Source organism: Diaporthe citri (assembly GCF_014595645.1).
Source record: "Diaporthe citri strain NFHF-8-4 chromosome Unknown scaffold_1, whole genome shotgun sequence".
Taxonomy (NCBI): domain Eukaryota; kingdom Fungi; phylum Ascomycota; class Sordariomycetes; order Diaporthales; family Diaporthaceae; genus Diaporthe; species Diaporthe citri.
In genome coordinates this window covers 7,679,220-7,823,398 of record NW_025064846.1, presented here as the reverse complement: position 1 = coordinate 7,823,398, position 144,179 = coordinate 7,679,220, and the positions used below count along the sequence as shown (strand labels likewise).

Sequence of the window (144,179 nt, the reverse complement as noted above, 5' to 3'; positions counted from 1 at the left end):
ATTATATATTTTATAATTAATTAATATTTAAGATATTAATATTTTACTTTTTTAATAAAGTTTTTTTTAAAGTTAAATATATTTTATAATATTATATTAATTAATATATAATTAATATGCTTTAAGTTTAAGTTAATATTAAATTAATTATATTTTAAGCTTTACCTTATAAGAAAGTTTTTATATTTCTTTAAATAAATTCTTTTTTTTATTAATTTTAATTAATAAAAGTTATATTTTTATTTTCTTATAATAAATAAAATAATTATAATATTAATATTTATTATTTTATTATTTTAAAGTTAAGTATTATTTTTTTTATAATAATTTTAAAAATATTTTTATATTATTATAAAATAAAATAAAAAGCCTTAAATATTTTTAATTATTTTTTATAATTAAGCTAAGCTTTTATTATAAAAGTTAAATTATTAATTATTAATAATATTTTATATTTATTTCATTAACTTTAAGCTTTTATTATATAAATTAATTAATTAAATTAAGTAAGAATTTTTTATTTTTATACTATTATTATAATATAATTAAGTTAAGCTTAATATACCTTTATTTAAAAAAGTTTTTAAATATAAAATAAACTTTTTTTAAAAAGCTTTTTAATTATTTCTTAAATATTTTTATAAAATTAATATAAAATAAAAGTTAATTATAAAAAGTTTTTAATTAATTAAATATATATAAAAATTAAACTTATTTAATATTAATTACTTTTTTATTTATTATAAATTTAACTTTTATTTTCATTAATTAAGTTATTAAGTATTTTAAAAATAAAAGTTTCTTAAAATAAAGAAAGGCTTAATAAGTTATTATTATTTTTTTTAAGTTTTATTATATTAAGTTTTATATAATTATATTATAAATTTATAATATAAAAAAACTTTAAATATATATTATAAACTTATTTTATATTTAAAATATAAAAAAAAAGATTTACTTTTTATTTATATTTATATTAATGTTGGTTTAGCTTTCATATAGTTGGTGATAAATAAATAGAGTGTGTAATTGATTTGGTTATGATGTGGAGGGTAGGGTGCAGCGAAGCTGCAGCCTTCCCCCGTTTAGCTATAGGTTAGCTATAATAGTTTATGCGCAGGGCATATAACCACCAACTAGCAGCCGGTTAGCACCGGCTAGTAGCTATTATTAATAAGATTAATTTAAACCTTATACCTTTAAATTTATGCATTACCTGCAACGCATCCATTATATAAACACATTATATATAATGCCTATATATATTATTCCCATATTAGCAATCTTTTATATATATATATATATATGCTTTAAAATCATGCTTTTCCTTTAAATTATTACTTAGCTAATTAAATCATTTAATTAATATAAATATTTTATTTTTTAAGGGGCTGTAGTAAATTAAGTGCCCTATAGCCATTGCTTTAATAGGTTAAGTGTAAGTATTTAAGTATGAGTATGCTTAAATGTTTTAAGTGCTTAAATTGCTTAAAATTATTTAATTAAATCATTTAATTATTAATACTTTAAAGCTTTAAAGTATTTAAATATTATGCTTTAATTAATTAATTATTACTTTAGTAGCTTTTTTCTTTTTATTACTAAGTTGGCTAAGGTGCTTAAGAAATGAATTAAGCCTAAATTAATAATAGCTGCTGCCATTATATTTCTTAGTAAGAAGGAGGTTATTATTGTGAAAGAGGCTATTATTATAAAGCTTATGCTAAGGGCATTGCTAATTAATAAAAAGGTTGTAATTAATAAAGAGGAAAAGGTATTGGCTTTTTAATGATTAACTTTATAATAATTAGCTTTATTTTAATTAGCTTAAGCTTCTTTTAATATTTATATGCCTTTAATTATAAGTAAAAGGTTATTATTATAAACTCCTTTTAAAGCTATTAAAGTAATTCCTAATTATTTAATTAAGCTAAAATAATTAATGCTTTTGCCATTGGTATGTAATTATATTTTATATATACCTTATAATAGCGAAGTATTTATTTAAGCTTATAAAGAAGCCTTTAATTAATCTTTTAAAAGCATTCTTTTATTTATCCATAAAACTTATATTAAAATTTATTAAAAAGATCTTTATTATAACCTAAATAACCCTTAAGGCTTTTAATTATATTAATAACCTCTTCTTTATTAAAAAAAGGGGTTATTATTAATGCAAAGGTTATTATTATTAAGTAAATCTTATAATAATTAATTATAAGGTAAAAGGAAGGGGAAGAACGTTTTTATATTGCGCTTATAAATTAATAATTAGCTCTTAAACTATTTACTTATAAGTAATGGCGCCTAAATAATATTACTACCTAGCAAACTAACCTTTATTAGCTTTAAGGCAATTTATACTTAAGATCTTATTAAAGGGCGTTAATAAGGAAAGCATTAAAAAAAGGGAAGGTTATGCTTATTAATTAAATATTAATTATTATTAAAAAGTAAATATTTTAAAGGTTTAATTAAGTTATTTATATAGCTAAACTAGCAGTAAATCTTAATTAATCCCTTTAATAGTTTTAAGCTAATTAAGTAAATAAGATAATTGCATTAATTGCTTATTTTTGCTAATTAATACTTTAAAGTATTTAATTAAGCATATTAATTAAGTATATAAATTACTTAAAAGAAACATTATTTATTAATACTTTAAAGTTTTAATTTCATTAAGTGCTTAAGGGGTTTTTAAAGGGTTATAAGCCTTAAGGGTATTATATTAATGCTTTAAGGGCATTAATTATAAATAAGGGCTTTCTTTAAAGGTGCTAAATAAGGGCTTCTTAAGGGTGCTAAGCAAGGGCTTCTTAAGGGTATTAAGCAAGGGCTTCTTAAGGGTATTGCAAGAAGAGCTAAGGGTATAATGGCAATATAACTAAAAGTTAAGTATTTATTATAAATTAATTAATCTTACTTAAAAGTTAAGCGTTTACTATAAACTAAATAAAATTAAGTAAAGCTTATTATTAATTTATTTAATAATTAAGGGTATTATAAAAAGGCTTTTAATAATTAAGGAAAGTTATAATTACTTAAGGGTATATTAAGGAAGGCTTTTTAATTAAGGCTTTTTATAATTATTATTATTGCCGTTAATAATTTATATTAATAAATGCAATTAAAGATTAAATATTATTGCTATAAATTGATTTTTAATGCTTAATTAAGCTTTTTAGCGGCTTATAGCATTATTATTAGCATAAAGTTCCTTAATAGAATTATTATAAGCAAACAAGCTTTTAAGAAATAAGATTTATTTCTTTAATACTTAACTATTTATGCTTGCTAAGCAAGTATTAATTAATATTAATTTAGCTTCCATATAATTAGTAATAAATAAATAAAGTATGTAATTAATTTAGCTATGGTATGGAGGGTAGGGTATAGCAAAGCTGCAGCCTTCCTCCGTCTGGCTATAGGCTAGCTATAGTAGTCTGTGCATAGGGCACGTAATCGCTAGCTAGCAGCTAGCTAGTACCGATTGGTAGCTGCTATCAATAAAACTAATCTAAACCTTGCACCTCTAAATCTATGCATTACCTATAGCGCACTCACTACATAGGCACGCTGCACGTAATGCCCATACGTACTATTCCTACAATTAAAGCTTATTTTTATAAAGTTAAAGCTTATTAATTAATTATAATAAATAAACCTTAAATTATAATATTAATTCTTTTAATAAATATATTTAAAAATAATATATTAAAAGCTTTTCTTATAACTTTTTAATAAAATATAACTTTTTTAAATAAATATAATTATATAAAACTTTTATATAATTATAAAAAACTTTTAAAAGCTTATTTTATAATACTTTTAAGCTTTTAAAAGCTTTTATTTATAATTAATATTATGTAAAACCTTTTAAAATATTTATATAATATTTTTAAGGCTTAAACTCTTTAAAAATCCTTTAAAAACTTAATAAAATAAAAGATTAATAAGTAATATTTAATGTTATTTATAATGTTTTTTTTAAATAATTTATATATTTAATTAATATATTTAATTTAATATTTTAAAATATTAATAAATAAATAATTAATATAACTTTCTTATTTTTTTAATTAATTTAAAATTATTAAGAAAATTAATTAACATTTATTATTAATTTAATTATATAAATAACTTAATTAAACTTTAAAAATATTTATTTTTTAATAAAAGTTAACTTATTTAATTAATAAATATAACCTTTCTTTTTCTTAATACTTTTTCCTTTTTCTTTAATAATAATAATAATAACTTTAATAATAATAATATATTTATTATTAATTATAAAAAAAATTTTATTTTTTAATTATTTAATTTTTTCTTAAAAACTTTTTAAAAATAATTAACTTTAAGTATTATTTATAAATATTAATAAATTTTTAAATTTTAATAATAAATTTATTTATAAAAGTTATAAATATATAATGTAAAAATATTATTTATTAATAATATAATTTAATATTTAATTTAAAATATAAATTAAAAATATATATTTTTAATATTTATTATAATAAGTTAATAATTATTATTAATAATATTAATAATATTTCTCCTTAATTTTCTTCTTTTTAATTAATTTCTTTATAATTAATTTATTATTAAAAGGCTTTTTTAAATAGCTTTCTTAATAAATACTTTTTTAATAAATTACTCTTTAATAAGCACTTCCTTAAAACTATTAAAAATATTAAAAAAAATATTTTAATAAATTTAAATAACTTTATATAATTAAGTAATAATAATTATAATATTTAATATTATTATTATTAAAGTTATAATAATATTAATAATTATTATTATAATTTTAAGTAAAATTAAATATAAAACTAATATTATTATAAGCCTTAATAATTAAAAATTAAAAATTATTAAAAAAATAAAATAATAATTAAATAAAATTACTTAAAATTAAATAATAACTTTATTAATATTTATAATAATTACTTTAATAAATACTTTAATAATAATAATAATTAAATTAATAATTATAATTTAAATTTTTAATTAATTAAAATATAATATTTAAATATTTTAAAGCTTTAAAGTATTAATAATTATATAATTTATAAATATATAAATTAAATAATTAAAATATTTTAAAAATTTAAAAATTTATATTAATTAAATTATATAATTAATTAAAGAATAATTTAAAAATAAATTTAATTTTAATATATATATATATATATAAATTTATTAATATAAAAAATAATATATTTAAATATAATATATTTATTTAATAATTATAAATATATAATATATAAATTTAAAAATATAAAATTTAAATTAATTTTATTAAAAATAATAATATATAAATTATAACTTTATTATAACTTATATTTAATTATTATAATTAAATTAATTATATAAAAGTTAAATTAATAAATAATATTTTTTTATTAATTTATTTATTTTTATATAATTTAACTTTAATAATTTTTTTATAAAGCTTTTTTCTTTTTATTAATATTTTTTTTAAAATTATGTAATACTTTTTTTATTTTTTATTATAATATTTAACTTTAAATTTCTTTTTAATATATATATATATAATAAAAATACTTTTTAATTATCTTTATATATTAATTAATTTTTATTATTATTATTATTATTATTATTATTATATTTATATTAATATTAATAATAAATATATATTTTTAAAATCTTTAAAATATATTTTAATTAAATTAATATAAAAGTTTTATAATAATAAATATATTAATTTAATTTTTTTATTTTAATAATTTTATAAATAATATTATTATAATATTATAAAGCATTATTTATTATAAAAATTAATTAAAAGCTTAAATATATATTTATTTAACATAAAACGTTTTTTAAAATTATATTAAAAACTTTCTTTATTATATATTTTTTTATATATTATAATATTAAGAAAAATATTATTTATAATTATTAAAAATAAAATAAAAATAATATTTCATTTTAAATAAACTTTTTATTTAAAATATTTATTTAAATAATATTTAACTTTTTTTTAATATTATTATATTTATTAAATCTTAATTTATTATGAAATATAAATATTTTAATAATATATTATAATTTAAAGATTTTAAAATAATAATAATTTTAAAAAACTTTATTATATTATTAAATAAATATATATATTTAATTATATTTAATAATAAATTTTAAAAATATTATAATAATTAATATATTAATATTAATATATATATATTTTATAAAAAAACTTTTTATTTTTTTTATTAAAATATATATTTAACTTATTAAAAAAAACTTTATATATTTTTATAATAATAATAAAGCATTAATAATATTTAAAAAGTTATTATATTTAAAGAATTTATTATATTAAAAAAATATTATATATTTTTAAAGCTTATTATTTTAATTTAAAAATATTTAATAATAATAATAAAAATATAATTAAAGTTATAATATTTATAATTATAATTTCTTTTTAATATTATTAAGTTATTATTTTATTATATTAAATTTTAACTTATAATTATTTATTAAATAATAAAATTTTTAAATATAAATAAAATATTAATATTTATAATTTAATATTTATTAAATAAGAATTAATTATTATAATTACCTTTTTTTATTTAATTAAATATATAAATAATATTAATAATAAGGTTTTTAAGAATTAAAGTGCGTGGTTTGCATTATTAGCTAAATTTTAATGTGGAAAGGGAGAGCTAACTTAACCAACAGGGGGGGGGGGGTAAAATAGCTTGTTTGCTACACACAGTCGTCAAGGGTTAGGGATGCTGGAACACGCAGATACCAATGATCAGCTATTACGTAGGCTGGCGTCCCCAGGCACAATGTAGGCCTACGTGTTGGTCAGCCGGGCCCCTACCTCCTTCTGCATACCCAGGGGCTGTTCACACTCATGCCGTACATGATCACAATTTCTGTGTGTACCCAAGTGTGGATTCACGCAGGCTGTCGGCCTTGCACCTACTAATCACAGTCTACTGCCCTCACACAAACTCCGGAACGGAACCCCTTGGTCCCTGACACTTCAAGATGGGACAGGCCCTGTCCGGCCACAACAACGGTCCGGGGACCAGGACACGCGAGGAGCTGAGGAGGGAGCTGGTACGGTCATGCACTCCCGCATATTGAACCCCCCTCCCCTCTCCCCCATCCCCCAAGGGGGGGGGCCTCACTGCAAAGCTGGCCAGCTAACTAACCCACCACCATCCCACGCAAACAGGCCAGCAAGTTTGCCACCAAGTGCTTCACGTCCATTGAGCTGTACTCGCTCAAGGACAACTTCAAGAGCCTTGCCGACGTCCAGCGGGAGCCTGGGGGCACACCGCACCTCTACGTCTCAGAGACAACTATTGTGAGGTTCCTGGAAATTCCCGATGTCCTTGATGTGTCACCCGTGATCGGGAAAATGGTGTCCTTTATCGGCGCCTTTCCCTTTCTTCAGGACGCACCCGCAATCATGGGGCTTGACGCCCTTGTGAACACCGTCATTATTCTCACCGAGCGATACCAGCGGCTCCTATCAAAGGGTTCCACCGACAGGAGGAAGCTGCTTTTCAAGAGCTTGGCTGTGTACGATCGGAAGCTGTTGCAGCCGCATGACGGCCAGGACGGCGCCCACGACAATACTCCCGCGCCAGGTGCGGCCAACGAGGACGAGCCGGACGACGATGACGGACTGGTGATATCCACACTCGAACTACTGGACTGCGTCGAGGCATACGAGGACGCGGGCCCGCCAACGACTCACGAAGCCATAATCCCGGCCGATAACTTCAGAAAGCTAATCATGCTGCTTTTGCTCGTGGCACCCATGGATCCTCAAGAGAAACTCTCCCAGTACGCAGAACGTACCACGGGAGCTGAGCTCGAAAGCCTGCGGTCTGCAGCTGAAAGCATCCTTGCGGCATTCCTAAACGTCGAGAAGTCCCCGGGCATCAGGTCCAGGGCATTTGATATCGTGCTGCCGGTTGCGCTTCCGTTCTTGTTCCAAGGCTTCAACGCCCTCTTTGGGCGCTTGCTCTTCTCCAAGAACCTCGAGTTCGACAAGCAGAGAGGGCCTGGCGCCCACGAAGACGGGCCCTCCCCACCTGTCGCTGCCCCGCTGCTTCAGGAGAAAGCATCCATCATGAACTCGACCGTCCTTTCCCAGCTCTCCTTCTTCATCCCAGGCTCTTCTCTGTTTCGTCGGCTGCGGATGTTGTACTCGGGCGAACATGATGGTTTCTCTATGGGCTCCTTTGAAACCAAGGTGTTCAATTGGCGCGCGCCCACGATTTTGCTCGTGCGAGGCAGCAGGATTGCAGACTGCTCTGGTGGCAGCGAAGAGCGGTTTGCAGCCTCGCTTCCGCCAAAGCGTTTCCCGGACGGCTCCCAGTCAAGTAGGCTCACCTACGGCCTGTACGTGTCTCAGCCGTGGCGTCACTCACACAAGGAATGCTTTGGCGACTCGGACACCATCTTGTTCCAGCTCGAGCCCATCCACGATGTGTTCCCTGCCAGCGCTCTGAACAGGGACTATGTCTCGTTCACAAAGCCGGGCATTGGTTCGACTAACACAGGCATTGCGGTCGGGAATCCACTGCCCGCATCCTCGTCCTCATATCGGAGACAGAGCGTTACCCATCTCGGCTCGGTCGCCCTCCTTCTTGATTCGAGCTTTGAGTTTGGCCTGTTCACACATGACAATTCCTCGAAGGGTGGTGCCTTTCAGGGCAGTGTTTCTCGCCAGTTCGACTTCCAGGATCGATTTGAGATTGAAAGTCTCGAGGTCTGGGGCTGCGGAGGTGATGAGGAGGCCAAAGTCCAGGCTGAGCGATGGGCATTTAAAGCCCGAGAGGCGGAGGCCAGGAGGCGCATCAATCTTGGGACAGGAGACATTGAAGCAGACAGAGCCCTGCTCGAAATGGCAGGCTTAGTTGGAGGAAATAGAAGCGGTGGTTCAATAATGTAAGGATCATAGTTAATCGAGTTTATTTTAAGAGCATTAAAACATTTATTTAAAGAATAAATGCTTATAAATCATTTAAGTTCTTTAAGTTTTTTTTATAAAGTTAAAATATTATTAATTATCTTAATAAAATAAAAAATAATATAAGTTATAAATAATTATAATTAAATTTATTATATAAAGCTTTAAATAATAATTAATTAATATTTTATAAATTATTATATCTTTATTAAAAGGTTTATCAAGTTTTAATATTTATATAATTAATGCCTTAAAGTTTAAATTTTTAAAATATATTTTAAAATATTAAATATTATTTTTTTTATATAAAAAGTTAAGCATTAATATCTTAAGTTATCTTATAATTTTATATAATTAATAATATTTATATTTATTTACTTATTAAGGAAAAATTAACTTTAATAATATATTAAGAAAAACTTAAAAGAAAACTTAAAAATTAATTATTTAAAGCTTATATAAGCTTAATTAGCAATAATTATATTTATTAATTTAGTTATTGCTAATTAAGCTTATATAAGCTTTAAAAAGGCTGCAACTTCCTTTTTATAAGCAAAAAGGGTTTTAAAATAATTAAGGTATTAGCAAAATTTAAACCCATGGCCTTTATGCTTATTATTATATAAAAGCTAACTTAATGCTTTTCTAGCTGCATTATAATGCTATTTAATTTTTTTAAAATTAATATTATATTAAAAGCCGTTAATTTATATTAAAAATCTTAATATTAAGCTATATTTAATTTTTAATATTATTATTAAGTATAAGAAATATATAATAAGCATTTCAGGCATTATTTTTCTTTAATAACTATTATAAAAGCTTTAATTTCCTTTTATTTCTTTAAATTCTTTTTAATTAAAATAATTAACTTTTTTTAATTACCTTAAAATTAAAATTAAATTATAATAATTATTTCTTAACCTTAATCTTTATATTTTTTAATATCCTTTCTTATATTAAAATGCCTTTTAATATAATCTTTAAGTTTTTTATAAAATTAAGCAATATTATATTAATATTACTTATTTTTATTAATAATTTAACTTACGATTTTTTATAATAAGAATATTTAATATTTCTTTTAAGAAATATAAAGTATTTATAATTATCTTTAAGAAAATAAATTTTATTTTAAATTTTTTTTAAGGATAAAGTTATTATACTTCTTATTTTTTTTAAAATTATTATAAATTAATGTTAATATTATTAAGTTTATAATGAAAATTATAATAAAAAGCTAGTTTTGTTAAAAGGTGTTATTAAATAAAAAAAGATAATAATTAAATAATGAAAGATTTAAAGATTATAAAACTTTAAAGTAAAAGTTAAGCATTATATTTGTTTAAAGATTATTTATTAAATTAAAATAAAATTAATAAAAGCTTATTTATTTAAAAGATTACTTAAAATAAAAAGTTAAGCCTTATTAAATAACTTAATAATTTTAATTATAATATTTTTTAATTATTAATTTTAATTTAATATTACTTATAATAATAAAAGGCTTAATAAAAAAGGTTTATAATTATAATAAAGATTATCTTATATTATAATTTAAGTTTTATTTATTATAATTAATTAATAAGCTTTAGCTTTATAAGAATAAGCTTTAATATAAATATAAATAAAAAGCAAACTTTTTTCTTTATACTTTAAATATAAACCTTATTTAAGCACTTTTTAATAAATAACCTTAATTTAACTTATAATATATATTTAAAGTCTTTTTATATTATAAATTTATAATATAATTATATAAACTTTAATATAATAAAACTTAAAAAGAATAATAATAGCTTATTAAGCTTTTTCTTATCTTAAAAAATTCTTATCTTAAAAATACTTAGCAACTTAATTAATAAAAATAATGATTAAGTTTATAATAAATAGGGAAATAATTAATATTAAAGAAGCTTAATTTTTTTATATATTTAATTAATTAAGAATTTTTTATAATTAATTTTTATTTTATATTAATTTTAAGAAAATATTTATAAGATAATTAAAAAGCTTTTTAAAAAAGATTTACCTTATATTTAAAAATTCCTTTAAGTAAAAATATATTAAGCTTAACTTAATTATATTATAATAATATTATAAAAAGAAATAATAAAATTTCTTACTTAATTTAATTAATTAACTTATATAATAAAGATTTAAAGTTAATTAATTAAAAATAAAATATTATTAATAATTAATAGCTTAACCTTTATAATAAAAGCTTAGCTTAATTATAAAAAGTAGTTAAATATATTTAAAGCTTTTTATTTTACTTTATAATAATATAAAAGTATATTTAATATTATATTAAAAAAGAATAATATTTAACCTTAAAATAATAAAATAATAAATATTAATATTATAATAATTTTAATAAGTAAAGTTAAGTATTTTATATATAATTAACTTAATTATTATAAGTATAATTATTTTAATTATTATAAAAAATAAAGATATAATTTTTATTAATTAAAGTTAATAAAAAAGAAAAGTTTATTTAAAAGGGTATAAATTTTTTTTATAAGATAAAATTTAAAGTATTATTAATTTAATATTAATTTAAGTTTAAAATAAGCTAATTATATATTAATTAATTTAATATTATAAAATACTTAAAATTTAAAAATTTCTTATTAATAAAGTAAATTATTTATAATTAAATATTAATTAATTATAAATTATATAATAAATTTATAATTTTAAGATTTTAAGTAAAAAAGCTTATATAAAAGGTTTAAATTAAAGAATTATAAGAATATTATTAATTTAATTATTAACTTATACTTAAATAAGTATTTTTTATTAACTTGCTTTAATTAATATATTAAATTATAAGGATTAAAAGTATATTAATTATAATGAATAAGTTAGGTTTTTAATATATTTAAAAAGCATTAAAATATAATTAATTAATTAAATAAAGAATAATATTTAATTTATAATTAAATTATAATATCCTTTATTTTTTATTATATAATTATTTTTTAAAGCTTATTATAAGGACTTAAAAAAAGGATATATTATAATTTAAGCTTTGCTTATTATAATTAATTAATAAGCTTTAGCCTTATAAAAATAAGCTTTAATATAAGTATAAATAAAGAGTAAACTTCTTTCTTTATATTTTAAATATAAACTTTATTTAAGCATTTTTTTAATAAATAACTTTAAGCTAGCTTATAATATCTTATAAATATTGCTTAGCATTATATAAAAAGTTTTAAATATTTAATTAAATATTTAAGTATATTGCTTTATTAAAATTTAAGAATTTAAGATAAAATTTTAATAACTTTAATTAAAAGGAATATAAAAAGGTTTAAAATTAAAATAAAGCTGTTATAATAATATTAATAAAGATATTTTAAAATATAAAATTTTAATAAATAATTACCTTAAATATTATTTTATTAATATATATATATATATTATTATTATTATTTATTAATTATTTATATTATAATAACTTTTTTATTATTATAATATTTTTAATTAAAAGTATCTTTAATAATATTTAATTTAATTAATCCTTTAATTATTTATTTTAATAAAAACTTTAATTTAATAAAAATCTTTACTTTTTTAATATTTATTATTAATAATTTAACCTTTATTACTTCTTTTAATTAACTTTTAATTTTATTTTAATAAAATTTAAAAATTAAAATTAATTTACCTTTAAATCTTTAATTATTTAATTATAGTTATAAATAAGGATAATTTTTATATTATTTTAAATTTAAAGATAAAAAAGTTTTATAAAGTTTATTTACCTTTTTTATTATTATTAATATTAATTAATTAAAATTATATAATATTTTTTATTTTTATATTAAAAAATACTTAACTTTATTTTTAAGTATATATTTTTATTAATATTATAATAATTTATTAAATAGCTTTAAGTATACTTTATATTTTAAATATTTTTAAGTTTAATAATATTAATATTAATAAATCTTTATTTAATTTTAAGAATATTATTTAATAATTTTTATATTTAATTAATTAAGTTTTATTTTTATTAATATAATATTTTATAATATTTAAGCTAATTAAAATTATTAATAAAGTTATAATTAAGAAAAGGAAATAAATAAAATAAAAAGAAGAATTCTTAACTTATTATAAATTAAGTAATTTAGCTATATATATTAATTTCAATAAAGTAATTAAAAATATTTTTTATTAAAACCCTTTTAATAACTTTAAGTAATAAATATAAAAAGTTATTAATTATAATATTATATTTAATAAAGCTAAAGATATTAAAAATAAGCATTATAAATATAATAAAGCAAAGTTTTGCTAAAAGCCTTAATAATATGCTTAAAGGTACTTTAATATAAAGAAAAATTAAAAAGGGCTATAATGCTTAAGGATAAAGTAAATAATTATAAAATTTATAAATTATAGCTTTAAAAATAATAAAAGGGAGTTAATTATTTTAATTAAAATATATTTAAAGTAATAAAAGGAAGCTAAAGCTATTATAATAACTTTTATAAAAAAAAATAGCTAAAATACTGGCAATGCATTCCTTATACCTAATAATATATCCTTTTTTAATCTTTTTTCTCTTTATTAAAAGTAAAAAGCTAAATATTAAAAACTATTATTTATCTTTCTTAATTAATATTGCTTTTTTTAATTCCGCTCCCTTATATAATCCTTATAAGTAAAAGCCTATTCCTTTTTAATAGTTATATTACTTAAGTGCTTAGTAATAATATTTGCTTAAGAAATATAATTAATTTAAAGAGCTAGCATAAAAACTTAAACTTTAGCTTAGCTAATATTAATTTAATGCCATGCTTTATAATTATAAGCTTTAACTTAATATATTTATAAAGCTATTTTCTTAAATAATATTAATTAATTAAGGAAAGATAGCGATTAATTTTTATTAAATTTATTAATTAATTTAAGCATAATATTATAAAGACTTATTAATTTAGCTTTTATTATTATTAAGTTATTATTTATTAAAAACCCTTTATTTCTTATAATTTTTATAAGGTTCTTAATTATTCTTTAAGATATTTAATAATTAAAAGGTTAAAAAAAGTTAACTTTTTTACATTAATTCTTAAAATTACTTAATAAAAAAAAAGTTAATAAGTAATTACTTTTATTTAATATCTTCTTTATTACCTTAAAATTAAAATAATTATTATTAATAATTTACTATTATAATAATAAATTATATTTCTTTTTAATAAAGTAAAAAGTTATTAAAAGAAACCATTAAATAATTTTTAAGCTTTTAAAGAGTATATTAATTTTATTTAGCTTTAATTAAATAATAAATATTTAAATATGCATTATTACTTCCTTTTTTAATAAACTTAAAGAAATATCTTTACTTAAGTTATTAAGAGTCTAATTTATAAACTCTTAATTAATCTTTTTGCAATTTTCTTAAAAGAAGTATACAATATAGTTAACGATTTATTAATTATAATTAATCTTGCTTTATTATAAAGTTATAAGGATTATAATTATATTAAATTCCTCTTTTTACTTATCTTTTAATAATTTATAAAGTAAGTATAATTTAATAACCTTTATTATAATTAAAATATTTTTCTTTCTTACCTTTTTAATAAAATAAATATTAACAACTTCCATCCTTTTAATTTATTAATTATAAATTATTATTTCTTAATAAAAAGAGTAATAAATAAGGATAATAATAAAGTAATAATTAAAAGTAAGCTTTTTTTATTAATGGCTTTTATAAGTTAATTTATTATGCTTAATAAGTTAATTATAAATATAAATAATATTATAAAAGTTTAAAAGCTATTATTTAATAATAATTAAGATATAATTATTATAAAACTCCTTTTTAGCTACTAAAAAACCCTTTAATAATAAAGAAATTTATTATAAAGTATTTATAATAAGCATTATAAAATTTATTAAACCTTAAAAGTTATTAAAGTTTAGTAAATCTTAAGAAAATATTTAAAATTTATTTCCTTAACTTTTTTATTTATATTATTATATTATTATATTAATTATTAAAGTATAAAAGGCAAGGCTTATATTTTATAAGCTAGGCTTAATTAATTTAAAGCTTATTTATTAAAATATGCATTTTAAAGAAGTCTTAAAAAAGATTAATGCTTTCTTTTTAATTAAATTTAACTTAATTGCAAATATTACATAAATTTAAGAAGTAAATATTATAATATTTATTAAAAAAATTATTATAAAATAAAAGCTTTAATAGCTAAACTTATATTTATTTTATTACTTTATTTATATTATATTTAAAAAAAGGAATTAAGGCTTTTAAATTAAGAAAAAGTTTAATAAGCCTTTTTAATGCTCTTATTAATATAAAGCGTAATAAATATAAACTTTTTAATAAGGTACTTATTTATTTTATAAAGGCATTATTTATTTTGTTTAATTTTAATTAAAATAAAATAAAGGGTAAAAAGGGTATTAAAAATAAAATAAAAATAATATAAAAAGAGTAAATAAAACTTAAGTAATAAAGAAAAAAGGTTTTAAGGTAATGCTTATATTTTTAAGGTTTATTATATAAATAATTAAGTAAAAAGAAAGTAAATATTAAAAAGAAATAAAGGGAGTAAATAAGTTATTTAACTTATATAATTAAATAATAGCTAATTAAGGCTAGTTTAAATAAATAAATATAGTTTATAATATAAGAATATTATTATAATTATTTATTAATTTTTAATTTATAATAATTTCTTAAAATTAATAATTTAAAAGAACTTAAGTAATTATAAATAAGGTTAATAATATATTAAATTATGCGTTTAGCTTTTCTTTATAAAAGGCATAGGTTTAAACCTTATCGCGGCTGCTAAAACCTTTTTTAAAAATTTTCCCCTTAATTACGTTAGCCCCTTGCAACCCTGCTAACTAAAGGGCTATATATAAAGTACCTAGAAAACCCTATTAAAGCTAATAAATAATAGGCTATAAACTAATATACCTTAGCTTAAAAGCGCTAAATGCTTTATTATAAAGGGTAAAAAGAAATAAATTAGTAAATAAAGCTTTAATATAGCTTTATTTAGCTTATAATAAGGCCTTATATTAATAAAGGTAGCTTTATAATACCGTATTAAAGCTATTATAACTCCTTAAAAAAAGAATTAATAACCTTTTATTAAGTAATTATAAAGGATTTGCTTTTAAGAAGTAGCCTTTATAAAGGAAGTATTTATAAGAAATGGGAATAATAGGGATGGAGTAAAAACCGGCTTATTATTTAACCAGGGATATAAAGAAAGTAGCTTTAAAATAAAGAAATATATAGCGCACTGGTTTTTACTTAGCCTTTTTAAAGTATAGTTTTTTTAGCATAAGCTATAAGTAAAAAGACTGCATATTATATGGTTTTTTAGCTTTAAAATAACTTAAAATAACATAAATAAATTCTTTTTCTTTTTCTTTTTCTTTTATATTTAAACTTTATTAATTAAAGATATAAAGTAATATGTAGCTTATTAAAGTAATAAAAAAGAGAGAAAGGTTATTAATTTTAAAAAGCTATAAAAGATTTTTATATTTTTATAAACTTAGCTAAAGGGATTGCTTATTAATAACTTATTTAAGATTATTATTTATTATTATTTTTTTTAAAAAAACAGTAAATACCTTTTAATTAAAATATATATTATAAGCTTTTGCTATTAATTTTACTTATTAAGTAATTAACCGCCCTTTTTAAGCTTTTTATTATTTAATTTATAACTTTTTTATTAATTAATACTTTATTTATTAATACTTCTTTTTTATATATTTCTTTTTATTTAATTAATATTATTTAAGTTAATTTTAATATTACTTAATTAAAGATATATAACTCTTTAATTACCTTTTTTTTTATTAATTTAATACCTTTTTCTTTATTATTATATTAATTATCCTCCTTAGCTAATAAAAAAAGAAATAGCTTAAGCTTAAATTTATTATTAATAAGCTTATATATTTCTTTAATTAAGGTATTTATATTTATTTTAATTTAATTAATTTTTTATTTAATAATTAAGTTTTTAAAAATAATTTTTATAATATATTTATTATTAATATTAATATTTATAATATTATTAATTATAATTAAACTTAATATATTTTTTAATAATTATATAAGCTTAAAAAGGTTAATACCATAATTAACCTTTTCTTTTCCTTTTTACTTAATAAGCCTTATAACTTCTTTCTTTAAAGTATTAAGGAGCTTATAGCTTATAATATTGTAAATATTTTTATTAAAAAGATTAATAAAAAGCTATATAAGAAATATATATCTTTTATTTATAACTTAAAAATATATATTATAATATAACATTATTTATTATCTTTTTTAAGCATTAAAACCTTAACCTTTATAATTATTACTTTACTTATATAGCTAAGTATTATATTAATAATATGCTTATTATAATCCTTTTTTTTAAATATTAATTTATTATTAAATTTTATAAAAACGCTTATATTAATTATATTTACTTTATTAAGGGTAATAATTATTATTTTAATAAATATAATAATATTAAAGAAATTATTAAAGGCTTACCTTTTTAAATTAATATTAAGTTAATAAATTAATTAAAGTTACTTATTAATTTAAATGTATAAATTTTAATTAAGTATTATAAGTTAGCCTTAAGGCATTTATAGGGAAGTATTAAAAGGAATTATAAATTACAATACTTTAAGAATAATCAAGGCTTAAAAGGGGCCCTTAATTATTATATATATATATATATATATATATATATATATGCATAAAAGAAGTTTTTTTTTAATGCTTAAAGGGTATTTATATTAAGCTTACTTTAAAGGCTTTTAAGCTTTAAAGCTTAAGTTAAAGCTTAAGCTTATAATATAGCGTTTTCCCCTTAATAACGAGTAAAAGTGCATTAAGTATAAGTTAAACTTACCGCGTTAATATTATAATTATAGCAAAGCTTATTTATGCTTAGTTAAGAAGGTATAAGTTGCATATCCTTACCTTGCTTTATTAGTATTTATATATCTTGCAGCGTTATAATGCATTATATTAACATTATATTATAATATATATTAAGTGCAATGTATATTAATTATATGCCCGGCTTATTATTATTTACTTATTATAATAATTATAAGCTATTAATTCTTTAATTTTAATTTACATTATAATATAATTATTTTATATTTAAGTTTTTTTTATATTATAGTTTATTATAGGTTAGCTTAAGGTTATTTATTAAAAAGTACTTAAATAAAGTTTATATTTAAAGTATAAAGAAAAAAGTTTACTCTTTATTTATATTTATATTAAAGCTTATTTTTATAAACTTAAAGCTTATTAATTAATTATAATAAATAAATTATAATAAATAAAGCTTAAATTATAATATATTCTTTTTCTTTACGTTTTTATAATTTAATTATAAATTAAGCATTACTTTTTATTTAATTATTTAATTATACTTTAATACTTTTTAAATATATTAAAGGCTTAGTTTATTTTTTATAATTAATATATTTTTAACTTTTATAATTTAATATATTAATTAAAGCAAGTTAATAAAAAATAATTATTTAAGTATAAGTTAATAGTTAAATTAATAATAATTTTATAATCTTTTAATTTAACTCTTTTATATAAGCTTTTTTATTTAAAACCTTAAAGTTATAAATTTATTATATAATTTATAATTAATTAATACTTAATTATAAATAATTTATTTTATTAATAAAAATTTTTAAATTTTAAGTATTTTATAATATTAAATTAATTAATATATAATTAGCTTACTTTAAGCTTAAATTAATATTAAGTTTATAATGCTTTAAATTTTATTTTATAAAAAAAATTTATACCCTTTTAAATAAACTTTTCTTTTTTATTAACATTAATTAATAAATATTATATCTTTATTTTTTATAATAATTAAGATAATTATACTTATAATAATTAAGCTAATTATATATAAAATACTTAACTTTATTTATTAAAATTATTATAATATTAATATTTATTACTTTATTATTTTAAAATTAAGTATTATCTTTTCTTATTATAATATTAAAAATATTTTTATATTATTATAAAGTAAAATAAAGGGCTTTAAATATATTTAATTATTTTTTATAATTAAGTTAAGTTTTTATTATAAAAGTTAAGCAATTAATTATTAATAATATTTTATATTTATTTAATTTACTTTAAATCTTTATTATATAAATTAATTAATTAAATTAAGTAAGAAATTTTATTATTTTTTCTTTATAATATTATTATAATATAATTAAACTAAGCTTAATATATCTTTATTTAAAAAAATTCTTAAATATAAGGTAAATCTTTTTTAAAAAGCTTTTTAATTATTTTTTAAATATTTTTATAAAATTAATATAAAATAAAAATAAATTATAAAAAGTTTTTAATAAATTAAATATATAAAAAAATTAAGTTTTTTTAATATTAATTATCTTTTTATTTATTATATATTTAGCCCTTATTTTTATTAATTAAATTATTAAATATTTATAAAATAAAAATTTTTTAAAATAAAAAAAAAGCTTAGTAAGCTATTATTATTTTTTTTAAGTTTTATTATATTAAATTTTATATAATTATATTATAAGTTTATAATATAAAAGAATTTTAAATATATATTATAAGTTAGCTTAAGGTTATTTATTAAAAGGTACTTAAATAAAGTTTATATTTAAAGTATAAAGAAAAAAGTTTTCTTTTTATTTATATTTATATTAAAGCTTATTTTTATAAAATTAAAGCTTATTAATTAATTATAATAAGTAAAGCTTAAATTATAATATAATTATAAAATATTATAACCTTTTTTTAATAACTTTATTATATAATTATAATATAAATTATTAATTATTATTATATACTTATAATATATCTTGCCTTATTTTAATTATTATTATTAATTAAATAAGTTGCTTTTATTATTACTTTATTTTTTTTTATTTTATATTTAATATATAGCCTTAATAATCTTAATAAAAATATTTTTATTAATTAAAAATATTTTTATAATTTCTTATTATTAATATTATAAATTTAACTTTTTAATTAATAATACTTTTTATATTATTTATAATAATACTTATATAATTTCTTATTGCTTTTATTTTAAATTCAATTCTTTAATTAATAATAATTTATTTTATTAATTAATAATACTTACTTAATTTCTTATTATACTTATTTTAATTTTACTTCTTTCTTAATATATATTTTTATTAAAATTACCTTAATTATTAATTTTACTTTATATTAATTTACTTACTTTATAATATACTTAATTTATATTTAATAATATTTTTATTATATTTAGCTTATACTTAACTTATATTTATAGCATAAATATATTAATTTTATTATAATTTTAATATTAATAAGATAATATTTATTAATAAATTTAATAAAAATTATAATAATTAAAATATTATTATTATTAATATTAAAAGAAATTTACCTTATTCTTTTAATAATAATAATTAAGGCTTAAAAAGTTTTTTATATAAGAGTTATATTTAAATTTTAATTAATAATAATATATTTCTTAAATATATTTATAATATTTATAAAGATTTATATATTAATTATCATTATTATTATAACTTTTATTATTAATATAAGCAAAAGTTACTTAAGTTAATTATATTATATAATGCCTTTTATACCTTTTTAAATATATATTATATTAATTATAAGTATATTTTATATATATCTTAATATAAAGATAAGCTTAATATAATTAAGAGTAATATTATTAAGTTTATAGCCCCCTTTAATATTATTATATATATATTTAATTATTTACTTATTTTAATTTAATAAAAGCCCTTATTAATTATATTTACCCTTATTTTAATTATTTATATATATAAATTAACCTTTATTATTAACTTTATTAATAATAATTATATTATTTTAACTTTTTATACTTTTAAAAGTATATTTAATATAATAAACCTTTTAATCTTTATATATAATAATATTATTATATATTATAATTTTAATATATTTATACTAAATATTTAATTTTAATAAGTTATTTAAGGTATAATTAATACTTTTAATATGCGTTAAAGTAATATATAAAAAATTAAATATATTATAATAAATTTTAAAGTAAGGTTTACTTTTTATATAAGCTTAACTTATAATAATAATAAAAATAAAAGTATTTTAATTGCTTTAAAGATTATTATTATTAAAAGTTTATTATAATATTTAAAGCTATTTAAGTTATTACTTATTTAATGTTTTATTTTTTATATTTTATATTTAGCTTAAGCTATTTTAATCTTTTTATATATTTTTATTAAAATACTTAGTTAAATTTAAGTAATCTTTATTATTATAATTATACCTTAAGTTTTAATTAAAATAATTATAAGCTATTCTTTTTTAAAAAATATAAGCATTATTATTATTATTAATATTAAATAAGTTTTAATTATATATATAATAAGTTTAAGTAATAAAAAGCATTTTATTTTATTAATAATAATATAAGTTTAATTCTTATTATTATATATATAATTTACTTTTATTTTAATATTATTTTAAAAGCATTTTAATAAAATAATATATATTATACTTATTTAAATAAAGTAATAAGTAAAGGAATTTTAAGAAAAATATAAACTTTTTATTTTTTAAATAACTTAATTAAAGTATTATATTAAATTTTATATAAGCTATTAATATATAAAAATATATATTATTATAACTTAAATTATATTAAGAAAGAAAGTTAATTAAACTTAAAATAAATATATAATAAATCTTAATTAATTAAAAGTACTTATTTATAAATAAAGTTATAAATTTAAATCTTATTATTATTATATTTTATTTAATTTTATTTAAGGTTTATATAAATAAAGCTATCTTTTTAATTAAATAATATAATAAAAATAAATTATTTATAAATTACTCCTTATATTATTTACTTTATAATTAAGTTATATTTAAGTTAAGTTAAAGTTAAATTAATTATAACTTATTTTAAGCTTATTATAAAGTATTATTAGCTTTTAATAAACTTTATATTAAGTTAAAGTTATTATATTTAAATAATTTTTAAAAGGTTTTTAAATTAAGGTATTTTAATTAACTTATTTTATTAATATTTATTTAAGGTAAGCTTTATTTTATAAATATTTTAATATATTTTTAGCTTAATAAATATGCTTTATAAAATACTTATTATAAAACTTTATATTTTTATTTTTTTAAATTAAAATTAATTTAAGCTTTATATTAAATATTTTTTAAAATAAAAAGGAGTAAATATTAATATATTTTATAAGTTTTATATAAAAAATAATATAACCTTATTTTAAAATATTTAAAATTATATTATAAGGGTTAAGAATAATTATTATAATATATTTATAATAAAGTTAATTAAGTTTTTTATTAAGATAATTTATTTTTATATAATATATAAATAATTATATTATATTTTTTAACTTAAAATTAAGATATAAGGTAATAAGTTTAATTTATTATTAATTTTTATTATTATTAAATAAAAATAATGATAATTTAAATTAACTTAATTTTAATTTATAAGTAATTAAGAAATATAATAATTTATTACTTTAATATAATAATTAAAGCTTATATATTAAAGAAATTTAAAATAAATTAAATATTATAATTAATAATTAATTATAATAAGCTTATATTAATTATAAATAAATTTTTATTATTAAATTTTAATTAATATATTAAAAAATATATAAATTAATTTTATTAAGAAAAGTTAATTATATAATATAAGTATTTTTATATTTTTTAATTTATTTATTTTATGCTTTTATTTATTTTAAGGTAAAATATTATTAATAAAAGCCGCTATATTTTTATTTAAGTATATAAGGAAAATTAAAACTTATTTATTTAATTAAAGCCTTAATTATTAATAATAACTTTTAAAAACTTATAATAATATTATTATATATTTTAAAAATAAGCTATATATTTCTTTATTATTATTAAATATATTATTTTAAGCTAAATTTATTTTAATAATTAATTAATAAGAATTATAAAATAATATAAGCTATTTTTTATAATAAAAAAATTTATTATAAAGTTAATAAAAATTTAGCTTTAATAATAATTAAAAGGTAAAATTAATTTAAATAATTCTTAATAAAATTATTATAATAACTTAAAATTAAAGTATAAATTATATACTTAAATAAATACTTTTATTATTTATAATATATTATTTTAATAAAAGTTATATTATAAAATATAAAAAGTATTATTATAATTAAAATAATTTATTATAAAGAAGTTATAAATTTATTATAAAATATTTATAATTAAGGATTTTTAATTTATAATTAAGGATTTTTAATTAAATAATTATAATTATTTTTAAAATTAAAATGCTTTATAAGCATTAAATATATATTTTATAATTTAAATAATTATTAAAATATTCTTAAGAAAGCAATATACCCTTTTATAAATTACTTGTTAATATTTTATATATATAAAGTTTTATTATATTATTTTATTTTAAAGCATTCTTAATATAAATTTATTAAATAATTAATATTTAAGTAAAGTAATTAAAGAATTACTTTATTTTAAATATTTATTAAAAGTTATAATTATAATAATAAATATTATTTAACGTTTTTATAAATAAGGAAGTACTTTAAAAATAAATATAAAGTAAAAAGCTTATATAAGCTTTAATTTATTATTACTTTTATTTTATTTTTATTTAAATAATATATTAAATTATTAAGTTTATAAGTTAAAATAATATTATAAATAAAAGTAAAAAAAAAGGTTTTTATTTAATAAGCTTATTATTTAAAAAGTAATTTAAGCTTAATAAAATACTTTAATTTTTTATAATTTATAAAAATTATAAATAATTAATAAATATTATATAACTTTAATAATTACTTTTTAATTACTTTTATTATTATTAAAAGTTTTTTATTATAAGAAAGATAATTATATTAAATAAATATAAAATAAATAAAGTAATATATTATTAAATATAATATATTATTTTTAAAAATATAAAAAGATATATTTTAATTATAATATAAAAAAAGTTTGCTTTTATTAAGGCTTTAAGGCTAGAATTTTATTTTATTAAAATAAGTGCTTAAATAAATATAATTTTTAAGAATTAAAAGGCTATATTTTTTTAAAATTCTTAATAAAAAAGAATAATTTTAGTTATAAGATTAATTAAAAGCTTAGTTAATTTTAAAAAGTTTTAAATAAAGTTATAATAAAAATTAATAAAGCTTTAAAACTTATAAATTCTTTAATTATTATAAAGTACCTTTTAATTATATATAATATTTATTTTTTTAAAGTTTATTTAAATATCTTTATTTATTTAAATAATATATCTTAAGTATTTTATCTTTTTTATTATAAATTTATACTTTATTAAGTTTAAATTTAAATAAATCTTAATTAAGCATTAAAATACATTTTAAATCTTAATTATATAATTTTATCTTAAGCTTAATATAAAAATAAATATATTATTTAAATAAATTAAAATATAATATTTTAAAATATTAATTAAAATATTAATTAAAATATTAATTAAAATATTAATTAAAATATTAATTAAAATATTAATTAAAATATTAATTAAAATATTAAAAATATATTATTAAAATATAATTAAAGCTTTTATAAGTTTAAATAATATAATAAGTTACTTAAAAAGCTTAAAGTAAGTTTAAAATATTATTAAATATTATTACTTTTTAATTATTTATAAATAATAAAAAATAATATAAATATTAAGCTTAATAAAAAACTTAGCCTTAAATAAAGAATATAGCATTTTCTTTATAAGTAAGAAAGAATATTAATTTTATTATATAAGTTTATTTAAGTTATAATAATTTATATAAAACTATTAACACTTATTAACTTTTTTATAAGAAAAATTAAGGTTATTATAAAAAAAGAATTTATTTATATTTATTTACTCCTTATTATATAAGTTTATTACTTATTTATATAACTTAAAAAGGTAATTTTAAAGTATATTATATAATAACTTATATAATAAGGTTAGCTTAATTTTATTTATATAAAGTAAAAATTAAATATAATAATTAAAGTAGCCTTAATATAATAATAAGTTAAAGGCTTTTTCTTTATTAAATAAAGTAATAAAATTTTAAAACTTTAAAGTAATAAAATTTTAAAACTTTAAGGGTAAAAGCTTAATTATAGCTTTATTTTTTTTTAAGTAAAAGCTTTATAAAAGCTATAATTTATAAAATTATAATAATTTCTTAAAAGTTAATACTTATTAAGAAAATACTTATTATTAATTTATATTAATATTAAGTAATTTAAGTATTTATTATAATGCTTAAATTTTATATAAAAGGTTAAATTATTATTATTAATATTTTTCTTTTATTATTAAGCTACTTATAATATAAATTATTAAATAATTATAACTTATATTAATAATACCTTTTTAATTATAAAGCTATAAAAAGCTTAATAATAATAATATTATTATTTTAAATATAATATAAGCAAGTATTAATATTATTTATATATTAAAGTTAAAGAAAAAGTAAATTATATATATATAATGTAATAACTTTAAATTATTTTTAATATAATATTAAGATTTTAAAATATATTAAGAAAAATTTATTTTAAGCTTAAATATTAAGGTTAGCTTTTATTAATTATATTATAATAAATATAATTAATATTTATTTATATATTTAAGGTATGCTTATTATTTATAATTATAAAAATTAAAAAGAAAAGTTTATTTAATTATTATTATATTTTATAAAATTATATATTATTATAATAAGCCTTAATTAAACCCTTTTACCTTTATATAAAACGTTATATAAAAATTACTTATTTTTTATTAAATTAATTAAATCCTTTTCTTTTTTTATTTTAATCTTAAATAATTATATTTATATAATTAAAATAATTAAAAATTAAGGATAATTAAGTATAAAATAACCTTATGCATTATAATATATATAAGCCTTAAATTAATATTATTAATTTCTTTTCTTTTTTATAACTTATATAATTTAGCTTTAAGTTAATTTTATTATTATAAAGTTATAAATATAAAGGCTTTAAGCCTTTTTACCTTTTTAAAGTTAAACTATATTTATTATAATAATATTTATTATTAAACTATTTATAAAAATAATTAAAAAGCAAGCTCTTTAAAAATATAAATTAATTATATAATAATGCTTTTATTTTAAATCTTATATTTTAATTTAATAAGTTAATTTATAATATAATTTTATTATAATATTATAATTATTTTAATTAATTTATATACTTATAGCATTTTTTTAAATTAAGGAAAAAGGTAAGTATAATAATAATTTATCTTAATATTGCTTTCTTATAAAAGGCCCTTAGTTTAAAAAAATAATTACTTAAAGTAAATATAAAAGGTTATAAAGATTTTTTAATTCTTTATTTATAAGATCTTAAGGGCTATTAATATGCTTTAATATTAATATAAATTATTATAATATGCCTTTAAGTAATTTAAAAAGGCTTTTAAATTAAAATTATAAGTAAATTTTTTAAATATATAAAAAGCCATTAATATAATTTATTATTAAGTAGTTTATATTAATAAGTAATTTAATTTTATAATATTTATTAACTTATATTAATCTTAATACTTACTTAATATAAAATATTTAATAAAATTTAGCATTAATTAATGCTAATTGCTTTTAATTACTTATTTTTAATTGATTTTATTAATTTAAAGTAGTTAATATAGTTATAATATTAATTTAAATAAGCAAACTTTTAATAGGAAATATATACTTTATATTAAATAATGCTAACTTTATTATTAAAAATATAATTTATTATAAATTATTAATATATATATATTTGCATTAATTAACGCTAATTATATTAAATTTGCTATAATATAGTTAAAATTTAATTTAATAAATTCTTTTTTTTCTTTTTTATATATTTTTGCATTATACCTAGTCTTACTGCAGGTCCTATAGCGTTATTTGCTTAATTTGCTGTGAATTGCCTCCTTTATTTTGCTGCTTATTTTATTAGCTAGCTGCTTCCCTTTTTATTTTTCTTAAATAAAAGCTTAAGATTCCTTAATTATAAGTGCTTTTTTAAGCTATACTTAGGTTTTTTTAGCTTATTAATATTTAATAAGTATTATATTAGCCTTTTAAAATATATAAATTTACTTACTTATAAGAATAATTAAATGCATTATAGCTTATACTATCTTTGCTATTTAATTAATAGCCTTTATAATTAATATAAGGAAGCTTTTTTAATAAGCAGAAATCCTATTCTTAATAAAACTTAATTATTAAATAATTTATTAAGCATTTAATAATATTTAAAACTTTTATTTTTAAGAAAAAATAAGAAGAAATTATATTAAAGTTTATAAGTAAATATTAAGCTTAAAAATTATAAAATTAAGGTTTTTAGAAAAAAATTTAATTTCTTTAAATATAAACTTAATATTTTTTTATTATAAAAGTTTTATTATATGCTACTTTAAATATAAGAAAAAACTTAAATTTAATAATATAGTTAATAAAGGCTTAAATAAAAAAGTTAATCTTATTATTATATATATATTTTAAAGGTAAATATAATGTAATATTTAATAATTAAAGTAAGTAAGATAAATATAATAATATATTAATAATAATAATCTTATTATTTTTATAATATTAATTAAACTTAATTAATATATAGCTTTTATAGCTATTTATAATTAATATTTAATAATTAGCATTTCTTTTTAGCTTAATATGCTTATTAAAGTATTGAATTTATTTTAAATTAATTTTATTATTTATTTATTTATTAAAAGTAGGCTTAATAACTTAATTATTTAAATAATTTAATTTTATTACTTAGTTAATAAAGTAATAAGTACTTTAAATAATTATAAATAATAAGATTTATAACTTACTTATATTAATATATTTAATAGCTATTATTTATTTTTAATTTTTAAGCTAAATTAATTTAGCTTTTTTATATTTATTAATATATATAATAATTATTATTAAGGCAATTATGCTTATTATAAAGTTAATCTTATTAAAGTTATAAAGGTTATTATTAAAGATTTAATACTTAGCTATTATATTATAAAGTAGCTTAAATTAATTCTTAATAATCTTTAAATCTTTATAAAAAGCCCTTTAATAATTATAAGGATAATTAAATTTAATTTTAAGGCTTAATTATATATTTATAAAGTATTAAGATTAATGCTTATTAATAAGTTTAGTATTATATAATATTAATAAAAAGTTAATTATATTTTTTATATTAAAAAGTTATAAAGAAAATCTTTAAGTATTTTAATTAATAATATATTAAATAAGCATTTACTTTTAAATTTAATTAAGTTTATATTAATTAATATATATATCTTTATAAGATTATTATTAATTTATTTTATAAAATAAAGTAGTTTTAAGGATATTAAAGATTTATATAGCTTAAGTTGTATTAAGGGGTTTTATGTAATTTTTTTTAAATTTCTTAATAGCTTAAATAGCTAAAAGGATTTTATTATTTTTTAATAAAGAATATATATTATGTTTATTAGTTTTTAATGTATTAAATATTTAAATAAGTAGATTAAAGCGAGATTAATATAAAAAACTAAGGCGTAATTAGCATTAAAAAGAGGCCCTTATATTAAAACCTTAATAATTTCTAGTTATATTATAATTACGCTAACTCTTTTAAATTAATAAAATTAATTAAAAATAAGTAATTAAAAGCAGTTAGCATTAATTAATGCTAAATCTTATTAAATATTTTGCATTAAATAAGTGCTAGAATTAATATAAGTTAGTAAATATTATAAAATTAAATTACTTATTAATATAAATTACTTAATAATAAACTATATTACTTAAGATTGCATTAAATATATAAAATTATTTTAAATAAATATTTATTACTTATATTAACTCTTAATAAAGTTTATATTTATTATAAGCTAGCCTTAAGTTATTTATAAAAAGGTGCTTAAATAAAGTTTATATTTAAAGTATAAAGGAAAAAGTTTATTTCTTATTTATATTTATATTAAAACTTATTTTTATAAGGTTAAAGTTTATTAATTAATTATAATAAGCAAAGCTTAAATTATAATATATTATTCTTTTTTAAATCTTTATAATAAGCTTAAAAAAATAATTATATAATAAAAAATAAAAAATATTATAACTTAATTATAAATTAAATATTATTTTTTACTTAATTATTTAATTATACTTTAATTTCTTTTAAATATATTAAAGGCTTAACTTATTTTTTATAATTAATATAATTTTAATCTTTATAATTTAATATATTAATTAAAAAAAGTTAATAAAATATAATTATTTAAATATAAATAAATAATTAAATTAATAATATTTTTATAATCCTTTAATTTAAGCTTTTTATATAAGCTTTCTTATATAAAACCTTAAAGCTATAAATTTACTATATAATTTATAATTAATTAATACTTAATTATAAATAATTTATTATATTAATAAAGAATTCTTAAATTTTAATTATTTTATAAAGTTTAATTAATTAATATATAATTAATTTACTTTAAGCTTAAGTTAATATTAAATTAATAATGCTTTAAGCTTTATCTTATAAAAAATTTTATATACTCTTAAATAAATTTCTTTTTCTTATTAATCTTAATTAATAAAAATTATATCTTTATTTTCTTATAATAATTAAAATAATTATACTTATAATAATTAACTTAATTATATATAAAATACTTAACTTTATTTATTAAAATTATTATAATATTAATATTTATTATTTTATTATTTTAAAAGTAAATATTATCTTTTTTTATTATAATATTAAAAATATCTTTATATTATTATAAAATAAAATAAAAAGTTTTAAATATTTTTAATTATTCCTTATAATTAAATTAAGTTTTTATTATAAAGATTAAGTTATTAATTATTAATAATATCTTATATTTATTTATTTAATTTTAAACTTTTATTATATATATTAATTAATTTAATTAAATAAAAAAGTTTATTATTTTCTTTTTATAATATTATTATAATATAATTAAGCTAAGTTTAATATATTTTTACTTAAAAAATCCTTAAATATAAAATAAATTTATTTTAAAAAACTTTTTAAATATTCCTTAAATATCTTTATAAAATTAATATAAAATAAAAATTAATTATAAAAAGTTTTTAATTAATTAAATATATAAAAAATTAAACTTTTTTAATATTAATTACTTTTTTATTTATTTTAAACTTAGCCTTTATTTTTATTAATTAAATTATTAAATATTTTTAAAATAAAAATTTTTAAAAATAAAAAAAAGCTTAATAAATTATTATTTTTTTTTAAAATTTTATTATATTAAATTTTATATAATTATATTATAAATTTATAATATAAAAGAATTTTAAATATATATTATAAATTAATTTTAAGTTATTTATTAAAAAATATTTAAATAAAGTTTATATTTAAAATATAAAAAAAATTATTATTTTTTATTTATATTTATATTAAAGCTTATTAATTAATTATAATAAATAAAGCTTAAAGTATAATAATATTAACTTTTAACTTATATTTTATTATAAGCTTTTAATTTTAAAAAATAGCTTAATTATTATTAAAAGGCTTTTTAAATAAAAGCAGCTTATATTAAATAAGGTATAAAGTAAAAAAAGTAATAAAAAAGTATATCTTTAATATATAAATTATCTTATATAAAATTATAAAATTATATATAATTAATTAAGATTAAGATATACTTAAATTAAATGCAAGGTAAGGTTAAAAAAAACTTTATTAATAAGGGTTATTAAGAATTAATTTAAGAAAAAGAAAGTAAAAGTTAAGCTATTATAATATTATAATTTAAGCTTTACTTATTATAATTAATTAATAAGTTTTAGCTTTATAAAAATAAGCTTTAATATAAATATAAATAAAAAATATTTTTTTTAAATACTTTAAATATAAACTTTATTTAAATATTTTATAATAAATAACTTAAAGCTAACTTATAATATATATTTAAAATTATTTTATATTATAAATTTATAATATAATTATATAAAATTTAATATAATAAAATTTAAAAATAATAAAAGTTTTAAATATTATTAAATGCTTAATAAATTATTTAATAATTAAGTTTTATTAAAAGTAAAATCTTTACTTATTAATAAAGCTTTCTTATATTAATTATAAAGGCAATTAATTAAATAATAAAAAGTATATAAATAATAATAAGTAAAATTATACTTTTAAAGGATTAAGTTTATATTTTTAAGAATGCTAATATAATACTTATTAAATATAAAAAAGCTAAAAAAACTTAAATATAGCTTAAAAGAATATTTATTATTAAGGAATCTTAAGTTTTTATTTAAAAGAAATTAAAAAAAAGCGGCTAGCTAGTAAAATAAGTAATAATATTAAAAAAGCGATTTATAGTAAATTAATTATTTAATAATATAGCAATTATAATAAGCTTAAGCATAATATAAGAACTTATAAAAAAATATAAAGAATTTTAATTAATTAAATTTTAAATAAATTATATCTTCTTTAAATTAATTAATATTAATTAATATTAATATATATATTTAATTAATTCGCTATAAACTATATTTTTAATAATATAATTAATATTAATTAATATTAAATATATATTTCCTATTAAAAGTTACTTATTTTAAATTAATATTATACTTATATTAACCCCTTTAAATTAATTAAATAAATTAAAAATAAGTAATTAAGGGTAATTAGCATTAATTAATGTTAAATTTAATTAATTTCTTTGCATTAAATAAATACTAAGGTTAGTTAAAGTTAATAAATTTAATGAAAAATAAATATAAGGTAATATTAAATATAAGATACTAAACTATATTATAATATTTATATTAAATAATTAATATTAATATTATAAAAATAAGTAATTATTAATAATAAAACTTTATTTAATTAAATATTAATAGCTATATTATAATTAAAATTAATAAAAAGAAATTAATAATGCTTTAATTTTCTTATTATAAAAATTTAACTTATTAATTAATAAGTTTTTAATACTGCTTTAAATTTATTAATTATATAATATATTTTATTATATAATTAATGCTAAAAATACTTAAAATTACTTTACTTTAATATAAATAATAAGCTATATTTATTTAAGTTAATAAATATTTTTTAATAAATATTTTTTAATTATATAATTAATACTTTCTTTTTATGCTTTAAAATAACCTTAATATATTTTTAATTACCTTTTTTTTTATATATAAATTACATAAATATTTTAATAACTTAATAAAATAGTTAAATTTAATAATAATATTAAGGAAATACTCTTAAATATTAATATTACTTTTATATAAAAATTTTAATTACTTTTTAATCTTAGTATAAGGTTTTAAAGTTAATAAGTTAATTTTAATTATTAAAATAAATTAAAAATAAAAGTAAATAATATAATTAATTAAGTAAATATTATTATTCTTAAATTTATAAAGAAAATATAAAAACATTAAAATATAAATAATAATTTACTTTAATACTTTATAAAAACTTTTATTTTTTAAAATATAATAATATTTAAAAAGTTAATTATTATTTAAAATATTAAAAACTTTAAAAGAAAAAAGTTAATATTAAAGAAAGCGTTAATAAGTAATATATTAATTTAAAAGTATTTCTTATATATAATAAATACTTTTTATAATAAAAAAAGGAATTATATAAGGTAATTAATATATATAAATGTTTTAAGTTTTATATTTAATAACTTTAATCTTAAAAGCTAAAAATATTAAATACTTAAGAAATATTTATTATTTAAAAAATTTAAAAAACCTTAGCTCTTAATATAATTTCATTATTTATAGCTTTTACTTTTTTTTCTTAAAACTTAAAGTAATTACTTCCCTTTATTAAAGGTAATAAAGGATTTTAAAGATTATAACCTTTTTATTTTTAATTATTTATAAAACTAAAGTAAAACTTTATTTAATTAACTTTCTTATAATAAGTATTATAGTTATTATTTTATAAAAAAGAAACCTTTAATTAATTAAATATAATGGCTTTTTTAAAATATTAAAAGATATTATTTTAATAAAAATTAAGTTTATTAAAATACTTAATAACTTTATAATTTAGGGAATAATTTATAAATATTCCCTTAAAAAAGTTAATAAAAACTTTATATTTAACGTTATTACTTATTATAATATTAAAATCCTTATACTTATATAATTTATATTAAGATTTATTATTTTAAAAAATAAAAAATAATCTTTTTAATATTAATAATAATATATAATTTAATAAAATATAAAATAAAAATAAGAATTAAGGTAATAAATTTTATAACTTCCTTAATAATAAAATAAGGATCTTTCTTAATATTTATTAAATAATAAATATTAAACTTAAATAAGTTTATATAATATTTCCCTTAATTTTATAAAATTATATTAAAATTTATTATATTTATTATATTAATATAAAATTCTTTATTTATAATATATACTTAAAGCTTAAAGCTTATTTAAATATAAAAGTTAATTATTAATAATACTTTTATAATTAAACTTTAATTATATTTAATAAAATATATATTAACTTAAAGAATATTAATAAGTACTTTTAAAAGATTTTTATTATAATATTTAATAAATTATAATAATATTAATAAATATTTAATATATTTTATTAAGGAAATAATTTTTTATAAATAATAATTATTTATATTTATATAAATTATTATTTTTAAAATTAAAATCTTTTTTAAAACTTAATTTTTTATATAATATTAATTAATATTATAATATAAATAATTAAAATTTTAATAATAAAAGAAATAATATATATTATATTAATTATTAATATTATAATAATTAATTATTAAAATATAATAATTATAATTATAAAAGCTTTAATTATAATAATTTAAATAATAATAGCTTTTATTTTTAAAATAATTATAATAATTATTAAAATACTTTTAAAGATAAAAAGTATTATATTTATAGCAAAATTAATTATTAATCTTTAAATTACTTATTAATAAAATATTAATAATATTATATTTAATACCTTATATAAGCAAAATTTATTAATTATAAAGCTATTAATATTAATTATATTATATTCTTTATAAAATATAAGGAACTTAATATATAAATTACCTTTAATAAGGAAAAAAATAATTATAAGGATAATATAATATATTATTAAATTATTATAAATAATGCCTTTCTTTATAATTTTTTTTAAAAAATATAATTATTAAAAAGAATAATATTAATAAAAATAAAAAGAATATAATATTTATTTTTACTTTTTAATTTATTTTAATTAAAAAATATATTTATACTTAATTTTAAAATATTATTTAATAAATAAATTAATTTAATAATAATTAAATAACTTTAAAAAATATTTTTAATTATATTAAAAATAAGAATATTTATAATATTTTTTATATATCCTTATTATATTTTTTATAAAAAAGAAATTATATTAATTATATTAATATCTTAAATATTTATTAAAAAATATTAAATATAATATAAAAGTAAAAACTTTAAAAATTATTATAAAGTTTTACTATTATTATTAGCTTTATAATTTTACTTTATAAAGATTTAAATTTACTTTAAAAAATAATTATAACTTTAATTATAAAATTATTATTAATATTATATATTTTTTTAAAAATAAGCTTATTCTTTATATTATTAATTTAATAATAATATTTTAAGCAGCTTAGTTTCTTAAGTTACTTTTAATTAAAGATATATAAAAAGCATTTTATAAATGCTAAATTAATACTTATTTTAGCTTTTTTAATTAAATCCTTTACAATATTAATATAAACTTTTTATTTATTAAATTTTAAGAAATAATATAAATAATAAGAATTACTTATAAATAAGTTTTAATAAAAGATTATTAATTTATTAGCAAGATTAAATATCATTACGCTCCTTTTTAATAAGCATTTAATATTTTATATATTAAGTTACCTATTATTTATATAAAAAGGCTATTTTTAAATATTAATAAAGGCTATTATTAATAATATTTATAATTCTTAAGAAATTATATTTATATTACTTATTTTTAAGGCTTATTTATATTTTATAGAAAACTTAGCTTTTATCTTTTTAATATAAAAATAAGTTAAAGCTATTAAAATAATAATAAAGTTTTTAAGGAAAATAAATATTAAATAATAAGTAAATATAACTTTTAATATTTATAATAAACTTAATATTATAAAAATTCTTAATTTATTATTATAAAGTAATATAAAAGTATAATAAGAAAAGAATAAATAATAAGGCTTATATTAACTTTTTATTATTAATAATTATAACCTTATATTAAATTTTTTAAATAACTTAATAATCTTTTAATTTATAATAATATAGCTATTGTGGGAATAATACGTATAGGCATTACGTACAGCGTGCCCACGCAGTAGATGCGCTACAGGCAATACATAGATTTAAAGGTGCAAGGTTTAAACTAATCTTATTAATAGCAGCTGCTAGCTGGTATTAGCCGGCTGCTAGCTGGCGGTTATATACCTTGCGCACGGATTACTATAGCTAGCCTATAGCTAAATAGGGGAAGGCTATAGCTTTATTACAACCTACCCTTTACATTATAGCTAAATTAATTACATACTTTATTTATTTATTATTAATTATATAAAAGCCAAACTAATACTAATTAATAATTGCTTATAGCAATTATAAATAGTTAGGTTCTTTTAAAGTTATCTATAAGCATTTATAAGTAGCGCAACTTTTTAATAATAAAGAGAAGCTGTTTATGGGCATTTATAAGTGCAAAACCCTTACGGGAAAGCCGTTTATAAGCATTTATAGGTGCAAAAGAATAACCTTTAACCCCTTCGTTAAGCACGCTTAAAAATACTACATTAAAAGCCTTCCTTAGGCCCTTGCTTACAACCTTCTTAAAAGCCCTTTACAAGGCACCCTTAATTGCCAACGCCTTTGCTTGCAATTAGCATAAGAAGCCCTTGCTTAGCACCCTTAAAAAGCCCTTATTTGCAATAAACGCCCCTTAGGGCACTCACATGATATCCTTAGGGCCTATAACCCTTTAAAGACCCCCTAAGCATTTAACGAAATGCAAGGTACTTTAAATGCTTTAAAGTATTGGTAAATAACGTTTCTTTTAATCGATTTGCGCACTTAATTAATACGTTTAATTAAATACTTTAAAGAGTATTAGCAAAAGCAAGCAATTAATGCAACCGTCTTATCTGCTTAATTAGCTTAAAACCATTAAAGGAAATAGTTAATATTCACTACTAGTTTAATCATATAAATAATTTAATTAAACCTTTAAGATATTCACCTTTTAATAATAATTAACGTTTAATTAATAAGCATAACCTTCCCTCTTCTTAACGCCCTCCTTATTAACGCCCTTTAATAAGATCTTAAGCATAAATTACCTTAAAACTAGTAAAAGTTAATTTACTAAGCAGTAATAGCATTTAAGCGTTATTACTTATAAGTAAATAATTTAAGAGCTAATCATTAATTTATAAATATAGTAAAAGAATATTTTCTTTTCTTCCCCTTTACCTTATAATTAATTATTTTAAGATTTACCCTAATAACGATAGCAATAACCTTAATAGCAATAATATTTGCCATTAGCCGTAAGAAAGCCCCTGCCCCCCAGCCATTTAACCTTCCTTAAAACCCTTTAAAAGCAACTACCTTTAAGCATTATTTATAAGCATTTATAAATCCCTAAGTTATAATAATAAAGTTATTCGTAAAAGCTATAAGCGTATAATATAAAAATATTATTTATTAATAATGTAACTTAATATTTAAATTAAAGCGTAAACTAAAGGTATATATTTTTAATGCTTATTGCGACAAGTTGGCAAGCAATGCTAATAATGTTAATAATCTTAACCCTCCTTCTTTTTAATAACCTTCTTATTAGCAGCCTCCTTTTTAATAGGCTCCTTCTTGGTAGCTTCCTTCTTAATAGCCCTAAAGGTAATTGCAGTCTTTTTTATAGCTAGCTTGTTCTTAGTAAGTTACTTCTTATTAACCTCCTCCTTAGCCAACTCCTCCTTAGCAGCTTCCTCCCCTATAAGGTCATTAAGCATATTAATAGAAATACCCCTTTATATTATTTAATTAATTGCATTATGTATATAAAATATTAAAATCGCTAAAGCTTTAATAATATTAATAGCTATCGTTATTGCTATAGCCTTAAATAAAGCTAACTTAATAGTAAAAAGAAAGAAGCTGCTAAAGTAATAATTAATTAATTAAAGCATAGCATTTAAATACTTTAAAGCTTTAAAGTATTAGCAATTAAATGATTTAATTAAGCGATTTAAGCACTTAAAATATTTGGGCATACTTACACTTAAATACTTGCACTTAAATACTTGCACTTAAATACTCGCACTTAAATATTTATACTTAACCCGCTAAAGTAACGGCTATAGGGTACTTAATCTCTTATAGCCCCTTAAAGGATAAGATATTTACGTTAACTAAGCAATTTAATTAGCTAAGCAATGATTTAAAAAAAAAGCATAATTTTAAAGCGTTTATATATATATATATAAAAGACTGCTAATATAGGAATAATATATATAGGTATTATATATAGCGTGCTTATGTAATAAGTGCATTATAAGCAATGCATAAATTTAAAGATATAAGGTTTAAATTAATTTTATTAATAGTAGCTGCTAGCTAGTGCTAACTGGCTGCTAGCTAGCGATTATATGCCCTGCGTATAAACCATTATAGCTAGCCTATAGTTAAATAGGGGAAGGCTGCAGCTTTATTGCAACCTACCCTTTATATTATAGCTAAATTAATTATATACTCTATTTATTTATTACTACCGTATGAAAGCCAAATTAATAGCTATATTATTATAATAAGATAAAAGATATTATAATTTAAATTTTATAATTAAATAATAATTTATAATATATTATATATTTTAAGCTAAATCTTTTAAATATTTATTTAAATCCTTTAAAACTAAAGTAATAATAATAATTTTTAAAAGTAAAAAACAAGCTAAAAACTTTTATTAAAATATTTTTAATATAAATATTTATTATTTAAGCATTTCTTAATTAAATATTTATTATATAATATAAAAAAATAATTATAAGCTTATATTAAAGCTTTAATAAAATAATATAATTATTATATTTAAAGATTTATTTAAGGAATTTAATTATAAGGAAGTATTATATTTAATTAAATATAATATCTTTAAGTTTATACTTTATAATAAGAAGATATATAGCGGTATATAGCTCTTTAAGTTTTAAATAATATATAAAATTATAGGTAAAATTAAGAATCCTTATAAAAAATTATATCTTATAATAGCTAATTATAGTAATTATAGCAAGAAAAAGATTTTTACTTAATTTCCTATTATTTAATAATTAAGCTAATAACTTTTAATTACTTTAATATTATCTTTTCTTTAATAAGAAATGCATATTAAGCTTTAAAATATTACTTAAGTTTATTTATAATTAAAATTAAAGCTTAAATATATAATACTTATAAAATTATTATTAAAGATTTATAATAAGTATTTTTTTAATATTATTATATATATTATTAAATTTTTATATAATATTATTAAGTTTAATATATATTAATAAATAATATATTATAAATATTATTATAAGAAATTAAATATAATTATCTATATTTATAATTTATGCTTTTTTATTTTAAATAATAATATAAATAAGTTTAACATTATAATTATATAAATAAATAATATTTTCTTTATTATTACTTTAATATTTTTAATAATAAAGAAAGAAAAGATTAAAAAAATAATTATTTAATATAAGTTAAAAATAATATTTACTTTTAAAATAATATTTAATTTTAATAATATAAAGATTATTATTATAAAAGAAAATATTATTAATATATATTAAAAGGGCTAAAATATAGAGATTACCTTTATTTAAGTTACCTTTCTTAATTAAAAATAATAATATATTAAGTAATAAGCTTATAATGCTTACTTAGCTTTTATTTATTAATTAAAAGTTATATTTAATTTATTTATAATTATTAAAATTATTAATTAAAATAAAGAAAATTATATTAAGTTTAATAAAAGGCTTTAATAATAAGTTAAGTATTTTAAATATAATATATAATATATATTATTTAACTTAATTATAATTAAATTATTTATCTTTTTTTAATAATTCTTTTATTAATAATTAAAATTTTAACTTTTAAATTAATTTTATTATTATTTTTATTAATAAAATTTAAAATAAAAGCTTTATAAAATTAATTATTTATAATAATATTATTTATTAATTTTTTATTAAATATAAAAAAATTATTAAATATATTTTAATTATTAATATTTATAATATAATTTATAAATTTAATATAAGTATTATTTTAATAATTACTTTATATTAAATTATTACTTATTTTAATATTAATATTATTTCTTTTATAATTTATATAAATTTATACTTTTTATATAAATACTTAATTAAGCTTAATATAATTAAATAAAAAATGCTTTATAATTAACTTAATAATACTTTAATAATTATATAAGAAATATTAAGTTTTTAAAATTTAATAAATTATTAATAATTATAATTTAATAAATATCTTTATAAAGAAAATATTAAATAAAATTCTTAAGTAATTTATAAAGATAAATAAAATTATAATTAAAATATAAAGTTATATTAATTAAAGGTAGTTATTTAATTAAATAAAAAGAAAATATAATAAGTTAACTTAATTATAATAATATTATAAAGAAAAGATTATTAAAGTAATTTAATTTTAATATTTATTAATAAAAAGTATATTAAATTAATAAAAGTTTAGTTTTCTTTTATTAATTATTTATAAATTACCTTATAAAATAATATAATTAGCTAACTTTTAATTATATTTTTTTTAAAGGCAATACTTTATATTTAAGATTTTAATAATAATATTTATGCATTAAGAATTTTACCCTTAAAAGTAATAATATAAGTTATTTTTCTTATAAATACTTAAATTATTAACTTATATTTAATAAGCATTTTTAATTAATTTTTAAAATTTAATATCTATATATTAATCTTATATATATTTTTAATTATTAATTTAATTAATATTAAATATATTCTTAATAATTCCTTATATTTAATTTCTTTTTTTTATTTAAATACCTTATTTATTAATTTTTATAACTTATCTTACTTATTTTTTTTTATAATTAATTAATCTTTATTTAATTATAAAACCTAAGCATAATTAAGCTTAAATTAAATTAAATTAAGGTATATTATAAGTTAAAAATTAAATAATAATATTATTAATTTAAGGATTTAATTTAATCTTTATTTAACTTATATATTATAAGTAATAAAGCATAAATTTATAAAATGCATTATAAATAAAATATTTATATAATAAAAATAATAATTTATGCTTTATTAATTAATATAATTAAGATAATTTATTATATATAATTATTAAAATAACTTTTATTTATTAATTATATATTTTAATAAAATAATTAACCTTTAACTCCTTAATAATAATTTAAGCTTTTTTATATATTTACCTTTTATAAGCACTTAATATAATTAAATAAATATATACTTTTAATTAATTTAAATTTAATGATTTTAAGTTTAATTTAACTTTTTTTTATATACTTTTTAAAGGCATATATTAATTACTTAATTAAAGATTATTAATATAATTATAAGGATTTTATAAAGGGATAATAATATTAAGCATAATAAGCATTATAAGTAATTTACATTAAAGTATCGGCAGGTAAGGATTATATGCAGTAGTATATAACCATACCTTAAATAGTTTATAGCTAAAGGGAAGTTTTATAATTTATAGCCGCAACCCTTCTTACTTTTATATAATTAATTTAAATATAATTAATTTACTATTAATAAACGTATATTAACTTAGCTAATATTAATAAAAATAAAGTATATATTTATTTATTAAATATAATAAATAAATTAATTTAATAATAATTAAATAAATTTAAAAATATTTTTAATTACTTAAAAATAAAAATATTTATAATACTTTTTATAAAAAGAAATATATTAACTTTTATATTAATATTTTAAATATTTATTAATTAAATATTTTAATTATTTATAAAAAAAATATTAAATATAAAAAAAAAAAACATTTTAAAGATTATTATTAAGTTTTATTATTATTATTAAATTTAATTTTATTTTATAAAAATTTAAGTTTATTTTAAAAAATAATTATAATTTTAATTATAAAATTATTATTAATATTATATATCTTTTTAAAAAATAAAGTTATATTTTATATTATTAATTTAATTATAATATTTTAAATAATTTAATTTCTTAAGTTATTTTTAATTAAAAATATATAAAAAATATTTTATAAATATTAAATTAATACTTATCTTACCCATTTTAATTAAGTTTTTTATTATATTAATATAAATCTTATATTTATTAAGTTTTAAGAAATAATATAAATAATAATATTTATTTATAAATAAATTTTAATAAAAACTTATTAATTTATTAATAAAACTAAATATTATTTTTTTAAATAAATATTTAATATTTTATATAGTAAGTTAATTATATTTTATATTAAAAAATTTATTCTTTAAATAATAATAAAAGCTATAAATAATATTTATAATTTTTAAAGAATTATTTTTATATTATTTATTTTTAAACTTATTTATATTTTATAAGAAGCTTAGCTTTTATTTTTTTTAATATAAAAATAAGCTAATCTTATTAAAATAATAATAATATTTTTAAGGAAAATAAGTATTTAATATTAAATAAATATAATTTTTAATATTTATAATAAATTTAATATGAAAAAAATTCTTAATTTATTATTATAAAATAATAAATTTATATTAAATTTATTAAATAATTTAATAATCTTTTAATTTATAATAATATATATTAATTTAGCTTTTATATAATTAATAATAAATAAATAAAGTATATAATTTATTTAGCTATAATATAAAGAATAGGTTATAGCAAAGCTATAATCTTTCCTTATTTAACTATAAGCTAGCTATAGTAGTTTATGCATAAAGTATATAATTATTAATTAGCAGCTAGCTAGTATTAGCTAATAGCTATTATTAATAAGATTAATTTAAATTATATATCTTTAAATTTATACATTATATATATGCACTTATTATATAAGCATATTATGCTTATATATATTATTCTTATATTAATAGTTTTTTAATATATATATATATATATATATTAAAATTATGCTTTTCTTTAAATTATTGCTTAGCTAATTAAATTACTTAATTAATATAAATATCTTATTTTTAAGGGGTTATAAGGGGTTAAGTGCTTTATAATTATTGCTTTAATAAGTAAGTTAAGTATAAGTATTTAAGTATAAGTATTTAAGTATAAATATGCTTAAATGATTTAAGCATTTAAATTACTTAAATTACTTAAATTACTTAAATTACTTAAATTACTTAATTAAATTATTTAATTATTAATATTTTAAAGCTTTAATTAATTAATTATTACTTTAATAGCTTTTTTTCTTTTTTTATAGCTAAGTAATTTATTTAGTAATTCATTTTATATATATTTTTAATTATAAGTAAAAGATTATTATTATAAATTACTTTTAAGGCCATTAAAATAATTTTTAATTATTTAATTAAGTTAAAATAATTAATGCCTTTGCTATTAATATATAATTACATTTTATATATACCTTATAATAGTAAAATATTTATTTAAGCTTATAAAAAAGTTTTTAATTAATTCTTTAAAAGCGTTTTTTTATTCATTTATAAAACTTATATTAAATTTATTAAAGAAATCTTTATTATAACTTAAATAATCCTTAAATCTTTTAATTATATTAATAATCTTTTCTTTATTAATAAAAGGGGTTATTATTAATGCAAAGGTTATTATTATTAAGGTAAATCTTATAATAATTAATTATAAAGTAAAAAGAAAAAGAAAAATATTTTTATACTATATTTATAAATTAATAATTAATTTTTAAACTATTTATTTATAAATAATAATGCTTAAATATTATTATTACTTAATAAATTAACCTTTATTAACTTTAAGATAATTTATGCTTAAAATCTTATTAAAAGGCATTAATAAGAAAGGCATTTAAAAAAGAAAAGGTTATGCTTATTAATTAAATATTAATTATTATTAAAAGGTAAATATTTTAAAAGTTTAATTAAATTATTTATATAATTAAACTTATAATAAATCTTAATTATTTTCTTTAATAATTTTAAGTTAATTAAATAAATAAAATAGTTATATTAATTATTTATTTATTAATTAATATTTTAAAGTATTTAATTAAGCATATTAATTAAGTATATAAATTACTTAAAAGAAATAATCTTTTATTAATACTTTAAAATATTTAAGCGCCTTATGTTTTATTAAGTATTTAAGCGTTTTTTAAAGAGTTAAAAAGCTTAAGAGCATTAAGTAAGTGCCTTAAGGGGCATTAAGTAAGTATTTTAAAGGGCGTTAATTATAAAAAAAGACTTTTTAAGGGTGCTAAGCAAGAGTTTCTTAAGGGTATTAAATAAGGGCTTCTTAAGGTTATTATTTAAAAGGTTTTTATAAGTATTATAAGGGGGGTTTTTTAATATGCTAATTATAAGCAAAGATATTAATAATTAAAAGTGCTTTATAAAGGGTTTTTAAAAATATTATAAGGAAAGTTATTTAATATAATATTTTTAAAACTTAGCTAATAAAGGTATTTTAATTAATATTAATATTAATTAATGCTATAAAAGATTAAATAAAAAAGTTATAAATTAACTTAAAGCTTATTATAATTATTATTATTATTATTATTAATTTATTATAATAAATAAAATTATAAATTAAATAATATAGTTTATTATTAAGTAATAAATATTATTAAATAATAAAATGTTTTAACTTTATTTAACTTTTATTAATTATAATATTATATTAAGATAAATAAATTAATAAAAAGTTAGCATTAATTAATATTAATTACATTTAATTTATTATTTTTAATTAATTTTATTAATTTAAAAGCATTAATATAAGTATAATATTAATTTAAATTAATTAACTTTTAATAAGAAATATATATTTAATATTAATTAATGCTAATTATATTATTAAAAATATAATTTATTACAAATTAATAAAATATTTATATTTATATTAATTAATGCTAATTAAGCTAAATTTACTATAATATAATTAAAATTTAATTAATTAAATCCTTTTTTATCTTTCTTATAAAGTTTTACATTATATTTAATTTTATTATAATTATTATAACATTTTTTACTTAATTTACTATAAATTAACTCTTTTATCTTATTATTTATTTTATTAATTAATGACTTTACTTTTTATTTTTCTTATATAAAAGCTTAAGATTTCTTAATTATAAATACTTTTTTAAGCTATATTTAAGTTTTTTTAATTCTTTAATATTTAATAAATATTATATTAATATTTTAAAGTATATAAATTTACTTACTTCTTATAATAAGTAAATGCATTATTATTTATGCACTCTTTATTAATTAATTAATAACTTTTATAATTAATATAAAAAAGCTCTTTTAATAAGCAAAAATCTTACTCTTAATAAAACTTAATTATTAAATAATTTATTAAGTATTTAATAATATTTAACATTTTTATTTTTAAAAAGAAATAAAAAAAAATCATATTAAAGTTTATAAGTAAATATTAAGCTTAAAAATTATAAAATTAAGGTTTTAAAAAGAAATTTTAACTTTTTTAAATATAAATTTAATATTTTTTCTTATAAAAGTTTTATTATAAGCTACCTTAAATATAAGAAAAAACTTAAATTTAATAATATAATTAATTAAAGCTTAAATAAAAAGATTAATTTTATTATTATATATATATTTTAAAGGTAAATATAATATAATATTTAATAGCTAAAGTAAATAAAATAAATATAATAATATGTTAATAATAATAATTTTAATATCCTTATAATATTAATTAAACTTAATTAATATATAGCTTTATAGCTATTTATAATTAATATTTAATAATTACTATTTTTCTTTAACTTAATATACTTATTAAAATATTAAATTTATTTTAAATTAATCTTATTATTTATTTATTTATTAAAAATAAGCTTAATAACTTAATTATTTAAAAAACTTAACTTTATTACTTAATAAAATAATAAGTGCCTTAAATAATTATAAATAATAAGATTTATAATTTACTTATATTAATATATTTAATAATAATTACTTATTTTTAATTATTAAGCTAAATTAATTTAACTTTTTTATACTTATTAATATATATAATAATTATTAATAAAGTAATTATGCTTATTATAAAGTTAATCTTATTAAAATTATAAAGGTTATTATTAATAATTTAATATTTAATTATTATATTATAAAAAAGCTTAAATTAATTCTTAATAATCTTTAAATTTTTATAAAGGGCTTTTTAATAATTATAATAATAATTAAATTTAATTTTTAAGCTAAATTATAAATTTATAAAACATTAAGCTTAATACTTACTTATAAGCTTATTATCTTAAAATATTAATAAAAGGTTAACTATATTTTTTATATTAAAAAGTTTTAAAGGAAATCCTTAAGTATTTTAATTAATAATATATTAAATAAGCATTTATTCTTTAATTAACTTAAGTTTATATTATTTAATATATAATTCTTTAAGATTATATTATTAATTTATTTTATAATATAAAGTTATTTTAAGAATATTAAAGATTTTAATAGCTTAAGTTATAAGCAAGGATTTAATATAATTTTTTTTAAAGTATTAAATAGCTTAAATAGTTAAAAATATTTTATCTTTTTTAAATAAAAAATATATATCTTTATTATTAATTTTTTCTATATTAAATATTTAAGTAAGTAAATTAATATAAGATTAATATAAAAATTAAGGATATAATTAGCATTAAAAATAGCTTATTTTATTAAAACTTTAATAATTTTTAATTATATTATATTACCTTTAGCCTTTTTAAATTAATAAAATTAATTAAAAATAAGGAATTAAATATAATTAATATTAATTAATGCTAACTTTTTATTAATTTATTTACTTTAATATAGTATTATAATTAATAAAAGTTAGGTAAAGTTAAAAAAATCCATTACTTAATAATATTTACTATTTAATAATAAATTATATTATTATTATTATAAATTAATTTTTAATGCTTAATTAAGTTTTTTAACGGCTTATAATATTATTATTAATATAAAGTCTTTTAATAGAATTATTATAAGTAAATAAGCTTTTAAGAAATAAGATTTATTTTTTTATACTTAATTATTTATGCTTATTAAGTAAGTATGAATTAATATTAATTTAGTTTTTATATAATTAATAATAAATAAATAAAGTATATAATTAATTTAGCTATAATATAAAGGGTAGGTTATAGCAAAGCTATAATTTTTCCTTATTTAATTATAAGCTAGCTATAGTAGTTTATATGCAAGGCATATAATTATTAGCTAGCAGCTAGCTGGTGCTGGCTAGTAACTGCTATTAATAAAACTAATTTAAACCGTGCACCTTTAAATTTATGCATTGCATATATGCACTTACTGCATAAGCACGCCATATCTATATATATTATTCTTATAATATAATTATATTATTATAATAAAATAAAATATATTATAATTTAAACTTTATAATTAAATAATAATTTATAATATATTATATAATAATAATAATAATAATAATAATAATAATAATATTTTATTTATATTATTTTAAAATTATTTAAAGTTAAAAAACTATATATATATATATTTCTTTATAAATTTCTTATAAAGAAAAACTATATAAAATAATTAAAAAAAACTTTTATATTATTCTTTTTATAATAATGTAGCTATTAATTTATATTATATTAAGTTAATATAAGTTTTATACTTATATTATAAATTTCTTAAAAATGAAAAGTTTGCTTTTTTCTTATAATTCTTTTATAAAGTTTTTAAATAATTTTTTAATTTTTTTTTATTTAAAAAGATAATTAAAAATTATTTATAAAAATAATAAAATTTACCTTAAAGAACTTAAATAGCTATAATATCTCGCTACCCCTTTACTTTCTTTTTTTTATAATATATTATTCCTTAAATAAATTCTTAATTATTAATAACTTTATTAAAAACTTAAAATATTATTATAACTTCTTTATAATTATTATTATATTTAATAATATTAAGCATTAACTTAAAGTTTTAAAATATAATTTTTATAGCATTATTATAACTTTTTATAAAATTATTATAATCTTTATAAAATTCTTTAATAAAATTAATAATAAAAATAATTCCTTTAAAGCTTTTAATATTTTTTATAAATATTATTATATTATTATTATAATTTTTAAAAAGAAAAATAATTTAATTATTATTTATTTTAAAATTAATAAATTTATTATAATTACTTTATAAACCTTTTTTACTCTTTTTAAAAATATTAAAAGCATAAATTATATTTTAATCTTTAGCTAAAGCTTTAAAATATCTTAATATATTGTTAATAAATTCTTTATAATTATTAATAAAACTTACTTTATTATTATTACTTAAAATTATATAATAAATAATATATACTTTTATTATTAATATATTAAATATTATATTAATAAGAATTATATTATTATAACTTTTTATATTTAACTTATAAGTAAATATTTATAACTTTTTTATAACTTTTTTATAAATTTATTATTAATTTTAAGTAAGAAAATGTAAATAAAGCTATTATTAATATTATAAAGAAAATTATTAAAAATAATATAAAATTATAAAATCTTTTTAATATTTTTTTATAACTATTTTTTAATTTTTTTATAAATCTTTAATAATATTCTTACTTTAAAAATTAATAAAGCTTTTTATAACATTATTTATATATTATATAACTTATAACTTTTAATATTAAATATTTTTAAAATGCTATTAATATTATAACCTTTATAAATATTTTTTATAACCTTTTTATAATCTTAATTAATTTTATTAATATAATATTTATTATTATAAGATTTTTAATAAATATTTATACTTAATTATTTAAAAATTATAAGTTTTTATTATATTTTATATTATTAATTATAAGTTCTTTATAACCTTTAATAAACTTAATATTTAAAAGGTTTTTAATAAAGTTAAATTAATTTATTATATAATTAATAAAAACTAAATTTTACTTTATTATATTTATTATTACTTATAATTAATAATAACTTATAATAAGCTTTTAATAATAACATTTTATTTAAAATTATTAAAACCTTTTCCTTAGCTTTATCTTAATCTTTATTTCTTTTTATAATGTATAATAATTATAAAATATATTATATACTTTAAGTTAAATCTTTTAAATATATTTTTAAAATTTTTAAAATTAAGGTAATAAAAATATTCTTTAAAAGTAAAAAATAAGTTAAAGAGTTTTATTAAAGTATTTTTAAAATAAATATTTATTATTTAAATATTTCTTAATTAAATATTTATTATATAATATAAATATAATAATTATAAGCTTATATTAAAGCTTTAATAAAATAATATAATTATTATATTTAAAAATTTATTTAAGGAATTTAATTAAAAAAAAGTTATTATAATTTTACTTTATGCTTTTAAAGCTAAAGATATTTAAATAAAGTTTAAATTTAAAGTATAAAGAAATAAATTTGCTTCTTATTTATACTTATATTAAAGCTTATTTTTATAAGGCCAAAGCTTATTAATTAATTATAATAAGTAAAGCTTAAATTATAATATCATTCTCTTATTTTAAATTATTATAATAAGTTTAAAAGAGTAGTTATATAATAAAAAATAAAGAATATTATAATTTAATTATTAATTAAATATTACTTTTTATTTAATTATTTAATTATACTTTAATGCTTTTTAAATATATTAAAAACTTAGCTTATTCTTTATAATTAACGTACTTTTAAGCCTTATAATTTAATATATTAATTTAAGCAAGTTAATAAAAGACAATTATTTAAGCATAAGTTAATAGCTAAATTAATAGCATTTTTATAATCCTTTAATATAAGCCTTTTATATAAGCTTCCTTATTTATAACTTTAAAATTATAAATTTATTATATAATTTATAATTAATTACCGCTTAATTATAGGTAATTTACTTTATTAATAGAAAATTCTTAAATTCTAAGCATTTTATAATGTTAAACTAGCTAGTATATAGTTAGCTTATTGCAAGCCTAAGCCGGTATTAAGCTGGCATTACTTTTAGGCCTTACTTTATTAAAAAGTTTTATGCCCCTTTAAATAAATTCCTCTTCCTTGCTAGCTTTAATTAATAAAAGCTATATTCTTATTTTTTTATAATAATTAAGGTAGTTATGCTTATAATAGCTAAGCTAATTATATATAAAATACTTAACTTTGCTTATTAAGATTATTATAATATTAATATTTATTACTTTATTATTTTAAGGTTAAGTATTATTTTCCCTTATTATAGCATTAAAAATATCCTTATATTATTGTAAGGTAAAGTAAAAGGCTTTAAATATATTTAATTATTTTTTATAATTAAGCTAAGTTTTTATTATAAAAATTAAGCTATTAGCTATTAATAATATTTTGCATTTATTTAGCTAATTTTAAGTTTTTATTATATAAGCTAATTAATTAAATTAAGTAAGAAATTCTATTATTTTTTTTATAATGTTATTATAGCGTAATTAAGCTAAGCTTAGCATATTTTTACTTAAAAAGGTTTTTAAGCGCAAGGTAAACCTTTTTTAGGAAGCTTTTTAGCTACCCCTTAAATATCTTTATAAAATTAATATAGAGTAAAAATTAATTATAAAAAGTTTTTAATTAATTAAATATATAAAAGAATTAAGCTCCTTTAATATTAATTACCTTTTTATTTATTATAAATTTAGCCCTTATCTTTATTAGCTAAGTTATTAAGTATTCTTAAAATAAAAGTTTTTTAAGATAAGAAAGGGCTTAATAAGCTATTATTATTCTTTTTAAGTTTTGCTATATTGGGTTTTATATAATTATATTATAGGTTTATAGTATAAGAGGACTTTAAATATATATTATAAGCTAGCCTTAAGTTATTTATTATAAAGTACTTAAATAAGGTTTATATTTAAAGTATAAAGGAAGAGATTTACTTTTTATTTATATTTATGTTAAAGCTTATTCTTATAAGGCTAAAGCTTGCTAATTAATTATAATAAGCAAAGCTTAACTTATAATAATATATTATTATTATTATTATTTTTTAAATAATAATCTTTATTTTATTAAAGTTAAATATTATATTATAAATAAATATTATTTTTAACTTATATTAAATATTTATTATTTTAACTTTTTCCTTTTTTATTATTAAAAATATTAAAATAATAATAAAAAAATATTATTTATTTATATAATTATAATATTAAAGTTATTTATATTATTATTTAAAATAAAAAATATAAATTATAAGTAAAAATAATTATACTTAATTCCTTATAATAATATTTATAATATATTATTTATTAATATATATTAAGCTTAATAATGTATATAATTATATTAAAAAAATACTTATTATAAATCTTTAATAATAAACTTATAAGTATTATATATTTTAGCTTTAATTTTAATTATAAATAAACCTAAATAATATTTTAAAGCTTTATATATATTTTTTATTTAAAAAAAATAATATTAAAGTAAAAGCTATTAATTTAATTATTAAATAATTAAAAATTAAATAAAAATTTCTTTTTTATTATAATTATTATAATTAATTATTATAAAATATAACCTTTTATAAAGCTTTTTAATTTTATTTTTAATTTATATATTATTTAAAACTTAAAAAGTTATATATTATTATATATTATTTTATTATAAAAATAAACTTTAAAATATTATAATTAATTAAATTTAATATTTCTTTATAATTAAACTTTTTAAATAAGTTTTTAAATATAATAATTATATTATTTTATTAAAGCTTTAATATAAGCTTATTATTATTTTTCTTATATTACTTTAATAAAAATCTTTAACTTATTTTTAATTTTATAATTTAAATATATATTTAAAGAGTTTAACTTAAAATATATAATATATTATAAGCTATTTTTTTATTATTAAATATAAATTATAATATTTTTAATTTTATTATAATAATAATATATTATTATATAAATTAAAAAATTATTAAGTTATTAAAAAAATTTAATATAAAATTATAATTATTAATAATAAAAAAATTTATATAAGCTTTATTATTTATTTTTAATATATTTTATATTATTTTATAATAATAAATTAAAATACTTTATAATATTATATTTATTATAAATATTAATAGCTATATTTATTTATTATTTAATATTTATTTTTTTTAAAAACTGTATTATTATTTTAATAACTTTAACTTATTTTTATATTAAAAAAATAAAAGCTAAGTTTTTTATAAAATATAAATAAGTTTTAAAAATAAATAATATAAAAATAATTTTTTAAAAGTTATAAATATTATATATAACTTTTATTATTATTTAAAAAAAGATTTTATATAAATAATAATTAATTTAATATATAAAATATTAAATATTTATTAAAAAAAAATATAATAATATTTAATTTTATTAATAAATTAATTAACTTTTATTAAAACTTATTTATAAGTAATTTTTATTATTTATATTATTTTTTAAAACTTAATAAATATAAAGTTTATATTAATATTATAAATAATTTACTTAAAAAGATTAAAATAAATATTAATTTATTATTTATAAAATATTATTATTAAATTAATAATATTAAAAATAAGCTTATTTTTAAAAAGAATTTAAATTTTATAATTAAAATTATAAAGTTAATAATAATAATAAACTTTTATAATAATTTTTTATATTTTTATTTTTATATTATATTTAATATTTTTTAATAAATAATTAAAATATTAATATAATTAATATTATATCTTTTTTATAAAAAATATAATAAAAATATATAAAAATTATTATAAATATTTTTATTTTTAAATAATTAAAAATATTTTTTAAAGCTATTTAATTATTATTAAATGAATTTATTTATTATATTTTATAAATTAATATATAACTTATTAATATTTTTTATATAAAATAAAAAAGAAATATATTTTTTAATAATATAAAAAATAATTAAATTAATTATAATTTTTATTATTATTATTTTTATAAATAAAGCTTATAATTCTTTATTAAATTTAATAAATACTTTTTTTATTTATAAAGTATTAAATTAAATAAATAAATTTTTATATTAAAAAATAAAATATTATTTATATTTTATTATAAATAAATTATAATATTTATATTAAAAATAATATTTTAGAATTATATATAAATATTCTTTTTAATTAAAATAAATTAAAAAATAAAAATAAAAATTATATTTTTTTTATTTTTATTAATATTATTTTTTTAATAATTATATTTTTTAAAAAAAGATTATAAAAAAGGTATTATTTAAAATAATTCAATAATATATTTTATTATTTTTATAATTATTTTCTTTTTTATTAAAAATATTTTTATATTAAATTTCTTATATTTTATAAAAAATATAATATAATTAATATTAATAGCGTTATAATTAATATATTTTATTTATATAAAGTATTAATTATAATATTATTAATATTATATTAATAATTAATTTTATTATAAATATAATACTTTTTTATTCTTAAAAATATTTTAATAATTATTATTATAATTATTATTTTAAAAATAAAAATTATTATTATTTAAATTATTATAATTAAAATTTTTATAATTATAATTATTATAATATTAATAATTAATATAATATATATATATTTCCTTTATTATTAAAATTTTAATTATTTATATTATAATATTAATTAATATTATATTAAAAATTAAATTTAAAGATAAATTTTAATTTTAAGAATAATAATTTATATAAATATTTAAAATTAAAAAATATATATTAAAGTTTTAATATATTTATATAAATATAAATAATTATTATTTATAAAAAGGTATTTTTATTAACTGGGTTAATATATATTTATTAATAGCAAATTAATTATATTTAAATTAGTTATATAAAAAAAAGGAGGGTTGCAGCCATAGGCTGCAAAACTTCCCTTTAGCTATAAACTATTTAAGGGTAGTTATATGCTATTATATATAATTCTTGCTTATTAATGCTTTAATATTAATTACTTATAATGCTTATTATGCTTAATGCTGCTATTCCCTTATAATATATTTATAATTATATTAGCAATCTTTAATTAAGTAATTAATATATATTTTTTAAAAATATATAAGAAAAAGAAATTAAATTAAATTTAAAATTATTAAATTTAAATTTATTAAATTTAAATTTATTAATTAATTAAATTAATTAAAAGTATGCATTTATTTAATTATGCTAAGTGCTTATAAAAGGTAAATATATAAAAAGGCTTAAGTTATTATTAAAAGGTTAAAGATTAATTATTTTATTAAAATATATAATTAATAAATAAAAGTTATTTTAATAATTATATATAAGATATTATCTTAATTATATTAATTAATAAAGTATAAATTATTATTTTTATTATATAAATATTTTATTTATAATGCATTTTATAAATTTATACTTTTACTGCTTATAATGCCTAAGTTAAATAAAGATTAAATTAAATCTTTAAATTAATAATATTATTATTTAATCTTTAGCTTATAATATACCTTAATTTAATTTAGCTTAAGCTTAATTATGCTTAATTTCCATAATTAAATAAAGATTAATTAATTATAAAGAAATAATAAGCAAAATAAGTTATAAAGGTTAATAAATAAAATATTTAAATAAAGAAAAGAAGTTAAGTATAAGGAATTATTAAGAAATTATTTAATATTAATTAAGTTAATAAATAAAAATATATATAAAATTAATATATAAGTATTAAACTATAAAATTTAATTAAGGATGCTTATTAAATATAAGCTAATAATTTAAGTATTTATAAGGGAAATAGCTTACATTATTACCCTTAAAAGTAAAATTCTTAATATATAAGCATTATTATTAAAATCTTAAATATAAGATATTATCTTTAAAATAAATATAATTAAAAGTTAGCTAATTACATTATTTTATAAGATAATTTATAAATAATTAATAAAAAGAAACTAAACTTTTATTAATTTAATATACTTTTTATTAATAAATATAAAGATTAAATTGCTTTAATAATCTTTTCTTTATAATTTTATTATAATTAAATTAATTTATTACCTTTCTTTATTAACTTTTATAATAATATATTTCTTTAATTTTAAAAATAAAAAATAATATTATATTTATAATTTATAAAATAATATAATAAAAATGCAATATTTTTACTTAATATTATGGGCTGGCCCCAGAGGGGCTGCAGGCTGGCTAGCGCCTTCTTCCATAAGCTAGTTTTGCTAGCAACCTTATAGCTATTTAAGCTAAAAGGTACGTAATAATTTAAGCTCCCTTGGATTACTTAGTTAGCCATTATAAGGCTTGGGCTTCTAGCCCAAGCCTATTATATAGCCCCTTTCCTTAATTATTAGTAGTGCATAATTACCTTTAAGGCTTACCCGCGATATTGCCTTTTTAAGCCAAGGTTTTTCTTTATGAAAGGGGTGCCCGCGTAGTTGCGGCAGACGTGACTTAAACCCTTGACTTTAGAGCTTGGATTATTTGTTATGGGCTGGCCTTAAAGGGGCTGCAGGCTGGCTAGCGCCTTTTTCCATAAGCTAGTTTTGCTAGCAACCTTATAGCTATTTAAGCTAAAAGGTATATAATAATTCAAGCTCCCTTAGATTACCTAGCCAGCCATTATAAGGCTTGGGCTTCCAGCCCAAGCCCATTACACTTAATATTATATATAAAGCTAGTATAACCTTAAGTTATTAATTATTATATAAATAAAAATAATAATTTTAAGTTTAAATTTTAATTTAACTTTTCCTTTTTATTTAAATAAATAATTATTTTTAATTAATATAACCTTATATTTTAATTATAATCTTATTAATACTTATAAATTATTTAAAATTTTTATTTAATATACTTTTTATAAAGGCGTTTGCTAAGTTATAATTATTAGCAATTTATTAAATCTTAAAGATTTTGCATCTCTTATATAATTATTAAAGTATTATTAAGTTAATTATAAGGTGTTTTTTTTTAATTATATTAAGCTTAATTAAACACTTAAATAAAGAGTATAAATTTATATAAATTATAAAAGGAATAATATTAATGCTAAGATAAGTAATAATTTAATATAAAGTAGCTATTAAAATAATATTTATATTAAAGCTATAAATTATAACATAATTTATTATTAAATAGCGGATATTACTAAGTAGTAAATTTTTCCAACTTTACTTAACTTTTATTAATTATAATATTATATTAAGGTAAATAAATTAATAAAAAGTTAGCATTAATTAATATTAATTATATTTAATTCCTTATTTTTAATTAATTTTATTAATTTAAAATTATTAATATAAGTATAATATTAATTTAAATTAATTAACTTTTAATAAGAAATATATATTTAATATTAATTAATGTGTGGGAATAATACGTATGGGCATTATATGCAGCGTGCCCATGCAGTAAGTGCGCTGTAGATAATGTATAGATTTAAAGGTGCAAGGTTTAAATTAATCTTATTAATAGCAGCTGCCAGCCAGTGCTAACCAGCTGCCAGCTGGCGGTTACGTGCCCCGCGCATAAACTACCATAGCTAACCTATAGCTAAATAAGGAAAGGCTGCAGCTTTGCTGTAACCTACCCTTTACACTATAGCCAAATTAATTACATACTTTATTTATTTATTATTAACTATATAAAAGCTAAACTAATATTAATTAATGCTTACTTAGCAAGCATAAATAGTTAAATATTAAAGAAATAGATTTCGTTCCTTAAAAGCCTGTTTGCTTGCAATAATTCCATTAAGGGACTTTATACTAATAATAATACTATAAGCTGCTAAAAAGCCTAACTAAGCATTAAAAACCAGTCTATGGCAACGATACCCAATTTTTAATTGCGTTTATTAACGCAAATCATTAATAATAATAATTATAAAAAGCCTTAGTTAAAAGGCCTTCCTTAATATACCCTTAAGTAATTATAACCTTCCCTAATTATTAAAAGCCTTTTCGCAATACCCTTAATTATTAAATAAATTAATAATAAGCTTTACTTAATCCTATTTAATTTATAATAAATATTTAACTTTTAAGTAAGATTAATTAATTTATAGTAAATGCTTAACTTTTAGTTGTATTACCCTTGTACCTTTAGCCTTCCTTATAATACCCTTAAGAAGCCTTTGCTTAGCATTCTTAAGAAGCCCTTGCTTAACACCCTTAAAAAGCCTTCTTTTGCAATTAACGCCCCTTAAGGTACTTAATTAACGCCTTAAGCCCTTTAACCCTTTAAAAGACCCCTAAACACTTAATAAAGCATAAGGTACTTAAATATTTTAAAGTATTAATAAATAATGTTTCTTTTAAGCAATTTGCATACTTAATTAGCATGCTTAATTAAAATACTTTAAAGTATTAATAAAAAAAGCAACTCTCTTAGCTAATTCAAAACCATTAAGGGGAATAATTAAGATTTACTATAAGTTTAGCTATATAAACAACTTAATTAAACCTTTAAGATATTTACCTTTTAACGATAATTAATATTTAATTAATAAGCATAACCTTTCCTCTTCTTAATACCTTCCTTATTAACGCTCTTTAATAAGATCTTAAATATAAATTACCTTAAAGCTAGTAAAGATTAATCTACTAGGCAATAATAATATTTAGGCGCCACTACCTATGGGTAAATGGTTTAAAAGCTAGTTATTAATCCATAAGCGCAATGCAAGAATGTTTTTCCCCTCCCTTTTACCTTATAATTAATTATTATAAGATTTGCTTAATGATAATAATCTTTATATTAATAATAGCCCCTTCTTTTAATAAAGAGAAGGTTATTAATATATTAAATAATTATAAAAGGTACTTAGCTTATAATTAAGATCTTCTTAAAGACTTTTAATATAAGTTTAATAAATAAATAAAAGAATGCTTTTAAAGAATTAATTAACGGCTTCTTTATAAGTTTAAATAAATGCTTTGCTATTATAAAGTTTATATAAAATATAATTATATATTAATAGCCAAGGCATTAATTACTTTATTAATTAATAATAAAGGTAATTAGCTAGAAATGCTTAAATGGCCTTAAGAAGAGTTTATAGTAATAACCTTTTACTTATAATTAAAAGCATATAAATATTAGTAAGAGCTTTTTAAGGAAAAGAAGCTTAAGCTAATTAAGATAAAGTTAACCGTTATAAAGCAATTACCTCCTTCTCTTCATTAATTATAACCTTTTTATTAGCCAGCAATGCCCTTAGCATAAGCCCTATAGCAATAGCTTCTTTCGCAATAATAACCTCCTCCTTACTAAAAGATATAATAGCAGCAGCCACTACTAGCTTAAGCTTAATTCATTTCTTAAGCACCTTAGCTAACTTAATAGTAAAAAGAAAAAAGCTATTAAAGTAATAATTAATTAATTAAAGCATGGCATTTAAATACTTTAAAGTTTTAAAGTATTAATAATTAAATAATTTAATTAAGTAATTTAAGTATTTAAAGCATTTGGGTATACTTGCACTTTAATACTTGCACTTAACCCATTAAAGCAATGACCATAGGGCACTTAACCTATTATAGCCCCTTAAAGGATAAGATATTTATATTAATTAAGCGATTTAATTAGCTAAGCAATAACTTAAAGGAAAAGCATGATTTTAAAATATATGCATATATATATATAAAAGACTGCTAGTATGAGAATAGTATATATAGGCATTATATATAGTATGCCTATGCAGTAAGTACGCTGCAGATAATGCATAGATTTAAAGGTGCAAGGTTTAAATTAATTTTATTAATAGCAGCTGCCAGCTAGTGCTAGTTGGCTGCTAGCTAGTGATTATATACCCCGCGTATAAACTATCATAACTAGCCTATAGCTAAATGGGGGAAGGCTGCAGCTTCGCTATAACCTACCCTTTACACTATAGCCAAATTGATTATATACTCTATTTATTTATCACCAACCATATAGAAGCCAAACTAACATAATGCTAATTATATTATTAAAAATGCAATTTACTATAAATTAATAATATAATTATATTTATATTAATTAATGCTAATTAAGCTAAATTTACTATAATATAATTAAAATTTAATTAATTAAATCCTTTTTTATTTTTCTTATAAGTTCTTATATTATACTTAATTTTATTATAATTATTATAATATCTTTTAATTAATTTATTATAAATTAACTTTTTTATATTATTATTTATTTTATTAGCTAATTGCTTTGCTTTTTATTTCTCTTAAATAAAAGCTTAAGATTCCTTAATTATAAATATTTCTTTAAGCTATATTTAAGTTTTTTTAGCCCTTTAATATTTAATAAATGCTATATTAATATCTTAAAGTATATAAATTTATTTATTTATTATAATAAGTAAATATATTATTATTTATATACCCTTTATTAATTAATTAATAATCTTTATAATTAATATAAAGAAGCTTTTTTAATAAATAAAGATCTTGCTTTTAATAAAACTTAATTATTAAATAATTTATTAAGCATTTAATAATATTTAAAACTTTTATTTTTAAGGAAAAATAAAAAGAAATTATATTAAAGTTTATAAGTAAATATTAAGCTTAAAAATTATAAAATTAAAATCTTAAGAAAAAGTTTTAATTTCTTTAAATATAAACTTTATATTTTTTATTATAAAAATTTTATTATAAGCTATTTTAAATATAAGAAAGAACTTAAATTTAATAATATAATTAATTAAAGCTTAAATAAAAAGGTTAATTTTATTATTATATATATACTTTAACGGTTAATATAATATAATATTTAATAATTAAAGTAAATAAAATAAATATAATAATATATTAATAATAATAATTTTATTATCTTTATAATATTAATTAAATTTAATTAATATATAACTTTTATAACTATTTATATTTAATAATTAATATCTTTCTTTAGCTTAATATACTTATTAAAATGCTAAATTTATTTTAAATTAATTTTATTATTTATTTATTTATTAAAAGTAAGCTTAATAACTTAATTATTTAAAAAACTTAACTTTATTATTTAATTAATAAAGTAATAAGCACCTTAAATAATTATAAATAATAAAATTTATAATTTACTTATATTAATATATTTAATAATAATTATTTATTTTTAATTATTGAATTAAATTAATTTAACCTTTTTATACTTATTAATATATATAATAATTATTAATAAAGTAATTATATTTATTATAAAGCTAATTTTATTAAAATTATAAAGATTATTAATAATAATTTAATATTTAATTATTATATTATAAAAAAGCTTAAATTAATTCTTAATAATCTTTAAATCTTTATAAAGAGCTCTTTAATAATTATAAAGATAATTAAATTTAGTTTTTAAGCTAAGTTATAAATTTATAAAGCATTAAGCTTAATACTTATTTATAAGCTTATTATCTTAAAATATTAATAAAAGGTTAGCTATATCTTTTATATTAAAAAGTTATAAAGAAAATCCTTAAGTATTTTAATTAATAATATATTAAATAAGCATTTACTTTTTAATTAAATTAAATTTATATTATTTAATATATAATTCTTTAAAATTATATTATTAATTTATTTTATAATATAAAGTTATTTTAAAAATATTAAAGATTTTAATAGCTTAAGCTATAAATAGGGGTTTAATATAATTCTTTTTAAAGTATTAAATTGTAATAAGCTTGGGCTGGAAGCCCAAGCCTTATATAGTGTGGCTAGATAATCTAAGGGAGCTTGGATTATTACGTACCTTTTGGCTTAATGGTTAAAAGGTTGCTGCTTTGCAGCTTATGAGAAAAGGCGCTAGCCAGCCTGCAGCCCCTTTAGGGCCAGCCCATAACATAAATAACTTAAATAGCTAAGAATATTTTATTTTTTTTAAATAAAGGATATATATCTTTATTATTAATTTCTTATACATTAAATATTTAAATAAGTAAATTAATATAAGATTAATATAAAAATTAAAAATGCAATTAATATTAAAAATAACTTATTTTATTAAAATCTTAATAATTTTTAATTATATTATATTACTTTTAACCCTTTTAAATTAATAAAATTAATTAAAAATAAAAATTAAATATAATTAGCATTAATTAATACTAACTTTTTATTAATTTATTTACCTTAATATAATATTATAATTAATAAAAGTTAAGTAAAGTTAAAAAAATCCGCTACTTAGTAATATTTGCTACTTAATGGTAAACTACGTTATTATAAATCTTAAAAGTTAAAATGCTTTTAATAACTTTTTTATATTTAATAAAGAATTAATAAATAATATTATTATAAATATTTAATTTTATAAAGCTATTGCCTTAAATTTTATTAATAAAAATAATAATAAAGCTAATTTAAAAGTTAAGATCTTAATTATTAATAAAAGAATTATAAATAAAAATAAGTAATTTAATTATAATTAAATTAAGTAGCATATATTATATATTATATTTAAAATAATTAGCTTATTATTAAAGCTTTTTATTAAGCTTAATATAATCTTTTTTACTTAAATTAATAATTTAAGTAGCTATAAATAAGTTAAATATAATTTTAATTAATAAATAAAAGCTAAGTAAGCATTATAACCTTATTACTTAATATATTATTATTTTTAATTAAGAAAGGTAATTTAAATAAGGGTAATCTTTATACTTTAACCCTTTTAATATATATTAATAATATTATTTTTTATAATAATAATTTTTATATTATTAAAGTTAAGTATTATTTTAATTATAAATATTATCTTTAGCTTGCATTAAATATTTACCTTTTTAATCTTTTCTTTTTTTATTATTAAGAATATTAAAGTAATAATAAAGAGAATATTATTTATTAATATATATTAAACTTAATAATATTATATAAAAGTTTAATAATATATATAATAATATTAAAAGGATACTTATTATAAATCTTTAATAATAACCTTATAAATATTATATATTTAAGCTTTAACTTTAATTATAAATAAGTTTAAGTAATATTTTAAAGCTTAATATATATTTCTTATTAAAAAAGAAATAATATTAAAATAATTAAAAGTTATTAGCTTAATTATTAAATAATATGGAATTAAGTAAGAATTTCTTTCTTATTATAATTATTATAATTAATTATTATAAGTTATAACTTTTTATAAAGCTTTTTAATTTTACTTTTAATTTTATATATTATTTAAAACTCAAAAAATTATATATTATTATATATTTTCTTATTATAAAGCATAAACTTAAAAATATTATATTTAATTAAGTTTAATACTTTCTTATAATTAAATTTCTTAAATAAATCTTTAAATATAATAATTATATTATCTTATTAAAGCTTTAATATAAGTTTATAGTTATCTTTTTTATATTATATAATAAATATTTAACTAAGAAATGCTTAAATAATAAATATTTATATTAAAAATATCTTAATAAGAGTTTTTAGCTTATTCTTTATTTTTAAAAGTTATTTTTATTACCTTAGTTTTAAAGGGTTTAAGTATATATTTAAAAGATTTAACTTAAAGTATATAATACATTATAAATTATTATTTAATTATAAAGTTTAAATTATAATATTTTTTATCTTATTATAATAATATAATTATATTATTATAAATTAAAAGATTATTAAGTTATTTAAAAGATTTAATATAAAGTTATAATTATTAATAATAAAAAGTTTATATAAGCCTTGCTATTTACCCTTTTTTTATTATATTTTTATATTACTTTATAATAATAAATTAAAAGTTTTTATAATATTAAGTTTATTATAAATATTAAAAGCTTTATTTACTTATTATTTAATATTTATTTTCCTTAAAGACTTTATTATTATTTTAATAACTTTAATTATTACGATTTAAGCTTTGCCCATTGTAATTAATTAATAGGCTTTGGCCCTATAAGAATAGGCTTTAACGCGGGTACAAACGGAAAGTAAACCTTTTCCTTTATACTTTAAATATAAACCTTATTTAAGTACCTTATGGCAAATAACCCAAGGCAAGCTTATAATATATATTTAAAGTCCTCTTGCATTATAAACTTATAATGCAACTATATAAAATTTAATATAATAAGATTTAAAAAGAATAATGGCAGCTTGCTAAGCCCTTTTTTATCTTAAGAAACTCTTATTTTAGGAATACTTAGCAACTTAGCTAATAAAAATAAGGGCTAAGTTTATAGTAAATAAGGAGGTAATTAGCATTAAAAAGGCTTAATTCTTTTATATATTTAATTAGCTAGGAACTTTTTATAATTAATTTTTATTTTATATTAGTTTTATAAAAATATTTAAGGGGTAGCTAAAGAGCTTTTTAAAGAAGATTTACTTTACGCTTAAAGATTCTTTTAAGTAAAGGCATGCTAAGCTTAGCTTAATCGCATTATAATAGTATTATACGGAGAGAATAATAAAATTTCTTACTTAATTTAATTAATTAACTTATATAATAAAAGCTTAAAGTTAATTAAATAAATATAAAATATTATTAATAGCTAATGGCTTAATTTTTATAATAAAAACTTAGCTTAATTATAAGAAGTAGCTAAATATATTTAAGGCCTTTTGCTTTATTTTATAGCAATATAAGAGCGTTTTTAGCGCCATAATAAGGGAAAATAATACTTAACTTTAAAATAATAAAGTAATAAATATTAATATTATAGCAATTTTAATAAGCAAAGTTAAGTATTTTATATATAGTTAATTTAATTATTATAAGCATAATTATCTTAATTATTATAAGAAAATAAGGGTATAGCTTTTATTAATTAAGGCTGGTAAGGGGAAGGAGTTTATTTAAGGGAATATAAATTTTTTTTTATAAAGTAAGGCTTAAAAGTATTGCTAGCTTAATATTAATTTAAGCTTAAAGTAAGCTAATTATATATTAGCTAATTTAATGTTATAAAAATACTTAAAATTTAGAAAATTCTTATTAATAAAGTAAATTATTTATAATTAAGCATTAATTAATTGCGAATTATATACTAAATTCGCGGTTTTAAAATTTTAAGTAAGGGAGCTTATATAAAAAGCTTATATTAAAGAATTATAAAAATATTGTTAATTTAGCCGCTGGTTTATGCTTAAATAATTATTTTTTATTAGCTTACTTTAGCTAATATATTGAATTATAAGGGCTAAGGCGTGCTAATTATAAATAATAAGTTAGGCTTTTAGCATAGTTAAGAGGCGCTAAGGTATAATTAAATAGCTAAGCAAAGAGTAATGTTTAATTTGCGATTAAACTATGGTATTCTTTATTATTTTATTATATAGCTGCCTTTTAGGGTTTGCTATGAAAATTTAAAGAAGGAGAATATATTATAGTTTAAGCTTTGCTTATTATAATTAATTAATAGGCTTTAGCTTTATAAGAATAGGCTTTAACGCGGGTATAAATAAAAAGGAAACCTTCTCCTTTGCACTTTAAATATAAACTTTATTTAAGCACCTTATGGCAAATAACCCAAGGCAAGCCCATAACATTAGCTTGCTTTTATATTAAAAAAGTAAAAGTTAAGTTTTTTATAAAATATAAATAAACTTTAAAAATAAGTAATATAAATATAATTCTTTAAAGGTTATAAGTATTATTAATAACCTTTATTATTATTTAAAGAATAACCTTTTTTATATAAATATTAATTAACTTAATATATAAGATATTAAATGCTTATTAAAAAAAAGCGTAATAATATTTAATCTTATTAATAAATTAATAAGCTTTTATTAAAACTTATTTATAAATAATTTTTATTATTTATATTATTTCTTAAAACTTAATAAATATAAAGTTTATATTAGCATTATAAAGGATTTAATTAAAAGGGTTAAAATAAGTATTAATTTAGTATTTATAAAATACTTTTTATATATCTTTAATTAAAAATAACTTAAAAAACTAAGCTATTTAAAATATTATTATTAAATTAATAATATAAAAAATAAGCTTATTTTTAAAAAAATATATAATATTAATAATAATTTTATAATTAAAGTTATAATTATTTTTAAAGTAAACTTAAATCTTTATAAAGCAAAATTATAAAGTTAATAGTAATAATAAAACTTTATAATAATCCTTAAAGTTTTTATCTTTATATTATATTTAATATTTTTTAATAAATAATTAAAATATTTAATTAATAAATATTTAAAATATTAATATAGTTAATATAATTCTTTTTTTATAAAGAATATAATAAGGATATATAAAAAATATTATAAGTATTTTTATTTTTAAGTAATTAAAAATATATTTTAAAAGTTATTTAATTATTATTAAATTAATTTATTTATTATATTTTATAAATAAATATATAACTTATTTATATTATTTATATAAAGTAAAAAAGGGTATATTTTTAATAATATAAAAGGTAATTAGCTTAATTATAGCTTTTATTATTATTATTTTCATAAATAAAGCTTATAATTCTTTATTAAATATAATAAATACTTTTTTTATTTATAAAATATTAAGTTAAATAAAAAAGCTTTATTATTAAAAAGCAAAGTATTATTTATATTTTATTATAAATAAAATTATAATACTTATATTAAAAATAATATTTTAAAATTAAGTATAAGTATATTTTTTAATTAAAGTAAATTAAAAAGTAAAAGTAAATATTATATTCTTTTTATCTTTATTAACATTATTTTCTTTAATAATTACATTTTTTAAAAAGAAATTATAAAAAAAGGCATTATTTATAATAATTTAATAATATATTATATTATTTTTATAATTATTCTTTTTCTTATTAAAAGTAATTTTTATATTAAGTTCTTTATATTTTATAAGAAATATAATATAATTAATATTAATAGCTTTATAATTAATATACTTTATTTATATAAAGTATTAATTATAGCATTATTAATATTTTATTAATAAGTAATTTAAAAATTAATAATTAATTTTATTATAAATATAATATTTTTTATTTCTTAAAGTATTTTATTAATTATTATAATAAAAATTATATTAAAAATAAAAGCTATTATTATTAAAATTATTATAATTAAGATTACCTTAATTAAAGTTATTATAATTAAAGCCTTTTTAGCTATATTTTTTATAGCTTAATAGCTTATTATTTTAATATTAATAATTAATATAATATGCTTTATTTCCCTTATTATTAATAATACTTTAATTATTTTTATTATAATATTATTAATATTATATTAAAAATTAAATTTAAGAAAAAATCTTAATTTTAAAAAATAATAATTTATATAAATATTTAAAATTAAAAAATATATATTATAATTTTAGCATACTTATATAAGAGTAAATAATTATTATTATATAAAAAAGTTATTTCCTTAATAAAATATATTAAATGCTTATTAATATAATTATAATTTATTAAATATTATAATAAAAACTTTTTAAGGGTACTTATTAATATTTTTTAAATTAATATATATTTTATTAAATATAATTAAGATTTAATTATAAAAGTATTATTAATAATTAACCTTTATATTAAAATAAGCTTTAAGCTTTAATTATATATTATAAATAAAGAACTTTATATTAATATAATAAATATAATAAATTTTAATATAATTTTTTAAAATTAAAAAAAATATTATATAAAATTATTTAAGTTTAATATTTATTATTTAATAAATATTAAAAAAGATTTTTATTTTATTATTTAATAAATTATATAATTTATTATCTTAATTTTTATTTTTATTTTATATTTTATTAAATTATATATTATTATTAATATTAAAAAGATTATTTATTATTTCTTAAAAAAATAAGTTTTAATATAAATTATATAATTATAAAGATTTTAATATTATAATAAGTAATAATATTAAATATAAAGTTTTTATTAACTTTTTAAGGAAAATACTTATAAATTATTTCTTAAGTTATAAAGTTTTTAAGTATTTTAATAAATTTAATTTTTATTAAAATAATATTTTTTAATATTTTAAGAAAGTCTTTATATTTAATTAATTAAAGATTTCCTTTTTATATAATAATAATTATAATACTTATTATAAGAAAGTTAATTAAATAAAGTTTTATCTTAATTTTATAAATAATTAAAAATAAAAAAATTATAATTTTTAAGATTTTTTATTATTTTTAATAAAGGAAATTAATTACTTTAAGTTTTAAAGAAAAAAAGTTAAAATTATAAATATTAAAATTATATTAAAAGCTAAGGTTTTTTAAATTTTTTAAATAATAAATATGTTTTAAATATTTACTATTTTTAGCTTTTAAGATTAAAGTTATTAAATATAAAACTTAAAAAATTTATTTATATTAATTACCTTATATAATTCCTTTTTTTATTATAAAAATACTTATTATATATAAGCAATACTTTTAAGTTAATATATTACTTATTAACGCTTTTTTTAATATTAATTTTTTTCTTTTAAAGAAATTATTTAAAATTTTAAATAATAATTAACTTCTTAAATATAATTTTATTTTAAAAAGTAAAGTTTTTTATAAAGTATTAAAGTAAATTATTATTTATATCTTAATATTTTATTATTTCCTTTATAAACTTAAAAATAATAATATTTACTTAATTAATTATATTATTTACTTTTATTATTAATTTATCTTAATAATTAAAATTAACTTATTAATTTTAAAACCTTTTATTAAAATTAAAAAATAATTAAAGTTTTTATATAAAAGCATTATTAATATCTAAGGATATCTTTTTAGCATTATTATTAAATTTAATTATTTTGCTAAGTTATTAAAATATTTAAGTAATTTATATAAAAAAAAAAAGAAAGAAAGTAATTAAGGAAATATATTAAGATTATTTTAAAATATAAAAAGAAAGTATTAATTATATAATAAAAAAATATTTATTAACTTAAGTTAATATAAATTATTATTTATATTAAAATAAAGTAATTAAATATATTTTTAATATTAATTATATAATAAAATATATTATATAATTAATAAATTTAAAGTATTATTAAAAACTTATTAATTAATAAATTAAACTTTTATAATAAAAAAGTTAAGATATTATTAATTTTTTTTTATTAATTTTAATTATAATATAATTATTAATATTTAATTAAGTAAGGTTTTTATTATAGCCCTGGCTTCCTGAGAGCGGTTCGCCGCGGATCGCTGCTTAACCCAAAGGGGTTAGGGCCTAATTATATAAGCGCTAGCTTAAATAAAACTTTATAACCTATCTTAAATCCTATTTTATAGCTCTTTAAGTTATATCTTATTAATAAAGCCTATGCTTATATAAGGATAAAGCCTATATATAGTTAATAGATTATTAACTGCCTGCTTAATATTTATTTGCTTAAACCCATTTGCTTACTATTATAATATTATATAGCTCTTACCCTTTTAAATATTAATAATATGCTTAAATGCCCTGGTTTACCCTTAAGTATTAACTTTTCAAAGGAGTTAGCGCGTTATATTGCAAAATATACCCTTAATTAAATGCTATATTTATAAAATATTAATTAATATGCTTTTGCTTTAAAGAAGGAGATTTCTTCCTTTTAAGTTAAGATCTTAAATTATAACGCTATAATTATCTTTTTGCATTTTAATATTTTTGCTAATAAAAAAGTAATTTATTATTAAAAGGGCTTATATAAAGCTGCATAGAAAAAGATTATATAACTTAAACTTAAAAAGTTTTACCTTTTAAATGCCGCTATTTTTATTATATATATGCTTAATACTAAACCTACCCTTATTAAAACCCGCCTTATTAATTCTTTAATAAATATTATATTAAGAGCGTTTTTACTTACTTTTGCCTTAAGTTTAAGTTTTACTTAGCTTAATAAAAAGCTATTTAACTTAAAAGAATTTAATGAAACTTAAAAAAACCTTTAGCGCTTTACTTAATAAATTTATATAAAAATAATTATTAATAAAGACTAGTTTTTATTTATAATTACTCACTTAATTTATATAGCGAAATGCTTTATAAGGAAAGCATATAAGTTAATCCTACTTAAAATTGCTTATAAAATCCCTTAATTTATTAATTACTTAAAGCTGCTTAAATATTTAAAAGATGCTTTTAAAAATCTTAACTTAATTTAAAATGCTTAAAATTAAATATATTCTTAAAAGTAAAAGAATCTTAACTTTAATACTTTCTTATTTAAGTTTTAATAACTAGCCTTAAAAGGAAAGATAGCTAAGAAAGCCTTAACCCCTTTATTACTTTAAAGTATTTCCCATAAGCTTTAAGATATGCTCCTTTATAGCCCTACCCTATCTTAAAACTATTATAAGTTTATTTAATACCTTTAAACATTAAATAATCATTATTATTAATATTAATAGTAAGTTTTGCATACTTAAAACTTAACTTAGCGCCTTGCTATGCTTCCTATTAAGCTTATTATTATTGCCCTTATTGCTCTTACCCTAAAACTATTTATATAATAAGCCTTAATTAAAGACCCTATCTTTATAAACCTAAGTTCTTAGTGCTATAATTAAAGAGCGCCGTAAATACTATTAATATAGCTTTTTTAATTACTTTATGGTTTAATGCTCTTAATTAAATACCTATTAATTCTATTTATATAGCTTTCGTTTTGCTTTCTTAATATTATCCTTACCCCCTTGCTTGCTTATTTATATTACGCCTTGTTTTCCTATTTATGGATAAAGTAACTTCCTTACTTAAAGCTTGGTAAATAGCGTAAGCCTAAGATAAGTTGCCCTTAAGCTTTAGCAAAGCGCCGCCTTTAAATTTTTATTATTGCTATTATTATTAAATTAATTATTAAGGATAAGCAAAATTAGCGCTTAAATATACTTATACTACCTATATATTTAATATTAAAAGGAAAGAAAATATTAATTTATGCCTTAATTAATATTAAAGCTAAAGGAAAGGCCTTTATTAATAAAGAATAGGCTTAAACTTAAGGAATTTCCTTACTGCCCTTAAAGAAATTATTTAGCCTAAAAGTAATTAATAAATATAGCTTAAAAGAAATTATATCTTATTATGCTTACCTGCTTTATTAAATTAAGGATTATTATTAAAAGGATATAATGATATTTATTATATAACTAGCTTATTACCTTATTATATTAAAACTGCTATAGCTAAAATAACATAACTTAACTATTTGCTTTACTGCTTATATAATTATATTTAATAACAAATATTATTAAAAAAATTGCAACCTGCCTAGGAAGTTCTTTAAGATAAAGGCCTTATAAAATATCTTAAAGATTAGCCATTTCTACTAACTTCTATCTTACCTTAATATCCTTTAAAAGTATAAGCCTTACTAAATTACCTTAAAGATAGCTATCGCTTATACTTAAAAGAATGGCTATTGCTTATTTTTAATAACTTTAAAGTAAATTAATAAAATATTTAAAACTAAATTTAATGCTACCTATTAAAAAGATTTAAATTAGCTTAAAATACTACCTAATAAACTTTAAAAGTTTTTAAATATCTTCTTACCTAAGGAGGCTAAAAAGCTACCCTTATACCGCCCTTATAATTATTATATTTAACTTATAAATGGGAAAATACCCCCGTTTAGCTCATTATATGCTATGTTTTGCAATAAATTTACTACCTTAAGAAAATGGCTAAATAAGAATTTATGGAAAGGTTTTATCCGCCCTAATTCTTTCTATATTATATTACTTATTTTATTTATATTTAAGCTTAAAGAAAGCCTTTAATTTTATATAAATTATTATATCTTAAATAATATTATTATTAAAAATTAATACTTATTACCCTTAACTAAGAAGTTTTTAAATAACTTAAAAAAAATAAAGTATTTCTTAAAGATTAATATTATTGCCGCCTTTAATAACCTATAAATGCATAAAAAGAAAGAATACTTAATTACTTTTTATACTTATTTTAAACTATTTAAAACCTTAGTAATGCCATTTAAATTTATTAAAGCGCTATTAACCTTTTAAAGATTTATAAATAATACCTTAAGGTTATATTTAAATATATTTTATATTATCTACCTTAATAATATCTTAATTTACAGTTATACTTAATTAAAATATAAGGAGTACTTATGATTAATTTTAATAGCCCTGCGAAAAGCTAAGCTATATGCTAAGCTAAAAAAGTATAAATTCTTTATAAAAGAGATAACCTTCTTAGGCTTAATTATAAATATATATAGCATTTAAATAAACTTAAAGAAAATTAAGATTATTATTAATTAAAGAACCTTAACTTACTTAATTAATATGCAAGCCTTTATAAGGTTTGGTAACTTTTATTAACGTTTTATCCATAACTTTTTAAAAATAATATTACTATTAATTTGCTTAATAAAGAAAAAAGTATAATTTAACTTTAACTCTTCTTATAAAGAAGCTTTTAATGCTTTAAAAATAGCTTTTATAAAAGCCCTTATATTAGCTTATTTTAACTAAAAAAAGAAGATTATTTTAAAAATTAATACATTTAACTTTATCTTTATTAAAGTATTATCTTAATATAAAAATAATAAAATTCTGCAATTTATTGCCTTTTTTTTTAAAAAGCACTTAGCAATTAAGTATAATTATAAAATTTATAATAAAGAATTATTAACTATTATTTATTGCTTTAAAAAATGGCGTCCTAAGCTAAAGGAGGCCCTATCCCCTATTAAAATTATTATAAATTATAAAAACTTAAAGTATTTTATAATAATAAAGCTACTTAATTACTAAAAGGGGGATAAAAGATTATAGCATTAAAGCTAAATAATGCTAAAGAAAGAAAACTTAAACCTTATATTATTGCCTAATCAACTTGCTATAAATTAAGCCATAATTACCCTGCTAATAAAAAAAACTATCTATTTTCTAGCCATTACCCATTGCCATATTAAACCTACCTGCTTGCCCTAAAATAAAGAAATATTCACGTTATTTAAAAAGGGCTATTTTAAAAACTTAATTCCTTGCTTTATCCTAAAGGCTTTAAAAGAAGGCTTTTTATATTACTTATTATTAATCCTAATTAAATGCAAAAATTAAAATAGCTACTTATATTATGAAAACTACTTATATATGCTTAATTTACTTAAGCTAAAAGCTAAACTCCTAGATTTTTATTACGCTTTTTTAATTGCTAATTACCTTAGGTTTACAAGAATATATAAGATCCTAAATTAAGAATATTATTAGCCTTAAATGCTGCGTTTTATATAGCAATAGGTTGCAAATTATTATTAATATTGCCATGCAAAGTTAAATAAAGAGGGTTATTAAGGCTTACTTAAACCATTACTTATACTTAAATATACTTAAAGAGATATCTTAGTAAACTTTATTATATACCTATTTATTAGCTAAGGCTATAATACTATTATAATTATTATTAACCGCCTTATAAAGATAAGGTACTTTATCCCTTATAAAAAAACTTATAATTTTAAAAAAGCTGCCTATCTATTTATTAAGTATGCCTAGAAATTGCATAGCTTATTTATAATGATTATATTTAATTAAGAACCTTAGTTTATATTTAAATTCTAAAAATACTTTATTTACTGCTTAAAGATTTCCATTATATTATTCATTACTTATTACCCTAAGATTAATAAATAAATTAAATAAATAAATGCTATCTTAAAATAATATTTATGCTTATATATAGCTTATCTTTAAGATAATTAGTTTAATTAACTGCCGCTAGCTAAATTTATATTAAATAATACTATCTTTAAGATTATTATTATTACCTTATTCTTTAAGAACTATAAGTTTCATCCCTAGCTAGAATTTAAATTTATTTTGCCTATTAAAAGACTTACTACCTATAATGCTAAGAAATTTATAACTTAAATATAAGAAATTATTAAATATATAAAAAGTAAAATGCTTATTGCTTAAGCCTATTATAAAGAATAAGCTAATTAAAAACGCTGCCTTACCCATTAATATTAAGTTAGCTAAAAGGTTTAGTTTAATGCCTATAATATTAAAACTTTATGCCTTGCTAAAAAGTTAAATTAAAAGAATTATAATTTATTTTAAATTAAAAAGATTATAAGCTTTTAAGCTTACCGCCTAACCCTGCTTAAGTTAATAAAGATTTACCTTATTTTTTATATTAACTTATTATAACTTATTACTAATAATTTACTACCCGCTTAAAAAAACAAATCTTTATTACTTATTAAAGTAAATAAATTATAAAAGTAAGAAGTTAAAGAGGTTTTAAATTCCTATTAAGATCACCGCAATTAAGGCTGCCCTTACTTAAAGTATATAGTTAAGTAAATTAAATATAATAAACTTAAAAAAATACTTGCTTTATATTTAAAGAATGCTTAGAAAGTTATGCATAACTTTTATAAGAGATATCCTTATAAGCTTAGCCCCTAAATTAACCTCTTAAGAGTTTGGTCCTAAAGAGGGGGGTATTATTATAGCCCTAGCTTTTTAAGAGCGGTTTGCTATAAATCGCTGCTTAACTTAAAGGGGTTAAAGCTTAATTATATAAGCGCTAACTTAAATAAAACTTTATAACTTATCTTAAATCCTATTTTATAACTCTTTAAGCTACATTTTATTAATAAAGCCTATGCCTATATAAGGATAAAGCCTATATATAGCTAATAAACTATTAACTACCTATTTAACGTCCACTTGCCTAAACCTGCCCGCCTGTTACCGTGATAGTTTTATTATTAATAATTGCTTATTTTTATAATATTAATATTAATTATTTAATATAAATATTATAATTTAATTATAATAATTTTTATTATTAATAAATATTATTAAATTAATAATAATATAAATTTATTATTTATTTATTTTATTATTTATAAATAATTATTAATTAATATTAATTAAGTTAATATATATTTATTAATAGCAAATTAATTATATTTAAATTAATTATATAAAAGGAAGGAGGGTTATGGTTATAAGCTATAAAATCTCCCTTTAGCTATAAACTATTTAGGGGTGGTTATATATTGCCATATGTAACTCTTGCTTGCCAATGCTTTAATGCTAATTGCTTATAATGCTTATCATGCTTAATGCTGCTATTCCTTTATGGCACGTTTATAACCACAATTTCCTTAATAAAATATATTAATTACTTATTAATATAATTATAATTTATTAAATATTATAATAAAAAGTTTTTAAGAATATTTATTTATATTTTTTAAATTAATATGCATTTTATTAAATATAATTAAGATTTAATTATAAAGATATTATTAATAATTAATCTTTATATTAAAATAAGCTTTAAGCTTTAAATATATATTATAAATATAAAAGCTTATATTAATATAATAAATATAATAAATTTTAATATAATTTTTTAAAATTAAAGGAAATATTATATAAACTTATTTAAATTTAATATTTATTATTTAATAAATATTTAAAAAAATTATTTTATTATTTAATAAATTATATAATTTATTACCTTAATTTTTATTTTTATTTTGTATTTTATTAAATTATTTATTATTATTAATATTAAAAAACCTATTTATTATTTCTTAAAAAAATAAGTTTTAATATAAATTATATAATTATAAAGATTTTAATATTATAATAAATAATAATATTAAATATAAAGTCTTTATTAATTTCTTTAAAGAAATGCTTATAAATTATCCTTTAAATTATAAAGTTTTTAAGCATTTTAATAACCTTAAATTTTATTAAAATAATTTTTTTAATATTTTAAAAAAGCTCTTATATTTAATTAAATAACGTTTTATTTTAATTTTATAAATAATTAAGAATAAAAAGCTTATAATTTTTAAAATTCTTTATTATCTTTAATAAAAGAAAGTAATTATTTTAAGTTTTAAGGGAAAAAAATAAAAGTTATAAATAATAAAACTATATTAAAAGTTAAGGTTAATACTTTTTTAATATTAACTTTTATTTTTTAAAGGAATTTCTTAAAGTTTTAAATAATTATTAATTTTTTAAATATTATTATATTTTAAAAAGTAAAGTATTTTATAAAATATTAAAATAAATTATTATTTATATTTTAATATTTTATTACTTTCTTTATAAACTTAAATATAATAATATTTATTTAATTAATTATATTATTTATATTTATTATTAATTTATTAACTTTAAAACTTATTATTAAAATTAAAAAGTAATTAAAAGTTTTATATAAAAGCATTATTAATATTTAAAGGTATTTTCTTAATATTATTATTAAATTTAATTATTTTATTAAGTTATTAAAACATTTAAGTAATTATATATAAAAAAAAAAAAAAAAAGGTAATTAAGGAAATATATTAAGATTATTTTAAAGTATAAAAAGAAAGTATTAATTATATAATAAAAGAGTATTTATTAAAAAGTATTTATTAATTTAAGTAAATATAAATTATTATTTATATTAAAGTAAAGTAATTATAAATACTCTTAGCATTAATTATATAATAAAATGCATTATATAATTAATAAATTTAAGGCATTATTTAAAATTTATTAATTAATAAGTTAAATCTTTATAATAAAAAAATTAAAGTATTATTAATTTTTTTTTATTAATTTTAATTATAATATAATTATTAATACTTAATTAAGTAAGGTTTTATTATTAATAATTACTTATTTTTATAATATTAATATTAATTATTTAGTATAAATATTATAACTTAATTATAATAATTCTTATTATTAATAATTATTACTTAATTAATAATAATATAAATTTATTACTTACTTATTTTATTATTTATAATTACTTATAAATAATTATTAATTAATATTAATTAAGTTAATATATATTTATTAATAATAAATTAATTATATTTAAATTAATTATATAAAAAGAAGAAGGGTTATAATTATAAGTTATAAAACCTTTCTTTAGCTATAAATTATTTAAGGGTAGTTATATATTGCTATATATAACCCTTGCTTATTAGTGCTTTAATATTAATTGCTTATAATGCTTATTATATTTAATGTTACTGCCCTTTTATAGCATGCTTATAATTATAAAATATTAATTATATTAATAATATAATTAAATAAATTACTTTTTAAAAGCTTAAAAATTTACAACTTATTTTTATATTTATTAACTTTAATTAAAGTAATATTAATATTATTAAAACACTTATTAAAGATTATAATAATTAAAAACATAAATTTAAATATTAAAATATTTTATATAAAAACTTATTATTAAAAATTATAAAAAGGTTAATAAAAATTAAAAAAAAAATTATTTAAAAATTAAGTAATTAAGAAAAAAAAAGAAATATTAAGAAAGGTATAGTTATAAACGTGCTATAGGGGGATAGCAGCATTGAGCATGATAGGCACTATAGGTAATTAGCATTAAAACATTAATAAGCAAGGGTTATGTGCAATAATATATAACCAACCTTAAATAATTTATAGCTAAAAGGAAGTTTTGCAGCTTATAGCTATAACTTTCCTTCCTTTTATATAATTAATTTAAATATAATTAATTTATTATTAATTAATATATATTAACTTAATTAATATTAATTAATAATTACTTATAAGTAATTATAAATAATAAAATAAATAAGTAATAAATTTATATTATTATTAATTAAGCAATAATTATTAATAATAAGAATTATTAATAATAAAAATTATTATAATTAAGTTATAATATTTATGCTAAATAATTAATATTAATATTATAAAAATAAGAAATTATTAATAATAAAACCTTATTTAATTAAGTATTAATAATTATATTATAATTAAAATTAATAAAAAGAAATTAATAATGCCTTAACCTTTTTATTATAAAGATTTAATTTATTAATTAATAAATTTTTAATAATATTTTAAATTAATTAATTATATAATATATTTTACTATATAATTAATATTAAAAGTACTTATAATTACTTTACTTTAGCATAAATAATAACTTATATTTACTTAAGTTAATAAATACTTTTTAATAAATACTTTTTTATTATATAATTAATACTTTCTTTTTATACTTTAAAATAACTTTATTATATTTTTTTAATTACCATTTTTTTTCTTATATATAAATTACTTAAATATTTTAATAGCTTAATAAAATGGCTAAATTTAATAATAATGCTAAAAAAGGAATTATATAAGGTAGTTAATATATATAAACTTTTTAAATTTTATATTTAATAGCTTTAATTTTAAAAACTAAAAATAATAAATATTTAAGAAATATTTATTATTTAAAAGATTTAAAAAACTTTAATTCTTAATATAATTTCATTATTTATAACTTTTACTTTTTTTTATTAAAATATAAAGTAATTAATTCTCTTTATTAAAAATAATAAAGAATTTTAAAAATTATAATTTCCTTATCCTTAATTATTTATAAAATTAAAATAAAACTTTATTTAATTAACTTTTTTATAATAAATATTATAATTATAATTTTATTAAAAAAAAACTTTTAATTAATTAAATATAAGGGCTTTTTTAAGATATTAAAAAATATTATTTTAATAAAAATTAAATTTATTAAAATATTTAAAAATTTTATAACTTAAGAAATAATTTATAAGTTTTTCCCTTAAGAAATTAATAAAAACTTTATATTTAGCATTATTATTTATTATAATATTAAAATTTTTATAATTATATAATTTATATTAAAACTTATTTTTTTTAAAAAATAATAAATAATTTTTTTAATATTAATAATAATAATATATAATTTAATAAAATATAAGATAAAAATAAAAATTAAGATAATAAATTATATAATTTATTAAATAATAAGATAAGAATTTTCCTTAATATTTATTAAATAATATTTAATAAATATTAAATTTAAATAATTTTATATAATACTTTTCTTAATTTTTAAAGATTATGCTAAGATTTATTATATTTATTATATTAATATAAAGTTCTTTATTTAAAATATATACTTAAAGCTTAAAGCTTACTTTAATATAAAGATTAATTATTAATAATACTTTTATAATTAAATTTTAATTATATTTAATAAAATATATATTAACTTAAAAAATATTAATAAGCATTTTTAAAAGATTTTTATTATAATATTTAATAAATTATAATTATATTAATAAATACTTAATATATTTTACTAAGTAAATAATTTTTTATAAATAATAATTATTTATATTTATATAAATATATTAAAATTATAATATATATCTTTTAATTTTAAATATTTATATAAAGCATTATTTTTAAAATTAAATTTTTTTTAAACTTAGTTTTTAATATAATATTAATTAATATTATAATAAAGATAATTAAAGTATTAATAATAAGGAAAATAAAGCATATTATATTAATTGCTAATATTAAAATAATAAGCCATTAAATTATAATAAATATAGTTAAAAAGGTTTTAATTATAATAACTTTAATTAAAATAACTTTAATTAAAATAACTTTAATAATAATAACTTTTATTCTTAATATAATTTTTATTATAATAATTAATAAAATACTTTAAGAAATAAAAAGTATTATATTTATAATAAAATTAATTATTAATTTTTAAATTACTTATTAATAAAATATTAATAATATTATAATTAATTCCTTATATAAGCAAAGTATATTAATTATAAGGCTATTAATATTAATTATATTATATTTCTTATTAAGTATAAGAAACTTAATATAAAAATTATCTTTAATAAAGAAAAGAATAATTATAAGGATAATATAATATATTATTAAATTATTATAAATAATGCTTTTTTTATAATTCCTTTTTAAAAAATATAATTATTAAAAAAAATAATATTAATAAAAATAAAAAGGATATAATATTTACTTTTATTTATTAATTTACCTTAATTAAAAAATATACTTATATTTAATTTTAAGGCATTATTTTTAATATAAATATTATAATTTTCTTTATAATAAAATATAAATAATATTTTACTTTTTAATATAAAAACTTTTTTATTTAATTTAATATTTTATAAATAAAAAAAGAACTTATTATATTTAATAAGAAATTATAAGCTTTATTTTTAAAAATAATAATAATAAAGATTATAATTAATTTAATTACTTTTCATATTATTAAAAGATATACCCCTTTTTTATTTTATATAAGTAATATAAATAAATTATATATTTATTTATAAAATATAATAAATTAATTAATTTAATAATAATTAAATAGCTTTAAAAAGATATTTTTAATTACTTAAAAATAAGAATATTTATAATACTTTTTATATATCTTTATTATATTTTTTATAAAAAAGGAATTATATTAATTATATTAATATTTTAAATATTTATTAATTAAATATCTTAACTATTTATTAAAAAATATTAAATATAATATAAAGATAAAAACTTTAAAAATTATTATAAAGTTTTATTATTATTATTAACTTTATAATTTTACTTTATAAAAATTTAAGTTTATTTTAAAAGATAATTATAACTTTAATTATAAAATTATTATTAATATTAAATATTTTTTAAAAAATAAGTTTATTTTTTATATTATTAATTTAATAATAATATTTTAAATAGCTTAATTTTTTAAGTTATTTTTAATTAAAAATATATAAAAAATATTTTATAAATATTAAATTAATATTTATTTTAATCCCTTTAATTAAATTCTTTATAATATTAATATAAACTTTATATTTATTAAGTTTTAAGAAATAATATAAATAATAAGAATTGCTTATAAATACGTTTTAATAAAAGCTTATTAATTTATTAATAAAATTAAATACTATTATATTTTTCTTTAATAAGCATTTAATATCTTATATATTAAATTAATTGTTATTTATATAAAAAAGGCTATTTTTTAAATAATAATAAAGGCTATTAATAATACTTATAACCTTTAAGGCATTATACTTATATTGCTTATTTTTAAGGCTTATTTATATTTTATAAAAAACTTAGCTTTAACTTTATTAATATAAAAGTAAATTAAAGCTATTAAAATAATAATAAAATCTTTAAGGAAAATAAATATTAAATAATAAGTAAATATAGCTTTTAATATTTATAATAAACTTAATATTATAAAAACTTTTAATTTATTATTATAAAGTAATATAAAAATATAATAAGAAAAGGGTAAATAGCAAGGCTTATATAAACTTTTTATTATTAATAATTATAACTTTATATTAAATCTTTTAAATAACTTAATAATCTTTTAATTTATAATAATATAGTTATATTATTATAATAAGATAAAAAATATTATAATTTAAACTTTATAGTTAAATAATAGTTTATAATATATTAAATATTTTAAGCTGAATTTTTTAAATATATATTAAAATTTTTTAAAATTAAAATAATAAGGATAACCTTTAAAAATGAAAAATAAAATTAAGATTTTTATTAAAGCATTTTTAATATAAATATTTATTATTTAAGCATTTCTTAATTAAATATTTATTATTTAATATAAAAAAGATAATTATAAACTTATATTAAAGCTTTAATAAAATAATATAATTATTATATTTAAAAACTTATTTAAGGAATTTAATTATAAGAAAGTATTAAACTTAATTAAATATAATATTTTTAAGTTTATACTTTATAATAAAAAGATATATAGTAATATATAACTCTTTAAATTTTAAATAATATATAAATTTAAGAGCAAAATTAAGAAGCCTTATAAAAAGTTATGCCTTATAATAATTAATTATAATAATTATAATAAAAAAGAAATTTTTACTTAATCCCTTATTATTTAATAATTAAGCTAATAATTTTTAATTATTTTAATATTATTTTTTCTTTAATAAGAAATATATATTAAGCTTTAAAATATTATTTAAGCTTATTTATAATTAAAGTTAAAGCTTAAATATATAATATTTATAAGATTATTATTAAAAATTTATAATAAATATCCTTTTAATATTATTATATATATTATTAAATCTTTATATAATATTGCTAAGTTTAATATATATTAATAAATAATATATTATAAATATTATTATAAAAAACTAAATATAATTATTTTTACTTATAATTTATGCTTTTTTATTTTAAATAATAATATAAATAATTTTAATATTATAGCTATATAAATAAATAATACTTTTTTTATTATTACTTTAATATTTTTAATAATAAAGAAAAAAAAATTAAAAAGGTAAATATTTAATATAAGCTAAAGATAATACTTACCCTTAAAATAATACTTAACTTTAATAATATAAAGATTATTATTATAAAGGATAATATTATTAATATATATTAAAAAGGCTAAGGCATAAAGATTACTCTTATTTAAATTACCTTTCTTAATTAAAAATAATAATATATTAAGTAATAAGCTTATAATGCTTATTTAGCTTTTATTTATTAATTAAAAGCTATATTTAATTTATTTATAATTACTTAAATTATTAATTTAAGTAAAGAAAATTATATTAAATTTAATAAAAGGCTTTAATTTTAAGCTAATTATTTTAAATATAATATATAATATATATTACTTAACTTAATTATAGCTAAATTACTTATTTTTATTAATAATTCTTTTATTAATAATTAAGATTTTAACTTTTAAATTAGCTTTATTATTATTTTTATTAATAAAATTTAAGGCAATAGCTTTATAAAATTAAATATTTATAATAATATTATTTATTAATTTTTTATTAAATATAAAAGAGTTATTAAAAGCATTTTAGTTTTTAAGATTTATAATATAATTTATAAATTTAATATAAGTATTATTTTAATAATTACTTAATATTAAATTATTATTTATTTTAATATTAATATTATTTCTTTTATAATTTATATAAATTTATACTTTTTATATAAATATTTAATTAAGCTTAATATAATTAAAGAAAAATGCCTTATAATTAACTTAATAATATTTTAATAATTATATAAAAAATATAAGATTTTTAAGATTTAATAAATTATTAATAATTATAACTTAGAAAAATATGCTAAATAAAATTCTTAAGTAATTAATAATTATTAATAAAATTATAATTAAGGTATAAGAATATATTAATTAAGGATAATTATTTACTTAAGTAAAAAGAAAAAGTATATTAAGGCTTAATATATTGCTTATTATTAAGGAAAATATTCAAATAAAAGTTAATAAAAGTTAATAAGTTAGGTTAATTATAAATAAGGTTGCAAAGAAAAAATTGCTAAAGCAACTTAATCTTTACTTTTTGTTACGGTTTAAGCTTTGCCCATTATAATTAGTTAATAGGCTTTGGCCCTATAAGAATAGGCTTTGGCGCGGATGCAAACGGGAAGTAAACCTTCTCCTCTATACTTTAAATATAAACCCCATTTAAATACCTTATAGCAAATAACCTAAGGCTAACTTATAATATATATTTAAAGTCCTTTTATATTATAAACTTATAATATAATTATATAAAACTTAATATAATAAGATTTAAAAAAAATAATGGCAACCCATTAAGCCCTTCCTTATTTAAAGGAACTTTCATCTTAGGAATACTTAATAACTTAGCTGGTAGAGATAAGGGCTAAGTTTATAATAAATAGGGAAGTAATTAGCGCTAAAAAGGCTTAATTCTTTTATATATTTAATTAGCTAAGAACTTTCCGCAATTAATTTTTATTTTATATTAATTTTATAAAGATATTTAAGGAGTAATTAAAAAGCTTTTTAAAGAAAGTTTACTTTGCGTTTAAGGACCTTTTTAAGCAAAGGTATATTAAGTTTAGCTTAATTGCATTGCAATAATGCTGTAAGGAGGGGATAGCAGAATTTCTTACTTAATTTAATTAATTAACTTATATAATAAAAACTTAAAGTTAGCTAAATAAATATAAAATATTATTAATAGCTAATAACTTAATCTTTATAGCAAAAGCCTAGCTTAATTATAAAGAATAGCTAAATATATTTAAGGCCTTTTGCTTTACCTTATAATAATATAAGGGCATTTTTAATGCTATAATAAAGAAGAATAATACTTAACCTTAAAATAGCAAAGCAATAAATATTAATATTATAATAATCTTAATAAGTAAAGTTAAGTATTTTATATATAGCTAACTTAGTTATTATAAGCATAATTACCTTAATTATTATAAAAGAATAAGGATATAGCTTTTATTAACTAAGGCTAGTAAGGGGGAAGAGTTTATTTAAGGGGGCGTAAAATTTTTTTTATGGGATAGGGCTTAAAAGCAATGCTAGCTTAACGCTGGCCTAAGCTTAAAGCAAATTAACTATATATTAACTAATTCAGCCCTATAAAAACGCTTAAAATTTAGGAAATTCCTGTTAATAAAGTAAATTACCCATAATTAAGCATTAATTAATTATAAATTATATAATAAATCCATGGTTTTAAAATTTTAAGTAAAAAAGCTTATATAAAAGGCTTATATTAAAGAATTATAAAAATGCTATTAATTTAGCCGCTAGCTTATATTTAAATAATTATTTCTTATTAGCTTGCTTTAGCTAGCATATTAAATTATAAGAGCTAAAATGTATTAATTATAGATAATAGGCTAGGCTTTTAACGTAGTTAAAAGGCGCCAAGGTATAATTAAATAGCTGGGCAAAGAGCAATATTTAATTTGCAATTAAACTATAGTATCCTTTATTTTTTATTATATAGCTACCCTTTAAGGCTCGCCATAAGGACTTGGAAAAGGAGGATATATTATAATTTAGGCTTTATTTATTATAATTAATTAATGAGCTTTAGCCCTATAAGAATAGGCTTTGGCATAGATATAAACGGGAAGTAAACCTTTTCCTTTGCACTTTAAATATAAACCCCATTTAAACACCTTACGGCAAACAACCCAAGGCTAGCCCATAACACTTTTATTTAATAAAAGTATATAAAACTAGTAAAAGTTTAAATTTCCTTTTTATTAATTAATTATAAATTACTTTAAGAAATAATATAATATAACTTATATTTAAAATTACTTTCCTTTTAAGGGCAAACCTTATAGCTAAGATTTTTATAATAATGCTTATATATTAAGGGTTTAAATAATAAAGATTATTATTATCTTATAAGCACTTAAGTTGCTAACTTATATTTAATAATTGTTTTTAATTAAATTTTATAATTTAATACTTATATATTAATTTTATATATATTTTTATTTATTAACTTAATTAATATTAAATTATTTCTTAATAATTCCTTATATTTAACTTTTTTTTTATTTAAATACTTTATTTATTAATTTTTATAACTTATTTTATTTATTCTTTCTTTATAATTAATTAATCTTTATTTAATTATAAAAATTAAATATAATTAAGCTTAAGTTAAATTAAATTAAGGCATATTATTAATTAAAAATTAAATAATAATATTATTAATTTAAGGGTTTAATTTAATTCTTATTTAACTTAAGCATTATAAATAATAAAAGCATAAGTTTATAAAATGCATTATAAATAAAATATTTATATAATAAAAGTAATAATTTATATTTATTAATTAATATAATTAAGATAATTTACTATATATAACTATTAAAATAACCTTTATTTATTAATTATGCATTTTAATAAAATAATTAATCTCCAACCCCTTAATAATAACTTAAGCCTTTTTATATACTTACTTTTTATAAGTATTTAATATAATTAAATAAGTATATATTTTTAATTAATTTCATTAATTAATAAATTTAAACTTAATAGCTTTAAGTTTAATTTAACTTTTTTTTATATATATCTTTTAAAGGTATATATTAATTACTTAATTAAAAATTGCTAATATAATTATAAATATGCTATAAGGGGATAGCAGCACTAGGCATAATAGGTACTATGGGCAATTGGCATTAAAGCACCGATAAGCAAGGATTATGTGCGGCAATACGTAACCACTCCTAAATAGTTTATAGCCAAAAGGAGGTTCTGCAGCCTATGGCCGCAACCCTCCTTCCTTTTATATAGCCAATTTAAATACAACCAATCTGCTATTAACTAACATACGTTAACCCAACTAACAAAAGATAAAAATTTAAATATTTAAAAAAGTAAAATTTATATTACCCTTCTTAAGTAATTAAACTTAAAAGCAAGTTTCTTTAAATTATTTAAAAGTTATAATAATTTTAAAGCTTATTATAAGCTTTTAATAATTATAAAAATTTATAATAAAGTTATAATAATTTAATATTTAAAAATTCCCCTTTTAAAGATTTTTTAAAAATATAATTATAAATTATATTTATTATAAATTAAATAATAATATTATAAAATTATAAAATAATAAAGTATAAAGGTTTTTTTAACCTTTAAAATATAATATTTCCTTATAAGTTTATAAAAAAGAAAATTACTTATTTTATATCTTTTAAATTAATCTTAAATAATATTATATAATTTATTATTATTATTATTATTATATTATTATTATTATTATATATATTATTATTATTATTATTATTATTATTATTATTATTATTATTATTATTATTATTATTATTATTATTATTATTATTATATTATTATTATTATTATTATTATTATTATTATTATTATTATTATTATTATTATTATTATTATTATTATTATTATTATTATTATTATTATTATTATTATTATTATTATTATTTTAACTTATAAAAAGCTTTATATAAATAAAAATAACTTAATTTTTTTTAAAAAAGTATAAAATTAAGAAATATTAATATAAAAAGTAGTTTTTAATATGCTTTAAATAAAAATAAATAATTTAATATAACTTATTAAAGCTTTATATTATTTTTAATAAAGTGATAATAAAGAAGCTTTTAAAAGAAAGAAATTTTAATTTTTTAATATTTAATTAACTTTAATATTATTTTTTAAAGTTAATTTATAATAAAGAAATTATTTATATACTTATTATATATATAATTAAAACATATAATATAAATTATTATTATAATTAATATTTTATAAATAATAATAATTAAATTATATTTATATTCTTAAAGTAAAACTAGTTTAAAAACTTCATTGCTATATTACTTTATAGCCCCTACAGAGAGTTGAAAAGACTGCTGTTTAATGTTGCAATAATACATGGGATAAGGTCTGACTACTTGCCTGGTTTGTCACCTGGCTTGTTTTCCGATGGTTCACCGTCCTTGGGCTCAGCCTTGGGCTCGGAATTTCTCGACCGGCTGAGCCACCCGAGCCCCCAGGTCGGCCTGTCGTTGTTGACCTCTTGATGTGGTGCAGGCGTGACCTCACCTAGTCTGTTGGCCTCAGCGGCGCGGAAGTTGTCACGCGCGGCTTCCACCCCGGCCGCCTTCTTCTTTTCCCGCCTTTTGTTCATCATAGCCTTCAACTCCTTCTCTTCATCATCACGAGCCTCGAGCTCTCGAATCCACTTCTGGCGCTTTTCATCGGCCTTTTCTTGCTCTTGCATCTTCCAGTGCTCGCGTTCCTTGTGTCGCTCGGCGCCAAAATACAGACCGCCGGCGACCATGGCGGCGACGGTGAAGCCCTGGGCTATGACACGTGCCCGGAACATGCGCTGGACTTGATTGTGGTCGCCCTTGCGCATGGCACGGTAGGCGTTGGTGAAGGCAGCGACGGTGAGAAGGCATCCTAGAGATGGAAGTTTCAGGCCCTGTCAGGTCGCCGGCCAAAAGAGTCAAGGTGGAACGAAGGCAGAGGGGATGGATGGTAGGCGGGTAGGTGCGAGCATACCGAGAGGCACGAGAGGCTCGCGCTTCATGCGGCCCAAGACCTTCTGAAGACCGCTTTCATTGTAGAATTCCCTGGTAGAAACCGGGCCTGTCAGCCAAAGGCGGCGAGGAGTCGCAAGTGAAACACAATGGTCACACAACAGTGTGGCAGAGCAGAGATATGGGTACTGGGGGAGCTCACTCGTTTTCGTCGAAGGACGAAGGCAGCGGCCGGCCGGATACAGGACTCGTCATGATGCAATGCGGTGCCGCGGGATGCGCCGGGAGCTGGTGGCGGTTGGGTATGGCCAGAGGCGACTTGGATTGACGGAATTGTTTCAGCATGTGCTGTGAGAGCGGTTGTGGTGGTGGACGAGCAAGAGGTGGGGGAGGGGAGCTGAGGATGCAGTGGTGAAGGTAATGAATGATGCCATGGATTTTTGGGAGAGCATGGCCTAACCTGAACAATGTACCTTGGTACCCGGACTACCTAGGTAGGTAACGTAGAGGGCTGCAGTCTGGAGACGCGTCGACGTACGAGATTTAACAGGGCAGCCCGGGGTGCATGGTGTGAGCTTAGCACTGTGCCCCCACACTGACTTTTCAACCACTAACTACCTGCACCACCTGGGCAGGCGCAAAGCTCCGAAGCAGGGAGCAGTCAGGACTCATTCAGTAAGTACTCATCCACGGGTTGACTCACTCGGACGCCGCCTTATTACCCACCCGTGTCCGGTCAGTACGATTAATTGCACCTCTCACTCACTCACTCACTCACTCACTCGCTTGCTCGCCCAATCGCTCGTACACCGCACACCCTGTTGGAAATCGAACAAGACCACCTCAAGCATGCCGGCGGTCGAGCAAGCAAGCGCCAACGGCGTCAACGGCCACGCCGAGAGCAGCAACGGCAACGGCAATGGCCACACGGCGAGGACGCCGAGCATGACGGGTCTGTCCTTGACCGAGTACAGCGCCAACCCCGCGTCGCCGGGCGCTTCATCATTGCCGCCAGAAGACAGGAACGCTCGTATCAGGAAGATCTTGCCGCCCGAGTTCATCCTTCCCAACGGCCACCCGGACTACCTGCGGCTCATCCTGACCTCCAAAGTCTACGAGGCCTGCCACGAGACTTCGCTCTCCCCGGCCGTCAACCTCAGCAACCGCCTCGAGTGCAATGTCCTGCTCAAGCGCGAGGACGAGCACCCTGTCTTCAGCTTCAAGCTGCGGGGCGCCTACAACAAGATGGCTCACCTCGAACCCGGCCAGAGCTGGAGGGGTGTCATCTGCTGCAGCGCCGGGAACCATGCTCAGGGCGTCGCCTACTCGGCCCGCAAGCTCAAGATCCCCGCCACCATCATCATGCCCGAGGGGACACCGAGCATCAAGCACCTCAATGTATCCCGCATGGGTGGCCATGTCGTCCTGCACGGCTCCGACTTCGACGCCGCAAAGGAGGAGTGTGCTCGGAGGGAACAACAAGACGGCCTCATCAACATCCCCCCCTTCGACGACCCCTATGTCATCGCTGGCCAGGGCACCATCGGCATGGAGCTGCTTCGCCAGACAAACCTTCAGAAGCTCGAGGCCATCTTCTGCTGCGTCGGCGGTGGCGGCCTCCTGGCCGGCGTCGGTGTCTACGTAAAGCGTATCGCCCCTCACGTCAAGGTTATTGGCGTTGAGACGCACGATGCGGACGCCTTGACAAAGTCCCTTGCCAAGGGGGAGCGCCTTGTTCTCGACCAGGTCGGCCTGTTCGCGGACGGCGCCGCTGTCAAGCAGGTTGGGGAGGAGACTTTCCGCATCTGCCAGGAGGTCGTTGATGAGGTAGTATTGGTCTCCACCGACGAGACATGCGCCGCCATCAAGGACGTCTTCGAGGACACGCGATCCATTGTCGAGCCCGCGGGTGCTCTGGCTGTGGCCGGCTTGAAGAAGTGGGTCGCCTCGCACCCCTCCAGCGACCCGGCCCGGTCGCTCGTCGCCGTCACCAGTGGTGCAAATATGAATTTTGATCGCCTCCGCTTCGTGGCCGAGCGAGCTGATGTCGGCGCAGGCAAGGAGGTGTTACTGGCCTGCCACATCCCCGAGAAGCCAAGGTCTTTCGCCAAGCTTATCAGTGCCATCCTTCCCCATGCCGTCACCGAGTTCAGCTATCGCTACGCTGCGTCTTCGGGAGCCAACGTGTTGCTCGGCCTGAGTCTGACGGCACCGGCATCTCAGCGAACGCAGGAGCTGCAGGGCCTCTTGCACCGCATCGACTCTATCAGCAGCGAGGAGAATGGCCAATTCTCCGTCACGGATCTCTCAGGGGACGAGCTTGCCAAGAGCCATATTCGATACTTGGTGGGTGGCATCTCCAATGTGCCGGACGAGCGTCTGTACATGTTCAACTTTCCAGAAAGACCAGGGGCCCTCGACAAGTTCCTCAACACCCTGCGACCTAAACATAACATCAGCCTGTTCCAGTACCGCAACTCCGGGGGTGACATTGCCAAGATCTTGGCTGGCATTCTCTGCCCTGACGAGGAGGTAGGAGAACTCGAAAAGTTCCTCAAAGAGATAGGCTATCCATGGGTCGACTGCACCGACTCACAGGTATTCAAAACATTCCTCCGCGGCTGATCCAAGTGCTTGCCATCTCCATCTTTCGGCGGTGCTGAAGCAAGTCGACTTGTTGCTTCTGAGTCATTTTCGCAATCATGGCCGGGACGGCATTGCAGGGCTCGTCGTAGGCTGAGGCGAGACGGGACCCGGTGCCCTGGAAGCACCTCGATAACAGCGCGGTATTCCACCTTTCACACCGAAACCACGTGTCGGTGACCAACAATGGTTGCGGGCGGGCCATCGGAGTGGGTATTGTTGGCGGGCGAACAACCAAGGCGAGTGCCAACCACCTGGACAACGGCCACTTTCCATACCAGCTAGCTGGTTGTCCTGACCTCTATCTCCTCTGTCGGTAGATACTAATCAGAGCATTAGCTACCATAGCAGGTCTGCTTAGTTCAGGGGACATGGCATCTGCGTGTTCCTCAGAGAGTTAGTACATGAGAATCAGAGCATGATCGCCCTTTCTCAACAGACTCGTAATGCCCCGTTAATCTGATGAAACCATCTACTCAGAGGCGCAGGGCAGCCAGACAGACAGTTTTGGGTGCAGAGATATCTCTGGGATATTTTCTTGGTCAATAGATAGCCAGTCAGACTGAAAGCTCGCTCAAGCAGAAGTATTCTCTCTCTATGCAGAGTGTTGTGTAGATGAAGTGCGCCTTACGTCCAAGGTATTCACGTGTTTTCGGAAAATACGAAATCTGGCTGGAAAGCACTCATTTCAATATACTTCCCAGGGGTTCTCGTGGAACTACGGTACGCCCCATACTAGCTAGTCAACTAGCTGTTCCCCTTGTCAAAGTCCCCCGAGGCGCCCGGTCAAGGATCGCTCGTTCACTGCCGCCTGGCCATTTTGCCCGGACGGGACAGGAAACGGCCCATTTTCTGCCAATGGGAAGTTTGGTGTTCCGTCGTCGTTCCAGGAAAACTTTTGCGTCCTGACGGTGCGGTAGATGTCCTACAGAATCAGGCGTCAGCTGCTGACCAGCCTTGGGTGGTTTTTCCCCAGACTAGCATATTCGGCACGGGACAACTCCTGCCACGCCACGCCCCCAGAGCCACGACCTCGACATTGATCTCGGCATCTACAGTCATGGTGCGTGCCAATTGGAGGGGTAAAAGAGACGAAATAGCTTACAGCTGGTGGCTCAGGTGTAGTCATCGCATGGTACTGTTACTTAAATCAGTCACAATTATCTTCAGCCCGCAGGCAACATTAATGGCATGTCACTGTCTCATCCAGTCTGTGGTATTGCAGGGCTGAAGAAAGCCCCTGAGAGGATCCTGGTCCAGCGACCGTGATGGCCTCCCATGGACAGTTTGAGAGGGAGGGCAGATAGACTCTAAGCAACATACCACGATATAATTCTGCGAACCATCAGGACTCGTCGTGAAGCTCGCGTGGCCCGTCCCAAACACAGAAGCTTGTGTGTTCTGGAAGAAGACACAGCCGTCTCGGTGCTTTCTCCAGGACTGATATTGCATAGGATCATTGCCTACAAGCTCGAGCAAACCTGGTAGGGTGCGACGGGTCAGTCACGCCTGGCAAGCCAGTCACCTGACACGACACAAGGGGCCGTGCTGGAATGGGCGTAGTGAACAGCACGATTGCGGGCATGCCGGGACCCGCTCACCTAGGCAGTAGAAAGGTGTATTCACTCGGGCTGCGGAGTAAACGACGAAGTTCTGCCCCGTGGTGGGATTGATAAGCTGCTGTGGCCCTTCGTTTGTGGCAAGCCGGGTGTCTGGTCTACCGTAGGGGACACGTTCCCAGGGCTCATTCGGAACGGATATCATGCGCCTGTCGGTCAGATTTGTGTCGACGGTCCATGGGTCACTCATGTGTGTGATGCAAAGATTGGCCGGCCATGCCGAGGTCTGCTCCTGCCAGCAGGAATAGATGTGGTAGATCTGCTGGTTGTGGATGAAATAAGTCCCGTCAATAGCAAACTGGTCGTACGTATTGAGCTCGCTCTTGAGCGTGAAATCAGCCGACCATGGATCCGGGCCATCGCCCTCGAGGACGAACATGCGGTGGTTGATGGCGGGCTGTTGCTGTCAGTAAACGAGCCCTTTCACGCCTTTGTGAACAGGGACAGAGCACAGGAAGTAGTCGAGGGGCCTGAAGTCCCAGGCGAGTCGCCTGAATCGCCCGGGTAATGCAGACGCCTCTGGGAAACAGGACTTACACAGTTGATGGGGCAAGCGGCATCTTGCAGCGGCGGGGGGTTGTCGAAGTCCGGGGTGGCTGAGAAGATGATGTACCACTTTCCGGAGATGTTGTGGATCTCAGGAGCCTGTACTCTGTCAATGGCCCGTACTAGCTAGGACTCAAGTTCCCCTGCGACGTCTGGGCAAGTTTGGTTGACAATCAGAGAAGCGACCGACCCAAAGATCTGTGGACCACGGTTGACCGGCGTCCTGGCCCCGGGGGTCCGGGCTGAAGACAAGCCGGGTCTCCTGGTTGTCCCAATTGTCTGTCAGGGCTCTGGAGCGCCGGAGGGTGATGTTGTCATTTGTGCTATATGTGAACAAGTACCATTCATCACCGTCGGCCGAGTACCTCGTCACTTGGGCATCCCGAGTCAGTTAGTCATCTCAGTACCAGGTGGGGGAAGGGGACAGCCTACTGTACGGGTCCCCCACATTCGCGGTAAATATGGGATTACTGTATGTTGTGTTTGTCTACATCAAGGCGTAATGCGTCAGTAAAGTACTACGGGATCGCTCACGATGCTATGACCGCCGGGACGGGCAGCAGTAGGGGGAGGGAGAAGTCAAAAGGATGGAAACTTCTCCAAGTACAGTAGTATTAGTGCCCACTGAGGCCGGGTCCCAGCTCTGAGGACCAGCCTTGTTGGGATCAAAGGACTGGCCCTGGACAAGGTTCAAGACCGCGACGGCCAGTAGCAGGGGAAAATGCATCACGGGCTTGTTGCCAGTGTCTGTCTGCTCGCTGAGACGGCGCGATGTAAGACGAGGGGAGAGGGGCTGGGAAGAGTTACCTTGCCGGTCCCCGCAGGCGGAGGGTTGGCAGACAGGGTCTTTAAATATGTGCACCTGGCAGAGCGACCAAGACATTCGAGAGAGAGGCCAATGCTGCCGCGCGAACCACCGGATCACCTCCGTCAACGCGCAGTTGGGCGGACAAGGGTGGGAGGAGGAGACGGTGCGGTGAGCCTGGGAGCCTGGTACTACCTAGACTAATTGTTCACAAGTCGGGGCAACCCAAAGCCACTCGGATCACCCGTTGTGCGTCACATTGTGGTCTGCCCATGACGTTGCAGCCCATGGAGGGAGGAGAAGAAAGGAGCACCAAGCCCAAGCCCAAGCCCATGCCCAAGCCCAGCCAAGCCAGCAGACTGCGTGTAGACTCACTCCCGTAGGTATCTGTCCCCTTTGGCACTGCGGTCCTGTGCGGTGCATGGTAGACTGACCCGCCTGTGGTTGGCAGTCCCGGGACGGCGGGCAGTTCATCCCCACATTCTCGTCCGATGCCGCCGATGCGGGGAACCCCTGCCACAAGCTCCCGGCCGCCTTTGCAGATCCGCGCGCCTCCGGGCTTCGATTTGCCCGCACCTAGCACCACCAGGCACCGACAGGTAGCCCGTGGGTAGGTACCTCGGTGCATAGCGCAGGTCCCTGCTTGGCACTGCGGGGCCATCGGGCTGCCAGCTGGCGCAGACCGCCCGACGGCTGGACGGTCCGTGCACCTAGGGCCCACGCAAAAGTTCGTTGCAATTTTTTCTCATGCCAGCCTCTGGTGACACGCGCAAAGCAATACATACCCTGGCAACTTGCACGAGAGTGGCCGAACCACACACAGCCCGTCCTGACTTGCGTGCTCAATATCACCCACCTCACCCTCACCCTCACCCTCACACACCCCCGGTTCGACCTCGACGCCGAAACGAAGCTTCCGACAGCCATATCCTTCCCTAATCCAGAAGACACCTACTTCAAGCCATGGCTGACCGAGGCGGTGCCCGTGGTGGTGGTTTTGGCGACCGTGGTCGCGGCGATCGTGGACGTGGACGTGGACGCGGCCGTGGACGTCGCGGCGGCAAGAGCGAGGAGAAGGAGTGGCAGCCCGTCACCAAGCTGGGCCGTCTCGTAAAGGCTGGCAAGATCAAGAGCATGGAGGAGATCTACCTGCACTCTCTGCCCATCAAGGAGTACCAGATCGTCGACTTCTTCCTGCCCAAGCTCAAGGACGAGGTCATGAAGGTACGCTCCGTCAACCTCCCCTTCCTGCCTGCCTGATGCGTTACGGAAGTGGGCCCCAGGGCGCCCATCTGCTGCGGAGAGCTCATGGCCCGGGTGTTGTGACCTCGTCGGCGGCTCGCAAACGGACAGACGGATGGCTAACTAACTCTCTTTTGCCCACGCCTACAGATCAAGCCCGTCCAGAAGCAGACCCGAGCCGGTCAGCGTACCCGATTCAAGGCCATCGTCATCATTGGTGACTCCGAGGGCCACGTCGGCCTCGGCATCAAGACTTCCAAGGAGGTCGCCACCGCCATCCGTGCCGCCATCATCATCGCCAAGCTGAGCGTCATCCCCGTGCGACGAGGATACTGGGGCGCCAACCTTGGTCAACCCCACTCCATCCCCGTCAAGGAGTCTGGAAAGTGCGGCTCCGTCACTGTCCGTGTAAGTAACTCCATGCCTAGGCACACCAGCACTCGGCTGGTGACCTTCTCGTGGCGCCACGTCTAGCCCCCTCCCCACCTGGTTGTGCATCCGCTAACACTCACCTGAAGCTCATCCCTGCGCCCCGCGGTACCTCTCTCGTCGCCTCCCCAGCTGTCAAGCGTCTCCTCCAGCTCGCCGGTATTGAGGACGCCTACACATCGTCCGCTGGCTCGACCAAGACGCTCGAGAACACCCTGAAGGCCACCTTCGCCGCCATCTCCAACACCTACGGATTCCTGACGCCCAACCTGTGGAAGGAGACGAAGCTCATCAGGAGCCCTCTGGAGGAGTTTGCGGATACCCTGCGGTCGGACAAGAGATACTAGGTGCGATGAATAGTCCATGAATTGGCGTCTGGTGATTGCGTGTGGACTCGGGCTTGTTGCGATAACCAGTCGAGACTAGCAAAAGGAAGATTTTGGCTCGGCGAGAATCATGAATAACTTTTCACTGCAATCCGCCCCTTGTGCCACTGTGCCTCTGTACCGGTGGCTGAAGGCGACACTCTGCCCGCTGGCAGAGTTACCGATAGAGAAACACGGTCATAATTGAATGAGGTCAAGAAAGATGTGAGAGCCCGGTGATGCTTCCTTTGAGACTTTTATTGTTCCTATCTGTAAACGACATCCACCCTCCCCACCGTCTACCAAATCAGATCGTGCCTACACGCCCTGAACACCAATGAGCTTGTGGTGGATTCACACGTTTCGAGGTCACAGGACGCAACAATTGCTGGGCATATATGATGTGCTGACCTACCTGCTATCCACCTGGTTACCTAGTAGCAGGAAGTAGGGAGGCAGGTAGGTGGCTTGACTCCCCTGCGATGTCGCAGGCGGCTACCTAGATAGGGGTTTTTGCCCCCGTCCTTGTCACTGCCCAGAGAGCAGTCGTTCGGGGTAAGTAGTTCCTGCTTCATCGCCAACTTGTGACCAACCACGGAAGTTACGATGGCATCTCGGGAAGGTAGTGGCAGAAGCAGGAGCAGGCGCAGAAGCAGGCGTAGAAGCAGGCGCATGCGCAGGCTCAAGCGTCGAGAAGATCTGTCCCCATTCTTCTCTAACTGCTTCCTCCCTGCGCTTCTCTACCTCGCCGTCCCTCACCTTGCTCTTTGCTGTCGTCAGCCACCGGGAAGCGCAGCAGCATCAACAACCCTCTTTTTGGACTTCGATTTTGGAACCACCAGTTTTGACAGTCTGTTTCCACCTTGTCGTCGCTGCCCAGCATTCCTCCGTCTCAGTCCTCACCAAGCCGTCCGCTTCATGCCCCTGGCCGGATCGAGCAACGTCTTCCCCAAGATGCCGCCGTCTGCTCTCTTCTCACGGCCCCTGGCCCTAGCAGGTTTTGTTTATGCGGCCCTTCTCTGCATCATCTCCCTCGGTTCAAGCCTCAGGGCCCTCTCATCTTCAACTCTGGCCGGGCAGCCTGGACGAGTTGAACCCATCATCAAGCGCACTTGGGAGTCTGAACAAGGCCCTTTCTCCAGTGGGCCGCCACAAGACAGCGTCGTCGAAGAAGAAAGCGAGCCTGCCGAGGTTGAGACGTCGACCAGCGATGGCCCCGAGAGGCTCGGTATTCCTGGGCTGGGCAACCCCCTGCCTCCCCTCAACTCCATCGTTACGTCTGTGCTCGGTGGAAGCCCTGTCACAGTGCCCGTTCCAGGTCTTCCCACACCACCTGTTGCGTCTGGTGACCTCTTCAGCTCGGTCATTTCCATCCTCGCTGGTGCGCCAACTGCTTTTCCCACCAGCCCCGGCGGGAAAGGCGAAGCCTTGGGAGGACTGCTGAGCGCCTTGTCGCAGGTCACTCCCGTGTCGGTGGCTCCAACAGGCTCCGCAGGGCTTCTGCCTGCACTTGATGTACTGGGTGGTGTCGCAGCAGCTCTTGACAATGTCCTCGGCTCATCAGAAGACAACGACAGCCTTGGTGGTGGACTCCTGGGCCAACTGTCTGCCAATATTATCGCCCCTGTTGCATCGATTGCTGCCGACCCAGCCTCCATCTTGGCCCATCCCAGTGCGGCCCTCGATGATCTCCAGAGTCGGGTTTCCTCAGTCCTGGATAGCCTGCCTTCAGAAATGGCTGCCGGCATACAACTTACGAGCAATGTTGGGGGACAGATCGCGCATGCTCTCGATGCAACGACAGAGGTTTTGGACAGTGTCCCAGATGTCGCAGCTGGTGTTGCCGATCAGGTTGGCTCTCTGCTCAATGCTGCTCCCAATCTAGCCACCGGCCTTCCTGCTGCCGCCCTCTCTGCGGTCAACCAGGTGGAGTCCGTCCTCGCCACTGACCCGGACGTCGTTGGAGGTCTCACAGGAATCCTTGGTGGCTTGAAAAAGGAGCTGTCCTCGGCCATAGTCAACGCTGTGCCCGAAGTAACATCCTTAGCTGCAGCAGTGGGGGCCGACGTCGTTGACGTTCTCCCGCCGGTGCTTCAAGGCCCTGTACAAGGAGTGTTGTCGAGTCTCCAGGACGACGCTAGCGAGCTCCTGTGTCAAGTGTCCGACGTCGTCAGTGGAACAGCCATCATCTTCAATGTCCCATGCAGTTCGGTCAGCTCGGTAATCTCCGATCCTGGGGATCCTGGAGCAAAGACATCGGCAACAGCATCTGCAGCGGCCTCGGCTTCCATCACAGTAGGCGAGACCCTGCCTCTTGTTTCCACACCCGCTTCTTCTCTTTCGAGACAGCCTCTTGCTTCCGTTTTGTCGTCTTTGGGATCGTCGTTAACGACTGCCGAGACAACCGGCGCCTCTGTCGTTGACCCTGCTGCGAGTTCTGCGCTGTCCGGTCTCTCGTCGCTGTTCAGCCAAATATCAGAGCTTTCCCTAACCGCCACAGACACGCCTCCGACTCCAGTTGCGACACCGACAGGTGAGTTATTTGCCATACTTTTGGCCGGCTTAGCCACTGACTGTTCCAGTATCGCCATCGCCGAGTGCCTTGTCCGGCCAAGTCGCCGAGACTACCATTTACCACGTCCAGACCATCACAGCCTTGATCACGTCAACGGTAGTACAAACCAGTACTGTAACTCAATGTCCCCTCGCCCTCTCTTCCGGACTCCTAGGAGGACCCCTGTCGGCGCCCTCGGCGCCCATCACGGGCGCTGGCTCTTTGCCTGGGGCCGATGCCAAGGGCCCCTGCCCAGGTCATGGGTACACATGTGACGACTGTCTTGACGGATGGTTCTGTCCTCCAGTACAGACTCCTGCGTGGCCGGCCCCCTGTGGCTACGGTTGGCCTTGCTACCATTGCGAAGGCGGATGGTTCTGCGTACCGCATCCTGAAGACAACCCGAGTGCGACATTACTCGCAAGCGTGTCGACCTCATCTATTGTGACTCCCGCATCCCTCTCGGCGACTAACGGGTACCTATATGCCGGTTGCTACGCCGACGACTCCACTAGAGTGTTGAGCAAGGCTGAGGTCTTGGAGTTACGCGGAGGAATGACAAACGAAGAGTGCATCGGATTCTGTCAAAAACAAGGGCTCACCCTAGCTGGAACCGAAGACGGCGCCCAATGCTTTTGCGGCAATGTGCTGCTTGGCTCTGCGCTACTCTCTCCTGACCACTGCAATGTCACTTGCACGGGCGACCTCACCAATTCCACTGTGTGCGGTGGCTCCTGGGCCCTGAGCGTTTGGAGCTCAAGGGGAACCGCTCAACAGCAACCGAACCCGACCTCGCTCCATGATGTCGTCGGACGCTACGGCCCTGGCGGAAAAAAAGGCTTGCCAGCTTCTATCAATAGAGCTGTCCATGCCAGCTTGATGTCCATTCCCACAACCCTTGGCGTGGCAAGCCTTGGAGATATGCAGTCATTAACGGGTCGTTCTCGTGGACTTGCGACTTCTCAGCCGGCCAATGCGAGCAGTGTCATGCAAAGAATTTCGTCCATCCTCAACACGGGATCATCAAGCGCAGCCAGCGATCTGATCTTTGCCACGGCGACCAGAAAAGATCTCCACCCCAAATCTTCAGACTTTTCCCTCGGACTAGGTCACAAAGTATCAGGCAGTTTCACAGCGGCCAACCCACAGAATGTGGCCCTGGATGAGCCGGGCGCAGCGCGTGAGGGAAACGAATCGGTTACTTCTACGCCTGTCTTGTCGTTAAGTTTGAAGAACAAGCGCTGGGGTCCGCGAGGCAGGGCTCGTCGGTCGTAAGAGACTTAGGGAACTGGGTCAATACCTTGAATTAGCCGTAGCATTGGTGGCGCGTATCGACTGCAGAGCTTGAAGACAACAAACACTACTACCCGAGGACTAGGCGAGGCACGGAAGATTTACTCATGCGCAAGCAAGACCTTTGACGCTTTTCTTGGAAGATCCATTCATATATCCAGGGTTAGACATCGCTTTAGAGGGGAGGGACGCTTATTGTTGCTATCATCACTTGTTACTTATAACGGGGCCTGGCGCTCCTGACGGCCGAGAGATGCAGACTACGCCTTTCTCGTCAATAATGGGAACCATGAAACAATTGAAGTCATTTACTGGTGATGCCCTCCGGTGAAACGATGGCGGCGAGGGGTGTCGCCCCGCTGCGACTGCTCCTCCTCCACTGTCGACGGGCGAGTTTCCCATGGGCCGGGAAGCCACTGCCAGCCCGAGCCCGGCGGCACATGCTTGTTGTTTGATCTCTTGCCACCGCGCCATACCCAAGGAGATGTATGCTGGAGGACCTAGCAAGGCTGATGGCTACTAACTAGACCACCAGGATTCGCCCCGTGGATGAGAGCCACTGTGTGACACAGGAGAGAGCGCCCGAGCGAGGCTGACGGTGGGGGGCTTGCACGGGCAGCGACTATCGACCAAGCGAGACTGGCAAGTAACTTGTCGCACAAAGGCAGCTCGCCAAAGACGGCGTTCTACATAGCACAGAGTCTACTGCCGTCCCCAGGGCATGCCGGTGGACAAATCTGGCTTGTGAGACTCTGGGGAGGACCAGAAGCAACCCTATAGTTTCCTCAAACCGTGCGGCCGGCAGTGATTGGATTGAAATGCGGCGCAGAGGCTTCCCATGGTTGCCGTGTATCGCAGCTCATGGGCGCTAGGGAGTGATGGGAAGTCGTGGGATCAGGTCACCACCGGGCAACGAATGGCCGTCACCTTGGTGAGGCCGGCCGTCTGAACTGCAAACCTGCTCTGGCCCGCTATTCAATCCGCAGCGATTATACGAATTTATAGATCTCGATGCTCTTTCAAAGCAGCTCATGCCAAATGCCTGAAAAGGGCTGTTCATTTGAGGGAAGGTGTAGGGTTATGGACAAGTACTTGCTCCTCGTTGGGTATGGCAGCACCCCCCTCCCCCCCAAAAGGCCTTGAGACGTGAGACCAGCATCACCATGTTCTTCACCAAAGCGCGTCAAGAAAGTGTCCTTGTTGATATAGTTACATGGCGGTCTGTCCCGCCGCGCGTCCCCAAAGCGAGCCCTCCCAAAACAACCACATGAGGACTCTGGGGTCACCTGAATCTGCCCGACATAAAGTAGAAGTAACCTCGACGCAATCCCACCGACGGCCGGCATGGATTCATTATTAATAAGGAAGTAGAACGTGTCATGAAGTGACGGGTATGTGCTCCGAAAACGACCAGGATCAAGGCGTTCGAAGACGGGAATACGCAATCGGTAGCACGGGCGCTGCGGCTCTCAGACGGTGTGCGAGGCCTGCTTCGCCAGGCGATTCTCGCGGCCCTTCTCGCTCCACGGAAAGTGGAAAACGGGGATGAGGAAGAATGAGTTGCTACGCGGATTCGCGCCATGTCAGCCACAGATTTTAATTTGTTCATACGAGGACGAGGTAGAAAAACCTCGCGGGAGCTGAGTGCGTACCTGGAGTCTGCAATACCGGCAAATGCGTTGTACCAGGCCAAAAACGCAGCCAGCATGCCGAAGACGCCGCCGGCCTTTTGCAGGCCCAAGGCGGTAGTGGCGGCGCCATTGTTCTTCGCGAACTCGGAGCAGAAGAGGAACAGGAAGGCGAGATCCAGGGTGAAGAAGAGACTAAAGAACATGATTGTGGAGCGCAAGGTGCAAAGCAGCAGGATGGTGGTGAAGATGAACCAGCCGGTCAGGAAGAAACCAAGGGCGCTGCTCTCGGTGTTGTCCTTGTAGGCTGCCGTCACCTCGAGGGAGGGCGTGAGGATGAGAGCGTACGAGATCCAGAAGCCACCGTAAGACGAGAGGGCGGTGGCACCAAATGTGTTCCCTATGGCCATTTCCCTACGGAGCAAGCACAAGGATTGTTAGTGGAAAGGTGGCTGCCGGGGGGGGGGGCAACCGCCAGGGCATATTGGGACTCACCACATGCCGGCCAGCAGCTGTACGAGCCCGCCATAGCCGAAGGCCAGGGTGACGACAATGTTAGGGGCGGTGACACCACGGGTCTCGAGATTGATGGCAGAGAGGACGAAGGTGGTCAGGGCGAAGGCGCTCAGGCCGAGAGGGGCCGGATTGGCGATCTTGCGGTTCTCGATGGCCTTGTACAGGCCGGGCTGGAACTCACCACCAAAGGCAGGGAGGCGAGCATCGTTTCCGCTGTGGGCGTGGGCGAGGGGGTTCCCGTAGTTGTTGTACCGCTGGGTAGGCTGGGCATTGTGGTTGGCGCCGTTGGCCTCTGCGCCGGTGGTATGGGGGATGTCCTTCTCGACGTTTGCGTCCGTCATTTTTCCCCACCAGTTTGCCTCGTTCGAGAGAAGTGATTCCGAGCTTTGGCTTCTAGTTGGAAGAAGACGCAGGGCAGAGCAGAGCAGAGCAGAGCAGAGCAGTGTGCGGCGACAGGGATTGAGTGCTGGGAGCTGACTGGGACTGGGACTGACTGCTGGGGCAGGAGAAGGAAAACAGTGGTGAGAAGCGGCGTGGGGAGACGGGGAGAGCAGGACCTGATATAGGTGAGGTGGAGTCTTAACCCCAGTCGACGATCGATTTTTGGTCCCGTTGATGGAGCGAGCGCAGTGGTCCGTCCGGGGAAATACTGTCCTGTCCTGCGCTCTGCCCCATGTGTGGCTATTAGCTGCTGCATAGAACTGGGGCTGGTCGGATGGGCGGACAGAGACTGCGCGACGGATGCTGGATGGAGGCTAGTGAGGAAGGCCAGATGAGGGCTAGCCCGAGGACAATAACAGTAGGGGCTATCGAGCATGGATGACGGGTGTGGAGAGGTGGTAGTGAAAGGGGCCAGATTGGGGAAGGGGAGGGGGTGTGAGAGGTCGGGGACGGGGGACGGGAAGGAGTGGGTGACAATGATGATGATGACGATGATGATTGATAGTTGATCGCTGTTGGTGCTGGTGCTGGTGCTGGTGTTGGTGCCAACGACGATACAAGACGTACTGCAATAGGCACTGTACCTAGGTACTTTACAGTATGTACGCACAGCTCACTGCCAGTGCTGGTGAGGTATGATGGTATTGTAAGTGGGCCCCTCGGTCTGGGGGAAGCGACGGTCTGACAGACAGAAGGAAGGAAGAAGGGTAATAAGGCAGGAGAAAGTTTGGGTGGAGAAGACCATGTACCTGTCATGTACCGCATGTACCATGGACCCTGCACACATGCACCTGGGCCTGCAGCTGCATCCTTCGTGGCAGGTTGAAGGGCCGCGGTGCTGACGGGCTGGGCTGGCTTGGGTGGCATCGCGTTTCAATTGACTTTGCTCAATCTGCCGCCTGGCGCTGCTCCCGACACATACCAAGACGGTATCTCTGCGCCAGCCGCCGTCAAGCTTCAAGCCTCAATGCTTCTTCCTGCCTGGGCGTCCGCGTCGGCATCCGCCTCCGCCAAGCCGCACATGTGCATCTGCTGATGTGCCTGTCGATGCGTGTGTTGATGTGCAGAGGGTGCCCCGTTTTCCCTCGCCGGCCTGATCAAGCTCGCCGACCCGAGCTGGAGACTGGCCGGCCAGGGTGAGTGCAGTCAGTCGCAAGTGGGCGGCGCTCGTGTTGGGGTAACGGCCGTTCGGCAGGTACAGGTACGCGGACAGGTACAGGTGCTGTACATGGCCGTCTTACCATCAGCCATCAGCCATCGACCCATCCCAAGCACGCCCAGGCTGTGCCAGGAGAGGAGGCGAGAGGGGGAGCCGGGGAATCTGGGGGTACGCCCATCAGGCCGCCCTAGCTCTCGCGTCCCGGACGAACGGTCTGACATGCCATTTGCTGCTGTCCTTTTCGCTCTAGTCCCTCTCGACAAGTCGTACCATACATAGTACCCTGCCACTCGCGTATGCGCGACAATGTCACCTGCACCATCCACCACCCCCATGCTTTCCGGCGCAATAAATCCACCGCCTGTTCCAGCACCATCCCAGCCAGCATACCACTGTTCCTCGTTTCCGAAGCCACGGTAGAGCGGAGCTGGGGGAGCGACAGGGAAGAGCTGTCCCCCTTTTTTGGTTCCCTTCTCCTTCTTTCTTTCTTTTCTAGAAAGGCAAGGGATGGAGGGGAGGTGGGGCCCCGGGGGGGGGGGTGAATGGGCGAGAAAGAGAACAACACTGATCGCTCCTGTTGAGTCCCCCATCTTTTACTCTCATACCACCCGCCCCGAGCAATTGCGTAACGAGGCTCAAGGCAGGCAAAGCAGGCCGTGCTGCTCCCCGATGCTCTATTTCTATCACACACAGCCAGCAACAACGACGGACGGCGTCTCTCTCTGATTCATCTGCCAGCTCCCATCTGCCCACCCCCGTGCGGGCGTCGCTGGGCTGGGCCCTTCCTTGCTCCGCCCATGTGGCTGTCCCCCTGATGAAGCTTGTTCTGCAACACCTCCCTTCCAGACCATCATGCATCAAGGGCAGACCATAACGGCACCTGCTTGGTCTACTGCAGCCTACACACCTGCTGCGCTACTACGCTGCAATCTCGTCTTATAAATGCGATCGTCCTCATCCTTGCCCCGCCTGCGGCCTCAGCCTGGATCTACGTTTGGCGCCCCAGCATCAAGTCGCATCCCCCGGACCCAACACCTGGGGCCGTCCATCATTCATGACCCACGCCCTGGCGGCTAAAAGAGCCCGGCGGCGGCGGCACCACTCCGGCTGTGACTGGAATTACGCGGCTGCGACGGCCATGTTGCCGTGCTGTCGTGATGCCCCGTCCTGTCAGCCTGTCGGCCGCATATCGTTTTACTCCCAACCGCACTATGGTCCACGTCTACCATCATTATGGAGCCCAATGGAACTGCACCATGTCCCCCAGGGTGTCAGCCCCCGCTGTTTGGCCTAACCCATCAAGCGAAGTGATGCTCAACTATAAGACGCCCATCCGGCAATCCATACTGGATGGGACAGCCTGCGTCTCACTGGCAACGCGGGTTCCCTGCCTGCTTGGACAATATCTCGGAATCTTGCCCCCATGACTTCCTCTCCGACCTTGCTGTTCTACCTAGGTATGTGCCTTGGCAGGCTTACCTGCGTCCCTTGGTTGGATAGGCACAAACAACTAGGCATCCTCCCCCAATCTTCCTCGCCCCGGCAAGCCACGCTGGTGAGACGGGACCACGCCCTCTCACCACGCAACGTGAACGGCGACTCGCCATGCCGGCCGTGCAGCACGGCTCTGTCACATGGTGCCACACGGGTGAATTGCGCCTCTAGGTATTTTTTTCCTCGTCGTCCTTGGATCATAACGGCAGCAATGGGAGCGGCTGCGCATCATGAGCGGCCGGCACTGGTGCTACAGACGCTCTGCACACGCTACTTAGTTCGCTCTCTTTGTCATTGTAGGGTGAAGCGTTGCTCGGCGCCGAGGTCGGGCTTGCGGCGAGTCTGTACTTCGACGGCCGTGCAGATGGGTCAGTGATGCTTGCGTCCGGTCGGGAACGGAGACTCTGGCACTGGCGCACACATTGCGGTCATGGCGAAGAGGAGGCATACCCATCCCCAGTCGTGCAAGTGGCGACCGAATGTCACCAGAAGAGCTTGGAGTCTTGCCCAGAAGACGTGAGCGGGTTGTCTAGGTCGTACACTCGCTCGGTTATGGCAGGCACCCAGGCCGTCGCAGCGTCTGCCGGGTGCGCCTCACCTCGAGGCGGATAGGTCGGGCACTACTAGGTAGTCTTCCCACCAGAGAATGCGAATCCGGTCTCACCCAAGCCGCTAATAGCTCTCTCCCACCGAGAGGGCAGCCGGCAGGTGACGCGACCCCAGATTGGGCCCAGGGCACGACGATTGTGGCTGCAGTGGTGTCATCCTTGCCAGCGATCGCCGCTCCACTTGGTTTCAGCTCCGGCAGCAGTATATCTAAAGTCAGTCACATAAAACAAGGCGGGCTAGGTATCCGGAAGTCGACAGCAACGTCGTCGCGGCCTTTCGACACTCGACAAACACAGCCCATTCCCAATTGTCTCCGATCCACTACGAACCCAACGGCCAGCCATCGCAATGGCTACCCCAAATGTCCAGAACCTCAAGGAGCAGAATGCAGCCTATGCCGACGCGTTCACGCAGGGCCATCTCGCCTTGCCACCGGCCAAGAAATATCTAGTCGGCAAGCCTGAGCCCATCCACCCACACTCACTCGCTTGGCATGTAGTTGACAGCTCCCACAGTGACCTGCATGGACGCTCGCATCGACCCCGTCTCGGCGTTTGGCATCTCCCTGGGCGACGCCCACGTTGTTCGTAACGCCGGCGGCAGTGGGAAGGAGGCGCTACGAAGCATCATCATCTCACAGCAGTTGCTTGGCACCCGAGAAATCATCCTGGTCAAGCACACCGGATGCGGCATGTTGACGTTTGCTAATGAGGATGCGCATGGTCTTGTTGCCGAGAGGCTCGGCGCCGCTGCCGCCGCTGAGATCGCAACGCTGGACTTCTTACCCTTCACAAGTCTGGATGATGCCGTCAACGAGGACATTGAGTTCCTCAGGAGACAGTCAGCTGTCCCCAAGGACGTGGCCATTACGGGCTGGGTCTATGAGGTAGAGACAGGCAAAGTCAGACAGTTTGTCTAAAAGGAAGCCTCGTCTCAATGTGATGGCGAGAGAACGTTAACTCGGATTAAGCCTTGCCCATAGTGCGTTACATGAACTACGAATCCATTATTGTAGAACATCACACTAGCCAGCTCTGATGTCCAGAACCTCATGTTGATAAAACACCGGCACGAGCATGACATTCTATCTAATAATCACCGGATTCAGGTTGTCATATTCAAATCAGTGTTGCAATAAAATAAATGTACTTGCCTCCCTCTGGAACCAAAGGGGGGTAAAACCTAGTTTCTCAACCACTCCCGCAAACAGGACTGCCCATTACTGGAATCGAACCAGTCACCTCATCATCGCCATGCGTGTTACTAGTGATGCGCTCTACCGATGAGCTAAACGGGCTTGGTGGCAAATTTTCTATGTTGTTCATGGCTCCAGCAATTCACGGATCTGTCTGGTCGCCACCTGATCAGCCGTACGTGCTATGTGACTGTCCCTGCCCACGATCCTCGGACGGCAAGCAGATCTATTGCCGTGCTCAATATTTGACTCGGCCGCAATACCATCCAGACTTGCCCAACTGCGTGTCTGGGCGCCGTGGCTATTGTATGACGACTTCTCGAAGCATAGCGAGGGGCAATTATTACAACCAGCTGGATTCGGGGTGGAGGGGCTGGGAGAGACACTCCACCTAGATGCCCACCTGGGTGGATAGTGTAGCGAAATGTTCACCGTTTCTCGCCGTCGAGGTTGCCCCTGACAGAATCACGGGGGGCAAACAGGGCGGAATACGGTATCCGAATGGGTTGAGAATGAATCTGGAACTTGAGCCAGGCTTGGTCGAGGCGCGTACGTCACCTCTAAGCACCAGACGCCACTGGAACACTTGGGCCCGACGTCGGGCGTGGGACGGAGGTACGATGAGGCACTGAGTGAGTAGCCTCCGGCTATTGAAAAGGCCGGGCCCGAAGGACATGGCCAATTGCGGGTATCTGACTTGGCGTCTGGACGCTGGTGGGGTTTTGAGGGGGACCAGGAGGTGTGCAAAGTGATGTAGACCAAGTCCAGGAGCGTCGGATCAGCAGTATGGACCAAACACGTATGAGAACCTCGCCGTTCCTTTTTCCAGCCTGGCTGGTGCTGGCTCCTGTATCGGTGGAGAGGAACCTTCCTCGTTCAAAAATTAGCCCGAAATGAGAACACATGTAGGGAATAGTCAGGCCTTTGTCTTTCGTCCCTATAGCCTCCCTGAAGCTGTTGCTCGGCCTCTACAGTCATGGTCGTCGAAAAATATATCTCGGGTATATTGCTATGGTTGATACCCAGGGTGATCCACCGCAAAATGGCGAACCCATCTAGCCACATCTGCTCCATAAATTGACTACCGCCGCCCTCAGCCCACTAAGCAAGGAACAAGTCCGCTCCAATTGGTGTTAGAGTCTCAGTGTTCGCCGTACAAGGTACATGTAATCCGACCAAGTGAATGGAACCCTGATCGAAGAAGACCTCACCGTCGCGGCTGATAATGCTGTCATAGACCGTGCTTTTATCGAGATACGGGGTAATGGCATGGGCCACGACGTGGATTTGGTTCCAAGGCTGTCGAGGCCCCTGTAATAGCCATGAAACAGTGTGCTTGAGGTCGACAACGCCGTGGCTGTTCGTGACATGGAGGCACCGGAGGAAGGTTTTATCCACTGGACCATACTGCAAGAGCCTTTGGGTTGGAACCCACTGTTCAAACCCGAATCCAGCACAGCACACGCAAGACGGGACGGATTCCAGATGCTTTGGGTCATGCTCACCACCCCAGTCTCACAGGTGCCTACCTGCCGGAACTGTGTCATCGGGCCCTTTTCTTGTTACCCCCTCGTATCTCTGCAGAACGGACCTCTGGAGCGCACCTGTACCCAGAGGGCGTGTCAATGCAAGGGGCAGCTCGCTAGACGTACTCCGGACCTCGACAAAGCCACCCCCAATTGACACGCTGCAGTTTTGAATGTCGAGATACGGTGGCACACCCGGCTGGTCCTCCCAGAAGAGTCTGGGGGACGAACCCATCACTGATATCTGCAAAACGCACTCGAGATCAGTCAACGAGGACACAATGTCATCAGCTGGCAACAAGTTCACAATACGGGCCCTCGGTGGCCTCAGGAGACAGTGTGCAACCACCGAAGGTGTCATTGCCGAAGAGCTAGCTGATCGGTAGGCGTATCGAGTTCGAAGTTGTTAGGGATTGATGGGACACGTCTGGGAGATTGTTAGGGTCTCGGGCTTGCTTGCCTGCCTGCCGACATAAGTCGACCAGCCAGCAGCCCGCGTCGGTGGACAGAGCAGTCCACCCCACAGCTTGCCTTCATCGGCTCAGCACAGTGCCGCAGATCCATCTTGTTGGAGAGGCTGAACTCGGCCTGCTCAGCGAGCTCTCTCGTCAGGGTGGGCTGGCAGTGGCTGGCCATTTCATAATCACGCTGACGACCAACTGGGAATAGCAAGATTGTGAATATGTCAGTTGTGTAAGACCGGCACACGCTGATTAGAGACTGACTAGAGCGTGTGTAAAGGAGTTCAGAGGTTGTAAGATGTAGAGCGGCCTCGATGAGGGTGGGGAAAGCTGTGCCTGGGTGGTGAGAGGCGATAATAAGGGCCTGGGTGGGAAGACGAAAAGGGGGGGGGGGGGATGGGCAGTCCGCTAATGTACGTATGAAGACCAGTACAGTTTATCACCGTCTGACCCCTACTCATGCTCCATACCGCACACGACATGCTTCGATAGCAGGCAACCAGCAAGACACACGACCCTCCCCCGTCTCACACAGGAACTCTGAGAATGGGTGATATTCTGTTGATACAGGACTAGTGAGCATATTTGTACACGGCCCAGGCGCTGGGGTGTCCCATCCCCGGACTCTCGGTTGGATCCACTCTCAGTACTCCCCATCTCCCTTGTCCTTCCTATATCAAATCTACCATCCAGTGTGACGCAGTAAGCCCCATCTTGTTCATCTTTATTGTGCTGGGGTTGGGTATCAACAAAGCCGCAGTGGCTTTCACCTCCACTGATCCTCTACTTCTCTCCAAATCCGTGTGATGCGTTGGGGTATCTGTGATGGTACAGGACATAGACAAAAGAAAATGGTGGCAAGGTGACCAATTGAGCAAATTTAACCACAAAAAAGGAGAATCCCAATAAGGGTGTAGTGTAAAGAGAAAGGGGGCAGAACGCCCGAACCCGGCCCAGGTCCATTTTGCCCCTTCCTGAATCCCAAAACGCCAAGTATAAAACTCCACTCCCGGATCGAACAAAGCAGACGCGACGAACGAGCAACCTGTCCCATAGACGTAAGGAAATAGGCGATGGCCATGAGTGGTGATGTGTCATCTGTTGAGCATAATCAATGAAGAAAAGGAATGGGGAAAATATCACGCGCAAAAGCACAAACACATTCCCCATCTCACCCCGTTACTCCTCTCCCAGTCACCGTCAACTTCCATCGCCTGACAGTACTATACCGCTATCTCTGTCCTGGGTGCTCTTCGCACCAGTCTCCTGTTCTGCTGGCCGCAATCGTTCTATGCGCAGCTTCATGGTCTCCTCAGGGTCCCGGTCGGCATCACCGTCTGACTGGCCATACTCGCTGTCACTGCTGGCACGACGCTGCTCGGAAGCGTGGTCCCATAGTTGCGCCCCGTCGTAGATATACGGCTGGTTACTTTCCTCAGGCACTGCACGACCGTCGACGTCAAACTCGCTGACCCTGACCTGATAGTCCAGGGCCCTCTTCCCTTCCCTGATGAGCTCTTCGGTCCATCCGAGACATCTTTTCAGGCTTTGGTTCATCTTCTGGCTATCGACAAGAAGCTGTTGATGCTTCGAGAGGTCGACTTGGAGGCGCTTCTCGTCGCGCTTCCTTTGCTGGGCGTCCCTCATCGCGATGGTGCTAGGGCTCATCTGCGCAGATCCTGCAGAGTCTGACTCTGACAACTCGGACTCGCCCGTGGATTCGTCGTCGGGCTCCGTCCCAGAGTCCTGGTTCAGGTCTGTCAGGCCGAGGTTGTTCAAGGGGCCTTCTGGGGCCTCACTGGCGGTGGAAGTCGAGGGGATGCGGGACGAGGCGGCAGTGTTGGCAGACGAGAGCCGACCGGCCCTTGTCAGCCGCTTGTACCGCCGCAGCTCGTTGGTCTGTTTCCGCAACTGCCGCTCTAGAGTCCGGTTGATGGCTTCCAGGGACGCATTCGTTATCTGCAGGTCTTGCACTTTCCGCTCCCTCCTAGCGTTGGCAACCAGCTCGTTGAGTGGGTCATTTCCACTGGCCGACTTTGGGCTAGCCAGGCCAGATACCACGGAGTCACTTTCATCCTGGCTGCCGGCCAGCTCATCGGCGGCCTCGAGCACGGATGCCATAGAAATAGCCGGGTTTGAAAAGGTCAGGGGCGATGGCAAGGGCGAGCTGGCGGGCGTACTCGAAGCCACGGCGCGTGGCGCCGGTGGAGCTTCTGCCACCAGGCTTCCTGAGCGCGAGTGCCCAGGCGCCCTCCTGGGAGCGGCCTCCGCGCTGACACGCCTCAAATCGTTGGAGTTGGACCGGGCCTAGCTGAGGTGCAGACGTGATCATACTGCGCCTCTCAGCTATCGAAGGGCCGGCCGAGGGCTGGGACTGGTACTGGGACTGGGACTGAGGCTGAGGTGGAGGTGGCGGGTAGCCTGTGGCCTTGGCCGGCGATGGCATCCTCTGTGACGACGGAGCTGGTGACTGGGACCCAGCACCGTGCTTGCTGGAGGTCATTCTTGAGTTGGCCGAGTGGGCAGAGCCAGACCCGGACTTCATCAAGCTGGGCTGTAGGTCGGGAGAACCATTGGCGTACATGAACTTGCTGGCCAAGGAGTCTGGTGTCGAAGAGGCGAGAGGCGGCGAGAAGGGCGCGGACGGGACCGAGGTGGGAGGACTAGGTTTTGGAGGCAGATTGTTGCCGTTGGCGTAAAAGAAGGTCGGGCCCTTTTGCGGTAGTGCTGGCCTGGGGCCAGGAGCAGCGGCTTGGGCGGTCCTGGAGGCATCGCTGGCATAGAAGAACTTTGATTCGCGCGGGGTGGGAGCCGTCTCACTCCTCTGCAGAGCACCAGTGCCAGCATCGGAGTCGAGGGCAGTGCCGGAGATGCCCAAGCCTGACCGCGTCTCCCAGTGATCGGCGGCTGCGGCGTCTGCCGGGGATGGGGACGCATTGGCACTTGTGACGCGGCTCTGGCGGGAGCCAGACCTTGGAGTAGCGTTGTTCTGAAGGGCGGTAGTTGTAGCATGGCTGGCATGGCTGGCATGGCTGACGACAGAGGAAGGGCGAGTAGACCTCCGAGGAACAGGAGTGGCAAGAGTGACAGTCTGCCGCTGCGAGGCCGAGGCCGAGGTGGAGGCGGTAGAGGTGGGAGCGGGTTTGCCGGCGAGCTTCGGGGTGACGGGCAGGCGTTTTGCGAGGGAAGGGGGGTGGAGGGGTGGAGGGTGGCGTGAGGACGTGGTTGAGGCCGAGGCTGAGGTTGAGGGCGCGGCGGTGGAGGAGCGGTCGTAGGGCATCCTGCCGGAGGAAGAGGCGGGCTCTTTGGAAGAGGAGGTTCGGGAGGTGTGTAAATTCCTCATCGTGTTGGTAGCATCTTGTCGGGTGAAAGGGGAGGGAGTCCGCGTAGGGGACAAGGCTGAGGCTCGACTTCAGGAGGAGCTGGAGGGTGGTGGTGGCAGAGGTCGGTGAAGGGCGTTTAGGGGCAGCGAGGGCTCCCAGTGCAGTCAGTCCGTGCCGAGAAGGAGAGGGAAATGCGGGTCGAGGCGGGTGCGGGTGCAGGCGCGGGTGCAGGTGCGGGTGCAGGTGCAGGCTGTGATTGCGGATGCAGATGTCGAAGTCGATGCCGGCGTCGAAGTCGGAGGTCGAGGTCGATGTGGGTGTCGGTTTCGGTATCGGCGTTGGCGTTGGCGTTGGCGTCGGCGTCGGCGTCGCACGGGATTGGAGCAAGGCGAGGCTGGGCTGTCAGAGTGCGAGTGTGGCGTGGGGCGTGACGGGCTTGAGTGAGGGTGAGTGATGGGATGCTGCCGAGAGAGGGATTGGTGTTGTTGATCTTGTTGCTGCAGGAGTGGTCGCGATGGTGTTCTGGTCCTGAGATTGGCGATGGGGTCGAGGGCTGTTTGTTGTGGGGAAGATGCTAATTGGGTTGATTGGGAGGGAGAGAGAGACTCCCATGCGGCATGTGTGGACGTGGTGGACGTGACTGTCCAGAGCCGAAATGCAGCCCCACCACAATAAAGGCCAGGCTAAGTTCCTGCCGTCGCCCCAGCTCCCGGCCTCCAACCCCCGAACCCCCCTCGCCCAGGAACCACGGGCGGATTGAGCTGGTTAATAAGCAAATAGCCCAGGCATATCATCATGTCAACGTGCTGTGTAGAATGCGTCTGCTGCAAGGGGTCTATATCATGTATTGCAGATGCCATGTACTGTGCTGTATACCTGGGTACGTAAACATGTAAACAAGCCCTGTTGCCGCCAGCGCTTTGAGTGGCTCCTCGCCTGCAGCAAATGTCAATGTTTTGTTGCAGGTGCCGTTATTAGCGTGCGCACTGTGTTGGCAACCGCACACGTGGTCGTGTCTCACACAGTGTTCACCCTGTCAGAAAGGAGGCACCAAATGCATACGCTTCCCGCTGCCGTAACCCCTGACCCATACCGCCTTGTTTTAATCCCATTCTGCCATCCCAAGGGACCCTTGATACGCGTAGTGGGGCTCCCTCGGATCGCGGTACCCAATCGACTAGGTAATCTACTAGGTACCTGTGTAGTTACCTGTGTCGACGCACAACCACACTTGTTACCTAGTCCGCGCCATACCCAACAGCAAATACATACACGCACAGGAAGAGACACCACGATGGCTCTCATCGGCATCTCGCTGATAGTCGCCTCCGTCGTGCTCTTCTGCCTCCGGCCGCCAGCATGGCTGCCGCTTCCAAATCTTGTCGCCAGCTTCCGTCATCAGAGAGCGAGGGTCGACAACCCACCGACACACGACACGCCCCTCCGCGATGCTGCTGACGCTGACTCTGACGGCGACGTCCATGACGACGGTCAAGCTACCCCCAAGGCCAGCGCAAGCACGACAGACCCCGCCCATTCCGTCCCCAGCTTCTCGCTGTCCGAACCTCTACCATCGGCCTCGGCCTCGGCCTCGCAGCCTGCCACCACTTCCTCAGCAGGAACCGGCCCCTCTCCTCCTCCTCCGCCAGCAATCAAGCCGCCAACTCCGTCCGACCTGATGCCTCCGCCCCCGCCCCGGCCCCGGGCCCCGGTATCCCCATCGACTGTCGGTCCTTCTCCTGCCGCCATGGCGCCTCCTCCGGTCCCCACGACACAAGCACGCCGCATACCGACCCTCGCCCCGGCGGCGGGGAACAGCTCTTCTCTCCGCCCCTCACCCGCGCCCTCGCCCTCGCCGAACCGCTCCCTCCCAATCCCCAGCCGCGCCCCCCGCACCTCTACCCTCGCGCCGCCGCCCACACATTCCTCGATACCCACCAAGCCCTCCAGGCAGGTGCACCTGACACCAGGCCACTCCCCGATGGACTGGGCCCGTCTGGCCCAATCCCCGACATCTGACCTGCGCGGCCTGCCTCCCTCCACCCCATACCTCCGTGTCACGCCCTCGCAGCTTCGCCAGATGACCGGCCGCAAGGGCAAGGACGCCTGGTCCGTCTTTTCCGGCAAGGTCTACAACATATCCCCCTACATCGGCTTCCACCCCGGCGGTGAGGCGGAGCTGCTCCGCGGCGCAGGTCGTGATGGCACCCGCATGTTTGCCGAGGTCCACCCTTGGGTCAACTATGAGACAATGCTGAGTGCTTGCTTGATAGGCGTGCTGGTGGACGAGCATGAAGTCGAGCACCGTGTGGGAAAGGCAATGGAGGAGATGGACTAGCCCGCCCCGACCGCCGCCGTTGTATCCACAAAAGAGTTATTTCTTCCTGTTCTTCTTCTACATCGGGGTTTCGAGTACCACCGGTGGTTCTCCCACGTTGCCAGATAGTTTCTCGGTTTGAATGCGAAGATGCCAGCTATAGCTAGACAGACCGCTACACGGCGGCAATAGATACCCCCCGACAACAACCCAAAGAACCAACTCGGAAGGCAACATGACCAAAACCGCAGCAAGTTCATGGGTAAAAAAGAATAGAAGGTAAACCAGTTGCACTTCAAGCACCCCCCCCCCCGCCTCCCAAATCCTTTCGGGCCTCAACCAGCCATGTGCCACTTTTCTGCAACGCGGCGAGATGCTCTGTCCTCACCTGCGCCTGCCAAATCTGAAGTTCAGCCCATCATCGCTTTCATCGTCCTCTTCATCGCTCTCCTCCGCCGTTGCCCTCGCTGAACGTACCGCCCGCCTCTTGGCTGGCTTCTCCGCCGCGGGCAAGCCCACAGCACTCCTCTTCTGCGACTTCGACGGCAGGGCTTGCGTTTCGTTCCGCGTCTTCCGCGCTGCCGCCTGGCTCTGTCTCGTAGCTGCCTTGCCCTTCTTGCTCCTCGCAGGCTCACGGTCAGCGTCCATCTCCATGACGTCGGGCAGCGAACTGTTATCGTTGCCAGCGTCAGCCTCACTGTTACCGCTGTCATCACTCCCAATGGCATAGCTGTCTCTCTCCTTTGCTCTGCTTGTTGGCCGCTGGCTACGCCCCACTGTCGGTCTAGGCCCAGCCTCGTCCTGGCTGTTCGCCGCCTGGCTCGTACCCTTGCTCCTGCGGCCTTGTGCGCCTCCATCCTCAAGCCAGTAGTCGTTACCAATGCCGTGCACTCTTACTCGAGCTGGCTTGAGCGACATTATCACCCTCTGCTGCGGTCTTCCAGCAGTCTCGCCCTGTTTGCGGAACTTCTTGAAATTCTTCCGCCCGTTCCATCGTGGGTCCCACCGCCCCTCCTGGATATCCTGCTCCCGTGTTCGGTGTTCCTGCGGCCGCCGAATGTTCATGGGTTCCACGAGCGTTAGCCGCCGTATCGCTTCGTAGTCGATGTCACCGTCCCGCAACTCCCGTGCCAGGCGTTCGCGCTCCGCCTGCGCGTTCGCTTCCTCCTCCTCCCGATACTGGATAGCAAGATCGAGAATATCCTCGTCTTGACGGACATTCTTGTTGCCTTTCCTTCCGCCGGCTGCTGCCTTGCCTCGGCCACTGCCCCTCTGTTGTTGAGGCTGAGGCTCAGGCGCCTCATCTTGCTCCGGCGGGGGCGTTTGGTCCTTTGGTGGGGTGTTTGCTTCGGCAGCCTCGAGGCGGCGACGCTTGATGGCTGCAGCCGTGGGTGCGACGTCTTCCATGATGTCGCGATCGGGTTCTGAAAACGGCCGCTTGCGCTGCGACAGGGTTGCGACAGCGGATACTTCTGCCGGCTGCGTCATGAACATTCCCTGGGATGTCTCTGTAGCTACGCTGAGTCGGGACGCAGGATCGAGCTCCTCCTCGTCTTCGTCTATTCCAGTGTCGAAGCCCTTGAATCTACTCTTGGGAGCACGGCGGTCTCGCCTGCGCGTTTTGGGTGGTTGCGGCGGCGAGTCCTCGATGGCGACTCCCTCCCTGGCTTCGTCAACGTCCATTGGTAAATTATTGTTTTCGCTGTTGGCGGCCTGATTTGGAAATTGCCCGGCTGACATAAAAGGCTGGTCAGACATCTGCGAGTTTATCAGGCACAGTGCATACTTACCTTGCTCCGGCTGGGTCGAATCGAACTCCAACGGCCGTCTCAGTTGGCTCGGATCAACATCGAGGATGGCAGGGAGGAAGTCTCTCGGCTCGACCGGACGATGATCCAGCCGCAGCGCGACCTGATTGTAGAAGCTCAGATACCACTCCGCTTTCTCATGGTCGGGCGGGGGCGTATAGCGCACTACTACAACGCCCTTGCCTTCACTGCCATCCTCGAACTCTCCCAGGCCTTTCTCTCCAGCAATCCCTTTGACATAACGTATGAACTCGTCGGTACTCGTGAGGCCCGGTACCACTTCACTTAGGAGAGCTTTTCCTTTGCCACTCGTAATGGCAGGGTGCAACTCTTCGAAGCGCTTTCTTTCGTAGAAGACGAAAGTGTAACCGTCGAAAATGTTCCGTCGTCTCTCATCAGGCGCAAAGAAGTCATCCAGTCGGTCAGCGCCCGGGGCATCGGCCTTTGGCGGCAGGTATCGCATAGCCTCGGGCCAGTTCGCATCGAAGTCCATTTCCAACGCACTGAGCTGGACACTGTCCACATCTCCAGCCCTCGGCGTGGCTGCTTCGATGATGGCCTCCATGAATCCCTCAACCACGATATACTTGCCAGTAATGAGCGCCTGTAGCACCTTGGACGTGTTGCGCCTCTTGCTGACGACGTGTGTGGTGTTGATATGGTCATACTCCGCGATGTACTTGACATCGAAAGGCTCGATTTTCTGGCGGACGACAGCCCACGGGTCTGTTTCCAGCTCCGTTTTACTAAACGAAAAGCTGAGAACGACCGGGTGCCACGTTATGCTTGGAGATTACGTCAGGCAGACAGTTTCGATCGACCAGTGTTGCAGGTGGCTCACCGGAAGGTTTCTCGATAATGGCCGAGCTTAATCTCGTTTGCATCCTTGATGAGGTTGAATCGCTCGCCCTTGATCTGCTTCCCGTTGACCAAAGTACCTATTTTTGTCTTCAGATCCTCGACGGTGACGAGCGATCGCTTCTGAGGGTTGGTCTACAAGAATGTGAATTCAGGGCCAAAATGACGCTCAAGCCTAGGGCTGGCTCGGGTACATACACCATCGCCCTCGGCTACCAGGGCTACCTCAATCGTCAGGTGCTTTCTCGAGATGGTTTTTTCTTGGACGACGAAACTCCCAGCTGATAGAGATGTCAGAAAGCTGGCTGAAGAAACAAGGCATGGATCATATGAGTACCCTCGCCATCCTGAGAAGTTCGGCCGAACAGGTAGCGCTTTCCTGGGGAAAGCCAAAGCCTTCGACCTACAGAGGTTTAGCCATGACGGACATGCTGCCGAGTGGTCTACAAACCTTGGAAAACGTCGCCATCGCTCTCAAGAATCCACATGGTGGTAGGATGCCGACGGCACTCCGCGGTGGGGTGGTTCGTTGCAGTGGGCGTGGGAAGAGGATTGGGGCCGCGTGCTATCCTCCAGAATCAATTAACATTCAGACAACATGTCAGCTGCCGACAAAAGAAAGAGAGAGAAGAAAAAAAAAACCACCATCTGACTGCGAAGACGGGCCGGCAGAGGTAAATGGGCTGGGACTTGAGTAGGACGAGCATCGGTCTGCTGCTGCTGCCTGGGTTTGTTCCCAATCTTTGTAGTCGGATTTCCAAGGGAAACGTCACAGGCATCGGGATGTCGCGTCACAAACCGCGACAGATTCCCCGGATTCAGCTGCTCACCCAAAGTGGGGACACTCAATCCCACGCTGTCACGTGCACCCTCATAAGGTAAACCTCGGATAATGACCGCCAACTATTGGTGATTATTCTTCGTCTTTTATCTCATCCGCCCTTTCATTGACTTTGTTTTTCTCCTTCGGGAGCCGGTTACCTTGTAGAAGACGGCGGGGAGAAGGGGTTTGCGCCAAGGAATCGCGTGAGAGGGCAGTCGAGACTCATGCTAAGAAAGCCATGAATATGCCTTTACTATATTTGATCTAACAGAAGTGGCTTTGTGCACATTGGCTTTTGCTTTGCATCGGTTTGTCTGTTGTGGTGCGGAAGGAGCGTTTCGGGGTTAGAGAGGGGTGTTTTTAAGGAGCCATTTTCTTAGCAACCAGAGTGGGGAGTTTCTCCTCCTCTGCACATCAATACAACCCATTCTTCCTCACTGTCCACCGTTCGAATAAAATAAATAGGCTTGCTTGTCTTTACTCTAAAACCGCGCCGTACATTTCCGCCCGCCACACATCATTAAACTGGCCTGGTGGCGCACATCTCGCCTCGTGCAAGTAATGTTCAGGGTCGGGTGATCTGGCACCTTGGGAAGTGAAGAGAATGGGGCTAGTATCCCTTGCCTTGACTGGGTACAACTTGTGGCCCTGCAACTGCCCGTAGAAGCCCCAGCCTACTGGGACCATCGCGAAATCGCGAAGCCCGCTCTATGCAGTGGCCGGAGCCTCGCCGGTGGGGCTTTCCGAGTGCGGGTGGTGTTTGTGCTTCTTCTTGCGCTCTTCTCTTTCCTTCTCCTTCTCCTTCTTAATCGTGGCCTCTGCTACGAGCTGCTCAAAGGCCATGAAGTCACCTTCTTCTTCGGGCGATCGCTGAGCCTGTGTGGGGTTGTCAGTCAGTATGGCTCGCGCCCGGCGGACAAGTAGCGGGGCGAGTGAGACTTACCTTGGCGCAAATCTCGCCAATGATGACCATGGCCTGCGCTCGCTCCAGCCTCTTTGCCAACGGAATCTTCTTGTCGTTCAACACGGCATCGCAAACCTCGCGCAGCACGCTCTGGATCTCAAACTTGCTTCCCCGCCACGCCGCATTCAGGATCTTGCCCGTGACCCGTCTCTCGTACTCCATCTTCCTCTCGTCGCTCCACTCCTCGCCGCCCTTCTCCTCCATGCGTGCCATCTCCTCCATCGTCTGCTGTGCGTCAATAGCGCTCGAGATGGTATTCCATGTCTCCTTCACGATGGTCCCCTTGTCCTTCATCCGCCCAAAGAAGCCGCCGATCCCGAACAGCTTCTGCGACTTGAGCAGGTTTGTGCCCTTGGCTAGGTACGTCTGGCCGATGGCGTGTAGGATGTCCAGGCCGAACGATTCCATCTTGAGGTTCTCCACTTCCAGCCGTATCTTCTCCTGGAATGCCCTTGTCACGTCGGCACCCTTGTCTGTCTCTGTCCACACTGATATGCGGTCCAGCAGCTTCTTGGCCAACATATCCACGCGCTCCTGGCGCACGCGTGTCCTTTCTCTCTCGTACTCGGCCAGCTTCTCCCGTTGCTCCTTGGTCAGGCCGGCCTTCTTCTTGTCCTTGTCCTTCTTGTGCAGCGACGAGTCGCCCTGGGCATCCGAGGTCACGGTGGTGTCGTCCGAGGGGCGGTCCATGATCGCGGGCCGAATCGGGATCTTGTACTTATTCGGGGTCGAGGTGCCGCTGCCGGGCGCGGGAGATGAGGTGCGGGAGGGAGCAGTGCCGGAAGGCGATAGGCCGGGTGACACTGCGGGTTTGTCGCTCGTTGTCGCAGGCTTTTCCCCAGCGGTAGCGTCCTGTTCCACCTTGGCAGTCGGAGGGGATGCATGCTTCTCGCCCATGCCATCGACGTTTGCTGTGGTCTTCATGCTCTCCTTGGTGGCCTCTGAGGTCCCGGGGAATTCGGGGTCGTCCTCGGCGGCGGCGGCGGCGGCGGCTGCTGCTGCTTCCTCCTCTTCGGTCATGCCAGTGATGTCCATGGTGGTGGTAAGATCTTTCATCAGGCCGATCTCGCCGATCCAGTCCACGAATGCATCGCCGCCGAAGATGCTGGTGAAGAACTCGGCGGGGTCGGCAAAACCCTCCTGCGGTTTGGCATGGTCTTTTCCAAACTTGTCGTAGGCCTTTCGCAGGTCCGAGTCGGACAGGACCTGGTAAGCCTCGCCTATGGCCTGAAATTTCTCGTGGGCGGAGGGGTCGTCGGGGTTCTTGTCTGCGAGGCAAAGCGAGGATTAGCAGGCGTGGTGTCATAGGGAAGCACAAGACGACAACGACAAGCGCTGCGGGCAGTGGCTGGCACATGCCTGGGTGGTGGACCATGGCCATCTTGCGATAGGCCTTCTTGATCTCCAGGTCCGTCGCCGTCGGCTTCACGCCGAGCGCATCGTAGTATGACGTATCGACAACCATGGTGCTCGGGGTTGCTCAAAGCTGTAGTCAAATCAGGGCGCAAAAGATCAAAAGGATAACGCCAGAAGCCGGTGCGGCAGCACAGTGCCTGGGTATCTAGGTGAGGTGTCTAAGGGTTCGTCTGGTCGGGTCTGGGCTGCTGGGTGCGAAATCTGGGATTTCAGCAGAGGAAGTGAGGCACCCGCCCGACGCGGCTTGGGTGTGAATTTACCTTAGGGGCCGGATCTAGACTTGCAAGGTTGCGGCCTGCCCCACGCCACGCCTCCAAGATCCAGTCACTGCAGGGCTGAGCGAGGTCTGGCGCGACACAGCCTGCAGTGACAGCCTGAACAGCCAGACAGCTTGAGCTATTTGACTTGACCACCTTCCGAGTAGACTGCCAGGCCCGGCCCCTGCCCGAACTCGCATGGCACATGCTTACCCAGCACCTAGGTTTTGTAGCGTGCATCAGGATATGGCTCTGGTGCTGCCAAGACCAAGCGAGAACCTTCCAAGGATCCTCCCTACGTGGCCTGGTCTCCATCAAAAGCCACCCTCTCCCACGATGCAAAAATGCGTGCGAATACTACCTACTAAACACAACGGTCAGCAACAGCCGTCCACGCGTTCATGGCCTCCCGGACTCGGGCTGCAGTACCAAAGTACATTTTCTGCTTTGTACCTAGCTCACCTGCGAGTCAGGCACATTGCACTTCTGCATGCCCACTGAGGGCACTCACGAGATACTTGAATCCAGATTGTTCTCATTTCACCGTCTACATGGATGAGCCTCCTCTCGGTGTGCTTGTCTGTTTACACAGTACGAGACTGCAGAGAAGATGTACAGCCACGTAGGCCCCGCCACTGGGGCCCTGTCATGGGCGTCGAGAGGTTTCTTCCTGCCTGCGCAGCCCCGAGACATGCCGGCACTGGCACGTAGCAGCTCACCGTGATGCGTCACAGAAATCGGATTGCTGACGACAACCCGTCGCCAACTCAAACATTCACTCGGGTTCTGTGAGAACGCAGCGCCTGGGACCCAAGACAGTCGCTCGCAGCAGTTGAAGGAAGACACCGTGTGTCATTGCATGTCTAGCGTTCTGCAGATAGGTCCTTTCGCAGGAATATGTGGAGAAGGAACATCTATAACCCCGTCCCACCTCTCACAATTTCCCGGGGACAGGCACTTCATCTCGACCAGGGCCGTGTTGCGTCGCGCCCTACTGGCCACCTGCAGCCTTCATCCTCTCGAAACACTGCCTGTACGCGTCGTGGATCTCAGGCACCTCGTACCCGTACTCCTTGAGCTTGCTAATGAGCTTGGTGTGGTCCAGCTTGCAGTTGCTTCGGCCGGCCTTGATGACCTTGGCCTGCTCCTCCAGGGTGAAGTTTTTCCACGTGTAACCCGGCCTGACAATGTCCCGGAATAGCGTGAGAACCTCGTTGTGCGAGATGGCGCCAGGGTTGGTGAAATTGTAGATGCCCGTGTCGCCATGCTCGGCCAGAAGAATCGATGCGGGCAGCAGATCGTGCAAGATAGTGTTGCTGTTGGGGATGTCGACGACGCGGTCATACTTGGCGATCTTGGTGACGAAATTGCGAGGGTGAAGGTCGTCAGAGACCGGCATACGCAACCGCAGAATGAGGCAGTTGGTGTAGTACTTCATGACCTTCGCGCACGAGTCAGCGAGCCAGCCAGCCAGCGGGACCCGTCATATCATCCTTGGCTCGCACCTGGGGGGGCGGGTGGCGGGTGAGGTGCTGGAGGTGTATGGTGACGTTGCTTGCGACTCAACTCACCTCTTCCACGTGTGCTTTGGTCTCAGAGTAGAAGCTGCCGGCGAAGTTGGCCGGGTCGGTCTCGGTGTAGCCGGGGCCGTCCCAGGGGTGCTTCTCGTCGTACTGGTAGATGCAGCCGGTTGCGAAGACGGTGCAGTGGATGCCCTTGAGATAACAGCAGTCGGTCAGGTTGAGAGTGCCAATGACGTTGGATCGCATCGTCTCCTCCTTGTGGTCCTCGCACCAGTCGACATTGGGACGACCCGTGCAGCCGGCGGCGTTGAGCACATGGGTCGGCTTGACCCGGTCGAGCTCCTGCAGGACCTCCTCGCGGTTTTGGTTGCGGACGACGGTGGTGTGCACATCCTTGCCCTGCTTCTCGAGGATGTCCTTGAGGTGGCCAGCAACCCAGCCCTCGCCTCCCCAGATGAGGAAGCGGTTGGCCTTGGAACCGTTTGTCCCGTTGGTGCCGTTGGTAGCCATCTCCAGTTTCTGAGTCGCCGCGGTGCCTGCGGTGCCTTGAACTATGTATAGATAGTGCGGTGGAGGAAGCCTGCCCGTGTAAGTGGGGTGGGTGGTGTGTGGGTAGCCGGCTTGAGTGTTGAGATGACGGGCTGGACTTGCGGGAGAAGGGCACCACGAGAATGCCAATCAGCGTGAAGGTGTGTGAGGGACGGAGGGAGACGAAGAAACGGAAGGTAAGAACCAGCAGCCAAGCAGGCTGATGATGAAGTTAAATAGGATCAAGGGGCATGTAGGCCAGCTAAGCTCAGCAAGGGAGGGTCTCGACTAACGAGTCTCGACGTCCCTAGATTTAATTCAGATGTCAGCAGAGTCAGAGTCAGGCTAACCCAGGGACGCGCCCACGCTATTGGAGCTGCAGGGCTCTGGAAGGAGGGGGGGGTTGGACGGGCAGGGGCCGTGGCCCGTGGCCCGTGGCTGCAGGTGGAGGATGGACGGACAAGCTGCGGGAAGCCAGGGATCGATCTCCATGCTCCTGTGGCAGAGTGTGGTGGCATCCGGGTGTCTCTGTATCTGGGGTGGCATTGCATTGACAGTCCGCAGGGTTTTCTGCGGCGCTGAGTTGCCCAGAAGACAAGGCACCTGGGTAGTCTGTCTCCATTTGCTTCTGCTGCTCGACAAGATCCCCAAGAGAGAAGGCGCAGTTGAGGGCAGCGTGATGAAGCCATGCACGCCATGCCATCATGTCTTGGGATGTTGTCTCAGGGTAATGAGACGAGGTGTTTGGGCATCGCAGTGTTAATGGACAAGTTCCATCTGCAAGTTGGGCGATCTTCTTCGACCTGCATATGACACCTGCATACCTACCTAGATATTGTCGCGCGCGCGCGCGCACACACACACACACACACACACAGCCCGAAAGAGACCACCGCACTACCGTACCCGACGGGCCTGGGTGAGGCAGGTAAAGCAAGAAGGAGCTGGGGGCATAACACAGGACACCACAGGATACGACATGACAGTGCTTACACCAGGGTCGTCGTGGTTTGATTGCGTGTTGTGCATTGCGTGGCACATGGGCAGCCATGTGCGCATGGCCCATAGTCCGTGACATGGACAGGGGGGGGCTAGAGCGGGCAGCTGGCTCAATTGGGCTGGACCCTTCTTCGCTGTCTGGCCTGTCTGGCTGGAAAAAGGCCCTTGACCGCCTATGCCGTCTGAACAGGCTCGATTCAGGGGTCCAGGACGGCCTCTTTGACCAGGCCGAATCCAGCCGCAGGAAAGATGAGTGAGTAAGTGTGTTTTCCATTTTCCAGCCAGCCTGCCCAAACCGTCTGGCTCGTGGCACCCTACGCAGAACATAAAAACATGAATACCTAGGTACCTAGGCACGCCGTTGAGCCGGTATTTGACCACTCCACCACTACCAACACCAACACCAACCTGTGCTAAGTGGATGGTGCAGTACCTTGGTAGATACCTCTACTATGCTATACATGTCGTGATGCACACTAGGTAGTACCTAGTGGGCAGCATGCAGTCGGACGAGGCGGGTATTCACACATTTGCTCGATTACGGCGCTGATAGCAACCTGAGTAGTGATATGTCAAGGTCTATCGATCTGTTGTCCTCTACCTAGGTGTATGGACAGGTATGTACCTAGGTACCTGACCTAAGATGGGCAGGTGAACGGGCCAACTCCTGGGCGCTGGGCGGTGGACGCCCCACATTGGAACTGACTAACCAGCTGCTTTGCTCTGCTGCTCCATTGGAAAATTAGTGTGCCGCTCCTTCACCTCCTGGCCAAGATTTTCTTCATCAAATCTTGGACGCGCTACCCCGTCCTGCCCGTGCCGTTCTGTGCGTGTGTGCGTGTATGTGTGTCTTGTCTGTCTTGTCTGTCTTGTCTGCCATCTGTCGTGTGTCCGTGGCCTGTCACCATCGACTCTATTTACTCCAGTCTCCTTCTTCTCTCACTTCATGTTGTGACCTACCATCCCCACGCCCCTACCCCCAAAAGGTCTCATCATCGTCATCATTCCCCATCGACTGTCGCCGTCGCCGTCACCAACCCCTCCCCCAAGCAACACCGACTGACCCCCTTCCCACAAAATCCTCATCCTGCCCGCTCAACCACCCTGCCCGCTGCCCATTGACCACAGCATCTTCCTGCTTCTCCGCCTCCACTGCCTGGCCATCTCTGACCGTCGTTGACCGACCCTCAACATGGGCGCCGCAAAACAAGCTCTCTACTTCCTTTTCCACCCCATCCAACTCCGCAGCATCATACAATGGTGAGCGAGCCAACGCTGCCGGCTTCCCGCCTGGCTATCTGCCCCTCGCTTCTAGGCTGACTGTCTGTCACAGGAAAGTATGGCACGACCCCGTGCACCATCGCGACCCCAGCAAGGAGACCCCAACAGAGGCGTCATGCTTCAGGTTCCTCAACATGACTTCCCGCAGCTTTTCCGCCGTCATACAAGAACTCAATCCCGAGCTCCTGATGCCCATCACCCTCTTCTACCTTGTATTGCGTGGCCTCGACACCATCGAGGACGACATGACTCTCGACGTCGAGACAAAGGAGCCTCTGTTGCGTGATTTTCACCAAAACATGCTCATTGATGGCTGGACTTTCACCGGCAACGGGCCCAACGAGAAGGACCGCGAGCTACTGGTACACTTCGATGATGTGGTCGCCGAGCTCAAGAAGACCAAGTTGGAATACCGCAACATCATCGAGAGCATCACTGAAAAGATGGGCAACGGCATGGCAGACTTTGCACTCAATGGCGAGCTGAACAAGGACGGCGTCACTTCTATTAAGGACTACGAGCTGTACTGCCACTACGTCGCAGGTCTGGTCGGCGAGGGTCTGACCCGGCTTTTCGTCCAATCCAACCTTGCCAACCCCGCGCTCAATGAACGGCCAGAGCTCACCGAGTCCATGGGCCAGTTCCTGCAAAAGGTCAATATCATCCGCGACGTTCGCGAGGACCATGACGAGGGCAAGAAGTGGTGGCCGAAAGAGATCTGGAGCAAGCACGTCGACAAGATGGAAGACCTTTTCAAGCCGGAAAACCGGCAAAAGGCACTCTATTGCGGGTCGGAGATGGTTCTGAACGCCTTGAAACATGCCGACGAATGCCTTTACTACATGGCCGCGGTCAGGGAGCAGAGCGTGTTCAACTTCGTGGCCATTCCCCAGTCGATGGCAATCGCGACCTTGGAACTCGTTTTCATGAATCCTGACATCTTCGACAGAAACATCAAGATCACCAAGGGTGACGCTTGCCAACTGATGATCGAGTCGACGCAAAACCTCAGAGTTGTGAGCGACGTCTTCCGGCGCTATGTCCGGAAGATACATCAAAAAGCCGACCCGAGAGACCCCAACTTCCTGGCCATCGGCATCCAGTGCGGCAAAATTGAGCAGTTCATTGAAAGGATATTCCCCACCCAAGACGTCAACAAGTTGTCGGCCGCGGATAAGGCCAAGACGGTCCAGCGGGAACGCGAGGAGGCGGTGGACAAGACTGAGGCCATGTACCTTATCCTGGCTGTCCTCATCGTTCTGGTATTCGTTGGGGGCTTGATGGTATGCTGATGCCCATCTCCTTTGGCTATCGGGCTAGCTTACTGACGCATTACAGATTGCACTGGCGTGGTTCTTGGGGAGCCAGGTTCGACAAGATCACCGACAACCTCGAGTGGTCCAAGCTCTTCCCACCCAGCTCGCCCGACCCACTGGTTGCACCAGCGCCAGGTGGCGCGCCGACCACTGGTGGGCACGAGGAACTGTAATGACATGACAGCGCTTTTGGCGCTGATGAGGGAATGTAAAATGACGACACGTTACGTGAATACTGGTATACCAAGGCTCGACGGAACCGGTATACCAAAACTCGACTCGTTTGCTGACGACATGAGCTTTGATACATGCGAGCCCAGCGGGAATTGAGGAATACAGCTGATACTAATAACATAATACATATCTTCTCGCAGGTCTCTCTGCAATCTCTTGCAAGTCCCAGACTGGGTCCTGACGGCAAGGCCGTGAATAGGGCCTCGTCCCGGGCCGTGGTCTTGCCATTAAAAGGCGGCTCCTCTGAACAACGAGCGGAGAACTTCACAAATGACCAGTCACAAAAGCATGGATGTCAAATTGCAACCCAGTCTACCCCGATGACTGTGGTTTGTGCCAAGAAATGCTGATATTGATGGATGCGGCATTCAAAGTCTGGTTCCCGGACACATTCCAGAGGCCGTGCTGGGTTGGCTCGCCAGCAAGGCTCCTGCGTATGGATTGCGAACATATCCTTGATGAGACTATGTGGCTGTTGAGGTTACGATCCTGGAGCAGTCTCGTTAAGCGAGGACCTTATATCCGGTGGACCCGGGTGAATGTTCTTTGCCCTTCCCCTCCTTTCCCTTTCCTTTCTTCCTCTCGATTTCCCTTCCCACTTCTCTTAGATGTAGTTCTTTTGGGAGTAGGAGGTGTGTGTCACAGAGGCAGAGGCAGAGGCAGAGGAGGAAACTGCTTCGTCCGTCCATGGGCACGCGATTGGTCAAACGCATCGAATGGCCTGAGGTCGAAGGCGAGGCCGGGTTTGCAAACCTTTGGAGTGTAGGATCGTAGATACCCTGTGAGCCCATCCATCAAGCAGGGGCGAGGTCGCTTTCGTTACCTGGACATGAAAATAAAAAGCCCTAGATCCAGCCCAGCAACACACATGTCTATTCCTGTGGGTGGACCACTGCGATTCGTCCCGTATTGGTCTTGAGATGATGAGCGCTACACCAGATGTATTTATTTTTGTTCGCCGGCCTGGCGCGTTTCCAAACTTGACGTGTCGTTGTGAGGGACTGACTACCTGATACTTGGTTGAGGTGTGCAGCCTTAGTAAGCATCAGTGGCCCCTGCCTTGCCAACTTATCCCTGATGCACAATCAATGTTCGACTGGCCACATCGACTCCCTCTTGATGCCTTGTCACCTCTTCACAACACCTTCTTCGCCCATCCAGCCGTCCAGGCTGAACATGGTCCCTTGCTAGAGAGGTTCTTGATAACCTGCACACCCTGATTGACACGCCCGAACCCCCCTCTCGGGACGTGGAGGCTTGCATGGGCCGCTGAACCCAGTGAGCGGTCCAGTGTCCATCCCGCCCGCCGAGTTGGGCGCTCGCCAGACTTCCGGACCATCGATGCCCAGTGTGAGGCCGAGTGTTGGGTTTCCAGAAACATACATCCATCCGTGCTTAGGTCAGGTCGGCGACCGAGACGGCAACCGGGTGCTGCTTGCAACTCAGTGCAAACACCTCCGCACACCGCCAGTCTCGGGCTCAGAACCAGCCTCAACCCTACGCCTCTGCTCGTCCCGTTGTTGCCCACCACCACACTGTCTGGACAGCTAAGCTGTTGATGCAAGTCCCATCTCCTCACTTGTCTGTCGCACGGTCACTTCGCGGCGGGGCGTGAGCATGGCTTCTTTGCAACTTGGTGTCGCCGACCTCCCGGCCACCAAGAAGAAAGCCATCGAGGATGCCGACAAGATGCAGAAGCGCATTGTGCGTGAATGCGGCGAGGCTGGAAGAAACCCTCCATCCTACGCCTTGTCTGAGCTCATTGGAAAGGGCAGTTTCGGGCGCGTCTACAAGGCCAGGGCGGCTGGTTCGGGCCGCCTCGTCGCCGTCAAGATCATCAGCATCGACGAGGGAGACAGCCTTGCGCCCGGTGCGGCTGACACCTTCCAGGACATTCTAAAGGAGGTCAACACGCTCAAGAAGCTCGGTGAGAGCGGCGCCCGGAACATCAACACCGTCATCGAAACGCTCCTCGTCGGCCCCTCCATGTGGATTATCACCGAGTACTGCGGCGGCGGAAGCGTTTCAACCCTGATGCGACCATCAGGCGGTCTTCCAGAGAAGTGGATCGTTCCGATTCTGCGTGAAGTGGCCGAGGCACTCAAATGGGTCCACAAGGAAGGCATCATCCATCGCGATATCAAGTGCGCCAATGTGTTGGTCACCGAGGTCGGCGGCGTCCAGCTGTGCGACTTCGGGGTCGCTGGCATCATTGAGACCAAGTTCGACAAGAGGAGCACGGTCACCGGCACGCTGAACTGGATGGCCCCGGAGCTTTTTGACATGTCCGTCTCGTACGGGACCGAGGTCGATATCTGGGCTTTCGGGTCCCTTGCTTTCGAAGCCGCCACTGGGCTGCCCCCTAATGCTAAGAACATGTCGCGGTTTGATCCATCCCAGTTCGGCTCGTACCTCAAGCAGCACGTTCCTCGGCTCGAAGGGGATCAGTTCTCGGATAGCCTAAAAGATCTGGTCGCCTTCTGCATGACCGAGGACCCAAGAGATCGCCCTTCCATCGGCCAGATACAGGGACACCCGTACATTTTCAACACGGAGCGCGACTACCCGACAAAGAGCCTCTCCATGCTCGTGAACGCATATCGATTGTGGGAAGTCCAAGGTGGAAACCGGATGTCGCTTTTCAACGCAGGCGGCGCGCAAGCACCGGCTGGTGATGAACCCTCGCAACCTTCACATAATGACGACTGGAACTTCGATACCATGGTTGGCGAGATGGATCAGAGGGTTCTTGGTGATAGTCAGGCTCAAGCTGTGTACGATGCGTATGGACCTCGCGTTTCGATGATGCCTCCACCCCCAAAGCAACAGGGTCGTCGTCGCAGACCGCCCAACATTCCAGTCCTGAAGGCTCCTCTCGAGAAGGCGTTCGATCCCAACACCATCACGAATTACGAGGAAAATGCGCGGCTGTTCTATGGCAGACCCATGCCTTCTTCAGCGCCTGAAATGGGCGAGATGGGTACTCCGAAGGAAGGCAGCACAGGCTCGGCACCTCCTCGGGAATCGTTGATCGACCTTGACTTGTCGCTTGACGGCGACAGGCTATCTCGGTTCGCAGACATGGAGGAGGGAGAGACTATTAAGGCCAGTTTCCCCGTCTCAAAGCACCAGACGATCCGGGAATCCGGGTTAATCGACCTTGACGAGTCTCTGGATGGCGGGAGGCTTTCTCGATACGCTGATATGCAGATGGACACTTTTAGAGCAAGTCGACAAAGCATCAGGCCGCTCGGGAGAAGTCAGACCACTTTGGACCGCCGCCGCACCCAAGATTGGTCTTTTCCAGCGGCAATTGGCGAGGAATCCACCCAAGACGATGAACAGGACAACCGCAGGGAGAGCCAGCTTTATAGAAGCCAGTCGACAATGGATCACCGCCGCACCCAGGACTGGAGTTTTGCAAACGCCACTGTGGGGGGTCTTGTGCAGCCTGACCGACCAGAAATTGCAAGGAGCCAGTCCAGCCTTGACCATCGACGCACACAGGACTGGTCGTTTTCGGCCGCGACTGCGTCAAACCCCCGCCTCGAGGGGCAGTGGTTCCAGTCCCACGACGAGAACGACGAGGATGACTACATGGCATTGGACTCTCTCCCCACTACCATGGCAGGACATCGCCAAGAAGACTCGCTACACGTGACACTGCCGCCACGCGCAGCGACCAGTTTGGAAGTTAGTCGGTTCTCAACCTCTAGCATGATCGATCTCGACGCCAGTCTCGTCGGTGAGAACGGCGAGTCTCTCCGTCCCGCGACTGCAACCTCCGAGGCTTCCTCTGCGACCTCGGACACGTGGAGGCCCACCCTGTCACATCAGAAGTCGTTCCAGTTCAACCTGGAAGATTCCTTTCCCTCGGCCAACAGAGAACCTTCTCTCTACGTCTCAGACGACGGGCCCCCGAGAAGCAGCCGCGAGAGGACTTTCCACATGTTGGACGATGCAATCCCACGGAGCAACAGGGAACCATCCCTGTATGTTCCCGATGGCTTTGGCTCGACCAGTTCGATTTCGTCAATTCACGAAAGGGAGCCCTCCATTTATGTACCTGACGAGATTGGTCTTGGCATCATCCCATCGACCCCGACGTCGGGGGACGTGGTGCTTACTCCGCCATCTGATAGCGCCAACGACACATCGGACGACGCAGCCGCCCATGCCGATGACAGCCACGTGTCTATTACCATCGAGGACTCGGATGTCGACTCGGACGCACCCATACCTGCAATCCCGTACATGCCGCGGGCTCCCATGGTCAGCGTGCTGCAGGCAACTGGCTCCCAGGACGAGGTCAAGGATGAGCTCCAGCGCATGATAAGGAGCCTGCACGAGCACCTTCAGTACACTACTTCTGTACTGCGGACGCTGCCTATTAGGAGGGGATCAGCGCAGGGGGAACATCCTGGGTCCGAGATTTTGATCTGATGAGGCTCTGAGCCTTGAGGGGATGGGTTCGTGGGCTAGCTAGATTGAGGCTACGGGAACACCTGGGCCTGCTGATTTTCGCCATAGTGTCGAGTCCTACGGTGAGGTCAGAGAAGAACGGTGGGAGTTGCCTTGGATCTCTCCGTCACCAAGTAGACTGAACAGAGAAACACACACAAGATGACGACGGGCGTGCGAGACGGCCGAAACTGCCCTCGCTATAATATGTAATAATGAAGACTATGAACGCACGACCGCTCGGGCAGAGGCGTCCTCCATTGCTAATGCTCTGCATTGCTCAGTGCCGTTCCACGAAACACGTCAAAGGCCCGCGGTTTCTGTAGCAGGCTGCCTGCTGTTAAGTTACGCAGGCTGATGTCATGTGTAAATATGGCCAGTACCTGTTTAGTCGTTGGCTCTTGTCTCGCCGTCCAACGACCCTTAAGTCAGAACGTCGTATCTCAGTGTGTTTGTACTGACCATTTTCAGCTCATGGCCTGTAGCATGCTTCACACACACCGCCGTGAGCTGGACGGCCGTGGCGGAAACCATCCGCAATCGGCATTGAAGGCCATTGGGAGATAGTTGCCTAGATATCAGCTTCCAGTCGGGCCCATTTCGTCACAACCGACACCGCCGTACCCTGCCTGGTGTTTGCTGTGGACAAGGCTAACAATTGTTCGCGTTCGATGGCCTGATATGCTCGCGTATCCAATGCTACGTACCAGCCGATTTGCAAATGTACGACTGCAAGAGAATGCTTGATCTTTTTATCTTTTGCCTTGTACTTGTACTTTCCTATCAGGCTTTGTGGGGGCTCAACATCAATGCGGCAATACCTTTCGTCATCGAAAGCAGTAATGATAATGCTATTCTTTGGAAATGTTCACGAGTAACTGCTTTCATGACGATCGCGCCGGGCAGCAAATATCTTGTCGTTGGAGAAGCTCGCAATTGGAGGGCGAAGAACCTACTATTGCCCCGAAATATCCGGGTGCCGTCTGCTACATTTTGTGATGTCCTGTGTAGATGGCATGTGACCATGTCGACACGATCGGCCGTCATGTTTCTTCTGAACAGTATTCGGGCGACTCGAGTGCTGCGGGGGATGCCGGGTTTGGGAATCTCTTGCTTATACATATCGAGAAGAGGCTGAGCATGGGGATTCGCCTCTTCCAACCCCACGAAGTCGGAATAGCACGATTATTGGGAACCAAGGTGGGGAGAGAACTGGCCACTGTTGATCCCCGAGTCCCTCTCATGTTTCAGACCATCGGGTCCATCGAGGACCAAGATTTGCTACGCATGAGGACAATGTTTCCCCCCCCCCCCTCTATTTGCCAGATTGTGATGTCGATCCAAAATGTCAAGGAACTCTCGCTCAACTATGGAGAGTGGTCAGGTAGAGAAGCGAACTTGCCAAATTTGTCCCATCGAAGTCCATCGAGTAAGAGATTGGCAAGAGCCCGTCGTGCCTGAATACTTCTAACTTTGCATTCTAATACGGCAGTCGCCAATTTTTGCATAATGAGACGGAAACAGAGGCCCCAGAGAGAACGGACGAGCGTTAGTGACGGGAAGTTTCAACACTATCATACCTAGGTACAAGAGCTCGCTACTGCCTGCTCGGGTGATTCTGACAATGGAGAAGTATCAGCAGATAGGTCTGTATGTATTCAATGTTCGTGAAGCTCGCATCTCGAGTAGGGAGTGTACCACCACCACTCCAGCCAGCGCCTGGGCTGAGCAAGGGCATAGATAAGATTAAGCATGGCGTAGACGGCATAGATCAGCTCGTCCCGGTTGTACACTTACTAGACTCCCTAGGACCTAGGCCGGACAAGTGCTCACATATAACCCCTTCTTGAGTCGAAACAAACAAGCTATTCTCACATCCGCCCAGCCCTTGGGGACGTTTCCGGACCGCCATTAAAGCACCGTACACGAAAGTCAAAGCACAAACAAATAGCGCCTCCCCATCCTCCCCAATCCCACTTCAACAGGCACGGCTGTTGCCGAGAAGTTTAGGGAGGCAGGGCTGTTTGCTAAAATTGGTTGAAACAGCCAAGCCATTAGCTGCGGCAAAATGGCAACCACCCGCCTACAGCCCAGCGAACATGCAAGACCTGTGTTGATCAATGAATTGAATTTCTGTCATTGTCTATGCTATGTCAAGAAACGGATTTATCCATGGTGGGTTCCGCAAAGCCATGCTCCTCCACCCATTATTCTGGGCCACGCCATGAGAGTGAGACTAAACCAAGAGAAGCTGAAAAATAAGGCCTGAGGACCGGAGCAAATCAGTACAGAGAACAGGAAAAAGGGAATAATGCCTATGTGCCAAAAGCGCAATGCGTCCGTTCAATGCAGGTCGGGTGTGTCCACCAGAGGAAAAGTAAACCACTCTCAACGCCGTGAGTGCACGTCCTAGCGATCAGATCGCGCCGTTGTTGGCAATCAGCGGCGTCGTGCCCCTTACATTCCCCAGGACACGGGCCTGCGTCGCACCAGCGAGATCCGTGATACGGGTGGCAACGGCATCGATGTTGGTGATGTTCTCCTTGGCCATCAGGTACGCCGCCAGTCCGGCGACGTGAGGGCTCGCCATGCTCGTCCCGCTCAGGGTCTCGGTGGAGGTGGTGGATTGGATGCCCACGCTCTCGACGTCGACGCCAGGGGCAAAGACGTCAACGAACTGGCCAAAGTTGCTGAATGGGGCGCGGCGGTCGGTGGTCTGGTCGATGGCGCCGACGGTGATGGCGCCGCGGGCGGAGGCGGGGCTGTCGTTCTGGGCATCGACGTTCTCGTTGCCAGCGGCCACGACAGGGACGACGCCTGCGGCACGGAGGGCGTTGATGGCCTGGTTGACAGCGTTGGAGCGCCCGCCACCCAGAGACATGTTCATAACCGACTTCCCCGAGAGGCCGTTAGCCCTGGCTGTTTGTGCCACTGTTTTCTGCCGTTAGCCACTCGTGTCCGACGTGAAAGACGGAGCGGTGGTGGTAGGGTTGGGGCGGTGAGAATGTGTATGGATTTTTGATGAGGTTAGTGCCTTACCAAAGTTCATGCCTGCGATGACCCCCGAGTTGGTGCCCGCTCCCTGAGCGTCCAGGACCTTGACGCCAATCAGAGTGGCCTTCTTTGCAACGCCAAAAGTCTTGCCGCCGATGGTGCCAGCCACGTGGGAGCCGTGGCCGTTGGCGTCGGTATTGATGTTGTCGGCGCTGTTGAAGGCGAAGGTAGCGCGACCCTCGAACTCCTCGTGCTCCTCCATGATGCCTGTGTCGACGATGAAGGCGGTGATGCCCTGGCCTGCCGAGTCGTCAAAGGTGTAGGTGGACCCCCCGGCCTGTGCAGACGACATGCGGGCGAGGCCGGTGGTGGCGTTCTGCTGGGTGACGAGGGCATTGAGGCGGACATAGGCGTCGGCCTCGATGTAGGAGACCTCGTCGGCGCTGTTGATCTCGAGGGCGGAGGCGTCGTCGGCCTCGAGGCACATGGCTCGCATGCTGCCGATGGTGAAGGTGTGGACTGTCATGCTGAGCATGCGGTTGTCTATGGGGGAGCGCTTGCCGATGTTGCGCTTGGCGATGGTATCGATCCAGTAGGCCTCGTGCGTGGCAACGACATCATCGTCGAAGGTGTCGTTGTAGACGACGACGAACTTGTTTGGGATGATGTCCTTGGCATCAGCGTTCATAATAGGCAGACCGAGACCCTGCGGTTCCCGGGCCGGGGCCGGGGATGGGGCCGGGGCTCCCAGGGCGAGGGCGGCCAGAAGGGAAAAGGAGGCGAGAAGGGGAGTCGATATGGGAGCCATGGTGACGGCCAGAGAGAAGTATCAACAACGGTGGTGGTAGTGGTGTGAAAAGAAGTATCACCAAGAAGAGGATGCCAGACCAGCACTTGCACACACAGAAAAAGGTACCTCCAGGGGAAACGAAACGGTCAGGAAGGTTGAAGTAGAGCCTGTCCTCGACAACGGCAACCAGTGGCAAGAAGAAGAAGGCGAAGCAGTAGAGAGAAGGAGTGGTAGTAGAAGGGGAAGAAGAAGAAGCAGCCTTCTGTTGAGAGACAGCAGGGGGTGGTCGTCTGGAGGGGAGACTGGACCGAGCCCACGGGCAGCGGCTGGGGTATCAAATAAGTCTAGGAATTAAAAACACGAGAAGAGAAAAATGGTATGGCTCGAAGGAAAGAATGAGAGGGCTTGCTATTGAGAGACGAGGGAAACAATGGGCGGGCGCAGAGGTGATATATCAACCAAATCAATGGGGGAAGCCAAGGCATTGTGGGCCAGCGCGCAGCGCGCAGCACACAGCACCCAGCACACAGGTACCCAGCACGCAGCAAGCAGCAAGCAACATCAGCAGAATCAGAATCAGGGACAAGACGGGAAAGACTTGGTACTCAGGAGACGCGTCTGCTAGCGAGAGGCAAGGGCCATGGTTCGCCAAGCGCATGGGTCTGTCTGTGATGTAGATTCTGCAGAGGCAGGACAGACAAGCATCAAGATTCGGGTGTCGCAGTAGACTTGGCGGGTGTTGGCCCGGCGGGGCCCCTTTTCGGAGGAGCTCGCCTGGGCGGACGAGTGAGGTGAGGGCCAGCGGACAGCGGACGGCGCAGGGGGCAGATAGATTGGGAGAGCACCATACCATGGCGCCAGGGGAAACACGAGGCGAGACGAGGCGGGGCAGGGCAGGGCAGGGCGAGGGCTAGGGCGAGGGCGACGACTTCGACGGCAGGTAGGCGTTGACGATAAGGCGGCGTGCCTTGCAGCAGCATACAGCTGCACCAGAGCTACGCGGGTTACGCAGCCCTCCTGCCGCCAAGTCAAACGTGTGGCAGGCTGGGATGGGGGGAGGGGCGGTTGGCTTGTGTCTGCAAGTCCCCGCCAGCGCGAGACGGCGGCGACATGGTACATGGCGTGTACCTTTGAATTGCATTATATCGCATGCCTGGACTACACACATGCTTGTTGCTGTCATGACATGAGGGTGAGAGAGCGAGAGAGCGAGCGAGCGGACAAACACAAACAGGCAGGCACAGGCAGGCAAGCAGGCAAACAGGCAAAGCGAGCCAGCCCAGCGCCATGATCGCCGCATCTGGGGGCGGGGATGCTGTGCCTGGCCTGTCCTATCGGGAGTTTCCTCTGGTCCCCACACACACACACACACACACACACACACACACATGCGGGCCGTCTAACTCTGGAGGCCACAGGCTCTGCAGATCTCGGCGACTTGAGAGGGCCACGGTGGCTGCCTGCTAGGCGCCGGCGTCGAGATAAGGTAATGAGGCTCAACACAAGGCCGGCGGGCCTCGACAGCCGCGGCCCGGGGCGTTGGACCTGCGGGGAGAGCGTGGAGAAAGGAGGACCGAGGCAGTGCAGTGCAGTGCAATGTAATGTAATTTAATACAATATATAACACAATGTGCGAGTGGTCAGCCGCCTACTATGTGCAAGCAGTGGTCCACAGGCCGTCGAGGTGAAAAGTCCATGCCAACATGAGACGGAAGGGGCCACGGGGGGCGGGGGCGGCAGAGGGCCGCTCTTACTTACCGGGGAGGGGAGGGGGGGAGGTACCTGGTAGTAAAATAAACTGCAGTCACGAACAACCACGGTCACAACCAACAATCAAAGAGCCGAATCGAGAGCCGCAGCCGCGGACAGATTAAAGGGCGATTGTTGCAGTAACAACAATACCTGGGCAGGTAGACTAGGCATTGTTGCATCTTGTCGGCCCAGGCGGCTCCTTTTGCTGGGCTGCAAGGCACGCGGGCACATCTATTGGCCAGACCGTACCTAGGTAGCGAGACCCCAGCCGGCTGCCAGTCCTGGCGGTATACCGTATAGTGCGCATGTAGACTACAGGGAAACCTGACAAAGAAGCCTAATTCGTGACTTCCGTGGCGTTGGCGAAGGGTCCCTTGACTCTCCTTTCTTATCTATACGTCACTATAAAAATAATACCAGCTTTTTAAGATAAAAATAAGAAAGAAAAAATAGCTTATTTATAACATTTTATCTTAAATATATTTTAATAATGTAAGTTTAATTAAAAAAAGGATAAATTATAAGCTATAATTAGTTAAAGATTATCACGTTCTTTATAAGGCATTATAGCAATATAAATAATCTTTTCTAAGTTGCCTTATACATTTAATAGTATGTGCATCCCTCGGCTGCTTTACTATATACTTAAATTTAGCATAGAGACAAGTACACCTCCACAGGGGTAATAAAGGTTGATTTTTAACTTCTCCACCCAAAGTTGCTTTTACTAACAAATTGGGCGAAGTGGTACCTAGTGGGTCCAGAATTACCAATAGAAAAGGTACAACGCCAATTAACCTTTATTACCCTTGTGAAGGTGTAGCCCGGCAGCGCTTGAGACGGGCGGCGGTTTGACGGGTGGGCAGGTGGGCAGGCGGGTAGTGCCAGATCTTGAACCTTGTCAAGGGGATCGCCGCCAAGACGCAGACGTGGCTTGGCGTTCCCGCATGCCTGTAGTAATAATGGTCATTCTGTTTTTTTTTTTTTTTTTTTTTTTTTTTTGTTTGGGACCGCTGACTGGGCGACTAGGCTGCTTGTGCATGTGCGTGTGCGTGTGTGAGTGTGAGCGCGTGTGTGTGCGTGGGACGGAGGGAAAGGGGGACGGAGAGCAGGAGAAGCCAGCATACCAACCTGTCCCGAGGATGAGGGCTTGGGCGGGGGGGGTTTGATACTCGTCCTCTCCCCAGATGGAATCTCAAATTCCTGCATATCACGATCGATCAGCACCGGGGGCCGTGTCTTGTCGTAAGCTGTTGTGTCGTGCGTGTGGCCTTGTTTGAAGCGAAGCATCGACGCGTGGCGGGCTGCCAAACCAAACCGCTGGCCACACGTAGGCTTGGTACCTCGGCTGCTTGCGAGGGCAGGCCATTACACAAAACACGAAACACAAAACACAGAACCGCAGAACCACAAAACACCAGACACGCCAGGCAGTCAGACAGTCGGACAGTTAGACAGTTGCCCACGAACCCCACAGCATGGTGTCTGAGGGAGGCTGAAACCCGCCCAGGGGCTTGGTCATGTCTGCCCGCCTCCTTGCCTCCTTGCCCCTTGTGCGTCCCCCCCCCCCCCCCACAAAAAAAAAAAGAAGAGAAAGAAAAAAGAACCCCCCAAATACGCCCAGAAGAGATCTAGAGGGCGGCACAGGAGGTAATTACTGTTAAAAATCCGACCGGACCCTACTCCAGGTTAAAAAGGTTGATGCAGCCGCGAGTGAGGATTTGGCTGTGATCGAGGTTGATGCAGCCGCCCCACATGGGACAGCAAGACATGGACGCACAGTACGTAGGTTCCTAGGCAGGTATTGTGTGGTAGAGGATGGACTAACAAATCCAGGACGGATGGGTGACCGCATGGCTTATGACAACAAACACAATAGCCCCAGGTGGGCAGATGGCAGGAAGCCTCCGAGCAGGACTGGGATGGACGGGCCCGATGAATCTGACGGCTATCTCTCTTTTTGTCTTCAGTTTTAATCTCCCCAGTCCCAGTCCCGGCCCCGTCCCATCCGATCCCATCCCCAGACGCAGTGGACGGTAATTCATCATCGACACTCCACACGATTTTGTGCACTTCAGCACCGCCCAATCTGCATCTGCATCTGCATCGGCATCGGCATCGGCATCGGCATCGGCATGTGCATCTGCACTTGCGCTTTCCACTACCACTGCCAGTTCAGTTCCGTGCCCATTTCAGCATCCAATTCCATTCTCATTTCGCATCGCTCCTGCGCCTGCGCCTGCGCCTGCGCCTATGCTGTGCCCGTCCCTGTGACTTCCCCTGCTGCTGTGCTCCCGCTCCCGCTCCCACGCCCACTCCCTCCCTTCCTTCGTGTGGTGACTCCATACAAATTGAACAAGGTCGAGGTTTTGCTCCTTGTTTCCCAAGAGGGAAAGGGTTACCAGATGACCCTCCCCCCTAGCCCCCCCCCCAAAAGCGGCGGACCCCGTTCTAGCCAACCCTCTCTCACCATCCACCGCTTGCCTCTCCATCTGCCCCGTCCATTCCACCTTGTCACACACCCACAACCACTCTTAACTTTCCCACGTAACTATCCCATGCACAGCGTCGCCCCATCCTTCAGGCTGCCCTGACGACGGCCACCCGCTCGAACCAAGGCAACTGACCAAGCAAAGCCAAGCACCCGCCATCCGCCTCTATCTCGAGGCGCATCTTTCGTTCTCTCTTTCTCTCTTTCTCCATCGGCCCACGCGGCCTTCTGCCCTCGTCTCCAGCTTGCTGCCCACCAGCATTGTCGTCGCAATATCCCGTTACCCGACGCCTCCCTGTTCTCGGCCAATCGCTGCCAGCCAAGTCTCGCCCTCACGCGACCCCTACTCTCGTCGCCTTCGCTCTTTTTTCTCTCTTTCCTTGTGTCTGTGAGCCAGCTGCAGCACTGCCCGCCCTGCCTGCCCGCCCTCATCCGGTGCTGGTCCATCAGAAGGGTGAAGACTTCTCTGCGACCATCAACACCGACATCAACATCGACATCGCCGACCCACATCGCCGTGGTCTTCGCCATCAATAGTGACAGCGACCAGACTGGGCCAGGCCGTAACCTACGCTGCCTGCCACTTTACCCCCCTTATCGCCTCCAAAGACCGACTCCCTCCCGTCGCGGCCCGGCCCATCCTCGCCCAACAACCCGCCACTTCAACAGCACACTCATACACACCCACATGCGAGCGAGAGCAAGCCCGACAGGTGCCACTCACCCGTCCCAACTGACTCGATCGGCTCCGTCCTCCCCTTCCCACAGTCATGTCAGTCCAGACCGCGACCATGTTCAATCCCGACAGTCATGTCGGCCCCTTGTCAATCGACACGAGGCGGACCAGCATCGACCGCTCCTCTGTTGATCGCTCAGCCGCCGCCCGCCAAGACGTCGGAAAGGCCACCGTCGAGCTCGCTTCCATCATGGCCATCGCCTCCAATCCCGTCTCCCCCGGCGCCTCGAGCCCTCCTCTCCCCCAAGGGTCTAGGATGCAGGACTTTGCCCCGCCCGCACGCCCGAGCAGCACGCCCTTCCCAGAACCCGAGCTCGGCCAGACGACTATTCGGTGTCTCAGCTGTCCGTCCGAGCAAGGTTCCGGCTCCGAGCCAGGCCATGACCACGGCCACCACCATCACCACCATCACTTTGCCGAATCTCCCATCCTCGGCACCAACGAGCCACTCCATCCTCCGCTGACGCATACGAACCTCGACGACCTCCCTGCCGAGATTCATGAATGCATACTCGACCACCTGTTCGGATACAGGGTGTCCGCCTCGTCAAAGAGCTCCTTGGGCATGCCCAGCGTCACACGAAGCTGGGGCACGGCCTTGAGGCATTCGAGGCGGAAGGAACTTTCGGCACTGGCCTTGGTTAGCAGCGTGTGGAGGGCTCTCATCCAGGAACGGCTGTACCGTCATGTCAAGATAAAGGCCACGGTGCAATCCCTGAACGAGGCTGTGGCCTTCTTCGCGGAACACTCACATCTTCGTCAATACGTCAAGCATGTGGAGCTGTGGTTTGCCGTGTTCCAGCCAAAAAAGAACGCCCCTGCGCTCTCCAGCTCGATTCTCCCGCCCGTCACTATCGACGGCCTGACCAACGCATCATACGTCATACCGACTGACAATTGCTCGCTAGAGGAAGCTTTCTACTTTGTGAGCACCACACTCCCGGAGGTCTGCGTCCTCACACTCGAGGGCGGGGAACGGAAGAAGGCCCCCAGGGTGCGTCACCACATTCTCGAGGAGGGGCACGAGAAGCCCCTGCCCAGGATTGCGCCCGTCAGGACGCTCGTGTGCAAGGGGCAGTGGAACCTAATACGGAGCGATGATGACTTCGACGCTATCGTCTATGCACTTCCGAACCTCCAAGAGTGGCACGGGAACTACAGCAAGGCCAAGTCCAAGAGCTACCTCTGTATGGCCGCGATCTTGCCGAAGCTGCCTCCGAGCCTGACCAGCCTGAGTTTGAACTTGGAGGGGGTCGAATACCGACGGGAGCTGTCCTTTCCGCCGTACTTCCTCAAGGTTTCGAACGCACTGCACTTCTGCACGAAACTCGCCGAAGCCGCACCAAACCTCGAGCATTTCGCCTATACTGGCCGTGTCTGCCGGGCGTTCTTCGACCTTCTTGCGCGGCTGGTGGAACCCCGAAGCACACGGCTGAAGACCATCGACCTGACAGTCAGGAACTGCTGTCGCCATGTCGTCCACTGGAACGAGTCTGGTTCCGGAATCACGGACATGAACTTTATCAACGCTTTTGAGCAGCTCGTGCTAGCGGGTATAAGGGCTCTCGGCAGACTCAAGGCGGTGGAGTACTTGCGGATCCGATACGTGGATCTAGGTGAGTGAGGCTGAAGGAGACAACCCCCCTTCCCCCCATAAACACTCTCTTATCACACCCATCCGACAGACTACTTCGGAAGGCGAATGTGAGTACAATCTAACGCTGACTTACCTGGTAGACTCCCCGGTCCCACCTCTAAACCCTTACTTCATCCTGCGCGACGGCTGGTGCTCTGGCGTCTGGAGCGATGCCATCGTAGCCGAGCTGAACCGCACTCGGCCCGATGCCCAATTCGAGGATCTTGCCGAGTCCTTCGGTGAAGTCGGCATCAACAAAGACGGCAGAATGGTTATCAGTCCCGAGTTTCCCAGGAGTCGGGTCCTCTCCCTGAAACTGTCCAACTACGCTTATCTGGCGGGAGGCATTGCCGTCCCTTAGGCGGGGTTGGTCACGGGCCACCAAACTTTGAGTAACGGGAAACACGGGGCCGCTTAGCTAACTCGAGGATGCATCATATCGTGGGGCGAGCTCCGGTCACACAGCTGCATATGGGTGTGGAAGCAAAGCACGGCGTTTTTGATTTTGGTTTGCCATTTAATACCTAATGATATCCCCCCGCTTGTGTTTGCCCACGATTGGATATGTGAGGCATGGAAAGGCGTCTGGTTCGGTTTAACATCCTTGGCAAATATCTCTCGGCGTTAAACGCATATCCGTGTGTGCATGGCGCGAGGGGCTTTTGAGAAGACTGATGGTGTGCTCGCGGGATGCTGAAGGTTGGCCGTAATTTGCTCACGCATCTGATCGACTCAATTCCTTTCCCTCCCGCCGGGCCAAGCCACGTGGTCAGGAAGGAGTGGGGGCTGACTGGATTTTAATTTGTTCCGCACGCATGCTGCACACGAACCTGTTTTACAGAGAATACACGTACCAATCCGTGGGAGTTCCATATATTTCTGTTTCTGTTCAGATAGACGAGGTGCAAAACACACAGGATCCAAACAAGTGTAGGCGAGGCTCGTTTTCATACCGAGGGCGTTGCTCTACTGCATGTAAACTGGCGCGTGTTGCTCAGATGCGCCGAAGCTGGACCACTTCGACTTGTGCGGGCACAGCTTTTCCGCTACATGAGCAGTTTCTGTCTTTTCGGCCATGGGCCCACCGATCTGTCTTGTCAGTCAACAAGCCACCCGCCGAAAGGCAAGATCTCTTGGCGTTCATGGCACGGTGACGACACGCAACGTTCATTGTTCGGGCTACGCTACGTCGCCCACGATGACCCCTAGGATCCAACAATTTGCAAGGAAGAAACCCAGACTTGATGACCACAGCCCGGGCACAAAAGTGCTTTCCCCAAGGAATTCCAACTCGTAGCCCTGCTGCAGCCACGCTGCTTGCGTCAAGACCCAGAGTAGCAAGGCGGCTATTCCCAGTTTGGCGTTGCGCAGGAAAGAGGAGCGTGGAAGATAGAGCGGGAGAAAGACGAGATACCAGAGAAAATACTGCCCACGGGGATTGCACCCGGCCCTTTGTCAGCTTTGAGGTTCTGAAGTGCGATCGAAAGCCAGGACATGGGTTGAGTTGTGAAAGGGAGAGGGAACAGGGGGCTTTTTCGTACCTGGCTTGTACAGACTTTGTTAAATGCCACGAAGGCCCAGGTCTGCGCCAGCATGGTGGTTGGCAGGTCCTTTTTGGCCATGATCAGAGGGATCAAAACACATGACAGCAGGAGCTGCGGCAAGAACGCCACGGACTCGACGCGCACGCCCCGGGAGACGTCATCCGGGGAAGCGGAGGCCAAGTAGAGGGGGATGTTGTACGGGCTAAAGTTGTGGCGATGGTCGATACGCGTGACGTGATAGAGATAGGTGTGCACAAGGAAGAGGGACCCGTAGGAAGCGTACATGGTCCAGTTCAGGCCCATGAAGGTGCCGAAGCTTACGAGAGCAAGCTTGAGGCGCGGCACGGTGAGGAAAGCAGCGACGGGGCCAAGTGCCGAAGACTGGGTGGCGGGCGTAGGCGACATGCGGTCGTGGTCCATCCACCACACGATGGCCGGGGCGTAGATGAAGGGGTAGATCTTGAAGTGCACGGCCAGGCCCAGGAGCACACCGGCAAGGGCGACCCTCCTCGACAGGACTGCCCAGAGGAGGGCCAGGACCAGAACGGCCAGCAGGCCCTCGGAGCTGCCGCGCGTGCTGATGGTGGCGACCATGGGGTTCAGCAGCCAGATTGCGGCAAACTTCCTCGCCGTGGGCGCGTCCATGGCCGGCACGCCTCGTCCCTTGATGGTCAGGACGCGGACGACCAGGGCGCCGGCGACGACATCGGCGAGGGCAAACAGCAGCTTGCCGAAGCTGAACCAAGCCACATTGACCCAGCGGGGGGTTCCTGGCGCAGTCCAGGTGGTAGGGATGAGAGCCCACGACAGCAGGGGCGTGTAGCGGTAGGTTTCCCTGGCGTAGGGGCCGGCGGGGTGGCCCTGGGAGACGAAGCGCGTTGCGTCGGTGAAGACGAGGTAGTCAATGTCTGTGTACTTGAGAGGAGAGTTGGCGTCCTGCCAGAGGCCATAGACCAGAAGCACCAGCCTGAACAGCACCGCCGTGCAGTAGAGCGGCACCGGGCTTGAGAACAGCGTGGTCGTGAGCCCGGGGCTCTTTGATGGGCCGCGCCCTTGGTCTGCTGGCCTGAGAGGCGCCATCTTGGGCCTTCGAGTGCCGTCGAGTTGGGAGGGTTTTGGGGCGGGACAGTTGCGTCGCGATGAGCCAGCCGCTGTTCTTCGTCAGGGGATGGACTCGCCTGCAATAACATTTTCCCAGCTGTGTCGTCTCCAGGGTTCCAGTCAATAAGTACTAGGCACTGTACTGTCTTGCTGGGTGAGCAAGGGGAGAAGGCAGGGTAGGGTGCGCCAGGGTTTGTGGAAGGGGGGGGGGGCGGGTTTGGTGGGGGAAGAGGCAGTTGGTACAATACTCAGAACCCTGCATTTGGTACGAAGACGTCCTCACCCAACAACAAACAGCCTTTGCTTCGTCAAAGCGCCACCAACATGTCCGACATCGACCAGTCCGGACCACAGCAGAAGCAGGGAATCAAGAGGGCCATCCCCGCCGCGAGATCGAACATGCCAGGCCAGAAGAGGGACTTCAGGGGCGATGCCAAGAGCAGCGGCCCCAGGGCTCCCCTCGTGCGAAATGAGTACACGCCCATGTTTGAGGGCTTCCGTGACGAGCTCGATGAGCACCACGAACGCAGGGAGAGGATCGTCAAGGCCTCCAGGGACATCACCGCCTTGAGCAAGAAGATGTGAGACGCTCGCGCTGCCTGCGCGCCCTGCCCCGCCCCGGGGCTGCCGCTGCCCTGTTGGGCCTGTGACTGACGCCGTCGACAGAATATTTTCATTGCAACGGTTACTCCTCACCCCATCTCTGCCGGGCTCACCGGGCGTCTCACTGACACACCCGGCCCAGAATCCGCAGGATACAGCCGGAGCTGCCTGATCACATCGAGAAAGACATCCAGTCCCGCCTGGGCGACATCTCCAGGCTCCTCGCCGCCGTCGCCCCAGACGTCCAGGGCATCAACCGATACCGCTACTCGCGCAGCATGATGTGCATCGAGGAGCTGATCGAGGCCCTGACCTTTGCCCACTACCTCCGCTCCCAACGCCTCATGGGCTTCAGCGAGGCCGTGGCCAAGGTCGCTGAGCTCTCGGGCCACCCCGACGACCAGATGGATGTCGACGCACAAGACCCGCCGGCGCCCGCAGCCACCGACAGCCCGCGGCCTGCAGTCCAAGTCACCGAGGAGGACTACCTCATGGGCATCTTCGACCTTTCTGGCGAGATGATGCGCTTTGCAACCACTAGCGCCGCCCTCACCGGCAAGATGGCCGGCGGCAGTGCCAACCCACCCGTGGACGGCCGTGAGAGGACCGTGGTGATGGATATGCAGGACCTCGGTAGTTTTTTCGAGATGCTCCCACAGCAGCACAATAAGAGCTACCAGGTCAAGCTCAGGACTCTGACGTCTTCGGTGCTCAAGGTGGAGAAGCTCGCATACGGCTTGACCGTCAGGGGCTCTGAGCGGCCTGGTGGCTGGATGCCTGATGATGCTGAAGACCCACCAGAGGATGAGTATTAGAAGTTTGACACTGTTCCTGCCACGTGTATGCTACCTAGCTGTACAAAAGGCCTATACCTCGGCAGTGAGCTTGGCCACCTGGTTTTTTCCCTCAGAAGAGCAGAGCTGGCATGGAGAGATCAAGATGATACGACCCAGTCCATCAAAGGAACAACCTGTACCGACGGATCAATCATTTTGTCCTGACCTAATAAGCATTACTCCGGGCAGCGTCTGGATGGGTCGGGTGCACGGCAACCGGCTCGTCCATTTTCCATAAGCCTAATGGTGCTTTTCTGCTTTGCAGAGGCGTTGAGAGGATGGGCTGTCCGGGCTTGATTGCATGTGTTTGCGAGATACTATGCCAAGGGTCGGCCGGTAGCCTCGAGTCTCGGGAGATGGGAGGTTGGTTCGTTTCAGTGATGCAGAGCCTTGCGAGCATTTCGCTGGTCAAAGCTGAGATCTCTAACCGGCCGAAATCCTTCTGGCTAGATGTAACACAGGAATGCTCTTTTGACTACTGGTTGAAACATTTATGGGTCCCAGGATTTCTCGCAAAGCAATGCTTCAATAGGTGGATCGACAATGCCTCCCTTGATTGACTTTGCCCATGTGAAATAAGTCACTTGCTGCATTCAACAAGCCTCAAGCTGTAAAATTTCTTTTGTGTATGCGTCTTTCCTGTGAGCCTGAAAGGACTGTGATGACATGAATACGAGCCGTTGTCCAATTTTCGTCATCATCCAAGGTACACTGGCAGTGCAGGAGAGCAGTGTGGGATAACTACCACTTGTTGGTACAGCTTTGGTACTGAAGACAATTAGGCATTCCAACACGGCTGGGCTGCAGTATGGCTCAAGCTCACATCT

General features: G+C 31.8%; 20 protein-coding genes and 1 non-coding gene across 21 annotated transcripts; 11 read left to right on the top strand and 10 right to left on the bottom strand.

Annotated features, from left to right (window-relative positions):
- Positions 1-7,035: 7,035 nt before the first annotated feature.
- Positions 7,036-8,956, top strand: INS49_002048 (uncharacterized protein; the record flags this gene model as incomplete). Its single annotated transcript, XM_043162866.1, has 2 exons — positions 7,036-7,107; positions 7,226-8,956. 2 exons carry the CDS (start codon positions 7,036-7,038, stop codon positions 8,954-8,956), a joined length of 1,803 nt encoding a protein of 600 aa, XP_043031372.1.
- A 76,685-nt stretch (positions 8,957-85,641) lies between these two features.
- INS49_002047 (uncharacterized protein) lies at positions 85,642-86,491 on the bottom strand (the record flags this gene model as incomplete). Its single annotated transcript, XM_043162865.1, has 3 exons — positions 85,642-86,156; positions 86,259-86,329; positions 86,439-86,491. 3 exons carry the CDS (start codon positions 86,489-86,491, stop codon positions 85,642-85,644), a joined length of 639 nt encoding a protein of 212 aa, XP_043031371.1.
- Positions 86,492-87,085: 594 nt separating this feature from the next.
- INS49_002046 (uncharacterized protein) lies at positions 87,086-88,861 on the top strand (the record flags this gene model as incomplete). The annotated part of the gene is made up of 1 exon (XM_043162864.1): positions 87,086-88,861. One exon carries the CDS (start codon positions 87,086-87,088, stop codon positions 88,859-88,861), a length of 1,776 nt encoding a protein of 591 aa, XP_043031370.1.
- A 781-nt stretch (positions 88,862-89,642) lies between these two features.
- On the bottom strand, positions 89,643-91,771 carry INS49_002045 (uncharacterized protein; the record flags this gene model as incomplete). Its single annotated transcript, XM_043162863.1, has 8 exons — positions 89,643-89,804; positions 89,985-90,017; positions 90,203-90,360; positions 90,481-90,895; positions 91,036-91,143; positions 91,235-91,416; positions 91,477-91,531; positions 91,652-91,771. 8 exons carry the CDS (start codon positions 91,769-91,771, stop codon positions 89,643-89,645), a joined length of 1,233 nt encoding a protein of 410 aa, XP_043031369.1.
- A 1,041-nt stretch (positions 91,772-92,812) lies between these two features.
- Positions 92,813-93,867, top strand: INS49_002044 (uncharacterized protein; the record flags this gene model as incomplete). The annotated part of the gene is made up of 3 exons (XM_043162862.1): positions 92,813-93,073; positions 93,242-93,499; positions 93,610-93,867. The coding sequence occupies 3 exons, from the start codon at positions 92,813-92,815 to the stop codon at positions 93,865-93,867; spliced, it is 777 nt and encodes a 258-aa protein (XP_043031368.1).
- Positions 93,868-94,803: 936 nt separating this feature from the next.
- Positions 94,804-96,376, top strand: INS49_002043 (uncharacterized protein; the record flags this gene model as incomplete). Its single annotated transcript, XM_043162861.1, has 2 exons — positions 94,804-96,058; positions 96,354-96,376. 2 exons carry the CDS (start codon positions 94,804-94,806, stop codon positions 96,374-96,376), a joined length of 1,278 nt encoding a protein of 425 aa, XP_043031367.1.
- A 2,825-nt stretch (positions 96,377-99,201) lies between these two features.
- On the bottom strand, positions 99,202-100,217 carry INS49_002042 (uncharacterized protein; the record flags this gene model as incomplete). The annotated part of the gene is made up of 3 exons (XM_043162860.1): positions 99,202-99,295; positions 99,385-99,774; positions 99,856-100,217. 3 exons carry the CDS (start codon positions 100,215-100,217, stop codon positions 99,202-99,204), a joined length of 846 nt encoding a protein of 281 aa, XP_043031366.1.
- Positions 100,218-103,927: 3,710 nt separating this feature from the next.
- INS49_002041 (uncharacterized protein) lies at positions 103,928-104,498 on the top strand (the record flags this gene model as incomplete). Its single annotated transcript, XM_043162859.1, has 2 exons — positions 103,928-104,029; positions 104,079-104,498. The coding sequence occupies 2 exons, from the start codon at positions 103,928-103,930 to the stop codon at positions 104,496-104,498; spliced, it is 522 nt and encodes a 173-aa protein (XP_043031365.1).
- Positions 104,499-104,792: 294 nt separating this feature from the next.
- Positions 104,793-104,876, bottom strand: INS49_002040. The gene has a single exon. It is a non-coding gene; the product is annotated as a tRNA-Thr (tRNA).
- Positions 104,877-107,961: 3,085 nt separating this feature from the next.
- Positions 107,962-110,104, bottom strand: INS49_002039 (uncharacterized protein; the record flags this gene model as incomplete). The annotated part of the gene is made up of 2 exons (XM_043162858.1): positions 107,962-108,802; positions 108,942-110,104. The coding sequence occupies 2 exons, from the start codon at positions 110,102-110,104 to the stop codon at positions 107,962-107,964; spliced, it is 2,004 nt and encodes a 667-aa protein (XP_043031364.1).
- A 248-nt stretch (positions 110,105-110,352) lies between these two features.
- On the top strand, positions 110,353-110,616 carry INS49_002038 (uncharacterized protein; the record flags this gene model as incomplete). The annotated part of the gene is made up of 2 exons (XM_043162857.1): positions 110,353-110,530; positions 110,588-110,616. The coding sequence occupies 2 exons, from the start codon at positions 110,353-110,355 to the stop codon at positions 110,614-110,616; spliced, it is 207 nt and encodes a 68-aa protein (XP_043031363.1).
- Positions 110,617-111,378: 762 nt separating this feature from the next.
- On the top strand, positions 111,379-112,422 carry INS49_002037 (uncharacterized protein; the record flags this gene model as incomplete). Its single annotated transcript, XM_043162856.1, has 1 exon — positions 111,379-112,422. One exon carries the CDS (start codon positions 111,379-111,381, stop codon positions 112,420-112,422), a length of 1,044 nt encoding a protein of 347 aa, XP_043031362.1.
- A 363-nt stretch (positions 112,423-112,785) lies between these two features.
- INS49_002036 (uncharacterized protein) lies at positions 112,786-115,555 on the bottom strand (the record flags this gene model as incomplete). Its single annotated transcript, XM_043162855.1, has 5 exons — positions 112,786-114,134; positions 114,192-114,967; positions 115,051-115,202; positions 115,266-115,288; positions 115,519-115,555. The coding sequence occupies 5 exons, from the start codon at positions 115,553-115,555 to the stop codon at positions 112,786-112,788; spliced, it is 2,337 nt and encodes a 778-aa protein (XP_043031361.1).
- A 1,043-nt stretch (positions 115,556-116,598) lies between these two features.
- Positions 116,599-118,319, bottom strand: INS49_002035 (uncharacterized protein; the record flags this gene model as incomplete). The annotated part of the gene is made up of 3 exons (XM_043162854.1): positions 116,599-116,766; positions 116,834-118,117; positions 118,185-118,319. 3 exons carry the CDS (start codon positions 118,317-118,319, stop codon positions 116,599-116,601), a joined length of 1,587 nt encoding a protein of 528 aa, XP_043031360.1.
- A 1,199-nt stretch (positions 118,320-119,518) lies between these two features.
- On the bottom strand, positions 119,519-120,560 carry INS49_002034 (uncharacterized protein; the record flags this gene model as incomplete). Its single annotated transcript, XM_043162853.1, has 2 exons — positions 119,519-119,959; positions 120,099-120,560. The coding sequence occupies 2 exons, from the start codon at positions 120,558-120,560 to the stop codon at positions 119,519-119,521; spliced, it is 903 nt and encodes a 300-aa protein (XP_043031359.1).
- A 2,209-nt stretch (positions 120,561-122,769) lies between these two features.
- INS49_002033 (uncharacterized protein) lies at positions 122,770-124,347 on the top strand (the record flags this gene model as incomplete). Its single annotated transcript, XM_043162852.1, has 4 exons — positions 122,770-122,837; positions 122,911-124,141; positions 124,197-124,210; positions 124,278-124,347. The coding sequence occupies 4 exons, from the start codon at positions 122,770-122,772 to the stop codon at positions 124,345-124,347; spliced, it is 1,383 nt and encodes a 460-aa protein (XP_043031358.1).
- A 1,678-nt stretch (positions 124,348-126,025) lies between these two features.
- Positions 126,026-128,851, top strand: INS49_002032 (uncharacterized protein; the record flags this gene model as incomplete). Its single annotated transcript, XM_043162851.1, has 1 exon — positions 126,026-128,851. One exon carries the CDS (start codon positions 126,026-126,028, stop codon positions 128,849-128,851), a length of 2,826 nt encoding a protein of 941 aa, XP_043031357.1.
- Positions 128,852-131,285: 2,434 nt separating this feature from the next.
- Positions 131,286-132,671, bottom strand: INS49_002031 (uncharacterized protein; the record flags this gene model as incomplete). Its single annotated transcript, XM_043162850.1, has 2 exons — positions 131,286-131,800; positions 131,909-132,671. The coding sequence occupies 2 exons, from the start codon at positions 132,669-132,671 to the stop codon at positions 131,286-131,288; spliced, it is 1,278 nt and encodes a 425-aa protein (XP_043031356.1).
- A 4,995-nt stretch (positions 132,672-137,666) lies between these two features.
- INS49_002030 (uncharacterized protein) lies at positions 137,667-139,629 on the top strand (the record flags this gene model as incomplete). Its single annotated transcript, XM_043162849.1, has 2 exons — positions 137,667-139,248; positions 139,331-139,629. The coding sequence occupies 2 exons, from the start codon at positions 137,667-137,669 to the stop codon at positions 139,627-139,629; spliced, it is 1,881 nt and encodes a 626-aa protein (XP_043031355.1).
- A 605-nt stretch (positions 139,630-140,234) lies between these two features.
- INS49_002029 (uncharacterized protein) lies at positions 140,235-141,892 on the bottom strand (the record flags this gene model as incomplete). Its single annotated transcript, XM_043162848.1, has 3 exons — positions 140,235-140,357; positions 140,457-140,693; positions 140,810-141,892. 3 exons carry the CDS (start codon positions 141,890-141,892, stop codon positions 140,235-140,237), a joined length of 1,443 nt encoding a protein of 480 aa, XP_043031354.1.
- A 345-nt stretch (positions 141,893-142,237) lies between these two features.
- INS49_002028 (uncharacterized protein) lies at positions 142,238-143,331 on the top strand (the record flags this gene model as incomplete). Its single annotated transcript, XM_043162847.1, has 2 exons — positions 142,238-142,494; positions 142,659-143,331. 2 exons carry the CDS (start codon positions 142,238-142,240, stop codon positions 143,329-143,331), a joined length of 930 nt encoding a protein of 309 aa, XP_043031353.1.
- Positions 143,332-144,179: the final 848 nt, after the last annotated feature.